We start from the raw sequence: 144,179 nt of genomic DNA, 5'->3' as shown, positions 1-144,179 counted from the left end.
TGTATTTTTGCAACATGTACAGTTCCACAGCTGAAGGACATGGCCAAGATTTTTCAAGGCTGAATGCCATGGCTAGTGGGCCCCAAAAAAAACTATTGGTGCAACATGTACAGTAGCCACGGATGAAGGCCACGGCTAGTGGGCCCCAAAGAATCCATTGTATAAAAAACCCTTGAAATTCAGTGAACAAACTTTAGTTAGGAGAGAGCTAAGTGGATCAGATTTTATGTAAAAAATACAAATCAACAAATCCTTTGAACTCAGTCTATTGTGCCATTGTATGTTGGTATTTTTTTAAGTATAATAAAATAAAACAACGTGCAAAAGAGGTCAACAAATATATCCTAACTTATTCCGCCAGTAATGTCACATTTGATGTAATTATTGATCTCATCAGTGATGTCATGTATGATGAAATTAATGCTGTCACCATTAATGTCATCAGTGATGTCATCAATGATGTCAACTGTGGTGTCATCATTGTGGTTATATGCTGTCCAACAGGGGACACATAGATAAGGAGGACTTGTTCAAAATGTGATTGCTGAATTTTGGGGGTTTTGTTGTGTTAAATCTCATCACCTTAACACTCTCTTAACCAATTGTTTTATCACTGAATATATATACAGTATAACAAAAACCTTGCATTTAAAAAATAAACACTTTAGTTGAAGTGCAGTTAACGTGACTAAATTAACGCAACAAAACCCTTGAAATTCCAGGCATTAGAAAACTCAGGACCAGCTTAACTCGCTGTGTTCCCATTGATCTCTCCTATAATGCTGTATACCCCATAATGCCATTTTGTATGTGCTCTTGGGCTTTGCAACTGAACTTGCCGAGTTAAGCCATTACAAAGTTTCCCATTGCGCTGATTTTCAAGGGTTGTGTTTCATTAAGTTTACTCACCTTAACTGCACTTCAATTAAAGTTTTATTCCTTGAAATGCAAGGGTTTGTTATGACATAGGTTTTGTTTGGTGCCACTGGCCACGGCTTTTAGCTGTGCCCCCTGTATATTTTTTGGAGGCACTGGCCATGTCGTTCAGCCACGGCCAGTGGGCACGGCCGTATATTTTTCAGTTTGACTGGCTGTGGGCTTCGGTCATGGCCAGTGGGCACATAGTTTGGCCGTGCCCACTGTACTTTTCTCAGCGTCCCTGACCATGGACTTCCCACACGCCCACTGTACATTTTACAAAATGACCGGGCTTTCAGTTGTTTAAAATGCTACAAAACCCCCGATATTTCACTGCAACCTCACTGTACATGTAGAAATATATATTTTATTTTTTTGATTAACTTTTTCTACATAAACATGTCTATAATTGCAGTATACTCTGTACCGCCATGGCTATCTGTAGTTTTCACATAACTGTGATTTACGGCCAAAAATGTGGAAAAGAAATAAGCTCCTATGTACCCCCACTGACATACCAAGTGCCCTTCTGCTAATGGCAACGTCCCCCCACTTCCACCAACTCCCATTTCCCTCCCCAGACCTCTCCCATAACCCCCAAACACTCGTACTTCCGTGTGGCACACTTTCATTTCCTGATCTCGTTTTCTCCGATAGCCGCGATTATCGGGCTGAATAACTGCAACTACGGTGAAACGTTTGTGCTGCAAACTTGCCTGCATATTTTCTGCCAAATTCATCACACGAGTGAATAGCAATTCATTTTTTTATGAATTTGCTTGGAAGTCACGTCTTACCTTAACTATAGGTGGTGGCCAAATTATAGTTGAGTATCAAGTTCCATAGAAAAACAGAAAATTGAATAGCCAATAAAATGTTACTTGCATGATGGATTTGGCTCACATTTTGCAAACACAATGTTTGTCAGGACCCCCACCTCCAGGCTGGACTTTTTGGGAAAGATCAGTTAAAAATGAAAACATTCTTACGAAAGCAGTAAAATGGCATTTTCAGTCTACCCCCATTTACTTCCCCAAAGAGGGAAAAGTCAAAATCTCTGCTCAGCGCACAGCAAAAACTGTTGGATGAAATTGGGCCTGGTACAAAGCAAATTGGGCACAACGCGTTTCCTCGATTTGTAGGAGGGGGTCTGGGGTCATTCCATCCATTAGTGACCCCTACTACCAAAATTATAGCTATATCTCCCATAGTGCTTTGCAGCACATAGGCTTTTCAGAAATGACAAAGCCACCATTTACTTTTTAATCGATGTGAGAGATAACTAGGCTTATTAGGGTTATAACAAGGGTTAGCCAAAAACAAAAAGTGGAAATTAAATGCCATTTGGAGGGGGTAAAAGGTTGAAATTGCACCAGGCTAGAGGTGGGGAGTGGGAAAGAGGACATCATGTGAAATTGTGAGTGGGGGCTGGTGGGGGGCCAAGTTCAGAGCTTTCATGTTTTTGCAAAGCCGGGGGTATAGCAGGAATTACTGGGGCTATAGTTGATAACGGATCGGGAATGATAGTGCATCATACGAATAAGCAGGCTTAACTTACGGATAACTTACGGATAACCAGGTATACCTCCCAATCTTGAATGATCAGGTTGTGGCCAACTCACTTGGCCCTACTTTAGCTATTTGCTCCAGTAGATATGTTTGAATTCTGAAAGCATTATGATCTGGAACTCTCACGGTCTCAATAACCACTGTTGCTTGTGTTGCTTATGTACTGAACCATTATAAAAGTTGTTCTGCTGCTGGACTGCATCAATCTTGAAGTAATGGGTGGCCGCTAATACACCTCACAGTTTCCCCCTACCCATGTACTTACTCTTGTGCAAATAACATTGATGGCTTGGTTTTGTGTGTGAACTACACATGATCTGGAACTTTCCAGATCTTGATGTCTGCTGGTGTGGCAGAAGTGCTATTGTACTTGTCGTGTTCTCCCCTTTTCCTATGCTCCTAGCATATCTAATATGTGCCAAGAAAGGTCAATGATCACACTACTGTTATTGCGTGACCATGTTGTTCTCCATTTATTGCCATAAAGTGCTCCATGATATTGTGAATAATCGAAAAATAAAATCTGTTTCTCATGTTTGCAACCTGATTGAGTGAAATATTACCATATATACCCCATGTTCCCAACCCTCCTCTCATTTTTAGTTTGGGAAATTTGCTGGCACAGCCACCTATGAGTCAAAACTATTGTATTAGAGTACAGATAGGTGGAAATGACATCACGAACAGGGTCCCAAAGCTCGAAGGTATTGTTTGGTTATTTACCGAAAGGTTGACTGCCCATGGCCATGCTAATCCCTACAGCCATTCCCACCCAGTTGCTGCTGCTCCCAGCCCAAAACATCACTGCCTGGGAACTCTTTGTGATTGCTTTATTCGAGCTGTACCATCAAACTTTGCACTGGAAGTGCATGCCAGTGTTTTTTTCAACAAGCCCTGACTATACATACATTGAATTCAGATACACCGTGGACATCACACACACACAAACACACACCACCACACCACATAAACACAAGTAATGTCGGTCCTGTAAAGGGTACAGGTAATGGCAGAGTTCTTGATCGAAAAGCCTGGCAAGTGTTGTGAGTATCCAGGAATACTGAACCAGCACCACCTCAGCCTGCCGGTATGTTCACACAGAAAAAAAGCTTCAATAAAATACTCATACAACCCGTCCTTACAATCGTTCTTTAAGGGTTTGAAACAAAGCTCGTGCATACTGTTAGTGTGTGCTTTTTATTTGTTTTATTTTTATTTTTTATAAAACTACGTACCAAAACATTTGTGATATCATTGTACACATTTCGGATTTTATATTTTAAACTCTTGAATTGTCCGAAAACATGAAACACACATGTGTACTATGGCCCACTGTGGCTACCATATAGATATTTCAAACTAAATATGGAATAGCAAGGAATGCATGCAGCAGACACGACTAATGTTAAAAACGCATTCCACCGCTGCCTAAATTAATCCCTGAGTTCATCACTTCCTCCAGATATCATTGCCTAAACGAGTCCAGGCTTGCACGCTGTAACCTTGGATCGGACACACAATCATCTTTTAGCAAATGCGAAATGATAGCAGCTTTCAACCCCTTCCTACGAACGGATTTAGCATTAAATGGACAATTACGATAAAACAAGGCCGATGTATTCCGTGCTTTTTCACATAGTTTATCAGTCTCGTAGATCACCGGTCCCATCTCCAAATGTTACATCCCTCCCAAAGCATGAAACATGCACTGTAACTTGCAGAAGACTAATCCTGTTAGATCCCGTTCATGGTTACAGTTGTTACAAAATATGTATTTTCCCTGTTGCCATGCTATCTGCACAAGTGCCAGATGAAGGCCTCCTTCTGTTTGTACAAGCTGTCTCTGCTGTTGAGAATCCATTACCATGTGTTTGTTCACATTTGGAAACGAAAACCTCGCTGATGGGTGCAAAGTTTGGGCTGAGTTTTTAAACAGATGTACTGACATGCACACACTATCAGATTTATATAATAGCCATGTTGGCTATGCAAGCTTTGTAAAGTTCATAAATGCCCGAACCTGCTGAGTGAAAGCTTCTCTATAATCTGCTCGCTCTCCTTTATCAATATCATCCAATGAATCCATGATAATGCACATTTGTTCAGGGTCTTGACGTAATCTTCCTGTATGTCCTGTGGCTACTCGGCCAATTTGCGTGCCAAAACGTAAACCAGTTTTGTGTCAATCTTGTTCAGTATGTTGCATCTATGTACAATGACCAGTGTCAAATTAGTGTTAAAAGGGAGCCAGTGGTGCACACATGTTGAGGAGTTTTTCCTCATAGGCCTTTAAAGTACAGTGAACAGCTTTTTGTGTGTCATTTCAGAATTGGATTCACACGGATTCACATGCACAGTAAATAACTGGTTTGCCGCCTACCTCTCAAAAAGACATCAAGAAGGTCAGTTTAGCAACTTCATGGCTGACCATCATCCGGTCACCTATGGAAACTCAGAAGGTTCAATCATCTCCCCAGTGATACTCAATCTCCACATGGAGCTGCTGAGGTCACGTGTTGCCTACCCAAACATCTCAATTCACCAAAATGCAGATGATACACAGTCATACAACAAAGCTTGCTCTTCTTAAGACATTTCATGCCTCAGAGAGTGCCTTAAATCCAAACAAGCAAGTAAGACAAACACATAATGTGAGGAATAGGCATCTGGCAAGGGTGTGGAAGCCTTGATTTATTGATTCTGATGAATTAATACAATTATGCAGGTAATTCCATCTCTGAAAGTGAAATCTGCTGATCGGATTCCACTTTCATAGGAACCAGGCCAAAAGTATACTTATCCCTGCTGCATCAGTATTGTGATCTGCAGTGCCTGCTCTACCACTGGCACAGAGCAGGTCCAGGGGTCACAGGCACCCATTTGACAGCTATAGTGTCAACCAACTCTCTGCTCTGCAGGGGCTGCATTTAAAACATTCACCCATTTTCCAAAACCCTATAATGTTGAGTTTACTGTCCTGGTGGCAGATATATTTTTTAAATAAGCCACACCCGAGTTAAGGTATGGTGGATGATTTTTTTCATAATTATTACAACCACAGTGATTTGATATCACGTTTGTCAGCCCTGTGAACCAAGTTCAGCTCTGAAAGTATTATGTGGAATATTCCTTGGCAGACTGGTCCTGCCACTGTTGGCCGGACTATAGCCTTGGAATTGGATCTGTTCCTTTGTCAGCACAGGTAACACCCCTCGCCAGAGAGACAGTCACTCACCGAAAGCTATCCTGGGAACAGGAATCAAAGGGCACACCTATTCGCAAAAAGAGTAGCCTCACACTGTACTTCATATTTAAAGGCCTTTGATTCTATTAATAAAAGGGGTGGGTTAGTTTAGACAAAGGAAGCTCTCATCTTGTTTCTCTCAGCCTCTATCTTACCTTCAAGTCCCTTCCTCTTCCTTTATCACAAAGAACTTTGGGCGTGATGACAGAAGGCAAAGTCCACGTGTTCCAAGACCAGGGATTGACCCCATAAAGAATGCTAGCCTTTGTTCAATCACTTGAGGTCTTTTGCCTTTAACAGAAGGGGTCTCCCACCACTTATTTGAATCATCTCCGGACTTCAATCCTTCAAGAAGATTTCCTTGGACCTTGTTGGGAGTGCAGTCCTTTCCAATGTCCTCCGGTTGTTAGGTGAAGGCTGGAGGGAGGCAAGCCCCATACACTAACCACCCCTTGGCGTGAACTGCATTTCTGTCAGCCACAGTGCTGCCCAGGACTTAACCTTGTTGGAGGAACCCTGGTTGGTGTATGCCAGCCACTCCCATGTTTGAGAGTTCGAGAAAAGTATTCACCTTTTCCCTGAGCCCTTGCAGTGGACTCACGGTTCCTGAGAGCCAAGACAGCAAACATTCCAGCGGTTTTTTGAACAGCTATGAGCTGTGTATCAAGCATGTTCGACCCAGATCGAACCAACATGATCCTCTGGAGCTACCTTTGTCAATTGCTAAATTTAAAAAAACTGTCCCTCATGTTCAAACCTGTTCCGTGCCGATCCACACCATTTGAAAGAACATTGTTACCTTTGCTCAGACAGCATATTTATGGATTTTCACTTTTCAAATCAGTGTTCAGATGTCCAGCTTCTTCATCACCAAACGATTCGCTGTTCAAACTGATCCTGGTGTCCTTTACGAACTGCGTCCTTAGAACCTCTGCATCGAACCGAGTAGCCTGCACATACCATCAACAGTCCATCTACCATCGAACTTAGACTACGGAACCAAACCTAATAACTTTCTGATCTACATCGCTTGAGTAATGTTTTGAACCACAGCTTTCTTCAGTTCAACCCCACTTGAAAATATCTGCTTGCTGTTGGATCTCTGCAACAGTCACATTTTGAACTTCATCAATCCACTGAGCAGCACCTAGAAGCCTGGCTCACTGTTGTCGTAGAGCCAAGACACTGCAAAGATATGTGTGCCCATGGTCCATTTTGAGCTCTAGAGACTGGCTAGATCACATCACTCCTTTTTGCAACTCAAGCAAATACTCTTTTGTTTGTATTACCGTTTCCCCCAATCTCATTAGCCAGAGTGCTGTATCTTGCTATCTTGCATATTCTGTGTTCTACAGGGATGGTTTTCCACAGTGTGTGCATACATATATATATATTCAGTTGCACTAATAAAAACCTTTGAATATCACTGAAAAAACTTTGTTAAAGGGATGTTATGGTTAAGTTGCACAAATAAAAACCTACGAAATTCAAAGAAAAAACTTTGTTAAACGGACGTTATGGTTCTAAGTAAAACCGAAAAATCCCTGAAATTCGCCCGTTATGGTAAGCTAAGCAACCATAACTCGTGCCACCACCGTACACTGCTAAGACTAACACCCAGGACATCAAAGATTACATCACAAATGTCATTGATGACATCAGGGACTGGAATGCTGGATACCGGGCCAGCAGCCCAAGTTATCAGCCCAAACAAAGCGAGGGTGGATAACGAGTTCTCTGGACCATTATACCCCCATTCCAGCCCCTGAAATGTGGGATGAAGGCCATTAGCACCCTAGGTTCCCAAAGCGGGAACCAGGGGTGCTAAGAAATTTGATTTTTCTTCCTACACCGGGATGCCTGTGGCGTCCCGGTGTAGGAAGGAAAATCCTTTTCCAGGATGGCCACCATGGAAAGGGAAGGTGAGGGTTCCATACAGGGCCCCTCTTCGTTTTCCATACAGCCTGCAGAAGGCAAAAAGAGAACCCTATGACCATATTACCACAAACATATTTTTCTTCCCTTTCAAATCTATCCTAATTTCGAATAACTTTACCACAAAGCCAGACCCAGGTGGACATGGCCACTTTAATCCTATGTTTTGTCTCTTCTGATCATGGCCAGTAGTCAGATTGTCCGGATCATGACCTTATTCCATAACCCGGAAAATCTGGCCACTGCCCATGGCCACAGGCTACCCCTCAGTCACTAAAGGTACACCGCTATTTTTTGTAGCAACATTATGACACTTGTCAAATAATAAAACACTGGCACATTTGCAAAACCATGCTTGTAGTTCCTTGCCAATGCTCCTTACGCCAGTTTGCTGGAAATCCACCCATGTTTTATTTTTTCAAAAGTGTAAAATGTATGCACATACAATCGTCATATAACCTAGCCCCCATTTGACAAAATCCATTCAGACTTTTCAAAAACATCTAAATCTATAATCTTTTTGCAAACGTTTGTATAGATTTGTCAAATGGCACCACATTTATAAGCCTTTACAATATTTTGGGACCCCCACTTTAATTTTGCTCCCTCTCGACAGAATCCCACCAAACTTTGCAAAAACATGTATATCTTGATCTATTATCAGTTTGCCAAATGAAGTGTAGATTCGTCAAATGGCACCTCATTTATAAGCCTTTACATTATTTTGGGACCCCCCGTCTAATTTTGCCCCCTCTTCACAAAATCCTACCAAACTTCGGAAAAACATTCATATCAAAATGGATTATCAGTTTCCCAAACTAAGTGAGGATTCGTCAAATGGCATCTCATTTTTAAGCCTTTACATTATTTTGGGACCCCCCCTCTAATTTTGCCCCCTCATGACAGAATCCCACCAAACTTTGCATACCCACTCAGAATCAGCCCAGGAATATACATGTACAATTTCTATTAAATGGTGCCAAAGTTATAAGCCAAGGGCTGCATTTCACCAACCCTGTAATGCTAAGGTGTTCGCAAACTTTCACATGACTGTTCACGAACATCCAAACTGTTTGCAGGCCTTCGCGGCAAAAACCACCCATTTTTTTTGCTTCTTGCAGCCATATCCCATCCCATCCTCATCACCCCTCACCTCCCCAGAGATTATTTGATGAATTTGACAAGTGGAATGCTGTGTTTTTTCATATGTTTTTACCGCAATGTCTGCGGACACCGGCTGCTGTCCGCAAATCCAAAATGGTGGTCGTTTCCAAAAATCTGACACACATCACCCTCCACACCATCCAATCAGCAAACACGTCGCGGACCGGACATAGATATCACTAATTTTTTGTGGCCTACTTTTTGGTCATTTTTCAAATTTTCACCAAATTTACAAAAGCACGCTTTGGGGACCAAGCCGCTGCTCCTGCCGCAAATTTGGTGAAAATCCATCCAGCGGTTTGGGCTGTAGGCGTGAGCAAAGTTTTTTCCCCATTCAGTCTATGGGAAAAAAATACATTTTGGGACCCCCCCTATAACTTTGCCCTCCCTTGACCAACCTCACCAAATTCAGAGTGGGCCATATAGTTCTTTTGCAAAGTTTGGTGCGGATTCGTCCAGGAAGAGCAAAGTTATAAGCCGCCCAAAAAGTGCTCTTCCTATGGAAACAGCAAATTAAGCATAACTACACGGCCACTAGTGTGGCCGTGTAATATTCGTATGGAACCTTGATTGGACATTCCTTTATTTTGGAGTATGTACTTCACTGTTTGGGTTGCTACTGTAACACATTCACACCCCTCTTGAGCGTGCAGCCTTCCCTGAGTCCATGTTACCACAATAGGCTAAGGAGGTATATCTCTTAACTGTGCCTGCTTTACCTTTACTATTGTGTTGACTCTTGGTTTAAAGAAGTGTGGAAGATGAGTAGGTGATTTTGCCTCTAATCACCATTGTACTCCTACAGGGCAGAAGTCAATCTGTCACATATAGCCAAACCTAAATTCCCCACGACAGAATGTGTCCTACTAGGCAATCAAGCAGAACAGAACAACATTCAAGGATGGATACAGCAAATTTACTTTTAACGCTCCACTCCTCATCTGACCCCAACAACCAAATCAGTTGGTTCACAATTGGCAGAGACCTCTCCTTCCAACAACATATTACCAAAACACAGGCTGCCTGGTATTGATAGTACTTCTCTGGAAGTGAAACCATTCCTAACAGCCAAGGATTTCAGAAGCTTGCCCATTCTCTAGTAATGCTTAACCTTGATAGAGAGAACACCTTCCTTACTGCCATCTCACCTGGGCCACACACCTTTAGGGGCTGTCCATCAAGCTGTTGCATACCTTTTTACAGGATTAAATAAATGTGAACTAATCACCACCATCTATGTAGCTGCACTGTTCGCATATCCACACCTGGATACTCTTCAAGATAGCATGTATGTCATACAAGGTAATAACTGCACGAATGGCCAACTATTTCACGACAATGCTCACAGACTCAGGTGGCACCAACACATTGAGGAATCAGGGCATTGCAAGTCTCGAGACAAAACTGGTGCACAAAGAAAAAAAGATGAAAGACAAAAAAGCCCTTCCTTGCTATACCTCAGCCTACTCGAACACTATCACAGTCATACTAAGAATGCTGCCAATGCTCTCACAATCTCCAGATCCTGCTCTTCTGCGAGTACCTAGAAAACAAAAAGAACTCATCTTGAAGATATGAGAATCCATCTCGTATCTTCTTCTCAGGGAAAACAAATACTAGTGATGGCCAGGACCTCACAGATTCAATCCCAGGACTTGCCACTTCTGAGGCTGTATCACACCTGTGTTGTAACCCTCACCAATACTGTACTGTACTATACCATGCTTCATTGCTCCCTAGCTAGTTTCATGTTATATCGGCACACATACAAGTTCAAAGACTTGTCAAATATTGCCATGTAGTTAAGTGTCTATCAATCAATGTCTAGGATCTACATACTTTGCAAGCGATTGACATCATTGGGTGTCTACACTCCTTATAGAGCCGACACCTCAAACACCGTTTTAATATAGAGTGCATAAAGTGTATGGTCCCGTAACTATTGAACTGGGGGTTTTGAATTTTCTCCGGATACAACATAGAGGCACCTTGTAACTACTTGAGCTATTTTCCTGAACCCAGGCCTCAGTGTTGGTATACATCCTAGCCTGACAGGACGATCTCTTGCTCTGTGCCCACATCAAGATCTACCAGTTCACTGAACAGTGGAGCTGCATAGTTAGTGAAGAGCCGGTCTATAATTTCATTTTTCATCTTGCACTGCAGTATAGGGTGTGTCATTCTTTCACATTTAAATGCATCTTCTTCATTTGCGCCAGTGTGTCCATGTTTGCGTTCCTACCCAGTCCAACCATCAACTCTAAGCCACTGTAAGAATCTGAAAATGACCAAAAGTATAGTATGCACTGGAAGGTGCAAATGTTTTTTCGTACTGAGGAATTTGAAGCAAGAGTCTTCAAAATTCAGGCGGTGATGCCTGTTTCATCAATGAGTTTTAAGTCAGGCTTTCAAGTGCGTGGTAAAATACATGTAAACACTGATGGTGACATGTTTGTGATTTTGACACAGACAGAATTATCCTGATTGTGCAACTTGTTTCTGATGTAGGGTTTTCCTAGCTAAGTGTTGTAACGAGGTCTTGGTCACAGATGATGTTGAGACTGTTGTAGGAACAGGAAACATCTTAACTTAAGTTCCACTCTCAGGTACAGTTTACAATGACAATATGGGGACATCACGTAACTAAAGGACAACATCCACCAGCACCCGCTCTCAGTCAACCCATCTTCCAACTGACATTCTCAGAACACACAGGATGGAACATACGCTCACTCAACACTCCATCTGAGTCACTCATAACATTCCATGCACAGAGAGCAGGTTGCAAGGGAAAGGCACGTTACAACATACCATCCCCCTTTAATGACACAAGACAAACACCACACGGAAGAAAGAGACAAGCATACACACACAAGCCCAACACATGTACATTCCTCAAACTTCCACTACTTACTCCCAACAACACTACTCAACACAGACCCTACCACTGCCCTCAAAATTAGCAAAAGTGGGACAATCTGCTCAATAAATGCCCCTCCCCTTTTCTACTCAGTAAAGGAGAGGCATCACACAATTTAAGAAAGGATACCACACCAAAACTCTCAGCCAACTTCAGACTTCCAACCCCAACCCACATCACTCAGGCAAATCCATGCCCTACACATAAGTCAGCTGTTTGCCTGCGGGCACAGAGAATACACTCCCAACATCAACCTCAACAAAAATAGCATAACATAGTTAAAACACCAACAATGGGGATGCTAACTCTATCTCAATCAACCACGCATTTGTGATGTCATCTTTGATGTCCTGGGTGTTAGTGATAGCAGTGCACGGTGGTGGCGCAAGTTATGGTTGCTTAGATTACCATAACTGGCAAATTTCAGGGGGTTTTCGGTTTTACTTGTAACCATAACGTCCCTTTAACAATGGTTTTTCATTGAATTTCATAGGTTTTTATTAGTGCAACTTAACCATAACGTCCCTTTAACAAAGTTTTTTCTTTGAATTTCATAGGTTTTTATTAGTACAACTTAAACATAAAGTCCCTTTAACAACGTTTTTTCGGTGAATTTCAAAGGTTTTTATTAGTCCAACTTAACCATAATGTCCCTTTAACAAAGTTTTTTCAGTGAATTTCATGGGTTTTTACCAGTGCGTGCTATTTTCCTAAAACTTACTAATATCATACTTACCCAATATAGCAATATTTGTGTCCAATTTACAAAGTGTCACCTTAAAACTCTGCCATTTCCCACCTTCTAGAATAATTTTTAACACTTCTATACACTTTTTGCAACTATTTCAACTAGTTTTGCATCCGTAGGCATCTACGAACATCTGACTTCATTGCCGACCTTCTGGACAGTGCCACATGACCATACGCTGGCGCGTGGCATGATGGCGTGTCCGAGAACCCGTCTGCACTTCACAATAAGATCCGTGCTTCGCGGACAGTTCGGAACTGCATTTTCTACTGATCTAGGAACTTTCCACTTCAAAGTTTCCCTTGCACAGCTCCAACACCTATTCCTACTCATTATCCATTAACAATCTAGTACACAGTACATACTTTTAGCAAAACTGCTATTTTTCTTAAAATGGCTTATGCCATCCCCCGTCCCCAAGAGCCACCACCACTGCTGTAATCAAGGAGCATGAGAAACACTGCCTCCTACCTTAGAAATAACACACGTGAAACATTTTCCCCTGTCCACCTAGCCCTCCATATTAGTGTTTGGTGCCTCTTCCCTCATTTCCTCTCCACCTTTTGTTCTTAGCTCTCCTGCCAAAAAGAAAATAAATCCAAAAATAACAAAAGAAGTGTTCCTTTAGGAACCACCTTTCACAGTTAAAAAATAGAACTAAAAAAACAAAACGTATAAACTCCATCCACTTTATATTTCTCAGTAAAGTACATAGACTCAATAAGATTTTCCAACGTTTCCATTTGAATTTTGTGTTATGCTAATAGGAATATTGTGGCGTTCATCCTCCATTCCAGGGACTGGAACGGAGAATACCAGTCTGACAGCTCAAGTTATCAGCCCAAGCGAAGCAAGGGTGGATAACAAGGTCTCTGGACCATTATCCTCCCATTCCCGCCTCTGTAATGGGGATGAAGATGATTATCACCCTAGGTTCCCAAAGCGGGAACCCGGAGTGCTAAAACAAAGGATTTTTCTTCCTACACCGTGGAAAGGGACGGCGGGGTTCCATACAGGGCCCCTCTTCGCTTTCCATGGAAGCCTGTACAAGGCAAAAAGAGAACCCTATGACCATATTACCATGAGCACATTTTTCTTCCCTTTCAAATCTATCCCAATTTCAAAAACCTTACCACAAAGCCAGCCCAAGTGGACATGGCCACTTTAACCCCATGTGTTGTCCCTCGTGGTCATGGCCTGTAATCAGATTGTCTGGATCATAACCTTATGCCATGACCCGGACAATCTAGCCACTGCCCATGGCCACAGGATACACCTAAGTCACCCAAGATATATCACTATTTTTTGTACCTACATTATGACACTTGTCAAAAAATAAAAAAATGGGCACATTTCATTTGCAAAACCATGCGTTCAGGTCCTTGCCAATGCTCCTTACACAAGTTTACTGGAAATCCACCCATGTTTTATTTTTTCAAATATGTCAAATGTATGCACATACAATCGTCATATAACCTAGCCCCCACTTGACAAAAGGAGCATCATGATAAGATATGTATAAAGTCCACTAGTCTGTCTGTTTGTGTATTCTGTGTATTGAAAAAGTGTTGATGAGCGACAAAGATAGGCTGTGTTAAGCAGAGACAAAAAAGTTATTATCTACCTTCGGTCATTGTCAGCACCGACCGCAAGGCAGATTGATATAAATGAGAAATAGAGGCTTTGAGCAGCAAGTGTTGGAGCTCACTCATATTTGTTATTTTTCTGAAATGTATTTCTATGTAACCAACGGTAAGTATAGACAGACAATTGAGACTTGTCATAATGGGAGATGTTACTCCACTGATGCACATGTGCAAAACACTGGCAAAACACATGCCCAAGATCAAACAGTACAGTGCAGAATGGGTAAAGGCACAGCAGATAGAAATGTTCATGCTGTGGCCACAAGGGGGATGCTGTCAAAAGCAATATTGCAACACATCCCCACATACTTATATGCAGCGTACCCGGGAAAGAAATTGGAGAAAAGGATTACCATTTTAGTGTTCTGGAAAATAAACCAGGAGGAGCAGGAAGACCCGCCCCCTGAGGAATGTATGCTTAGCCAGAGCAGGGAGGAAGGTGTTGAGCCTTCTGTTCCCCTTACACTACTGAAAGTAAATGGGGATAGTACGGAAGGTACAGGACTGCATCCGTTAAAGGAACTGAAAGCGTTGACAGGGTATAGTAACGTGATATATGAACCGCCTGCTTATGGCAGTGACTATAGTCAAGAAGACAATAGAAGAAAGGAAGAGATCTTTAAGGTTTAACAGAACAAGGAGGAGAAAAGTGAACGATTGAATGTAACCACAGACATAGAACACGAGATTAAGAGATGGAAAGGAGAAAAGGACAAAACTGATAATGTTATGCTCGTTCAGAATGAATCGATGGGTGGACAGATATTGCTTAAGCTTGATTGGAAAAGTTTCAAGGAAGTCAGGAGGGAAAATCAAGATGAGCAAGATAGGAAAGACAGAGAACGAGAGAAAAGGTTGAAGGACGATGAGAATAAGAGAAATAATAGACAAAGGTGAGAACAGATGTATCAGGAGGAACAGAAAATAAAGGAAGAAAGTGTAGAGTAGCAGAGAAAGTATGACAACAGGCAGAGGGAAATCAAAGAACAGGATAGTCAAAAAAGGTAGAGAGAAGAGAAGGAATCGCAGAAATGAAGAGATAAAATGATGCAGAGATGAAGGGAAGAAGAAGAACGAAGGGAAAAAGAAAGAAGCGAGGAGAGAAGACAAGATAACAAGAGTTAGATAGGACATGAGAAAGTGAAGGGAATTAGACAAAGAGAAGGAACAAAAAACAAGACAAAGGGAACGCAATATTGGGCGCATTCAGAAGAGTTAATGGAACCAAATCCAGTATTAAAATGGGGCAATATAGAAGCGTTTGCTCCATTAGAGGAGGCAATGCCAGGGCTGTCTAGGGCATCCCTAGAAGAAAATGTTGATATAAGGAGCATCAGAGATAGGATTGATAAAGTCTATCAAGACTTAAGGGAAAGTAGCCGATTGGAAAGTCGAGGGAATGGAGCTCCAACTTTGGCCCTCCACCCACGAAGAGAAGGAAAAGACATGTTTAGTCTTGAGCATAGAGTGATGTCTCTAGACAGGCTGACTTTAAACAACAAGGGTGAAGGGCAAGAGTCACACTAGCTGGGGACTTGATAGGTCAGATGAAGAGAGGGAATCCTTCTGCAGAGAGGAGGGGGGAAGCACAAAGGGATGCATGCTGAAAGACAAGGAAGTCAAATGGTCTGATCTAGAGCAACCTAAGGATAGGACACCAGATCCTATAGCATATCCAGAGCTCCCAAAAAGATGTTTGCATAGTGAGAAATGAGAATGGCCACCATATGTGAGCAAGCTGAGGTCATTGCCAGGTAGAAGGCGATGAAGAACTATTGTCCCCACTATGGATAGGCAGAAAATGGCAGCCAATTGTGGATTTGGGTTAACGCAGTTCCCTTTATTGGAGAAAGGAGAGGCTAGACCACAGTATATCCCATGGCTGCAGATGGATAAGGATCATTTACAATGTAAACTTCCTAGTTTAACGGCTGGGGTGAGAAAATGGATTTATGAACTGGGAAATTTTACAGGTGGAAACACAATAGCTATAGTGGAAAATTAAGGGTCTCCTAGCAGCCATTCCTGGGGAAAAGGCTGATGACATTTGGATGCGAGCAGGCTATTCAAGTGTCATGGCACAGAACACAACTCATGATGGAGCGGCATTTAATAATTGTATAGCTGACGTTTGGAGAGCTCTCAGGGTACAGTATCCTGCACGTCGAATATGGATGCAATTATGGCACGTAAGATGCAGGAGGATGAGGATCCGCTTACTTACATTCAAAGCATTAAGGAATGCTTGACTTTGGAAACAAGGGAGCCATCTGGGAAAACAGTGGCAGTATTTGACCACATTTTATGTCAGGGATTACCGGAGCAAGTACAGAGACAGCTTAAGAAATAAGTGGGAATGGAAGCAAGGCCTTGGGTGGAGATACAACTGACCATAGTGCATAACTGTTGGCCTTTGCAAGAGAAAAATAGAAAGAGGGAAGAGGCTAGAAAACTTGAGAAAGCCAAGTTAGTTCAGAAAAAATTGTCAAAGTACACCATAGAAGGGGTGGTATTGACAAGCGGAGAAGGGCTGGGAATTCAGCCAGGAGTAGGTACATCGCAGGCAAATAATCAAAGCCAGATGGACCAAGGAGGGAATGGGTTCTTGCCATGAGGCCGAGGAATTGGTTAGAGAGGAAGGGGTGGTTTTCAAAACAATCAAGATGGCTTTCAGAATATACAGAATGACAATTAGAATATGCAGCGTGGATTTAATCAAGGAGGAGAGGTTAGAAGAGCACCTCCTATATTTTGCACATGTGGAGTGACAGGGCACATTACATGGATGTGTGGGACCCAAGGTTATGTACAGAAGGGGCAATTCTAAAAAGCTGGGCGGTACAGATTATCCTCCAAAATATAGCCGACAGGCTAGTAATGGGTTTGCCCAAGATCAGATGATGTATCAAGCACAAGTGCTGCAAATGCAACAGGCACATAATCCACAGCAAGCATCATTGAATCCACTGCAAGGACAGTCACAACATGCACCCATGTGAATACAGCAGCTATGGCTGCAGACTCGCAACATGGGACAAAACAACAGATCAGGTTATCATGCCATGTTCTTTCTAGAGATGGGTGCCTGCTACCTTTTTTATACTTTTGTAAGGAACTTGGGGTTGGTCACCGCAGTGGGAGGTAGTCCTTTCACAGTTGCATGGAAGAGGATATATCCACAATAGGACAGCTCACAAGGCAACTTGATGTGTTCAATACTATCAGTAATACAAGACCCCCAAGAGGAACCAAGGGTTGATGTGACCATAGGAGGAAAATCTATTTCTTTTTTAATAGACACTGGTGCAACTTGTTCATGTATACGAGAGGGAAAATATCCAATGTTGGGAAATGACATGAATGGCAAGGCTTCTCTGGAGCTAAAAGTAGAGTTCCTTTTACTGATGAATTACCTGTCTCAAAAGGAGAGTGTGACATGTCTGTTCCATTATTGTTTTCACAGCAGACACCAGTTAATATTCTGGGGCGAGATTTCGATTTCTTTAACTGATAAGGGCATTGTGTGTTCTACTCCAGGGATACATTATTTAAATGTGGGTAAATTTATATTAGCATTTACAGGGCACATGGCCATGCGAGGTGTGCCAATGGTACCTGATGTTATTCTTTATGGGATATGCATTCTGTTAACGTGGCTACCAGGCTTAGAGGGAAAGATTATGAGAATACCTGATGCGTTCATGTTCAGGCCACAGATAGCCATGGACGAAGAGGGGGGACAGATTATTCCCTTAGGGTTAGTTGCAGGTATAGTACGAGGGGAATTAGCCATGCTTGAAGGAAACGACGATGACGAGGGCAGGCGATGGAGAACAGTGATTGCCATTGGGGAAGGGTATAGATTGAATGATGTCACAGATGAGGATATGTTTGAAGATCATCCAGCAGATGGTGAAGTGATATTTGAGATGAATATTACATATTGGATCAAAATAGAGAAAAGAAAGGTCCCACTGCGAATGATGATAGTGCGACAGCATCCAGCATATTTTGACGAGGCTTGGAAAATGTGCCAACCTCTTTATGGACTACAGGCCCCTATGATGTAGACCTATTGAAAGGGGTAGGGGAGGTTAAGATTAAACTGAAGCCAGGAGCAATTTTACCTCGAGCAAGACGGTAGCCCATATCTCGAGAGGCGGATGAGGGTATGTTTTTTAGACTATTTCAGCCTTATTGGAACAGGGTATCTTAGTGATGTCAGAGTGCCCATGCAACACCGCTGTATACCCTGTGAAAAAATCATAAGAGGGGTCATGGAGATTCATTCAGGACATGGGACCAATTAACGAGATTGTAGAGGCTGAGTGCCTTTAGTTCCGAATCCTGTGACTATACTATGTAGCATTCCCGTAGAGGCACGATATTTCACGGTGATTGACTTGAAAAGTGTGTTTTTCTCAACCTTGTTCCATAAGGACTCCCAAGACCTGACGTCATTTACGTTTCTTCAAACAAAGCTGAAGAGCACTTGTTTGCCCCAAGGGTACAGCGTATCTCCATTGATCTTTAATAGGGTCCTGCAAATGGATTTAGGCAATATCGAGTTGAGAAAAGTGTTGTACTGCAATACGTAGATGATATTTTGGTTTGTAGTATGACAGAAGATGAGTGCAGACAAAACTTGATTCAGTTGATGATTATCCTAGCAGAGAAGGGATACAAAATGGACAATGAGAAGTTACAGTAGTGTCAAGAAGAGGTGTTGTACATAGGCCAGTTGATCTCACATTAGGGAAAAAAAGGTCACACCTGAAAGAGCTGATGCGATCATGAAAACAGCAAAAGCACAGGATAAAGCAAATGCATCAATTTATGGGAATATGCAACTATGTTAGAGCATGGATATTTGATTATAGTGCATACACAAGAGCACTTCTGTAGGCTCTAAATAAGGCACAAGTAAATAAGGGTAAAATAGAATGGACTGAGGAAATGGAGGGAGGGTTTGAAGAATTGAAGAAAGGAATTTGTACAGCTCCAATTTTAGGAATTCCCAACTATTCTGGGGAGTTATTTTTGTTTTTGCACACAAATGGGACAGTTATGGCAGCAGTGCTTAAACAGAGGTCTACACTATGGTGCATACCTCTGGCATAATGGAGTGGGATTTTAGATCCAGTTATGAAAGGACACTTTCCTTGCAAACAATTGCTGGCAGCAGCCGCATTACCATTGAGAAGTTTACCAGCATTGTGAAAAGCCTGGCAAGTGTTGTGAGTATCCAGGAATACTGAACCAGCACCACCTCAGCCTGCCGGTATGTTCACACAGAAAAAAAGCTTCAATAAAATACTCATACAACCCGTCCTTACAATCGTTCTTTAAGGGTTTGAAACAAAGCTCGTGCATACTGTTAGTGTGTGCTTTTTATTTGTTTTATTTTTATTTTTTATAAAACTACGTACCAAAACATTTGTGATATCATTGTACACATTTCGGATTTTATATTTTAAACTCTTGAATTGTCCGAAAACATGAAACACACATGTGTACTATGGCCCACTGTGGCTACCATATAGATATTTCAAACTAAATATGGAATAGCAAGGAATGCATGCAGCAGACACGACTAATGTTAAAAACGCATTCCACCGCTGCCTAAATTAATCCCTGAGTTCATCACTTCCTCCAGATATCATTGCCTAAACGAGTCCAGGCTTGCACGCTGTAACCTTGGATCGGACACACAATCATCTTTTAGCAAATGCGAAATGATAGCAGCTTTCAACCCCTTCCTACGAACGGATTTAGCATTAAATGGACAATTACGATAAAACAAGGCCGATGTATTCCGTGCTTTTTCACATAGTTTATCAGTCTCGTAGATCACCGGTCCCATCTCCAAATGTTACATCCCTCCCAAAGCATGAAACATGCACTGTAACTTGCAGAAGACTAATCCTGTTAGATCCCGTTCATGGTTACAGTTGTTACAAAATATGTATTTTCCCTGTTGCCATGCTATCTGCACAAGTGCCAGATGAAGGCCTCCTTCTGTTTGTACAAGCTGTCTCTGCTGTTGAGAATCCATTACCATGTGTTTGTTCACATTTGGAAACGAAAACCTCGCTGATGGGTGCAAAGTTTGGGCTGAGTTTTTAAACAGATGTACTGACATGCACACACTATCAGATTTATATAATAGCCATGTTGGCTATGCAAGCTTTGTAAAGTTCATAAATGCCCGAACCTGCTGAGTGAAAGCTTCTCTATAATCTGCTCGCTCTCCTTTATCAATATCATCCAATGAATCCATGATAATGCACATTTGTTCAGGGTCTTGACGTAATCTTCCTGTATGTCCTGTGGCTACTCGGCCAATTTGCGTGCCAAAACGTAAACCAGTTTTGTGTCAATCTTGTTCAGTATGTTGCATCTATGTACAATGACCAGTGTCAAATTAGTGTTAAAAGGGAGCCAGTGGTGCACACATGTTGAGGAGTTTTTCCTCATAGGCCTTTAAAGTACAGTGAACAGCTTTTTGTGTGTCATTTCAGAATTGGATTCACACGGATTCACATGCACAGTAAATAACTGGTTTGCCGCCTACCTCTCAAAAAGACATCAAGAAGGTCAGTTTAGCAACTTCATGGCTGACCATCATCCGGTCACCTATGGAAACTCAGAAGGTTCAATCATCTCCCCAGTGATACTCAATCTCCACATGGAGCTGCTGAGGTCACGTGTTGCCTACCCAAACATCTCAATTCACCAAAATGCAGATGATACACAGTCATACAACAAAGCTTGCTCTTCTTAAGACATTTCATGCCTCAGAGAGTGCCTTAAATCCAAACAAGCAAGTAAGACAAACACATAATGTGAGGAATAGGCATCTGGCAAGGGTGTGGAAGCCTTGATTTATTGATTCTGATGAATTAATACAATTATGCAGGTAATTCCATCTCTGAAAGTGAAATCTGCTGATCGGATTCCACTTTCATAGGAACCAGGCCAAAAGTATACTTATCCCTGCTGCATCAGTATTGTGATCTGCAGTGCCTGCTCTACCACTGGCACAGAGCAGGTCCAGGGGTCACAGGCACCCATTTGACAGCTATAGTGTCAACCAACTCTCTGCTCTGCAGGGGCTGCATTTAAAACATTCACCCATTTTCCAAAACCCTATAATGTTGAGTTTACTGTCCTGGTGGCAGATATATTTTTTAAATAAGCCACACCCGAGTTAAGGTATGGTGGATGATTTTTTTCATAATTATTACAACCACAGTGATTTGATATCACGTTTGTCAGCCCTGTGAACCAAGTTCAGCTCTGAAAGTATTATGTGGAATATTCCTTGGCAGACTGGTCCTGCCACTGTTGGCCGGACTATAGCCTTGGAATTGGATCTGTTCCTTTGTCAGCACAGGTAACACCCCTCGCCAGAGAGACAGTCACTCACCGAAAGCTATCCTGGGAACAGGAATCAAAGGGCACACCTATTCGCAAAAAGAGTAGCCTCACACTGTACTTCATATTTAAAGGCCTTTGATTCTATTAATAAAAGGGGTGGGTTAGTTTAGACAAAGGAAGCTCTCATCTTGTTTCTCTCAGCCTCTATCTTACCTTCAAGTCCCTTCCTCTTCCTTTATCACAAAGAACTTTGGGCGTGATGACAGAAGGCAAAGTCCACGTGTTCCAAGACCAGGGATTGACCCCATAAAGAATGCTAGCCTTTGTTCAATCACTTGAGGTCTTTTGCCTTTAACAGAAGGGGTCTCCCACCACTTATTTGAATCATCTCCGGACTTCAATCCTTCAAGAAGATTTCCTTGGACCTTGTTGGGAGTGCAGTCCTTTCCAATGTCCTCCGGTTGTTAGGTGAAGGCTGGAGGGAGGCAAGCCCCATACACTAACCACCCCTTGGCGTGAACTGCATTTCTGTCAGCCACAGTGCTGCCCAGGACTTAACCTTGTTGGAGGAACCCTGGTTGGTGTATGCCAGCCACTCCCATGTTTGAGAGTTCGAGAAAAGTATTCACCTTTTCCCTGAGCCCTTGCAGTGGACTCACGGTTCCTGAGAGCCAAGACAGCAAACATTCCAGCGGTTTTTTGAACAGCTATGAGCTGTGTATCAAGCATGTTCGACCCAGATCGAACCAACATGATCCTCTGGAGCTACCTTTGTCAATTGCTAAATTTAAAAAAACTGTCCCTCATGTTCAAACCTGTTCCGTGCCGATCCACACCATTTGAAAGAACATTGTTACCTTTGCTCAGACAGCATATTTATGGATTTTCACTTTTCAAATCAGTGTTCAGATGTCCAGCTTCTTCATCACCAAACGATTCGCTGTTCAAACTGATCCTGGTGTCCTTTACGAACTGCGTCCTTAGAACCTCTGCATCGAACCGAGTAGCCTGCACATACCATCAACAGTCCATCTACCATCGAACTTAGACTACGGAACCAAACCTAATAACTTTCTGATCTACATCGCTTGAGTAATGTTTTGAACCACAGCTTTCTTCAGTTCAACCCCACTTGAAAATATCTGCTTGCTGTTGGATCTCTGCAACAGTCACATTTTGAACTTCATCAATCCACTGAGCAGCACCTAGAAGCCTGGCTCACTGTTGTCGTAGAGCCAAGACACTGCAAAGATATGTGTGCCCATGGTCCATTTTGAGCTCTAGAGACTGGCTAGATCACATCACTCCTTTTTGCAACTCAAGCAAATACTCTTTTGTTTGTATTACCGTTTCCCCCAATCTCATTAGCCAGAGTGCTGTATCTTGCTATCTTGCATATTCTGTGTTCTACAGGGATGGTTTTCCACAGTGTGTGCATACATATATATATATTCAGTTGCACTAATAAAAACCTTTGAATATCACTGAAAAAACTTTGTTAAAGGGATGTTATGGTTAAGTTGCACAAATAAAAACCTACGAAATTCAAAGAAAAAACTTTGTTAAACGGACGTTATGGTTCCAAGTAAAACCGAAAAATCCCTGAAATTCGCCCGTTATGGTAAGCTAAGCAACCATAACTCGTGCCACCACCGTACACTGCTAAGACTAACACCCAGGACATCAAAGATTACATCACAAATGTCATTGATGACATCAGGGACTGGAATGCTGGATACCGGGCCAGCAGCCCAAGTTATCAGCCCAAACAAAGCGAGGGTGGATAACGAGTTCTCTGGACCATTATACCCCCATTCCAGCCCCTGAAATGTGGGATGAAGGCCATTAGCACCCTAGGTTCCCAAAGCGGGAACCAGGGGTGCTAAGAAATTTGATTTTTCTTCCTACACCGGGATGCCTGTGGCGTCCCGGTGTAGGAAGGAAAATCCTTTTCCAGGATGGCCACCATGGAAAGGGAAGGTGAGGGTTCCATACAGGGCCCCTCTTCGTTTTCCATACAGCCTGCAGAAGGCAAAAAGAGAACCCTATGACCATATTACCACAAACATATTTTTCTTCCCTTTCAAATCTATCCTAATTTCGAATAACTTTACCACAAAGCCAGACCCAGGTGGACATGGCCACTTTAATCCTATGTTTTGTCTCTTCTGATCATGGCCAGTAGTCAGATTGTCCGGATCATGACCTTATTCCATAACCCGGAAAATCTGGCCACTGCCCATGGCCACAGGCTACCCCTCAGTCACTAAAGGTACACCGCTATTTTTTGTAGCAACATTATGACACTTGTCAAATAATAAAACACTGGCACATTTGCAAAACCATGCTTGTAGTTCCTTGCCAATGCTCCTTACGCCAGTTTGCTGGAAATCCACCCATGTTTTATTTTTTCAAAAGTGTAAAATGTATGCACATACAATCGTCATATAACCTAGCCCCCATTTGACAAAATCCATTCAGACTTTTCAAAAACATCTAAATCTATAATCTTTTTGCAAACGTTTGTATAGATTTGTCAAATGGCACCACATTTATAAGCCTTTACAATATTTTGGGACCCCCACTTTAATTTTGCTCCCTCTCGACAGAATCCCACCAAACTTTGCAAAAACATGTATATCTTGATCTATTATCAGTTTGCCAAATGAAGTGTAGATTCGTCAAATGGCACCTCATTTATAAGCCTTTACATTATTTTGGGACCCCCCGTCTAATTTTGCCCCCTCTTCACAAAATCCTACCAAACTTCGGAAAAACATTCATATCAAAATGGATTATCAGTTTCCCAAACTAAGTGAGGATTCGTCAAATGGCATCTCATTTTTAAGCCTTTACATTATTTTGGGACCCCCCCTCTAATTTTGCCCCCTCATGACAGAATCCCACCAAACTTTGCATACCCACTCAGAATCAGCCCAGGAATATACATGTACAATTTCTATTAAATGGTGCCAAAGTTATAAGCCAAGGGCTGCATTTCACCAACCCTGTAATGCTAAGGTGTTCGCAAACTTTCACATGACTGTTCACGAACATCCAAACTGTTTGCAGGCCTTCGCGGCAAAAACCACCCATTTTTTTTGCTTCTTGCAGCCATATCCCATCCCATCCTCATCACCCCTCACCTCCCCAGAGATTATTTGATGAATTTGACAAGTGGAATGCTGTGTTTTTTCATATGTTTTTACCGCAATGTCTGCGGACACCGGCTGCTGTCCGCAAATCCAAAATGGTGGTCGTTTCCAAAAATCTGACACACATCACCCTCCACACCATCCAATCAGCAAACACGTCGCGGACCGGACATAGATATCACTAATTTTTTGTGGCCTACTTTTTGGTCATTTTTCAAATTTTCACCAAATTTACAAAAGCACGCTTTGGGGACCAAGCCGCTGCTCCTGCCGCAAATTTGGTGAAAATCCATCCAGCGGTTTGGGCTGTAGGCGTGAGCAAAGTTTTTTCCCCATTCAGTCTATGGGAAAAAAATACATTTTGGGACCCCCCCTATAACTTTGCCCTCCCTTGACCAACCTCACCAAATTCAGAGTGGGCCATATAGTTCTTTTGCAAAGTTTGGTGCGGATTCGTCCAGGAAGAGCAAAGTTATAAGCCGCCCAAAAAGTGCTCTTCCTATGGAAACAGCAAATTAAGCATAACTACACGGCCACTAGTGTGGCCGTGTAATATTCGTATGGAACCTTGATTGGACATTCCTTTATTTTGGAGTATGTACTTCACTGTTTGGGTTGCTACTGTAACACATTCACACCCCTCTTGAGCGTGCAGCCTTCCCTGAGTCCATGTTACCACAATAGGCTAAGGAGGTATATCTCTTAACTGTGCCTGCTTTACCTTTACTATTGTGTTGACTCTTGGTTTAAAGAAGTGTGGAAGATGAGTAGGTGATTTTGCCTCTAATCACCATTGTACTCCTACAGGGCAGAAGTCAATCTGTCACATATAGCCAAACCTAAATTCCCCACGACAGAATGTGTCCTACTAGGCAATCAAGCAGAACAGAACAACATTCAAGGATGGATACTGCAAATTTACTTTTAAGGCTCCACTCCTCATCTGACCCCAACAACCAAATCAGTTGGTTCACAATTGGCAGAGACCTCTCCTTCCAACAACATATTACCAAAACACAGGCTGCCTGGTATTGATAGTACTTCTCTGGAAGTGAAACCATTCCTAACAGCCAAGGATTTCAGAAGCTTGCCCATTCTCTAGTAATGCTTAACCTTGATAGAGAGAACACCTTCCTTACTGCCATCTCACCTGGGCCACACACCTTTAGGGGCTGTCCATCAAGCTGTTGCATACCTTTTTACAGGATTAAATAAATGTGAACTAATCACCACCATCTATGTAGCTGCACTGTTCGCATATCCACACCTGGATACTCTTCAAGATAGCATGTATGTCATACAAGGTAATAACTGCACGAATGGCCAACTATTTCACGACAATGCTCACAGACTCAGGTGGCACCAACACATTGAGGAATCAGGGCATTGCAAGTCTCGAGACAAAACTGGTGCACAAAGAAAAAAAGATGAAAGACAAAAAAGCCCTTCCTTGCTATACCTCAGCCTACTCGAACACTATCACAGTCATACTAAGAATGCTGCCAATGCTCTCACAATCTCCAGATCCTGCTCTTCTGCGAGTACCTAGAAAACAAAAAGAACTCATCTTGAAGATATGAGAATCCATCTCGTATCTTCTTCTCAGGGAAAACAAATACTAGTGATGGCCAGGACCTCACAGATTCAATCCCAGGACTTGCCACTTCTGAGGCTGTATCACACCTGTGTTGTAACCCTCACCAATACTGTACTGTACTATACCATGCTTCATTGCTCCCTAGCTAGTTTCATGTTATATCGGCACACATACAAGTTCAAAGACTTGTCAAATATTGCCATGTAGTTAAGTGTCTATCAATCAATGTCTAGGATCTACATACTTTGCAAGCGATTGACATCATTGGGTGTCTACACTCCTTATAGAGCCGACACCTCAAACACCGTTTTAATATAGAGTGCATAAAGTGTATGGTCCCGTAACTATTGAACTGGGGGTTTTGAATTTTCTCCGGATACAACATAGAGGCACCTTGTAACTACTTGAGCTATTTTCCTGAACCCAGGCCTCAGTGTTGGTATACATCCTAGCCTGACAGGACGATCTCTTGCTCTGTGCCCACATCAAGATCTACCAGTTCACTGAACAGTGGAGCTGCATAGTTAGTGAAGAGCCGGTCTATAATTTCATTTTTCATCTTGCACTGCAGTATAGGGTGTGTCATTCTTTCACATTTAAATGCATCTTCTTCATTTGCGCCAGTGTGTCCATGTTTGCGTTCCTACCCAGTCCAACCATCAACTCTAAGCCACTGTAAGAATCTGAAAATGACCAAAAGTATAGTATGCACTGGAAGGTGCAAATGTTTTTTCGTACTGAGGAATTTGAAGCAAGAGTCTTCAAAATTCAGGCGGTGATGCCTGTTTCATCAATGAGTTTTAAGTCAGGCTTTCAAGTGCGTGGTAAAATACATGTAAACACTGATGGTGACATGTTTGTGATTTTGACACAGACAGAATTATCCTGATTGTGCAACTTGTTTCTGATGTAGGGTTTTCCTAGCTAAGTGTTGTAACGAGGTCTTGGTCACAGATGATGTTGAGACTGTTGTAGGAACAGGAAACATCTTAACTTAAGTTCCACTCTCAGGTACAGTTTACAATGACAATATGGGGACATCACGTAACTAAAGGACAACATCCACCAGCACCCGCTCTCAGTCAACCCATCTTCCAACTGACATTCTCAGAACACACAGGATGGAACATACGCTCACTCAACACTCCATCTGAGTCACTCATAACATTCCATGCACAGAGAGCAGGTTGCAAGGGAAAGGCACGTTACAACATACCATCCCCCTTTAATGACACAAGACAAACACCACACGGAAGAAAGAGACAAGCATACACACACAAGCCCAACACATGTACATTCCTCAAACTTCCACTACTTACTCCCAACAACACTACTCAACACAGACCCTACCACTGCCCTCAAAATTAGCAAAAGTGGGACAATCTGCTCAATAAATGCCCCTCCCCTTTTCTACTCAGTAAAGGAGAGGCATCACACAATTTAAGAAAGGATACCACACCAAAACTCTCAGCCAACTTCAGACTTCCAACCCCAACCCACATCACTCAGGCAAATCCATGCCCTACACATAAGTCAGCTGTTTGCCTGCGGGCACAGAGAATACACTCCCAACATCAACCTCAACAAAAATAGCATAACATAGTTAAAACACCAACAATGGGGATGCTAACTCTATCTCAATCAACCACGCATTTGTGATGTCATCTTTGATGTCCTGGGTGTTAGTGATAGCAGTGCACGGTGGTGGCGCAAGTTATGGTTGCTTAGATTACCATAACTGGCAAATTTCAGGGGGTTTTCGGTTTTACTTGTAACCATAACGTCCCTTTAACAATGGTTTTTCATTGAATTTCATAGGTTTTTATTAGTGCAACTTAACCATAACGTCCCTTTAACAAAGTTTTTTCTTTGAATTTCATAGGTTTTTATTAGTACAACTTAAACATAAAGTCCCTTTAACAACGTTTTTTCGGTGAATTTCAAAGGTTTTTATTAGTCCAACTTAACCATAATGTCCCTTTAACAAAGTTTTTTCAGTGAATTTCATGGGTTTTTACCAGTGCGTGCTATTTTCCTAAAACTTACTAATATCATACTTACCCAATATAGCAATATTTGTGTCCAATTTACAAAGTGTCACCTTAAAACTCTGCCATTTCCCACCTTCTAGAATAATTTTTAACACTTCTATACACTTTTTGCAACTATTTCAACTAGTTTTGCATCCGTAGGCATCTACGAACATCTGACTTCATTGCCGACCTTCTGGACAGTGCCACATGACCATACGCTGGCGCGTGGCATGATGGCGTGTCCGAGAACCCGTCTGCACTTCACAATAAGATCCGTGCTTCGCGGACAGTTCGGAACTGCATTTTCTACTGATCTAGGAACTTTCCACTTCAAAGTTTCCCTTGCACAGCTCCAACACCTATTCCTACTCATTATCCATTAACAATCTAGTACACAGTACATACTTTTAGCAAAACTGCTATTTTTCTTAAAATGGCTTATGCCATCCCCCGTCCCCAAGAGCCACCACCACTGCTGTAATCAAGGAGCATGAGAAACACTGCCTCCTACCTTAGAAATAACACACGTGAAACATTTTCCCCTGTCCACCTAGCCCTCCATATTAGTGTTTGGTGCCTCTTCCCTCATTTCCTCTCCACCTTTTGTTCTTAGCTCTCCTGCCAAAAAGAAAATAAATCCAAAAATAACAAAAGAAGTGTTCCTTTAGGAACCACCTTTCACAGTTAAAAAATAGAACTAAAAAAACAAAACGTATAAACTCCATCCACTTTATATTTCTCAGTAAAGTACATAGACTCAATAAGATTTTCCAACGTTTCCATTTGAATTTTGTGTTATGCTAATAGGAATATTGTGGCGTTCATCCTCCATTCCAGGGACTGGAACGGAGAATACCAGTCTGACAGCTCAAGTTATCAGCCCAAGCGAAGCAAGGGTGGATAACAAGGTCTCTGGACCATTATCCTCCCATTCCCGCCTCTGTAATGGGGATGAAGATGATTATCACCCTAGGTTCCCAAAGCGGGAACCCGGAGTGCTAAAACAAAGGATTTTTCTTCCTACACCGTGGAAAGGGACGGCGGGGTTCCATACAGGGCCCCTCTTCGCTTTCCATGGAAGCCTGTACAAGGCAAAAAGAGAACCCTATGACCATATTACCATGAGCACATTTTTCTTCCCTTTCAAATCTATCCCAATTTCAAAAACCTTACCACAAAGCCAGCCCAAGTGGACATGGCCACTTTAACCCCATGTGTTGTCCCTCGTGGTCATGGCCTGTAATCAGATTGTCTGGATCATAACCTTATGCCATGACCCGGACAATCTAGCCACTGCCCATGGCCACAGGATACACCTAAGTCACCCAAGATATATCACTATTTTTTGTACCTACATTATGACACTTGTCAAAAAATAAAAAAATGGGCACATTTCATTTGCAAAACCATGCGTTCAGGTCCTTGCCAATGCTCCTTACACAAGTTTACTGGAAATCCACCCATGTTTTATTTTTTCAAATATGTCAAATGTATGCACATACAATCGTCATATAACCTAGCCCCCACTTGACAAAAGGAGCATCATGATAAGATATGTATAAAGTCCACTAGTCTGTCTGTTTGTGTATTCTGTGTATTGAAAAAGTGTTGATGAGCGACAAAGATAGGCTGTGTTAAGCAGAGACAAAAAAGTTATTATCTACCTTCGGTCATTGTCAGCACCGACCGCAAGGCAGATTGATATAAATGAGAAATAGAGGCTTTGAGCAGCAAGTGTTGGAGCTCACTCATATTTGTTATTTTTCTGAAATGTATTTCTATGTAACCAACGGTAAGTATAGACAGACAATTGAGACTTGTCATAATGGGAGATGTTACTCCACTGATGCACATGTGCAAAACACTGGCAAAACACATGCCCAAGATCAAACAGTACAGTGCAGAATGGGTAAAGGCACAGCAGATAGAAATGTTCATGCTGTGGCCACAAGGGGGATGCTGTCAAAAGCAATATTGCAACACATCCCCACATACTTATATGCAGCGTACCCGGGAAAGAAATTGGAGAAAAGGATTACCATTTTAGTGTTCTGGAAAATAAACCAGGAGGAGCAGGAAGACCCGCCCCCTGAGGAATGTATGCTTAGCCAGAGCAGGGAGGAAGGTGTTGAGCCTTCTGTTCCCCTTACACTACTGAAAGTAAATGGGGATAGTACGGAAGGTACAGGACTGCATCCGTTAAAGGAACTGAAAGCGTTGACAGGGTATAGTAACGTGATATATGAACCGCCTGCTTATGGCAGTGACTATAGTCAAGAAGACAATAGAAGAAAGGAAGAGATCTTTAAGGTTTAACAGAACAAGGAGGAGAAAAGTGAACGATTGAATGTAACCACAGACATAGAACACGAGATTAAGAGATGGAAAGGAGAAAAGGACAAAACTGATAATGTTATGCTCGTTCAGAATGAATCGATGGGTGGACAGATATTGCTTAAGCTTGATTGGAAAAGTTTCAAGGAAGTCAGGAGGGAAAATCAAGATGAGCAAGATAGGAAAGACAGAGAACGAGAGAAAAGGTTGAAGGACGATGAGAATAAGAGAAATAATAGACAAAGGTGAGAACAGATGTATCAGGAGGAACAGAAAATAAAGGAAGAAAGTGTAGAGTAGCAGAGAAAGTATGACAACAGGCAGAGGGAAATCAAAGAACAGGATAGTCAAAAAAGGTAGAGAGAAGAGAAGGAATCGCAGAAATGAAGAGATAAAATGATGCAGAGATGAAGGGAAGAAGAAGAACGAAGGGAAAAAGAAAGAAGCGAGGAGAGAAGACAAGATAACAAGAGTTAGATAGGACATGAGAAAGTGAAGGGAATTAGACAAAGAGAAGGAACAAAAAACAAGACAAAGGGAACGCAATATTGGGCGCATTCAGAAGAGTTAATGGAACCAAATCCAGTATTAAAATGGGGCAATATAGAAGCGTTTGCTCCATTAGAGGAGGCAATGCCAGGGCTGTCTAGGGCATCCCTAGAAGAAAATGTTGATATAAGGAGCATCAGAGATAGGATTGATAAAGTCTATCAAGACTTAAGGGAAAGTAGCCGATTGGAAAGTCGAGGGAATGGAGCTCCAACTTTGGCCCTCCACCCACGAAGAGAAGGAAAAGACATGTTTAGTCTTGAGCATAGAGTGATGTCTCTAGACAGGCTGACTTTAAACAACAAGGGTGAAGGGCAAGAGTCACACTAGCTGGGGACTTGATAGGTCAGATGAAGAGAGGGAATCCTTCTGCAGAGAGGAGGGGGGAAGCACAAAGGGATGCATGCTGAAAGACAAGGAAGTCAAATGGTCTGATCTAGAGCAACCTAAGGATAGGACACCAGATCCTATAGCATATCCAGAGCTCCCAAAAAGATGTTTGCATAGTGAGAAATGAGAATGGCCACCATATGTGAGCAAGCTGAGGTCATTGCCAGGTAGAAGGCGATGAAGAACTATTGTCCCCACTATGGATAGGCAGAAAATGGCAGCCAATTGTGGATTTGGGTTAACGCAGTTCCCTTTATTGGAGAAAGGAGAGGCTAGACCACAGTATATCCCATGGCTGCAGATGGATAAGGATCATTTACAATGTAAACTTCCTAGTTTAACGGCTGGGGTGAGAAAATGGATTTATGAACTGGGAAATTTTACAGGTGGAAACACAATAGCTATAGTGGAAAATTAAGGGTCTCCTAGCAGCCATTCCTGGGGAAAAGGCTGATGACATTTGGATGCGAGCAGGCTATTCAAGTGTCATGGCACAGAACACAACTCATGATGGAGCGGCATTTAATAATTGTATAGCTGACGTTTGGAGAGCTCTCAGGGTACAGTATCCTGCACGTCGAATATGGATGCAATTATGGCACGTAAGATGCAGGAGGATGAGGATCCGCTTACTTACATTCAAAGCATTAAGGAATGCTTGACTTTGGAAACAAGGGAGCCATCTGGGAAAACAGTGGCAGTATTTGACCACATTTTATGTCAGGGATTACCGGAGCAAGTACAGAGACAGCTTAAGAAATAAGTGGGAATGGAAGCAAGGCCTTGGGTGGAGATACAACTGACCATAGTGCATAACTGTTGGCCTTTGCAAGAGAAAAATAGAAAGAGGGAAGAGGCTAGAAAACTTGAGAAAGCCAAGTTAGTTCAGAAAAAATTGTCAAAGTACACCATAGAAGGGGTGGTATTGACAAGCGGAGAAGGGCTGGGAATTCAGCCAGGAGTAGGTACATCGCAGGCAAATAATCAAAGCCAGATGGACCAAGGAGGGAATGGGTTCTTGCCATGAGGCCGAGGAATTGGTTAGAGAGGAAGGGGTGGTTTTCAAAACAATCAAGATGGCTTTCAGAATATACAGAATGACAATTAGAATATGCAGCGTGGATTTAATCAAGGAGGAGAGGTTAGAAGAGCACCTCCTATATTTTGCACATGTGGAGTGACAGGGCACATTACATGGATGTGTGGGACCCAAGGTTATGTACAGAAGGGGCAATTCTAAAAAGCTGGGCGGTACAGATTATCCTCCAAAATATAGCCGACAGGCTAGTAATGGGTTTGCCCAAGATCAGATGATGTATCAAGCACAAGTGCTGCAAATGCAACAGGCACATAATCCACAGCAAGCATCATTGAATCCACTGCAAGGACAGTCACAACATGCACCCATGTGAATACAGCAGCTATGGCTGCAGACTCGCAACATGGGACAAAACAACAGATCAGGTTATCATGCCATGTTCTTTCTAGAGATGGGTGCCTGCTACCTTTTTTATACTTTTGTAAGGAACTTGGGGTTGGTCACCGCAGTGGGAGGTAGTCCTTTCACAGTTGCATGGAAGAGGATATATCCACAATAGGACAGCTCACAAGGCAACTTGATGTGTTCAATACTATCAGTAATACAAGACCCCCAAGAGGAACCAAGGGTTGATGTGACCATAGGAGGAAAATCTATTTCTTTTTTAATAGACACTGGTGCAACTTGTTCATGTATACGAGAGGGAAAATATCCAATGTTGGGAAATGACATGAATGGCAAGGCTTCTCTGGAGCTAAAAGTAGAGTTCCTTTTACTGATGAATTACCTGTCTCAAAAGGAGAGTGTGACATGTCTGTTCCATTATTGTTTTCACAGCAGACACCAGTTAATATTCTGGGGCGAGATTTCGATTTCTTTAACTGATAAGGGCATTGTGTGTTCTACTCCAGGGATACATTATTTAAATGTGGGTAAATTTATATTAGCATTTACAGGGCACATGGCCATGCGAGGTGTGCCAATGGTACCTGATGTTATTCTTTATGGGATATGCATTCTGTTAACGTGGCTACCAGGCTTAGAGGGAAAGATTATGAGAATACCTGATGCGTTCATGTTCAGGCCACAGATAGCCATGGACGAAGAGGGGGGACAGATTATTCCCTTAGGGTTAGTTGCAGGTATAGTACGAGGGGAATTAGCCATGCTTGAAGGAAACGACGATGACGAGGGCAGGCGATGGAGAACAGTGATTGCCATTGGGGAAGGGTATAGATTGAATGATGTCACAGATGAGGATATGTTTGAAGATCATCCAGCAGATGGTGAAGTGATATTTGAGATGAATATTACATATTGGATCAAAATAGAGAAAAGAAAGGTCCCACTGCGAATGATGATAGTGCGACAGCATCCAGCATATTTTGACGAGGCTTGGAAAATGTGCCAACCTCTTTATGGACTACAGGCCCCTATGATGTAGACCTATTGAAAGGGGTAGGGGAGGTTAAGATTAAACTGAAGCCAGGAGCAATTTTACCTCGAGCAAGACGGTAGCCCATATCTCGAGAGGCGGATGAGGGTATGTTTTTTAGACTATTTCAGCCTTATTGGAACAGGGTATCTTAGTGATGTCAGAGTGCCCATGCAACACCGCTGTATACCCTGTGAAAAAATCATAAGAGGGGTCATGGAGATTCATTCAGGACATGGGACCAATTAACGAGATTGTAGAGGCTGAGTGCCTTTAGTTCCGAATCCTGTGACTATACTATGTAGCATTCCCGTAGAGGCACGATATTTCACGGTGATTGACTTGAAAAGTGTGTTTTTCTCAACCTTGTTCCATAAGGACTCCCAAGACCTGACGTCATTTACGTTTCTTCAAACAAAGCTGAAGAGCACTTGTTTGCCCCAAGGGTACAGCGTATCTCCATTGATCTTTAATAGGGTCCTGCAAATGGATTTAGGCAATATCGAGTTGAGAAAAGTGTTGTACTGCAATACGTAGATGATATTTTGGTTTGTAGTATGACAGAAGATGAGTGCAGACAAAACTTGATTCAGTTGATGATTATCCTAGCAGAGAAGGGATACAAAATGGACAATGAGAAGTTACAGTAGTGTCAAGAAGAGGTGTTGTACATAGGCCAGTTGATCTCACATTAGGGAAAAAAAGGTCACACCTGAAAGAGCTGATGCGATCATGAAAACAGCAAAAGCACAGGATAAAGCAAATGCATCAATTTATGGGAATATGCAACTATGTTAGAGCATGGATATTTGATTATAGTGCATACACAAGAGCACTTCTGTAGGCTCTAAATAAGGCACAAGTAAATAAGGGTAAAATAGAATGGACTGAGGAAATGGAGGGAGGGTTTGAAGAATTGAAGAAAGGAATTTGTACAGCTCCAATTTTAGGAATTCCCAACTATTCTGGGGAGTTATTTTTGTTTTTGCACACAAATGGGACAGTTATGGCAGCAGTGCTTAAACAGAGGTCTACACTATGGTGCATACCTCTGGCATAATGGAGTGGGATTTTAGATCCAGTTATGAAAGGACACTTTCCTTGCAAACAATTGCTGGCAGCAGCCGCATTTGCCATTGAGAAGTTTACCAGCATTGTGATAGGGTGTTCTATGATGTTGTTTGTTGAACTGTGGTGGCAAGACAGCACTGGAAAGCCAGTGATGCTTTGTTTGCTATTTTGGAAAACCCTAAGGGTACGTTGATATCTCAGAGAGAATCTGCATATGAAGTAGTTATATTGAATCCTGCGATTAAGATAGTTGCAGAATAGTGAACCCTGCCACATTTGTAGCCTAGCCTGTGGCAGAGGGTGAGCATGTGCATGACTGCACTAATTATGAGGAGTCTTGTGACGACATACCGTTTGCAAAGGAAAACGTGTTGTCATGAGGGGAGATTTTTTTTATTGAGGGGTCATCGAAAATGTATCAAAATAATGGGGAAAGGCAGACTGGTTCAGATGTAGTGAGACAAAGAGAAAAATGGGAATTTGAAATTGTGGCAAGCATAAGGCTGCCATCTCATTTTTCGGCACAAGAAGCAGAATTGGTGGTGCTTATTATCGCACTTGAGAAATAAGGAAGAAGTGATGGTATAGAGGGACACCGCCTATGTGACGTCAACTGTGCATGCACGGCTAGCATGTTGGAAAAGGAGGGACTACATCCGAGCAGACAGCTCTCCAGTACAGCACGCAGCATTATTTGACAGGCTTATTAAGGCACTAGAGCTCCAAGCAGCCATTGCAATAGTTAAATGCGCAGCACATACTAAGAGAACTGATTTTATTTCACGCAGGAATGAAGTCGCGGACAAAGAGGCCAAAAGGGTTACATATTCTTCAGATATCTTGAGTTTTGATACTCCCAGTGTAAGAAAGGGGGTGACTATGGCTATGTTAATGCAAGAAGGGGTTAATCATTCGCCGAAAGCACAGTTGATAAAAATTCAAGGCAGTGCACCACAGGAAGAGCAAGAATTATGGAAACAAAGGGGGTGCTCTTAATCCCCCTCCGAAGCATTGTGGCGGCAAGACAGCACTGGAAAGCCAGTGATGCCAGTAGCATTATTAAGGGTAGCACATGAACAGCAGCACTATCCTGCAAATATAACTAGGGAAAGCCTTGCAGCAATCTTTGCAGAGGATTGGTTTGTACCGAACCTTTTAAAACACATTGCATTTTATGTAGTAAATTGCATCAAATGTCAAAGGTTTACTGCTGGGCACACACTGCAAACGATCAGAGGAGTGATTCCTTGACTAAATGGTCCTTTTCAGCATTTACATATTGGCTATGTTGATATGAATATGTAGTAGGTATAGTATGGTGGTGGTGTGTCCCTTTTCCGTTTTCGAGATGGATTGAAGCAGGTACATGTACACACCCAGATGCCACTTGCACAGCAACATTTTTAGTACAAGAAGTCTTTCCAAGATGGGGAGTATGTGAGGTGCTGAGATCTGACAATGGCCCCAATTTTGTTAATGAATTATTTGAGCAGATTAGTCTATTACTGAACAGAAAACACATATTTTCTTCTGCTTATCAACCACAAGTGAATGACATATGTGAGAGACTGAATGGTCTTCTCAAAGAGAGAATTGCTAAACTTAAATTGTCACTGAAGAAGGGATGGCTCTGTTGTCTGCCCTTAGCATTGTATGCATTAAGGAATCAGCCTGGGTCAGACCACCACCACACACCCCATGAGCTAGTGACAGGGAGCCACATGAGAACACCTCTGAATCCTCCATCGAGGAATATAAGTGATGCCCAGAAGACAGCAGAAATGTTAGGAAATGAGTTACTTGCCTATTTGACATGTATGACTGCTAGTATCTCTGTCATTTCAGGTCAACTCAAGCGCAAGGGGTTTTGGTCTCAGGACACAGATGAAGACCATTCAGCAACCAGACCTAAAGAACTATTACCAGTATGTAAAGTATTTATTGTAGACCCAATCCTATTGCACAAATTCACAAGGAAGTGGCATGAGCCCCGTTTTAGTGGACCTTTCATTGCTGAAAATGTCACCCCCTGTGCAGTTAAAGTTCAAGAACGACACACCTGGATTCACTTGGGCAATGTCAAACCGTATGCTCTGAGACCGATGCACCCCCAACCGTTGATTCCGAAGCAAGACAAGAAGAAGTTGAGCATGTGCAAGCTCAATCAATGACGAGGAAGAAGGACGCTAAGATTGATGATTAAATAAATGCAAGTGTGTATTTGGACTGTGACTCACCTTGGACACTCGTTATAGATATTTTTGCAGGAGTGCAAAAGCAAATGTTCCTGAGCTGCAGGAATCTTTGGATTGGACTTTAGAAAGTGTTAAAGTACTGCAAAATATGCCAAATTTTGCCTTTCTGTTCGATGACTGGAAGAGGGAGCAGTTTCCGGATTCATTCCTTACTGTGTTTCTATATGGTCACCCAAATGGTCCTGTCTAATGCAGATGCCCATAGGCTCCTTCCCATTGTTTTCATTTTTATTCTACAAGTTCATCCTTATCTTGTTTAGCATAGTACTAATATTTCTGTGTTTTTGCAAGATCCTAAAAATTGCCCTGTATCTAGACAGTTACCTATGGAGATAATTGAGCAGATCCGGCAGCTACCTGATCAGCAAACAAATTTTCCTTGTTAAAAAGGTTTTTTCCTTAATTAAAAGTAGTTCACAGGCATAATATGGAATCCTGATAATGGCACAGTGATGGGAAATTAATGAACTGGACGACCTATGGGGAATCGATAGTGGTGGGGACTGTATTGGTGTATAATATATGCATTCACAGCATTCATCATTGTTTTCCTGATTCTTTTGGTACACACTGTTTAATTTATTGGTCCAATGAAGACAGCAGTCCTCTTGATCCTCCCCACTCAGTGACCCTTGCATAAATGTCTGTTGCACGGAGAACAAAGCCATTTGTGATTATCCCTACACCAGTGACATGTGTAAAGTCACCCATGTTCCTAAGGCTCCCCTTGTAGGAAGGATGTTTACTGATGTATTTTTTTGAGTTTCTTGCAGACACTCACTTCATGAAAGGGAGACAAAAGAGAAGCACAGGAGGTGATGATTATGAGTTAAATAATTATCTACACAGTACAGCACATTTGGGGAATAACATGTGGTATCAGCACATGAAAGAGTTGGGAAAAAGAACCTCTTAGGAGAGTTGCTATGTTTGCACTCTCCTACCCTATGCATTGGAGAATTCTAAGATATTCATAGCTATAGACATATAAGTTCAGACAGCTCATTGCCTGACTCATCTTGCACTTTGCCATACAATAGGTCAGTTCCAGGGTCAAACAGCATCCTTGGTATGGGTGACCAAATGGTCAGCTCCAGAAGAAGATGATTATGTTCAAGATTTAAAAACAGGAGCAAGACCACACACCAGAGATCATGTGATAAGATATGAACAGCCTGGAATGAAGGGAGCAGGAATCAGATGGGACAAAACAAAAAGCTCAATTGCCAAGGAAAAAATGATGAAGAAATAAAAAGATGCAAGGAGAGAGGTCAGATGCAAATCTGGGGAACAGTACTTTCTCCAGATGGATGGGAGGAAGGCATAGTTGTATGCAGAGTGTTGGCAGTAACAGGACATCACAAGCCAACTATAGATTGTGTTGAAAAGAGATGCAATCCTCTCTGGTTGAAGCTTGCAAAATTACAGACATTTGTTCAAGGTAAAGGAGGCTCATTGCAGATAGTGCCTCTGGCTAATGCAGAGCTATGCGTCAGAAAAAATGCCACAAGAAAAGTTGGAGAGAATCAGCAGTGCGGTCGAATCATCGATGTACCAGGAATGAAGGGTGGGACAGTATTGATAATGGACCACTACTGGGCATGTGGAACCAGAGTTTATATGAGGCTGCCCAAGGACTGGGGAGGGCTATGTTCTATAGTGATTGTCCATGTTCCAGCATTGGTGATTCCAAAGAGCGACCTGAACATTGGAGAATTTCCAAAGGCAGATGCCCAACTGAGATCACTTGGATTTCTAAATCGCACAAAGAGAACTATTTTTCAGCAAAATCAATAGAAGCTTTCAATGACATTCCATATGAACATAGGTTGTTCACCCAGACTTTAGCGATACTCACAACATTCTTCATGCCAGGGATCCAAACGATGGCGAATGCCAGATGGTTATAGATGGGAGCTCCTGCAGACAATCAACACTACCATAAAGGGATTCAATGGAATCAAAGTGCCATAAGACTGATGACTCTCCAGAATAGATATGTCCTAGACTTCATTGCAGCTATGGATGAAGGTGTTTGTGCCAAAATCGGAGAATCATGTTGCACATTCATACCTTCTCACGAGGAAGAGAATGGGACCTTGACAGAGGCCATAACACTGTTGACAAACTTGCACGTCAAGATGGAAGATGAAGTAGAAGATATTGCAGATGACAGCTGGTTTGCATCGATCTTCTCATGGGTACCACAATGGATGGCGAATATCGTCAAGTTCCTTGGAGCATTATTGGTGATGATTATGTTTGGTTTCTGCGTGATCAGGATAATAATCATGCAGTGCAAGAAGACAGCAAAAAAAGCAGTAGGAATGAAGATCCTGATCAACTTCGAGTCTGGGATTCGACCCAAAGAGTTGACTTATGAGGAAATCACAGACTATATAAAAGCAGGTATTCATGCACCTGAGAGAACAAAGTTTCTGTATCCAAGCGACCACAAGAAGTATGTGGGAAGATGGATCTACTGCAGCCCAAGTGTACAATGCAGCCATACAACCAGAAAAGGTAAGCTTAATAATCAAAAACTTTTTTTCTATATTGCATTTCTGAGTAATTTAAGAAACTGGCCATAAAGAAACTTGACTTTAATTCCCATGGATAGAAACTGTTACACTAATGGAGAAATTAAATAATGTTGTTGTATTAATTGATAATACATTTTAAGTAGAGGAATTGTACATTTAAGAGGCATATCTGTCCATAGGATGACCACATCAATAATGTTTTCCTACATTTGCAAAGTGCATCTTATTAAAGTTTATCTTCCCTGTAGTTCCAATCTGTTATAAATGTGACCACGCACAACACAAACACATAGCTTTGAATGGGTAGATAAAAGAAGGCACCCACGATTGTGCCTGTTGTTTGGGCATAAATAATTCTCTTGAACAAAAAAGACATATTGTTTCAATGTAAACGAGACAGCATGAGATGTCAGTCAAAATAAGAAGCAGGGTATCCTATGGCTGCACACCAATTGAATATCAGTGAGAGCAAAGCCATGTGGGATTTTTCAGTACAGTGACTTCACATAACATATGTCAGGATCTGACTCATTCATACACTTCAGCAACATATGTGAGCCAGGAACGACCATATGATCTTACAAACACACACCTAAAGATAATGAGATGCACCAGAAAGATTAGAGAGCTGGGAGTGTCTTTGCTGAAGTAAACAGGAGAACTTCTTTTTCCTTATGTAAGAGGCTTTAAAACTGGAAGGGCTGGGGAAGCAGCTGTAGAGTGGAACTTTAGTGGGACTGAGGGGAGATAAGGAACAATCAGTACAAGTGTTTGCTTAGCATGCAACCACCACAGCACTGTGCAGGCCACTTACAGACCCCAGTCGCAATAGGTATGGTCTGGCAAAACAATCATACTGGTCAAATATACACTTGCGCTGGCAAGCAGGGACTGGCATGCAATGAGATGACCTCAGCTGAAGGTAGCAGAATGGATGTGAAACAAATGTGAAGCATTGTCGAACCACGCCTTTCACTGGAATCATGGCAGAATGATGAGATATTGATGATACATAAGATTGCTAGGTAAAGGGCATGAACATAGAGATGGCTTTTGTAGGCTGTTATGCACACATGTGAGTTGTGCACTCTTGTTGATATCTAGACTCTTGCAAAGAGCACTAGAAACATTAAACCAGAGAGTACTTACACCAAGCACCTAGACCTGCAGAGCCATCATCTCTCTTCTCCCTTTCTTCTCTGTTCCTTCTCACTGTTGTCCCTCCTCTTCTCTCTCTCTGTCTCTTGCACTCTCTCTTGCTTTCTCTCTCTCTCTTTCTCGCTCTCTCTCTCCCTGTCGCTCTCTTTCTCCTGCCACCTCTCTCCTCTTCTGACCCTCTGGTCTCACACTCCACTCTATCTCTATAACTTTCCCTCATGACTGATTTCTCCCTCCTATCTCCAACCGGCCCCTCTCCAAATTCCTTTTCTCCCTCTCACAGTCTCTCTTCCTCTCTCATCTTCTCTCTTTACACTATCTCCTTTCACACTTCGTACCCACAAATTACTCTACCTCCTTATACCCTCTACACTCTCACCCCACACTAACTCCTCCTACCCTCTACACTCACTCTCACATTTAATCTCCCAGCTGCACTATTACTACTTAGCATCCCTCACTCCCTCGCACAATGCCTCATCTGCAAGCTTCTCTAGCTTCTACATGAACTATTTACTCTGCTCCACCATCCATCATTGGAAGTGGACCTGGTCTATTGGTCCACTTCCTCAAATCCTGATCCTATCTGAATGACTTTCATTGCACCTGGCTCTTAAGGGTCTTTTATACCTTTGACTTCCTGTTCCAGCAATCCCATCCCCTCCCAATTGGTTCTGTGTTGACCCTCACCCTGAGCTTCCCTTAGCCCTACCCCACTTGTATGCCACAATGTGAACAGTGTTAGTTTCTCCATTGGATATGGGTTTGGAGTTCCTCTCTTCCTGAGCTGCGGTAAGAAATCCTTCTCTCTTTTGACTGTCACCAGAGTGTCAGAGTCTGTCTGGAAGTCTTCTCCTTCGGTCCACTGGGCACTCATGGAATGGCATGGTAGGATGTTCCTTGCAGTTCTGAAATAAAGGCAAGAAAGATAACTCAGCAGGATTTAAGGTTGCAATGTAGATCCATAATCAACAGTCAAGGCACATATAGGTGCTTCAGAGAATGGGGCCCTCACAACTCCCTTGCCCTGCCTCTGGGCAAGTGTACATTCTGGCATGCACTGTGGTAGGCCATTCACCCTGGGATGGGAGAGGTTCCTGTACCCCCTGACATGGTTAACCCCCTGACCTTATCACGAGGCTGAGATACACAAGATTGATGTGTGGGACACTTTCAAATGTATCACAACCACTAAAATTGGTCAGAGCAGCTTAACAAACTATCGTTTTTCAGCCTTCTGCACCATTACAGAAGGGTAAAAAAATGCAAATCCTTCTTTGGTCCATCGCCAAAAGTGTCATTCCAGCTTGAACTAGAGCTCCTTTCAGCATAATCCCTCAAGAAATACCCTCCTGTAATGAGACAGTTTGAAAACAGGATGGATGGCAGGGTTTCTGTAGCAATGTCAGTGGGGATGATTAATTGTAAACCTAGCCATCACACAGGCAGACAATGAAATGTTGACCTGCGGTTACCTGCATTGAGTGAGGCAGAGTGCATTCTGGATCATGTACCCCTGTGGCACACCTGTACAGAGTGATACGGAATGCATTCTGTGACAAGTCTAGTATGTGCACATTCATGGGCTTTCACAGAGTCCATTATGGGATATGCAGTCGTGTGTCGGGTATCCCTTGTATTGACAGTGAATTATGTGTCATGCACTTCTGCCAAAGGACCACATTTGATTGATGAGACACTGGTAATAGAGGTGTATTTGTGACATGTATTTCTGTGGTGGCAAATGTGTGCATATTTAGCCTGCAAACAGAAAGAAGACATACGGAAGATGGTGGTTGGAATATCTGGGGATATGATTGGGCTACATGTACATTGGAAGCCGAGTCTCCCTTTGGAGGCTCCATTCGCAAAGTGAACTCCTGTGCCTGTGAGTGTGATGGTTTAACGTGACAGCTGAAGTTGTGAATGGGCCTATGAAATGGTATCTGGACATGTACTTGCATATGGACATTTCGCACACTATTCACATGATTCACCTTTCACATATAGGATTTAACCAGCAGTACATCTGAATGTTTTGCGCACACTCTGGCTAAGCACAATTATAGCTGATCGCTGTGTCATTATGTTGTATATCTTACATGTGGAAATGTTTGCTTCTGTCTGCACGAACAAGTATCAAAATGTGTCTGTTAAACATCAATTCTCCAGAGTCTCCTACACCGCAGTGCAAATGGTCTGTGCATCACTCAGAAGGAATGACAAGATAGTGTTGGACGAAGGCCAATGCTCTATACGTGCTGTCAGAGAGCCATGTTAGAATCAATGTTTGAACTCATCCGGGAAGTCTCAGCGAAGCACACCAAATTGCAAGCTATAAATCAAATTGCTATTCCCGTTTAATCTTAAAACCTCAGAAGTACTGCTTGATCTCACAAAGACCCATCTCGATTATTAGTAAAAATGAGAAAATACTTCATGCCCACCAGTTCATCCTTAAAATGAAAGAGTGCATGTTACATTGAGATAATAATATTTTATTAGCACTTAAGAAACATCATGTTGGCTATCCTAGACATGTGATACCTGAAGACATCATACTTTCAAAAATTGTTGGAAGATACCATTTTATAGAGGTGAGATTGTGTAAAATGTTAGAATGGTGTATTATCTACCCGGATACTTCCGTGGGCAGAAGCCTTTCATGTGAGTGGCTTGCACTGTCCAATTTTGGGATTGTGAAATCAATCCATTTTTCGTGGATCTATCCATGCAACAACAGTTATGAAGCCCATATATGTTCTGCTTAATCTCACACACTCCACCCTGTCCCTCTGCAGTCTTTTCAGAAGATACCTCTGGAATGCACACTCTTTGCTTCGCCTTCCCCCATTTCTCTTCCTCCAGATCCCAGCTCATATTACTTGGTGGGCAACCCTGGAAACTCTATCTCTCCCTCCTCACCTTTTCCCGCCCCACCCAACACAAGCCCTCCCACTCAACCATCCACTTGCCCCCATCTACAACCCATTTTGCGTTCCGCTTTGGACTAGACCTTTGCCTTTCAGTGTCCACAAATTTCACAGAGGACATATAGCAATGGGGTACATGTGAAACATCCTCTGTGCAGTCTCTGGTGTGCACTGATTTGCACCGTTCACCATGACGTGCTCATTCTTATGTAGATAATTAAGATACGATGACTTAGTGTGCTTTATGGAATAGGAAATTGGTCTATTATCACTGTGTCTTCGTTATTGGTAGCCATTGGGGGGTTAGTAATAACTTGATATAAGAACTGGTGACTTATTTACAACAGTTTAAATCTAATTATTCTATTACTCCTTAACTACCCTAGTTTGCTTTTGCAAAACAGAATGATCACAAACTCTGACCACACATGCCTCAAATAACACGCAAGGGTGAACGTGCATGAACTCCCTTCCCAATTCTTCAAGAAAGTTTGCAGACCATACGTCTGAACGTATTGGTGGAAATATGGGTGATTTAGAGTTCATCTGAATAAGGAAGCCATATTTTAATCAGTGGCTGGTTTAGATTGCGGGTTTTATAGCACCGAATGTCACACTTTTTATAAAAGATACAGCCTCATTGGGCATATTGGAATTAAAGGAAAAAATGAATGATGGCATTATATGATGTCTCCGTCTGATATGGTAACATTTCCAACATCAAGTTTACAGAGCTGTTGTAAACATATTTGTATTTTTGTGACCTAGACGGTCCTGAATACATTATATTAGCCTCAGGAAGCATGAAGGGGTCCAGAAGGAAGAAGATGAGGCATGAGCCATTCCTGAATTAAGTGGTGAAACCACCTCCACATTATGCTAACCTGATGCATCTCCCTACTTGCTTAAACAAACCAGGTAGGAGAGTGATCAGTGTCGTACTCCCCGGAGCGTACCAGCCCACACATTCAAGTAAGAAACCAACAAACAAAGCTGTTCCCCTCAATTTGTTTAAAGAACTGAACACATCTTTAAAGGGACAAACATGTTGTTTTTTTTATGTGATGGAGGGGGCCTATCCAACTAACAATCTATTTCATTGCTTGACAATCTGCTAAAATGTATAGCAAACTCGTCCTTAAAGGCATGGAGCTCTGATATGAAGACAATAGGTTGCTTTGTCATCGTCTTCAAGCAGGGATTAGGAGAGGTTCAAGCCGAGTGAAGCCCAGTGCACCAGGTCTCCTGGTTGTTTGTATTGCTTCTGGAATGGGTACAATCAGAAAAAGCAAGTGCTTTACATTGTTTTTGTAGCGCTAAAGACTGCTTTCAATGAAGTGCCAATTATTTAGTGTGGGACAGCTTGGAAACAATGGAGGTGGCACATGCAATGTTGTCGGCAATCCAAGGACTCATTACAAAAACGACACTGTGTCCTGATAAGATAAGGCCCAGCAGTGGGGTTTGTGGGAAGGGTTTAGAGAAAACGAGCCAATTTCTCATTAAAAAAAGGGAGTCTAAATGAGTCATGCTGGGATGCCCTGCTTTAATCTTTGATTACATCAATGATCGTGTGGAGAACTTGCCGAGACTTGAGCCAATTTGCTTGCCATCCCGCCAGAGCATTGATAATTCTCAGAACTGCTTCATTGAAAAAGTTAAAATGCATCAACAGTTCTGATTTCTACAAAGTTGTCTAACGGCATGCATGGAAAGAAAAAAAGCACCATTATCTTTGCTAGTTGCATAGAATCTGTAGTAAGCTACTCAAGATGGTAGGGAGAAATGATCACTTTCCTCCATGTTGGAGGCGCACAGGGCCCAAGTCTCCCAGAAGCATTATAGGGCTGAAATTTGAGGATTTTACAATATTAAAGTTTTGCAGTCAAATAAAATGTCATATGCAAGTAACTATTTGACCTCTCCACAATCACCCCATGTATTCTCAGTTGTCTGGAGTTGGACATCTTATTCATTGCTTTAGCAATTAAACCCAATCCACTTTCATATTGGCTCAGAATGAGATTCTCCCCAGGACTTGGTGTCTAAAGAAAAGGATTGCATGACGTGCTAGCGGTCCATGGACTCAAGTCAGCAATTTCTGAAATATGTGAAAACTCATTTTGCAATTTAGGAATGGAAAAATCACTACTTTTTATGGCCATGTTAAAGACAAATTGAAGAAAACTTAGGTAAATTGGCTCCTGGGAAATTGGCTTTCGACTTGCAGCCAGACAGTTGCATTTAATCAAACTATGCAAAAGTGCTATACCTTAAACTGGGCATTGGCATATGGAAGAAATGAACTAGCCCCATTGGCTTTCATTGTGATAATGTGCAAAAGGAGGACGTGCCACACACATTGAGCTTCTTTCCCAGCTGCACAGTAGGACAAAGAATGCCCTACTTAAACTGCTGTTAAGAGCTTGTTGTTTACTTACCATGTAATATTTAGGATTTTAAGCTACTTGATTAGTGTCTAGTCATTCAGGTCGAAAGCCATACAATTTGCAATTTAAGAGACCGTTTGAATGACAAAACATAGCATCAGCTATGAAAGAAATGGTTGGATTTCCCCTTGTACGTGTCCCTGCTGTTTTGATTGTCTTTTTCTGTTATTATAATACTTACGATTTTAGCTGTGTAATTCGATGTGTTATAAATGTAAGATTTATGTGTAGGAGTAGTTGTATGTAATACCAGCAGATAAACGCTGTGTTGCCCGGTGGAAAAAGTAACAAACACATTCATATGGTTTTCCAACGATTAACAAACAGGCATTAGAATTGGCTAAATAGTTGTGTATACTTCATCAATGCATAGTCATACATGTACATAATTAGGAATGCTTGATATTGTCACTGTAAAACCTCAGTATGCACACTGTTGTGTGTTCCAGCAGGGGCAAAAAACAAAAAGATCACCTCAGCTTGCCCTGCCCTTTACATTTGGTGTATTTTGTTATGTTGATCTAGTGTCTCATGCTGTCATTTTGAAGCATGGCTACCTGCATCGTGCTGTTGCCTGGTTTGCCGTTGTTGTGGGGTCACCTGTTGTATTTGTCTTTTCTGTCTGGCTACATCAGCCTTTTTTCTGTTTTGATTGTGTTCATTGCTTAATTTGTAAGATAATAAGGGCCAGGGTCCACATATTTTTTAGTATGCCTGTGACACATCGGGGTAGGCAGCTCACCACCCACTCTGGACACACCACCCACGGCTGCTTCACACAGTGTCAACATATGTTGGGTATAGCTGCAAACCCCACCGGTTCATTGAGGGTGATGGATGCACTGAACCAAACATCTTCTCCTGAGCATATTTCCTACTGAATCTTATGCAAACCAGAGTCAGGGATGAGCTAGATTGAAGAGCATGTGTGCACCAAAGTACAACTTTGAATTATATACATGCAGAAACAGGCACTTTGGTGCACAAATGCAACTTTGGCAACTCTCCTCCATACTTGATCAGTACATTGAAGATTTAAACTATGAATAATTTACCATAAATAATTTTCTTTAATGCAAATTATTCATAAAAACTGGCACCTAGTCAAACAAAGTGGCTCTTTGGGCAAAAAAAACAATGCTTGCATTCAAGAAGTACTTCAATTTGAGACAGAAATTGGTCCACAAATATAGAAACACCAGGGAAGAACCTACAGTGCTCAATATGTGGGGGCTCCTAGCCATTACGGGACATTATAAATGCAGCAAATGTGTCGCGTGTCAACTTACAGACAATAAACATGTTTTTGAGCAAGGACGCATTAAATGGGGGTTAAAAAACATATTAACTGTCAGACAAAAAATGCAATCTAAATCATTATCCGCCTCCGAAACTAATCTACGTGGGAAAAACAACACGTCCGGCGAAACAACGAATATATGAACAGAGGTGCGACTAAGTCACAGGTATGCACTTCTGAAAATAGATTAATTCATGATAGAATTGTGCTATTTTATATAGTCAAGTTGAAATAGTAGAGTGCAGAGTTAAAAACTCAGACCCATTTGTTAGTTTTGATTCTAGACACCTGTGGATATACAATTAAAGTTTGGAGTGGTTCATCAATTTCCATTCCCATCCTGAAGAAGGCCAGAGCAGAAATGAGCTTTAACAGTCAGCTAACGATAACCGACTGAAACACGTGTCAATAGCCAATCAAAAAAGATATATGTATTTAATAGATCAGATTTTTGTGTTTAGTAATGGGATATATATGATGTTAGTAGCCCTGGAAGTATGACTGAAGGTGTGTGAGTGAAGTAAATGTGAATTGTACAGTAGGGAACACATGTGTATGAATTGGGGAATACACCTGTATTCAGAAAGATAATGTCGGTGTCTATTGAACTATATGTAATACATGTAAATTTCTTTATGAGAAAATGGTTTTAAGAAAATAAATTGAAAGACATATTCATTGTGACAACAAATGGGTAAAGAGATATAATTTATTGAGTGTTGATTTCTGTTTAGCACTAGTAGTCTTGATCACAGTTCTTTTTTTGTGCTATGCTATAATAACTTGGGAAATCAAGACTTTACCATGTACCTTATATAGTATTTTTCAAAGGATGAAGTGGACTTCTGCAGAAAAATATTTTAATGATTCCAGATTGCAACTGGTTATCAATTGAAGAGTCTGATTAATTTAATGACAGGCATGACAGGCATGACAGGCATGCCAATGTATATGTTATGTGGGATGTGTCAAGTATTGCATTCAAGAAAAACACAAATCCTACCACATATGGTTCAGGACAAAATATTCATCATTATTTAATTCACTTTATTCAACAGTCATGCTTTACACAGTGCAAAATACATACTGTTGAAACAATAAAAACACACCAAATACATTAAAATAGCTGAAGTCAATAAAATCCATTTAAAAATGCATTTGACAATCTAAAATATGTTATATATCTCTCATTGATAAAAGCAAATTCATCCAATTCTAAAATACTTATCAAAAGTAAGTTATTCTTATACAACTAATAATGTTCTCCTCAGCCAAGATCTATGTAAATATCTACTCACAACTTCCATTATCCTGTTATTGTCTGTTGATTTAGGGCCATTGCATTTGATACTTTGTCAACATTCCTCTCACAAATGATGGGCTTTATACAGAGTGATCTCAGGCAAGATTATTCTGTTGAGAGGAACACAAGGTGTTCTGGTATTTCTTTGGCATAGATACAAGCCGGATAATGCTCGGGATATCTCTTTTTACCACTTATGTACTAATGCTGCTAGTGGTATAATGCTGCTATTGGTATATTACCAAATCAGAACTTTACAAATAGGGATGTTGGGAATGCTGGTGTAATCAGAACTTAATACCCATCATATCTGATCTCTCTCTTACAGGCCCATTAAATGTGTGCAACAGTGGTTTGTTCACATGGCATTTATTTCAAATTTAAGTAATTAACATGTTCTGCCTAAACAATTGCTTTGAACCCACCATCTGATGTGTTTGACCACAGATATGAGAGCCCTAGTTCATCACACTATTGTATGTGTTGTCCACCATATAGTTATAGTACATCATTCACACCCACAGAAGGGTGCGCAGCCAACCAGGTGGCTGGAAAATAGGGCAAGAAAAACTGTGCACTGCCAGCTTTAACCAGCCAGCCGAGAATCTCCACTAGGTGATGCCATATTGTTTGTGGAAAGGCAACAGGGACAGCCCTGTATGCCCTCCTGAGCGGTGGTGATTTCTACAATAATAGCTTCTCTGTACACTGCAAGATGGAATGAAGCCCAGAAGCAGATTCATTAATATATTGGTTTAATCTGTATTTCTTCATTTATACATTTTAGATTCAACTCCATGTGTAACATATTATTGAATGTACTTTTCGGCAAAAGTAACATTCTGTTCAATAATCTATTTTTGACAATGAATAATTTTATAGGCTCCCAATAGCCACACATCTCTGGGCCATATAGATCTGCTGCTTCTGGCTGAAGTTTATAGATATTGAGGATGGGAGAAATAGCACCATTCTCATGTCTAGTAGCAACATTAGGAATTGCATTGCAAGCTCTTTTCAGTCCGAGGCACGATTTGTCTAGTTGCTCTGACCTTTTGCAATTGCCAATTAGCCTTCTTCCAAGGTACTCGAATGTTATCACTTGTTGCTCTAAAGAAGAACCATCGATGACCAAGTGCAATTGTGGGGGTTTTCTAAATGGCAAGTGAAAAATCATCCTTTTTGTTTTACTGAGATTAATAGTGAATCCACATTTTTTGCATAACGCATTTTGGGACATCAGTCTGCTGTGTTACAATCATATCTATGAAACTATTGTTACAAATATAAGGTGTCTGTCGTTCACAGTGCAGCTTGTCACCATGACAATCGGTCCATGGGTCTTTTCCTCAAATCAAAGTGTTGGAGCGCTGGCATGCAGGCTCCTCGGAGGCTTGCAGCAACATCTACAGCATTTGACGTCAGTGATAGGCAGTGTTTACCAGAGGGCACAGTTTTCTAGGCGATGTCTAGTATTTGGTGCTTCTTTGGATGTCTAACGTCTATCTATGCATGCTCTGCTCTGCTGTGCAGCTACACAGAGCTTCTACGGAGTTGTCAAGGACATTGCCCCAAGGGCCCACTCATGGTGCAGTCTGCACTCTAAAGGCAGTGCCTTCTGATGAGCAGGGACCTTGTCTTGCTTGGAGATCATTTGGAGATCACTTGAAATAAGTGGGCAAGACCCCCTCCCCCGTCACTGTCAAACACATATAGTTCTTCTGGATTCTAGGTTATGGTAACCTTGCGGATTGTTCTGATATAAATAGCAGACAATCTCAAAAGTCGACCTGGGTAAGCAGCCCCTTGGAGGCTTGCAGGCTCCTCGGAGGCTTGCAGCAACATCTACAGCATTTGACGTGAGTGATGGGTAGTGTTTACCAGAGTGCACAGTTTTCTAGGCGATGTCTAGTGTTCAGATCTTCTACGGAGTTGACAAGGACCTTCTGCTGAGCAGGGACCTTGTCTTGCTTGGAGATCATTTGGAGGTCACTTGAAATAAGTGGGTAAGACCCCCCACACTGTCAAACACATATAGTTCTTCTGGATTCTAGGTTATAGTAACCTTGCTGCTTGTTCTGATATGAATAGCAGACAATCTCAAAAGTCGACCCGGATAAGATGCCCCTCTTGGGGGGAGTGTGTCAAGAATCGAAGGAGGCATATAACGCCTAAGACTAAGGGAAAAATCAGAGCTTTCTTTGCAACACCGGATGCCAGAGATGATTTGGCTTGTGAAAATATGGGCGTGTCAGTAGATGAGGAACATATCTTCCTTACAGGCGACTCCAACGTGAATAACAACTCCTTGCTGGACCTTTGCCTGAGCCTGCAGAGAGGAGGCAACAACAAGGATGTTCAGGATAGTGGATGCCCCGACTTTTCTCTGTACACAAATTGTATTGATATGGCCCGAGTGCTGCTCATATTCTGCTCAGTAACCTAAGTCGCATTTGTGTTTGTTCCCACCTCCCCTTCAGAATTGTCGAGTCTGCCGACTATTTCACCGTCACTGCATAGGGGTGGCTTCTCTGATTGCCAAAGTACTTCAAAGCAACTTAAAGAAATGCTTAAGGTGTGTCTGGGTAGGCAGAATATAACCAAAGACTACTATATGTTGTTGGCAGGCATTCTGAGTCTGCTTCAAAGCAGTGACAAAAAAAACAAAGTTCTTCCAATGCCCATCACAAACTAAACCCTGAAGTTTAATTGTAGACCACAGAGCCCCCAAGAGAAACAAAATATGTGACAAACAAGGTCAACAGTGGTCTTATCCCAGGACTTATCTGAATGCTTGCAATGGCCTCTGGTAAACAGCAATGGAAAAAAGATATTGGTACCCATAATACTAGTAGTCTCGGTTTAATTGCAACCTGGCAACTTGGAAAGTAGGAAAGAAAAAAGGTGCAGCATGGGAAACACTCAACAACCAAATTAAGCAGTAAAAGCATCAAGAAGAAGTTGAATCGCTTGACCTTCTTCTTTCTGCCATGGAAGGTAATGTAGTGCCCTCCCCCACATCGTCACCACTTTTATGTAACAGACGGAAGGGGAAAGGTACGAAAAAACTTGCCTGTAAGTCTGGAACTAACTTAGATGGCTGGTTCAGTCAAAGTTAAAAGAGCCATTACTTGTAATTTCAGCTCAAGTGGTAGCAATGGAAAAAAGTCTTCACTCTAACGTGCTATACCTTATGACTGGAACAGCGGAGAAGAATGAACCTGTATCCTCATCATTGTTATTGGTAGTGGATGAGGTGCTTGAACCCTCCGCCACTTTGACCGCAAGACCGCTCGTATGTAGCAACCAACAGATCTTAACTGAAACCATCCAGACACCCAAGGCAAGTAACCCAGTAAGAGTTTTATAATATGGCTTCTACGCCTGGCGGGGGCAGAAATGGCCAGTACCAGCCAATCAGCCTGAGCCATGGGCCTCAGCTTGGGCAGTGGGGCATTACCGGCCATGTCCGCCCCCCAATCACCCGCTGGGGTGTAAAGGCCATTGTGGAATGTTTAATCATCCTCAGGTAAATTGGGAGGGGGCGGTTAATTGGTTTTGAGTGGTGGCGGGAGATGGGGAGGCAACAGAGAGAAGCTCCTTGTTACCTACCCACATAAACATGTTTTTTAAAATGGTGCCACCCGAAGAAGGGCCACAAGTGGCTCGAAAAGCAGGCAGAGAATGTATATTCTCACCTTCTGTTCAATCCATCTGATTGGCCAATGGCCCTTCCATGGGAGCAAAGACAAGATGTCTTGGACTCTATGGAGGAAGGCGATATCAGATCACGTTTGTTGGCCATATGTTTTCTGTTTTGACCTATGAGGACATTGAATATGTAGAAATATTTGAAACTTCCGCTAACAGATCATCACAAATTCAGTGTCAATCATCTCAGGTCGTTTAGTGTATTATGTCATTTATTTTGGTATTTCTGAAAATGGGATTTTATCTATCTTTAGGCTCGGTAATAACTTGGTACAGTGGACCTGAGTTAAATGTGACCTGCACAGTGATGGGAAGACACACGTTGGTGGACAAAGATATTCCTGTGAGGCACCAACTGCAAACCACCTCATACTGGGCTTGGCTTCCATGTGTACTTGCCCAGAAGAAATGTTTCTTCTATCCCTTACAATCAATACTTTAAAAACTCAACAAGGAAGTCAGCATCTGCATCAATCTTCGACTTCTCCCCCTTTTGACAATGTTGATATTTCTTTCCTGCAAGAAAGATGGTTGATAATAGATTGTTATAGTATTATCCTGAGTGGTGCCGCCAAAGGTCCTAAAGGTCGCCCTGAAGGGGGTTTATCTATTGAAATAAATAATGACATTTCCTATATGGAAATTATAACGAAGGAAAACTCGCCCTATGCGATAGCTGCAATTATCCACTTAACCAGGGAGGAGCAGATATTGGCAATACATGTAAATAATCTGACAGGAGGTACTTATCAAGGAGATACTTGCCTTGATAACTGAGCTAACAGAGCTAACGTCAGTATGCACTATGGGTAATCCCAATACGCTGACAATCATTGGTGGTGACTTTAATGCACATTGTGGCCACTCATATGACAATGAATGTTACAAAAATATCTAAGAAGTAATCCCAGATGCATAATTATGTACAAGTAGGGAAGATATAGCTATGGGCTGACACTACTGAACGATGTGGCAGGATTGGGGTTGGTTATGGCAAATAAGCACTCCTGTGGGGACACTGCAGGCAACTCGACATGGCATATGGGATCTAAGGAGGCCATAATTGATAAAATGGTCATAGATGATCCCAACCGAAGAAGGGTGGACACAATGAGTATCCAACCTAGTGTCCATAGTGATCATGTTATTCTAAGACTCGTTGTTGCAATCGGTGCAGCCAATGCTAAGGCATCTGTGCAAGGAAGGCTGACTACGAACAATCAGGGCACAATACCCGTGGCTTGAAACAGAATGTGTCCTTGGCTTGTGTAAGAGATGGTCCATTGTACCCCAGAATTCAAATAGAGGTTGATGACTGGATTATAGTTGTGATGAATAGGTGGGGTAAACAAAATCCCAGAAGGGAATTGCGCATTTGAGTAATAGTTATGATGCCACAATAGCTAATAGAAAATGTGAGTTAAGAAGGGCAATTAGCGTCATAATCACGAGCAAGGCAATTCCGTCTGAGGCAGATCATGACCAGATTAAACAATTTAGGACAAGCTACAAGAAATGGTTCAAGGACTCCCATATGTCCAAAAGAAGTAAACATGACATGCTGGAAATTCTTGCCTTCTAAGATTCACACTCATTTTGGTCATTGATAAACAGGAGTGTGGGGTGTCCCAACTCACTGCTGATCAATATAATCTCAAAAGATAGATGGGAAGACCATGGGCCTCATTACGAGTCTGGCGGTAACCGCAGCTTTAAAACCGCCTGGTTACCGCCGGACTCATATTACCATTCAGCCTCTGTGATTCCCGGAATTACTGGGGCATTACAATCCCGGTTTCCCGGGAATCACGGAGGCGGAATGGTGTTAATCCCCATTCCCATTGAGTCCTAAGGGACTCATTGGGAATGGGGATCATGGAAACACCGGCAGCATCTCGTAATGCTGCCGGTGTTTCCTCGTCCGCCTGCAGGCGGGCGGTGTTAAACCCGCCAGGTCAGACCTGGCGGGAACAACACCTCCCGCCTGCAGGAGTTGTGATCGCCCGGCATGGAAACAACGGTGGCGGCGGGTTTACCGCCACCGCTGTTTCCATACCGGGCGATTTGTAATGAGGCCCATACTTTGCCAGTGGGGAGTCAAAGTTTCTGGCACCCTGTGACTTGTCTGACATTACTCACTATTCGTGTATGTCAATGCTTTATTTCGGCATTAAAACTATAAAAGCCAGAAAAACAATACCACATAAAAACAGACTATAATAAAAATGGTAAGAACATTAAAAAGAAAAATTGCATTTAACACTCAGTGAAAACCCTTCATTACAATGATATTATTCATTATAAAATTCAAGGAGAGCACTGCTTGCAGCCTTAGAAGGTAGAAACAATGTGTGCCAATCGGCAGCAGCGAGCTTCTTGCTATATACATTTGATTCACGACTGGACTAACTGTTGGCCCCTATATCATACTTCTTATGCTTGTTCACTTTATTGTTCTTAATAGCCAAACTCTATGAATGTATCTTGATGTAGCAAATACAAAACCTTGGCTCTGGGACTGAGTTAAATACACCAATGCCTCTCTTAAGTGGCGAATCCCAGCCGAATTGAATGCAGGTTTCAAATATCTTTGCCTAAAGGACATCATTTTTTACAGGTTAACAGAAAGTGTGTTACATCCTCGGTGGCACTCTCACACATCGGACAGATAGCCGACTCGTATGCCTTCCATGAGTGTGTGAGGCTTGCGACTAGTAATACTCCCATTCTAAACTGAAAGTATAGGGATTTTTTGTACGCCGGGGAGATAATATCAATATAATGATTAGCACCTGCCAACAATCTACGTTCAACATACTCGAAGCCTCCATTTAATTTTAACGCATTTCCTGTTAATTCATCTCTTAATTTGCAGCCAAAAGCAGTATTAAGCTTTTTTTTCCCTATTGTTTTGCAACTCCTTGGATCATCCCTTAGGTTTCTAATGTTCAAATCAGTTAAGCAGTTATTTTACATGATTGTTCCATGTAAAGTCACTATTCAGTTGAAGACATTCAAGCCATGACAGTAGCACTCAAGAATGCTGGAGCCCTGGGCCCTGATGGTTTAACTGATATTTTAATGAAAGAGAGTCCTGCTTTGTGGACTGGCATGTTATGCCAACATTTCGTAAGAATTGTAATGACGAATATGATACCATGCTCACAATCACCAGTTTTTAAGTCGGGCTCCAGGGATACTCCTGCTAATTATATGCGTCTTGCCATGATGGATGTCTCTAGCAAAGGTCTTTGCCACAATATTACTCTGACCGAATGGGTAAATGAGTCTGGTATCTTAAATGTTACTCAAACTGGCTTTCATACTTTTATAGCCATTGTGGGACCACTCACAATATGCTAATCTTGAGGGCTGTTATGTATTGGTAAACAACAGGTTGGGGTTTGTTATTGTATGCAGAATTTTATCGACTATAGTCTTTGCAAATAGGGCCAAATTGTGGTTGAAACTTGAGAATTGGGACATTAACAAAGGCTTATTAAATATGTTGTTGCAGCTTCATATGGATACAGTTGCAAGAGTCAGACTAGATGGAATGGGACATTTTACCAATTGGGTAAAAACTAATAGGGGCCTAAAACAGGGATGTGTGCTTCCCCCTGTTTTTTAACCTTTATTTGACTGATTTGTACGAGGATATTGACAAGATGCCTAACTTCCCACCGAAATGGGACAGTTCTTTTATCTCACTGCTTATTTACACAGATGAAATAGTTGCCATGGATCATACTCAGGTCGTTCTCCAAAGAACAATGAAATCTCTTATGAATTATTCCAGTGTGGACGACCAGAGTAAGAAATATGGGAAAGAGTGAAGCAGTATCCACCATTGGCTGCGTTACATATGGATATTTCTTTTATAGAACTCAACTCGACATATATGTATTTAGGGCCTTTGATTTCTAGCAAAAGATTGGACCAGGAGTTTATGATGGGTATTGAGTTAAAATCCCTCAGGAAATTAGGATCTAATATTAATTACATTAGTTTGCATAATGGTTACAGTCTTGCAATATTGATTACAGTTTATAAGCAAAGCATTGTATACTAAATTTTAAATGGTTTTAAGACACACCCAGGTCTTTGCAATTAGTGGCTTAATCAGCTAGAGGGTATTATATTGCAGTGTATATTGGGGGTGTCTAAGTGTGTACATGTATCTGTGCTGAGGGTTGAACTGGGACTGGCTTAACCTCAAAAGATTGACTTTGTGGTTAAAAAGTGTTAAAAGAAAATGGAGATGAAGCATGCACTCTGATTCCCAGTCAGATTTATCTGCTAAAGCAACATTTAGTCTTCTCCTCCAAACGTTTTATTGACTCTATCAATCATCAGGGAGGCTGTGTTTCTTTTCCTTTTACCGTGTGTCTGGTTCATTCTCATTAAAGTCGCTAAGGATTCTGGTACATGTAGTCGCACACTTTGTTCAATGCAGGTGACTAGGAACCAACTCTCCTCCTTAAAGCACAAATCATTCCCTTGATAGGGGGAGGGGGAAAACCATGTTTATGACTCTCCATTGTAAGGCATGAGGACCCTGGTGCGGCTGCCTCTTGAGGCTGGGACTCTTGAAAAACTGTAAGAAGAAATGGAGATGAGGCATGCACTCTGATTCCCAATCAGATTTTCCTGTTAAAGCAACAGTTAGTCTTCTCCTCCAAACGTTTTCTTGACTCTTTCAATCATCAGGGAAACGATATCTGTCTTACTGGCATTAAGGCAGAGATCATTTGCAGTACGCCATGATTGAATTGCGGACAGACAATCCGGGATGAGAGAGGAGGATGAAGAAGGCCGAGGGGAGCCTGAAAGAGAGCTGTTTGTCATCTGAATAACACTGAAAGTTGGAGGTGAAGGCAGTTATAATGTGAGCCAGAGGGGCCATGTAGACACTGAAAAACCAGGGTGAAAGATTAGATCCCTCGGGGACACCACGAGTAGAGAGAGTGGTACAGAGATAAAGGAGTTCTACCTGGGAAGGATGGTCAGAAAAAAAGGATGCAAGCCGCGCCAGGGCTTGGTCAGTTATACCCAGGGTCTCATAGAGATGGGAGATCAGGATGTTGTGGTTTACCATATCAAAAGAGGAGAGGTCAAATAGAAAGTCGTCACAGGTGTTCAGAAGAGCAGTTTCCGTGCTTATGGATGATCTAAAACCAGACTGATGGTCATGGAGACAACCAAAAGATTAAGTGTGGAGGGTAATCTGAGAGATAGTCAACTTCTCCATGAGTTTACCAAGGAAACGAGTGATGGAGATCGGGTGATAGTTATCCAATGATGACAGAGTGAGAGTTGAATGAGGTTGAACGAGGGCCCTAACACAGTTCTTAGGGAGTTTAGAGACTCTTGTTTGTCTTTGCTAGTGGACATTGAAGGGTCTATAGAATGGCCATTAGAACTTTATAAACATATTGCTCAACTCCGCACTAAAGTACTTAATTGGGACTTTTTTACCAACTACATCATAGTGAAAAGCTACTGTTCAATCCAAGAAAATGTTAAACTTATATATATTCTTGGCACCCCTAACCATGAATACTGAAATTCCCTGATCCCAGAATCAGGCGACTGCTGACAAGATTCAATCAGCTCACATGCTTGGCGACCATCGGGCCCATATGAATAACCCTTGGGAAGGGAGAACTTGTTGCTTATGTCCATCCAAATTTGAGCTGGAAATGCCTAGTCATATTCTCACTGAAACATTGAAGACAACTTATTTCTGGGGGAGTTGCATGCTGGGTAATCTCCCAGCTTTAATAATTTCAATTATGATGCTTTGGTACATTGCTTGACTGCTGCTAACAGCTTCCTTGAAAGAGGACTCCACACCTGTACATATTGGGATAATGTGTTATGTAAAGTTCATATTTGCAGGTTTTATTTTATAATTCCTAGTCAGATCCGTGGGGGGTAATTTGATTATTGAGAGAACATTTTTTACAATACTCACAGAAAGGTGTAATAATAGTGATGTATTGGAGAATGATTGTGCAGTTAGTTTATAACATATGTATGTTATTACTTAATTACTCATGAACACATTTTATCTAAATGAACTGTAAAATGGATGACAATTTCATTATTGTAATGTTTTAACTTACAGTGTTAAAAGCTTTGCTGGAGCACACCACACAAAACTAAACATAATAAATAATGTTGGTGACCTTACACACCCTTCCCTTACATCCCTTTGTATCTTTATAGGGCATGTTGTGTTGCCTGCTAGATTCCACCACACTTTTGGGTCATTATTGATATAGAAACACTGGATTGCACTTAGGAGGCCTATTGGAATATGTGCATCATGTAATACCGTCCAAGGTTTCACATTTGGTATCTCATCAAATCCTGCCTTTATATCCACGAAACCAGCATAACAATGAGTTATCCTTAGCCCACATATTGTTGTATTAAAAGAAGAAAAAACAAGATGGCTTGATCTAATTCACTGTGCCCATGTTGGATAGCTGTCTGCAAGTGGTGTGTAATGCCCTGATCAGATACCCAGTCCAAAAAGTGAAAGGATACAACTTTGGCAAAATCCTTCCCCAATGCATCCAAAAGTGACATTGAACTGTATTTTACCGGATCTTCTCAGCTGACATTCTGAATAAGGGTACAGTTGAGATTTGTATTACAGCATTAAATAAGCATAAAAGGATTGGTGAGCAGATGTCCAATTCACCCGTAAACAAATCACATTGTTTTTGTTCTGGTCCCGGTGCTTTTGTTTTTCTCTGACAACAGATTGCCTTTCTCAGCTCTGTAACTGTAATCTGAAACATATCACTGAAAAAGAGAGTTCTGGTTTCAGAATACAATTCTGTGAAGTGGATTTTCCAGACATCTCCACTGATATTCCCATGAATGATATTTCTTAAAACATCATTCGCCAGTATGACAAGCCTCTTTTGTTATTGTGTTTTGGAGTTCATTCCATTTCTAAAGTGCATACACTTTCTTTCTATTTTCTATTACGTATTTATATTCTCTTGTCTTTTTTCATATGTCCGCATTAGGGAGATTGGTTATGTTTTTACCCCATGGAGAAATTCCAGTTTTTGGTCTCTGCAGTCTTTAGCAAACCATGTTGTGTTTTGGATAGCTTGAGCACTGACAATTTTCTTCGGTTTAGTTGCAAAGAAACTCATTTATTTCTTAATTTCTTCCAATATTCAAATAATTTCTTTGTTATTTAGATTGTCTGTGCTCAATAATTTCTCCAAAAAGCACAATTTCCCAGGCAAACTATGTAGGGATACTACTTTTGCTTCTGCATGCATCAATTTTATTGAGAATCTTGATTGCCCAGTATTGCAATATTAAAATTGCTGTTTCTCCCACCTTGAATGCTATTCGTTGACTAACAACCTTCACCTGATAATTTTACGCTCAGTTGCTGACGGTCACTCTCAGCCCCATCAACATTCCTGAAGGTTTGAAACAGGTCCCAATCCTCGGTTTTTACTAATACATAATCTATATGAGATGGCTTATTGCCAGAGACAAATGCCGGCCTAGCAGGTCGATCTTCCAGTGCTCAACCTTGTCATGGCCTTTATTCTATATTGAGAAATATATGTGATGTTTGAAGCCCATTTCTGTATACTCTTTTCAGTGGTGTTAATTTTTATTTTGTAATGTCACATGCATGGTCTTCATTATCCATTGATCCTAGAACACTATCAACGGGTTCATATTGGAGATTAATCAGCATCAGCAGAATATGAATGCGTTCAACATAATTGCTTCTGCCTTGCACAATACATATCTGTACAACCTTAATTATGCTCATTTCTAAATCAAACCTATTATTAATATTAAGACGCAAGATAAAGGAATAGTCCCTTGACACAAATTTAATTCCTTAACATTGGTGGACCCAGTATTCTGCATCCCTTTTCTATATATTCAATATATTGTATATATCCATCAACGCCAGCATAGCCTTGCAAATGTGCCTCAGATAGCACCCACGTTTCTTATAAACATGTGATAGTTTCTAAAAAAAAATCACAACATGTGGCTTTTATGTTATTCTTTTCTAGGCCATCTATATTCCATGAGAGTACATTTGTATTTCCTATCTCATCCAGGCACTCTACTGTTCATGGTATAGGTGGTTTACCATTATCATCTAGTCAATGTTCTAACCCTTCTTCCCTGGATGGGTATATAGCTTTCAATGTGTGAAAATGGATCTCCACGTTATCCACTATTGAGAGACTAGTTCCACAACCCATTGTCGTATTTCCCAATCCCAATACCTTGTTAGTATTTCCCAAACCTGAGGTGGAGAAGTTCTAAAATATATAGCAAGTAAATCTTGTGCTAGATTACTGTTTTGTTTAATTCTATTGTGTTACAATCCTCTTCAGGATATATCGGTGATGTAAACCTAGTACACCTTAATAAATCATCTTGGGTCACTGATAGACAGTCCTGCAAACCTCTTCTCCAGTGGATACATTTATTTGTGAGAGCTATGCTCTTTCTAGACATCCATGGAGTCCACGTTGGTACTTTGTCTGGGAACACTGCATTGTTTTTGTCAAACTCATTGTGGATAGATGGATGTGATGTATGATCCAGCTGTTTTGCTTGTCTCTGGATTAAAACTAACATCTCTTCAGTGTTTAAAGGTGCCGTCTCTAAGGCTCTTGGCCGCCTTACAATGGGGTAATATGTTTTAAGGCCTGGTTCAGGCAGTGATACGCTACCCTGAGGGCCCATTTATTTTCTCTAGACTTTTCCTGATCTACCTGTCATGTCTTCACAGGAGGATTTAATAGTCGATGCTTCTAAACAGCATTAATAACAGCTTGTAAAGGAATACTATCAGGAGCCACTATATTATTGTTCTTATTTACATGTGATGTTGTTTGTTTCATGCTGGTTCCAGTTTGCATGGGCATAGTCTTAGAGGGCAGGTCTTTTATTTCCCCTGATCACCGTTCACTGAACATATCCCATTGGATATATGCTGGTTAGGGGTCATAAACATTGATCTGCTTCCTTCTCCTTTGGGCAGATTCATGTCTCTCCTTAGCAAGTTCCTTAGCAAGTTCAAGTCTCTGTGTAGCAATAGGGCCCTCGGTGCTCTCATCCACTCGCCGCCACCTGTCAAAAGATTCTCATCTTCCTGAGACCTGCCGCAATCTCCATCATTGTACCTGCAATGTTAACCAAGGTAAGTGAGCATCTGGATTGCTATCCCTTGCCACTGTCTGAAACACTGTGCGTGCCTTTGAGATGCAATCTACTGATAGAGCTTTGTCACCGTTCATGCTCTCATGCCACGCGCCTCCCCTCTTCCTGCAAGAACACACGCCTGTGTTTTGACTCCAGCGGGAATAGAGATGTCCTACAGACTCTCTTCTTTTGTATAACTTCTCATTTAAGAACTTAACTTGAATTAAGTGCAGAACTTCATATTTTGATTTTTGACATTGTATTTCTATCGTGCTTGTACACAAGTGTTGCAGAGCGCGACAAGGCAAGGGAGCATAACAGGGAAGAACAAAAACAACGATTTAACTAGGCCCAGTGACATTGAGAACGCGCAAGTGCATGGGAGAGGGGGAGGGGAAAAGTGCATGGAAGTGGGAGAGATGGAAAGTGCAGAGCAAAGGAGAAACAAATAACTAGTAATAAATTAATGAATAATAAAGGCAACAAACAGTGGTAGTGCCGCCAGCAAATGGCTAGTTCTGGGTTTACGGCAGCAGACAGGGTAGGTCTAATAAGTTCAGGAAGAAAAAAGGGGGGGCTGTATGGGTACAGATAAGACCCTAGTGCAAGGTGTGGCACGGAGTCAGTGCGGGAGGGTGGGAGGGTGAGCAGGTAACTGGGCCCGGAGGACAGAGGGTGGCCAGGTGCACAGTGCCAAGAGAGAACAGATCAGCAGCAGAGAGGGGAGCGAAGTCAGAAGCAAAGAGGAAGGTATTGCGGTGCTTCCTTACCAGAGATGGTTCTCCTCAAGTTTTAGAGTGGCATGGAGGCTGTTCCAGAGGGAGGCCCCAGCCGAAGACAGAGATCTACCCCAGCTTGTTTCTTTGAAAAACCACTGGCCCTGAGGGAGTTAGAGGTAGAGGAGTGAAGAGCTCGAGAGGGGAGATATTTGCAAACGGATAGCTGAAGGTGCTTTAGACCCAGACCCCAGAAAGCCTTGTGGACAATGCAGAGGTTTTTGAATTTAATCCTTGCATCCATTGGGAGCCAATGGATAGATTTCAGAGCTGGGGAGATAAGATCCCAGGACTTGAGGCCAAGGACAAGTCTCACAGTCATGTTCTGGATTAGTTGCAGAGGGCGGAGAGTAGAGGAAGGTAGATTTAGAAAGAGGCTGTTACAATAGTCCAACCTAGAGAGAACCAGAGCTTGGGAGTCCATGAGCTTCTGGGAGAAGGAGAGGAAAGGAAGAGTACCTCTGAGGATGTGCAGTAGGAAGTTTGACTTTTTAGAGGCCTCAGAGATTAACTAAAGTATTAATTCCTGTTAGGAGGCCATCAGTGTGTCTAGATCTAGACTAGGATACAATCATAGTCTTTAGGATTGGATGCAATATTAACATGTGATAGATATAAAGCCCGTTTTGATGTTGAGTATCTAGTAGGATACTGAAGCTAGAGGAAATGAGTTTGTTTCATCCATTTCGACCATCTAAACTCCCTGAAGAGGACCTGTCTGTATGGGTCAAAACATGTGTTGGTGGCAACTTAGTAAAGAAGAATATGTACGACAAAGGTGTTGAGCATTGACTCAGTGTCTAATGATGTGTCAAAAACATTAGGGTGTAGCGCAAATGGTCCATACTGGATTTAATGCCTTACTTCTTTATGACCAAGAGCTAGTGTCATTTACTTGACCACTGCTTGCTAATCACCCTTGCACACACAATATTGTTTACAGGTAAAGCATACTAAACTTAAATAAAGGTATTAAGCTTGATGCAATATTAGCCCAGCCCGGTTAAAATTCTGTTTGTCACATGGCCAACCCTTTAATAGCTGGATGACAATGAATTAGGCTGCACTAAAATGCAAAGATGCATATAAAAGCTATTTTTTAAGCTCTGCACATATAATCTTTTTGTTGTCGTGAGCTCAAAGTGCTCTTTGCATGACGGTAAACAGCCTGGTTTTCTACAAAGGGCACAGCTAATACCATGGATCCTTGAGTCGACACCATCAATAATGTATTCCCATGTGGGTTGAATATTATTTTAGCTTTCACCAGCAAAAACAAGCATTGGCAAAAGCCAGAATTAGAACTGCTATCTACCCATGCAGCTTAAATAGTAAAGTATTCCCTCTAACAGCCTGACATGTAATAATGGGCACTGGATACATTTAAAATATGCTTCTCTTCATTTGCAGTAGCATCACAACAATTGGTTTGACATATATTCTCAAACTGATAATACTCTGGATAAATCTTTTTTTTATTATTTATGTATTTATGAATTAACATTTATAAAGCGCGCATCAGCCCACAGGCATTGTGGTGCTGAATAGTGTTAGGAATACTGTTGGAAATACTGTTGGAAAAAAAACATGTGTTACAGTCAACAGTATTTCATATGCTTTGAATGAAATACATTTCACAATAAAAGCAAAGTCAGGTGCAATGTTGTGCTACATGTGAGACTACATGGATGTTGGTTTATGAAATTGCAGGTGATTACATTGGCTGGTATGGTTTTTACACTAGATCTTTCAGTATTACAAACTAGTATATCTTCATATACTTGAGTATTTCCAGGTGATGTAGAAACAGGTGGGAGTTATTTGGCTTTCTCACATTTTGCTTTGCACATTTCACTAGATGTATCTTACTTTATTTTGCTTTATTGTTTAAAGAACAGATCTAGGACAAGAGCAGCAGAGCAATGCATGGGGTGTGGGAAGCCAGCGTTTGGGCAGCCACCTTTTAACAGTAGGTTTGTGTTGGAGTGGACAATATCCAGTGTGCCTACCCTCGAAGTTAAGTATAAAAATATATTATACATTTATAAAGTTTCTCTGAGTGGGTGGTTTGTTCTAGCTGCAGAACCCAACAATGACTGTTACTCATTAGTTAGTCAAAGTGTAAGATAAAAATGTGTGGGTGTGTTGGCTTACTTGCACCTGACACTTTCTGTAAATCACACATTTCTATAGGTGAAAGTTATAATGAGTAATTTATTGGTTTTTGAACCAAGAACAATATCAATTGTTTAGATGTGTTATTTCATTTATTTAGATAGTGCCAACATACTCCATTATTGTTCCGACCTTACTCAGGCTTTCTCAAGGCACAGTTACAGTTAGAGTATGTGTGATACAGTATTATGTGTGTTTTAATGAATTGCTACAATTCCGCACACATTTTACACACATATATTCAGTAATTCAATACTTCAGTTTTGCTATATCAAAATATGCATAGACTTTACATACATAGACATATATTCTAGTCTTAGCAGCTGATAATCAATGGCTGCGCTTTTAAGGCTCTGTTTCTGTGGAATTAGGTTGGTGCTTGTTTTCCAAGAATTATGCATTTAGGATTTTCTAGAAGTGCTTCTTAATGCTGCTTACCTATTGCTCCCAGTTTTACAATTGTTTGCTGTGAATCTTCTGTTATACTCTGATTAGTTTAGTTTATTATTTGTATAGCGCCGCCTGGCCCTATTCTCATGGATTTTGAGGTTGTCCTCTTGGTAAAGCTTTCAATAGTTTTCAATTGTTTCTCATTGGAATGGGTCACATATTGACTCCATGGCTCCTAAATGAAGCGGAATTCTTGATTGTGGTTCCATCCTAAAATAATTCAGCTTTGGAATATTTGGGTAGAAAAAGAGGATGCTGGCACAGTAGTCTACTTTAGAGAAGACACAAGTGGTGAAGAGATGCTTGGCGGTGACAACAGGAAGGGGGTGCCTGATTTTTCTAATATTTAGGAGGTTGAGGTGAGCTGCTGTTCCGGTTTTCGAGATGAAAGTAGAGAGGTGTGAAAGAGATGACACAGAGGTTTCTAGCTGAAGAAGGGGAGAGTGTTATTGAGCTTATGCCTATAGCGCCAGGACTGAACCCATATAGCCCTTAGGTGGGGTTTTGGGAATTCCTGTGTCTTTTTGGGTGCCTGTTTCCTGGACAGATGGACCTGTTCCGGATGTCTGGGGGCAGGCATCGTGACAGCACTCCCCCCCAAGGCCCCTCCTAAGGCTGTTCTCCTCACTGGTCCCAGTTTGTCTGGGAAATTCTGGTGGAACCTTTTCACCAATCGAGGTGCATAAATATTGTCACTTGGTTCCCATGACCTTTCTTGTGGACCATAACCTTTCCAGTCAACCAGATAAAAAAGTCTTGATTTGACTATTTTTGAGTCCAAAATATTCTTTACTTCAAATTCTGGTTCCCCGTCTATTAGGATGGGGTTAGGTGGTTTAGTTAGTCTTGTCCCTGGTTGTACTGGCTTTAGAAGTGAAACATGAAAGACTGGGTGAATTCGCATATTTGACAGTAACTCCAATTTGACGGCCACAGGATTAATAATGGCTTTAATAGTGTAAGGTCCCAAATACTTGGGGTTAAAGGTTTGAGTCCCCTTTAAAGGTATGTGTCTTGAAGCCAGACAAACTTGGTCTCCTATCTGATATTTCGGAGTTTCACTTATATGTTGATCTGCGGTTTTCTTGTATCTCTCTTTAGCCTGTTTCAAATTTTCAGTTGCCCTTTTAAAAGCATGTGTAATAGTGGCGTGTAGATGGTTCATGGCGGGCATCTCTAATTGTTGGGGCGAATCGAGTTCAGAGGTTCGAGGATGTCACCCATATATAGTATAAAATGGGCTTTGTCCTGTTCCTGAGTGCAATGAGTTGTATGCATATTCGGATATCCACAAAATTTCTTTCCAATTGCCTTCGGTTTGGTGTAACATGCACCGTAGGTATTGCTCTAGTGTCTGATTGGTCCTCTCAGTTTGACCATCGGTTTGAGGATGGTGGCTGGTTGATAATCTAACGTCGAATTGGGCCAATTGACAGCATTTCCTCCAAAACTGAGAAATTAACTGACTTCCCTGGTCGGAAACCAATACGGAGGGGAATCCATGTATTCGGACGATATGTTCTAGAAATTCCTTGGCCAAAGTCGAGGCTGAAGGTAGACCCTTTAATGGAATGAAATGAGCCATTTTTGAAAAAAGATCCACTATAACTAGGATGGTGTTATACCCATTACATGGGGGAAGGTCAGTAATAAAGTCAAGGGATAAGGTATGCCAAGGCGTAGGCGGAATGTCCAAAGGTTGTACTAGGCCTGCTGGTTTCCTTTTCTGGGTCTTATTCTGGGTGCTAATACTGCAAGACACAACAAATGACTTAATGTCTTTCCGCAAAGTAGGCTAACAGAATTGTCTTTTGATATTGGCCTTGGTTTTAGCGATCCCAGGATGCCCTTCTATCAAAGACTCATGGTAATTGGAGATAACATGTTCTTGTAACTCTTTATTTGGTAGGTAAAGACATCCTTGATAGTATGGTAGGTGATCGGTGACTGAATAATATTTGCCTTTGTTCAACCAGCTTTGTAAGACTGCAGGGTCGAAAAGCTGTTGAATCTTTTTATGGATGTTGTCCAGAGTCTGTAGAGTGGTTATACCAAGAATTCTTCTCTCCGAAATGATGGGCACTGGTCCTGGATTTGAATATGCTTCTCCCATTCCAATACGAGATAAGGCATCTGCTTTGCCATTTCAACAACCTGGTCCGTAAGTAATCACAAAATGATATTCCGCAAAGAATAAGGCCCATCTAAGTTGGCGTGACAATTGAGCCTTGGCTGTCTTTAAATATTGTAAGTTCCTCTGATCAATGATTGCGGTGATGGTGTGTCGAGCTCCGAGAAGATAATGCCGCTAGGCTGTGAACGCCGACTTGATGGCCAGTAGTTCCTTGTCGGTAACTGCATAGTTTAACTCTGGTGCTGAAAATTTCCGTGACCAGAACGCCAACGGGTGAAGTTGACCAGTTTCAGGATCCTTTTGGGAAAGGACAGCTCCCATGGCTAAGCTGGATGCATCAGTTTCAACCACGTACGGAAGTTCTGGAAGTGGATACTTTAAAACAGGAGCTGAAGTAAATTTCGGTTTTAGGTCTTGGAAAGCTTTTTCAGCTTCTTCTGTTCCCTGGAAGCGTTTATTTTTCTGCAAAAGAGCCGTGATGGGGTGTACCAGATGTGAAAAATCAGGAATGAATCTGTGGTAAAAGTTCGCAAATCCAAGAATACTCTGTACCCCTTTAATCAAGGTAGGTGAAGGCCACTTGAGGATTGCATTCACCTTTCGTGAATCCATTCAAACTCCATTTGGGTCAGGATAAATCCAAGGAATTCAACTTCCGAAGTATGAAAAACGCACTTTTCCAATTTCACATATAATTTATGCTGGCGTCGTTTTTCTAGTACAGCACAAACGTGCTTCACATGGTCTGATTCAGATGAAGAGTATACTAAGACGTTGTCTATATATACAACAACACAGATGTCTATGAGTTTGCGAAGGACATCATTCATAAAATACTGGAAGGCTGCCGGTGCGTTGCAAAGCCCGAAAGGCATCACCTGGTATTCGAACAATCCGTATTTGGTACGGAAGGCAGTCTTCCATTCGTCGCCCTTTTTCACTCGTACCAGATGATATGCCCCTCGGAGGTCCAACTTAGTGTAGATACGAGCATCCTTTACTTGGTCCAGTAGATCTGGGATCAGGGGCAACGGGTATCGTTTTTTTACCATTATTTGGTTTAATGCGTGATAGTCAATACAAGTCCTAAGGTCACCTTCCTTTTTAGGGAGGAAGAATAAAGACAATGCTGCCAGAGACTTGGACGGGCGAATGAAGCCATTAGCGAGGTATTGATCCAAATATTGCCGTAAATGAAGATTTTCGGGTTCAGTGAGGGCATAGATTCTGCTGCATGGAATTTGAGCGCCGGGTAGGAGGTTGATCTGGCAATCATATGATCTGTGGTGTGGTAACATGTTTGCTTGGTCTTTCTGGAAAACATCCTGAAATTCCTGGTATTCCTGGGGTAACTGAGTTATCCGATTCGTGACGGTAGACAGTCTTTTGATCGAAGTTCTTTCAGGGTAACAAGTGTGTGCACAATCCGAGAAGGTCACTCTCTTTTCTCGCCAGTCAATACAAGGATTATGAGTTTCCAATCATGGCATTCCCAGAAATATTTGGAACTGTGGGGCCTTGATTAAGTCAAACACAATGCTCTCTCGATGCCCATCTTGACCCAACAGTGTCATCTCCACAGTTGAATGGGTTACTGGACTGGAAGCTAATTCGGTCCCATTGACGGTGGTGATTACATCAGTTGTGGGTTTTATGCAAAGAGGCAGGTTCATCCTTGTAGCCAATTCTTGATCCATGTAGTTTCCTATGGCTCCGCTATCTATGTATGCGTTCACTGCGTGCATACGAGATGGTTGTCTTTGATCTATAAGGACCATTGGTATAATTAGGTGCGAGGTCTGAGTGTCCTTCTTCATGCTCGGCAAGTGGACCTCTACGCTTGTCAGGCGTGGTTGTTTCCCGGCTCTGATTCCATATTGACTTTGTTGGCGACTCCTACCACCTTCTTAGGTGGTTTCACTGGGCAATCCCGTAAAAAATGCCCTGAGGTTCCACAATACAAACACAATTGTAACTGCCGCCTCTTGTCCCTTTCTTTTTGAGTCAAAGGTCCTTTAGCCCCCCCAATTTGCATGGGTTCAGACACATCAGTTCCTTTGGGGGTGACATTGTCCTTAGGTTTTACCAATACTCGATTCTCAAATCTAGCCCGATCAGCCTTCCAATTCTGAACTGGACAACCAGGTCTATGTATTCAGCACAATCTTGAGGTGGGTTCACTACTTGCGCCAAAACGTCTTTTAGTTCACCTCGTAGCCCACGATGAAATAGCGTAATCTGCTTGACCTCTGGCCATCGGGTTTCTACACCAACCTATTGAAGGTTGCAATGTAGGTCAGCAGATCCTGGTTTCCCTGACACAAGGACAAAAGTTCGTTATCCAAAGCCTGGCCTTGGGAATGTTGGGCAAATAGTCTTTCCATGCTTAGGTGAAAACCCTGAAAATCCCGAAGAAGAGGGTCATCCTGGTTGACTAGTGGAATTGACAAATCGGCTGCACTGCCGCTGAGATACGATAGTACAAAGGCTACCTTTGCTTGATCATTCGGAAAGGCTTCAAGTCTACATAAAAAATGCAGGCGGCACTGGTTCATAAACACGGCAAACCTTCTGGGGTCCCCCGCAAAGCATTCTGGCAGTGCTAAAGGAACTGTCCCTGGTAAAATTACTTGCACTGGATTAATTGATTGAGCTTGGGAAGAAGCTCCCCCGAGTCCAGGTAAAGGTGTATGCCCAGCTTGAGCTTGAAGTAATTGCCTGGCGAGATCATCCGTACATTCTTTTGCCACAATCAGTTCTCTCCTGAGAGCATTAGTCTCTTGATGGGTGGAATGCACTTCAGCCCTTAGTTCTCCCAGTAGTTGGGCTAATTGGTCAGTCTCTGAGGTCTCCATAATGCCCGGGTGGAGATTTGTAGTATGGCTTTGCGTTCTGTCACGCTCACCTGGATTCCACAGGGGCGTCGAACGAAGCTGGACTGCTGCTGTCTCCACCAGTGTGCCTGTTATCTAGACTCTGTTAAAATCATGTCAGTCTTTTAATCTCAAAGCCTTTCTGAAATCCCACCCAGAAAAGCTGTTTATGAACCTCCATGACCTGCTTGCCCCTGCAAATGTTGCCCAATAACCTCCATGCTCGCCATGCTTCTCCTCGAACATTTCGGACAAACTGTCCACGCTTTTACCTCTCCTTATCATTTCAATGCTTCACCACCCTCCATGTGTACCTTTTCTCCCCTATCAAATGTATCTCCTACCTTGCTAATGAGCTGGCCCACTACCCACTACTCAGAAAAACCATCATGTAATCGTATTGGCACTTTTTCATCCCAAACATTCAATGAGCTTGCACATGTTACCGGATCTCACTCTTTTCTGCTTTTCATCCTCTCCCTATCAGATATCATTTTCATGCCTGCCACAAGTTGTAGTCATACCCATCTTAAACAAAACTACTAAGGATGCTTACTATACACATTTTTTTAGATTACATCTCCATTCGGCTGCGCCATTCCAATATCCTCAAACATGTTGTCTTTAAACACATGGAAAGCGAACCACGTGCAGTCTATTTCACTCTGCAACTGCCTTGAATATGAGTTCTGCAGCAGACACTACTTGGAGACAATTCTCACTCAGGTTTCTAACCTTCTGACTACAGCTCACCCAGCACAACTCTCATCTACCCTCAATCTACTGTCCCTGTCACTCCATCCATGAGGATCATCTTTCCCTCCTCCAAACTGTTTCCTGCCCTAGGCTGCAAGAACACCACACTGAAATTGGTGACCGCATATGTTTCTGATCTATGCTTCACAACTCTTGGTACTCCCTCACCATCTTCACTCCATTCCTAGTCAGCATTGACAAGGATCAGTCATGGGCCCACCCTTGCTTACTCTGCACCACAGCGTTCTTGGCCAATTACCTCATTGTTCTCCAATCCGCCAATGCCAACCCCACTCTCCCATGCACTTTCTCCTTTCCTACAGACTGCCTCCTGCCATGAGCCATGACTCACAAACCTGGGTTCCACTTTGCTAGAAGACACAAACGGCATATTGTAATGACTGCCACAGCAGCAAAGAACAGCATTCTAGATACAGTCGTATCTCAAACCTTGTTCTCATTAGGATAAAGAATTGCTTTAGCATACATATAGGTCACCCTCTTTACTCTTTCCCTCTCAAAACACCTCAACTTTTCCGTATTGATCCTCTACAATCCACAGGTTTCTGCTTCTGCTTCAAATCTGTCCATGCCTTAGCCACCACTACATGAATGGATCACGTTCTTGCTACTTCCAGGCTCAGGCTCTCTATAGTTCTAAACAACCTCTATGTCCCACGTTCCTCCTGCACTGACTACCACTTACGCTCCTTTAACTTCCTGGACCCTGAAACTGGAAAACTGGTCTGACCAACACAAAGGCAGTCCAGTCAGTGGTGTTATTTAAGACCAGGCTAATGCTCCACATGCTAACCTATAAAGGTGTGCCTTCGACCCAAGCTCCTGCTCCCCTCTCAAATTGTCCTGCTCCACCCAAACATGATGGAAATATGTAACGATGGAACTAGTGACAACATGCTGAATGTACATTATTTTTATATATGTCTCTAATGTTGAGATTTATCAATTTTCTATGTCTGCACACCTTATCGCTGTAACACCTGGCCTGTCACTACCCACATATTTTCTGTAACCCTGGAAAGGCGCACGGCAATGGGACTGTCTCTGATGACTGTTTGTTCTGTGTACAGTGTTTCTGGTCAAAACGTAACCCCATAAATTAAATACATAAAAATACACATATATTAGTATGCCCCATTAGGCTGATTTTAAGGACCACAATGCTATGCAGTCCGGACCACAGTTCAGGAGGGTTCACATTAAAGGCTTTGCAGACTTCCAGAAGGGAGAGTGGTCACGTTGATTTTAGGGATGCATACATTCTTCCAAATCTTTCCCATCCCTGTACAATCAGTTGTCCCTCTGTCAGTGTAAATACTTAGAAATCAGTTCTATGGCAATTTTAGAAAGCACGTTCACCTATTCTGATATTTCATTGAAACAAATGGTTTCTCATAGTACTATGTTTGGTGTGAAAGGAAGTTTTGCATTTTCTTCTCATTTGCTGGACAAATAAAATAAACCATGATGCGGGTATTGAGCCCCCAAACTGTTAAATCTTTGTAGTGTGCAAAATGCCAAACACATTTTCAAATGACTATCACTAAAAGAACCATATGCAAATCTTTCTTAAACATATACATTGTGGGTATCTTGATGACCTTGCTCGATATTCCACTTTTCAGTGCCAAAAAAGTCAGCTCAAGAGAAGATATTTGGAAGTTCATTGCCAAAGAAGTTACCATGACTAATTGTCATCTAATACACTTATGGAAAGAGATTAAGTTATGGCCAAGTCGGAGTTACTAATGGCAGCTCAATGTTACTCCTGGCCACTCCTTAGTGACCAGGTCCCAATCTGTTCTATCACTTGGCCTAAAGAATATGCAAGGAGCTTCCCTATCACCTTAACACGGTTCCCTTTCTTGTTGCGGTGTAGCCCCTTTGATGTGCTGATGCTACAGCGCATCCATGGGACTCTTTCTCTGTGTATAATGCATCAGATGTGGTCTCTAGTTGCTATTCACGTTTCTTTTGTCTATTTGCATTTTCCAATTGTGAAGAGGCATGGGATCTGCGAGGGCGAGGTATGTTCCTGACAGAAATGTGTCTGCAATGAAAATAACACAGACAATAGGCTTTAATAGTTTGTTGATTTTGCATCCAATATATCTGAATACTGCTTATTTCAGTAATTTCTTCTCGGCAGTAGTGATTATGTAATATTTGACAATGTACCAGCTTCTTTTCTTCTTTTGACAGCTTTAGCTATGATTTCATCACTTCTCAAAGAAGTAGACACATAAACCATAGAAGCAGACACATACTCCAACGGATTATATATTTCATGCTTTAGCTCAAGGAAATACATTGATAAAATGTGTGCAGAACAAGAAATGACCTTTTGCAACAGTGCCAGATGAGTGCATTTAATGACATATGGTGGATCTCTATGTGGGAGCCATTCCGTTTTGATCTAAAAACGAATGAACTAATTTGAGAAAGTTCCTGTAATATTTGAAATTGCCAGAAATCAAGGACTACAGACAAGCAATAGAGTTATTTGTTTAAATATGTATCATCCTATTAAACATGAATAGTCTGAATCAGATACGATTTATTATTTAGTACACACAGTAGATTAAGATGTGCCTTATAGAAACATGTATCTTTGTAACATGTTCACAGTGATTTAACACCTTTGAACAGCGATTTTAGTTGTTAAATATAATTATTTAACTGTTCAAGGATATACATTGTCAACTTAAATTGCTGTGTTTCAACTCCTCTTACTCTTAATAAAAGGATTGAAATGTGCAAGTTAGAAAATAAATAAATAAATAAATATACATACATACATACATACATACATAAATGAATTATACAAGGTGAAATAGGGAGACCGATGATCGTATGATCCTTGCAGATGATATAAACGCAATTTCATGGTGGATTGCCTACAGTGTAATTATTTTGAAGACTTTAATCTCGGTTGGGGAACCCTGGTATATGTACCAAGCTAGTAGCTGCATCCTCTGAATTATGGAACAGGTTTCTGCTCTCAGCATCACTTACCATTTCTGGGCAGCAACTGTGAGAGTTCTCTGTGATAACCCATTCAGAAATTTCTAATAGCAATGTTGATTAGACTGTATTTAATCGGAACATTTGGCAAATCATTACGATTTCTAAGATAATTACTTTCGGAGAAAAAAAACTGATCATGATATGATTTCAGTACAGTCTGTATTTGTGGAAACCTGGCAGGTTAGAGGTCTATGAATAAATAGAGACTTGATAAATTAGCAGGGACAAATATGGCAAGGAAACTACCCTGGAATAGTTATACAATTCTAGATTCTTTGACATGCATTTATCAGAATCCTGTAATTGATCACGACTTAATTCTCAATCCTCACCTGTAAACCCTTCTGGGTTTTGACAAGAATGTTCTTCTAAATGGCAAACAGAAAAAGAGAGAGCTGATCAGACAGCAAGTGGAGACAAATGAAAGCAAAATTGAATCCATTATCAAAGCATGTACACATTTTCAAGAGTATATCACTGACCCTGCACTTCATGCACTTCAATAAGTAACCGAAAACGTTGCTCTTCAAAAAACAAGACACTGACAGAAAGGAACAAGCTGTTGACACTGACACTCTCCTCTGTACCCAACTATACGACCATTGTATCTACTATATGATCTGTCCTCTACATGTACACTATTGCACTGGATTCTAGCTAAATCTATCCTATATAAATCACCCTCATCTATGCAAACATACATACATATAAACATACACACATGCATGAATTCATACATACAATGATCTGTGCTCAATGGCAATGCTTCAAACTGAAAAAAGAAAAGACACAGATTATGCCATATTAGTACCCGGCGCACAGCAAATTCAATGAAAGCTTCTCTCCTATTGGAACTTTTCCAAGCCTTACCTTGTGATAAGCCCGATCACGTTGCGCCGTACACCTGGTGCCGGTCTCCAGTCTGCCATGGAAAAAGAAAAGTGACTACATGTAGTCCCTTCTCCCTGTTCCAAAGTGGGCATTTTCTTTTGTATACTTTTTATTTCATGTGTTCTAATGGCCGCCATGGAATGGGAGAAGGGACTACGTGTAGTCCCTTCTCCCGTTTCATGGTGGCCATTTTCTTTGTTTACCATGGCCCCCACGGAATGGGAAAATTAACTATGTTTCCTAGCCCGCGGCAGCCATTCCTTTTTCGGCTTTGAAATGCGACTCATCTCGCAACTGAAAAAACCCACAATTAGTGCCCCAGTCTAACGGGCCAGGGTAGTAATGGCAATAATCCCGAGCTGGGGGGCATTACTGCGTCAGGTAACTATGGGCCCCGGGGCATTACCTGAACCTGATGCGGTAATGGCCCCCCTGGCTCAGGGTTTATTGCCTTAATAAAGTGTGGTGAGATAAACACTCTTGTATTTTTTAGAGGAAATCTGTAACAGATGGCTGCAGCTCTATTCCGACTTTTACAATAAATGAAACCGCATGGTGTGAGTACTGTCATTTAAATATGAAGCACATAAAGGGGGTAGTACTCACCTGGAACTAGGAGGCAACAAGAGAGGCATTTTAGCCCTATTAATAGCTACACTGAGCAATGTGTTTGTAGCAATTGACTTACAAAAAGCAAAGACATCTCTAGGGGCAATGCAATCCCAGATGATTTGTAGGAAGTGGAAAGGCACCAGGGATCTTAGAAAATAGTGAACTCTATCAAATCACCACTGTAGTGCTTTCAAAGTGCCAAGTCTCCTCTGAGTGTTGGTCTATTGTGGCACTGCCCTGGTCATCCATACTGTAGTCTCTGGAAGGACAGGGGTTAAGCACAGGGAATTTGAAAATAATGCTATTCTGGAAGAGAGATAAGGGTATACATGCGATCAATAGAACACACTATGGGGTTACAACAGAAATGCAACGGTTTCTTGCACATGTCCCTAAAACGGGAACAGATTGTTTTTTTTTAGATTTAGCCTATAGAAGGTAAATTGTCTCCTTCCAATCAGAAATCCAACCATTATAACCATGGGCAAATCCTGGTTATTTCTACATGATCACATCTGAGACCTGTAAGGAATTTGCATATTTTTATTAATTTGGGATTTCTGCTTTCACTTCATAAATCCACATTGAACTGTAAAGGGAGTATACAGAATTTATGGTCTAAATGTGTATGATCATATTGTGCCAAATCATTCCCTTTTGAGGTCTGAACCTGAAACCATCACCTCTCAAGGAACAGCCCTTTCTGTTTGATATCTGGACTACCTTCAACCTTAACGTATAGAAGGTAAATGGCCTGAAGGTATTCCCAAATCGTATAATTTCGTTTTGACACTTGAAATTAAAGAAATATTTTCAAAAACAAAGGGTCTTGTTGAAAATCTACCGGCAGAATATATTGGGTTATAAAAGGAGAATAATGACTATTACAGAATTAATTTTACACATCAGAAGGTGTTAGTATATAAGAAGAATAGACAAAAATTGTCGAACTTAATTCATAGACACCTAAACATATATGGAAAAGGACAGCTATGTTTTGTGATTGGGATTTATACAACACTCCACTATCCTTTGCATCATCTCTTCACACTATGGGGTCTGCAAGACAGGCGAGTGGGTTTTATCAGGGGCAGATGGACTATGAGAAGTAGATTAACTGCTTTGCTGGAATGTGCAGATCTGAAGAAGCCTGGCTCGGCATGCGGGTATGTTTAGGTGATTTTATTCAAGGGCTCTTAAGGTAGCTGTATCCAGAAGAGACCCTTGTGTCCCACCGCGTGAACATAGGTTGGTTGGGACTGTGTTACACAAGTTGATGGGAGGGATGAAAAATGTTGTTACTGTTGGTGGGTTTTTTTTTTTTGGAAGGAGGTGTTCAATTGCTATGTGTGAGTACCTCAGTCAATGCCCAAAGAAAATTGTGGAAAGTAGGAACCAAAACCGTTTGCGGCACAGGGTGTCAAGCCACAAAAGGGGCTAGGGGTATTGTAGCCAATATAACAGTCAACACATCCTAGTGAGTGGACACTTTTGACATAATTAAAGTGGGGGACCATTTAGGAGCCAAATTACATTTTAGGGAACACTTAGGAGAATAATGTCACTGAGGGAACACTGTGGGGCAAATTATAGTTGCTGAGGAACATAGCAGAATAATTACAGCAGGGAATTACCTTGACACAGAATACATTGGGGAACACCAACGAGTACATTATGGTGTGGGGACACCTAAGGAAAACATTGCCGTCATGGAACACCCAACAGTACAATTACAACAGGAAACAGCTTGGGTTTATGAGGAATGAAAGCATAAAAGATGTATTTTCACAGGAAGCATAAACATATACCAAGCTATTTCTGGATTCATTGATTAAAAAAAAAAATATATATATATATATATATTTTTTTTTTTTTTAATCAATGAATCCAGAAATAGCTTAGTATATGTTTATGCTTTTTTTATATATATATATATATATATATATATATATATATATATATATATATATATATATATATATATATATATATATATATAATAGCACCCTGCCCAAGATGTTTAAATTAAATGTGAATTACATCTTGTTCAAAATAATGTTGTGCTCCAATTGAAAAATCTATTTCACATGTGAGGGCAAATTCATGTCAGCTATTTTTCAAGAACATGCTTATGAAAGCAACAGAGTCACTAACAGGCATAATTTAGCTATGCAAATTATGGGTATCATAGAAACGAATAGCCTGTTTTTTGGAATGTTACATTATTTTATGATATGTTATCAAATATTTATACTGCTACCATCACCACCATAGTGGTTTTAGGGTGCTTGACCTTGTCCGAAAGGTGGCATTTGGTGACCCCACCAGGGTATCACCAGCCCTTAGTCTGTGTAACAGAAGGGAAGGGCTGGGAAGGAATTGATAAGGAAAGAGAAAGTAGGTAATAGAATTAACAGAATTAGAGAGGACAAACTAGTGGATGAGTGGAAGTAGATAAGGTTGTCGAAATAGACATCCATGCTTCTCAAATGAGATGGGTTATTGGTAAGCATGAGTGAAGGGCTCAGCTCATTTTAGAACTGTTTAGAGCAGAGCCTTATTGTGTTGGAAATATCTAGGCTACACTAAGAGTGGTACTAGATGTTACTAGATGTAGTTTGTTGATGACTGTGTGATGCACTTGAGTGGTGCTGAACTGGGCCCTAACATAAAAACAAAGAAGTGGACTTATTCGGGATAAGCAGTTATCACATTTAAAGATATCACAATCATATTCCTAAACTCAAGTTACAGTTATTTTGCTGGTGATGTGATCCAAAATATGGACGGCCGTGCTTCTGGCATGCATTTAAATTCCTTCGCATTTTGTGAAAAAACATGTTGTGATATGAAAGGTCTCTGGATTGAGAGTCATGATAATATTTAGTAAACAATGAAGTGGAAATGCTCCACCAACATGATTTGCAGTACTTACTTATCGGCCACGTTCTGCAAATCATCTTTAAAATGTACCATAACATTCAGCACAAAACCGATCAGTGTAAAGGACACAAGGCTGCCATTACTGGTGACTGGTTTGTAGGGAACCAATACTTTCCATGATGGTGTACTGTCCAGTCAACAGCAGGCTGCCCAACATCACAGAGAGTTCATGTTCCTCACCCACTTGGCAGCCTCACCTGGCAGGAGTAGTTTATTTGTGAAGTCAACATGGACGCCGAGCTGCTCAACTTAAATCATGAGGATACAGTTACGGGATTCAAAAACGTGAGCCCTCCCAACACCCTAAAATTGCAATGTTATTTTGTACTGGCCATGGTGTTGTTTCTTTGGGGACTCACACTCGGTAGTCCCTTTTTCTGGTTTCTTTCATGTTAGTGGAGTGAGGTGTTATATTTCTGTCGCCACTCAATTGCTGTGTCTGCCTTTGTGCCCCATCATATTGTTTTGCGGGGTTGTCCTGTTGCTTTACACGGTGAGATCACTGTGTCCAAGGCACAATGTTTGCCTCATATGGTAGACTGTTAATGTGTCCTGAATGGTCTAGTAAAGCAATGAGGCAACGCATGTCTAGGTGGAGGTATCAGAGCAGTAATGTAGCACAGCAGCAAAGTTTAGTGGGGCAGTAGCATTTGCTGACTCCTCCCCGGAATCCTTTACATGCTCTTGTCTCACGTCCATCTCAGCAGAATACAACTTCCCCTCAGATCCTACACAACACACAGAGACCTGCCACCCCATTTCATCCTACTCCCTTTTCACACCCAACACTGCCACCTCAATTGACGTTTGCATGTTCAATGGCTCCTTTGCATCCTGGGACACAATCTCCTGTCCCTCTGTGGCTGAGGCATCAAAATAAATGATATTGGCAATGCCCTCAGCCTCAGCAACGGTGCCATCGGATATGTCAAGAAGCCCAGTCACGCGCCCCTCTGTGGAGTTTGATATCATGAAGAGTGCCTGGGGTCTATGGCACCTTCTGGAGATCTTACAAAGAGACAAAAAGTGGTTGTTCCTAAAAAAAGTTTTAGGAACTCCCATCCCCTGCATACTATTATCTGTAGAGCAGATCAGTAATTTGATGAGGTAATCAAGAATTCATATAAACAGTTTGATACTATTTTTTAACAATCAATAATTCAAATTGTAGGATAGTGTAGAGAATTACCCACCTCACGTTCATCTCCTTTGACAATTTGTACATTGTTGATGAACTATGTCAGCTGACCTAGTTCATCAATAATGTACAAATTGTCAAAGGTGTGTGTTTATTTCAAATGAAATACATCTATTGTTATCTTCAAAATGATAGAAGCAAAATGACACTTTCTACACATGGAAGTACAAAAACAGATGTACCTTTTCTATTTTTTTCTAGAGATTTGTGGAATTGTGATATTGCCCCTGAAGAAGAGTGTAAACTGAAAATGCGTTGGGCCTTACATTGTACAATAAATTACTATGATTGTTTTGATTTAAAAATTGTGAGATGGGTAATTCTTTACACTATCCTACAAATTGAATTATTGATTGTTAAAAAATAGTATCAAACTGTTTATATGAATTCTTGATTACCTCATCAAATTACTGATCTGTTCTACAGATAATAGATAGTGTGCAGGGGATGGGAGTTCCTAAAACTTTTATTTTAAGAACACCCACTTTTTGTCGCTTTGTATATCCAACCTAGATGCCAAGGTTGAGTTTTTCTCCCCCGCACCTCAAATACCCTTCAAACATCCCCTGAAACTTTGAAGGTTCCACTCATGTACTTCCCCAATCTCTATCTAATATAGGTGGGCCCTGGTGTTTTATTTTCCTTCTTACCTTCTGGAGATCTTGTCACTGGTACTTGGAAGCTGCTCCTGCTCTGATGTAGGCCCCTATTCTGCTGCTCTTGATACTGCAAAAGATGATAAAAACCATCATCTCTCTAAGAACGTGTCTTCAAGTGTCTGTACAGAACTGTGACATGTGGACATGGAGACATTATCAAAATTAACACATACAGAATGTTGTGAATACAAATGTAGGTCTCACAAAGATTACTTCTGAGACAGTTGTACTGAGAAAAGCCACATCTTCATAGTAACATTGTGTGTCCTTTCCCTTTTCGATACCTTCCAGGGGCTTGGATTTGGATACAAGCCATCAAGTGAAGAACCTGAACATTAAGTGCTGGGTTCACATTCTCCAGGTGTATGTAATGGTGTTGCTCAATTGTGGGCACGGGAATGGACCTCAACAATGTGTCCTGCCTCAATGGCAACCTGTGTTTTCTTCTGACTTTGGATCTTAATGCCATACCAGAACTTCTTAATGTTCTCAGAGTTATGCACTGGAACTTACTTCATCTTAATGTCAGCTGTAATGTGCTCCCAGATCATTATATGTGTTTTTGAACCAAGCTGCATTTCAGTGCAGAAGAGGTGCATGTAGTTACTCGGGAGCTGTTCACCCATGATGACTCCTTCAGTAGCAGAGACGTTAACAGCCCTAAGCCACATCACCATGGCTGGGTGAGATGATGTGGCTGCCATTCTGCAATGGTGGCTGGTAGGGGTGATAGTGGGAACTGAGCATATCTGGACAGTGGAGCTGTGATAGACAGATGGAGGTGATGAGGCAGATGAGGTGGCCAAGGGCAGTTTATTGAGGGGTATCAGGAGATGACAGGTTATGATGGTCACTCCAGGGCAGTGCCAGTGTTGTCCCACTCAAGACAGACAACCAAGCAGCAGGAGGTGTGTTGCAGAGAGTGTACGAAGGGTATAATTATAATTATAATTACAGTGAAAGGAAAGGCAGGATGCGTTTGCACACATGTGGCAAGAGTGGGCATGTTACAAGACAGCAGGGCTTGAAAATGAACTTCAACTGTAAGATGAGTGAGGCATACACATTGCATGATGCATTGTTTCTCATAGTCTCACATGTGCACTTTACCCACACTCGTCTGAAATAAACATTTGTCAAATATCTGGGTTATGTTTATGTGGAACACTCTGAGCCTGCATACATGTGAATCTTTCTGTGAACACGTCGGCATCTCTAATCAGGAAGGGAATCATCAAGAGTTAGAAGGGATAGACGCAGAAAGAAAAGGGGCCACCTATGAAGGAAAAGTTCAAAGATGAGGAGTGTGTGATCCCGAAAGAGTTTGAGGGGGAATGTCATGTTGACCTCTTTACTGAGGATAGCAGCCAGAACGTGAAGAGCTGTAATCTAATCAATAGCTTTGGAGTGCAACATCATACGCACAAGGATGCATATGAGTGCATGACAGATCTGACTCATAGAACCAAGGAGAAGTTGGAGAGTTGGTTGGTGTGGGAGGGATTGACACCTAGGTGCCCACATTCGGGTGAGTTACATGACTGAAGGATCACTTTGCAGAAGATCTTTTTCAGGTTTTGTGCACATGTACAGTGCCCGGCTGAATGTGTGGCTTTTGTATTTGATGGGCGTTGTTGTCTGTGCATGGCAGGGAATGGACACTACTTTCATGTGTGTAAGGTGAAATGTGCAATGTTGACCTCTTCAGAACTCTCATATCTGGTACTTCAACAATAGCCCAGAGTTGGTTGTTTATGTTTCATGCATGGGTACAGCCCATCTCACCCATTGAAGAAAGCTCATGAGTATTCACATTACAGCACTATCCGTTATGAGCCATGTAAGATGACTGTCTTTTCTTGACCTGTGAATGTTCAGATTTAATACCAGTAAAACCACTACTCTGAGTGCTACTCTTCTCAGTCGTTACATTATAGCTACACAACACAAAATATCAGATGGGGAATAACACAAATAAAAAAAGCTAACACCCTCATACTGAGCAACCAAGTCATCCTTTCAGGGAAAAAAAGTAAAACAAATAGTCATGGACACACGACTAAACTTCCACACCAAATCACTTTCTTGTAATGTCAGAGGATGCCAATGTGTCCAGACAAAAGATGTCTCCCACCAGGACTGTGACAGATTGTCATTCCGGAGAGGGTGTAGAAGCCCAGTTTTTTTTAAAAATGATTAAAATTAATAAAATCACACTGGTAATTCCATCTTGCAACGAGTAATCTGATAATCAACTCCTCCTTTAATAAGCTCCACACCAAAATAATAATATTCATCTCTGCCCTGCTCAATCAGTATCCTGAACTGCAGCACCTGCTCTCCAGTGGCACAAAGCAGATGCAGGGGTCATATATGCTCATCAGACAGCTGCAGTGACAGCCAGGTCATTGCAGCTCCGAAGCTACATAATGTAAATTCACCCTTATTCCCATACCACATAATTATGAGAGCTACTATCATGGTGTAGTCCAATTAACATCAAATTGATATCACACATGTGTAAGACCTGTGGGCCCAGTTCACCAATGGAAAGGTTAGGTGTATTTAACACAGCCAGGGCTTTCTCTGCTGTTCCCAGCAAGACTGTAGTCCTGGGGGTTGCCTCTCTTCGACCCATTGTGCAGTAGAGTAACACCTTGCCCCAGTGAGACAGCCCCTGAGCAGGAAGCTGTCTTGGGAACAGGAATCAAAGGACATACCCTTCTCAAAAGGAATTGCCTCATACCAGGGTGTTGCATACCAAAAGAGCATTCATGCTTTGGACAATGGAGAGGGGCAGGGCTAGTTCATATAGAGAGATCCACACAGTTGGGGAAAGATTCCACCATCTTTTTCCTCTCTGTCTCTTTCTGTCCCCTTCACTTCGTACAGCACAAATCACTTTGATTGGGGTATCAGAACACGAAGATTATATGGGTCAAAGCCAGGGATTAAACCCTTACAGCAGTCTTGCTGCTGCCCAAACATTTTTAGGACGTTGCCTTTAAAATAAGGGGTATCTCCCTCCTTAACTCACTTTGGAACAAACAGGGAAGAATTCATTGGACCTCTGTTGGGAGAGATAACTTCAAAAGTCCTCTGCCAGAGGTGTAGAATGAATGTACTAGGCAGAGGCAAGCTCTGCTCACTAACCCTCACCATGACACATTGGGGGTCGACATCCTGCTGGACCAAGACCTGCTTCTCTGCCAATCACACTGCAACCCAGTACATCACTGCACGTCCCCTTCAGGTGTAGGCTAGCCCTGACATGTTGGCAGCCAGACAATAAGGACAAACATTATCTTTGAGTGCCTTGATTGGACTCACAGAAACTGAAATCTGAGAACCCTATTTTACACTGCCTAAAACTGATCAAACTGCCTTCAAACAGTTTTTGCTGTTTCTGAACCACATGACTCGCTGGCGCTGCCTTTGGCACGCAACGAAGCTTCAAACCAACATGCTTGCAACTTTGAACTAGCTTGACACTGCACTGATCCTTACAAAGCCTGTCACCTGTTCATGTCAAATCAACTACTTGTTGCTGGGCCTCAACTCAAATGGCTGGATTGTCACTCGATGACTCAAACCAGCAGTTACTGAACAATTCAACCGAGCTCAACATCAAACCACTGCTTTGTTGAACCACACACCAGTATAACAGGATCACACCTTTGAACCATCACCAAACAATTTTGACACCAGAGTGTCACTCAGCCACCCTACCCAGTGGTTACCACATGTCTGTAACCAGCTTAAAGAACCGATCAAGGAATACTTCAACATGCACTGCTCTAAACATCCTTCAAACTGTTCTGACCCACTTCATTTGTACCAACTCAATGCAAGCTTGCTGCTTCTGCCAGCTTTACTTGCTGCAACTGAACTTGGTTCAATCCATTCACACAAAAGCTCAAAGTCTGATTTGACTCTGTAAAACCGCCTAAGAACACACAAAATGTACTATTGAGACATAATTGACCCCTCCACTCCGGTCCATCGTTGGACCCTTGAATCAGACAGACAGATAAGGTAACTTGAGGTCACTCGACATGATGTCATGAAGAAATCTAGTGATACATAGTCATCATGAAATGCTGAGTCAAAGCTGTTGTCTCTCCCGTATGAATGTTTCAGCCTCCAGATGTCTGTTAAATGGAGCTGATTCATATAACTGTCCAGTGCACACTTTCCTCTTGCTGTGAATTGAGTTTGAATACCGTTGGATCGATCTCACTATGGGATCCAAAATAATAAAATGATCACTACAGCCTGGATTGTGCCATGCGAGCTCATGAAAAAAGAATTGGAGAGCTGTCAGAATTGGGGACATGAAGGCAGCACAATAGCATGTTGTGTCCTGCAATCTGAACTTAACTGACATTATTCTACCATCTTCGTCTTTTGTGCTTGAAATGACATGGGGGGTCGTTTTTAAGAACACCATAGACAAATCTCTTGCCCTTCTGCTGAATGTAGAGTACAATATCTGGCCACCCAGTTGTGTCTTCTGTGACTATTGGAAACTAATAAAGAAAGACATTTTGGATAAACTTCACATTATTCAATATCCTTTTTGGATCAGTGTTTACAGTATTTCTCATGCATAGTATGTTCAATGTTAGATCCACCATGGATATGCACCATCTATCTGACATGTTAACACATGAAAACATCTGTCCGCTCTCTCATTGTGGAAAATAACTTGGTGTATAAGATCAACACATGCTGACAGATCAAAAGGACAAGTTTATGAGCTCACATGTCATTGGGAATGTTTACAAAATTGGGCAAAGCCAAACCTAGGTTTGGTAGTGTAGGGTATTTTGTGGAGATTTGGGGCCTGACGGTATTTTATTACCGCCGAAAAATAATTTAGCAATAATCTCTCTTTGTATTCAGATTTGGCCATGTGCAACAATAATACAATGGACATGCATTATTTCAGCACCCAGACCTGCTTATTTGGTATACGTGGTTGGTGGTATTTTGGTGAGCATAATTCCCTTGTTTTATTTGTGGCCCCAATGTCCAGAATCCCTTATCTTCGCTTAGATTTTTCGTGTGATCACTAGAGAGACCTCAGACCTGCATTCTAGAGATACCACATTTTCCAGTGATAGTGTTGGTGCGCCACCATGGGCAAACTCACTGACTTATTTACGACAGAGAGCTATATGTGGTAGTCTTGTGGTAATTTCCACTACCTTATATACGGTAGGGAGCTATGTTCAGAGAGTCTCTCTTCCCGTTGGCTCATGTACCTCCAACAAGTTATACTACAGTCACTCACAATTATTCATACTGATTCTGACATACACACATCTGTCTTAAAATGACCATTGCACTGTTTAAAAATCTCCCCACATCATTGGCATTGTAATGGTAAATAGAAAATAAACCACCCGTCTGTTTTCAAATATTTTCTGTATTATAAAAGTTGCACTTAGACATGATCTCATTCTTTACAGAAATAAATAAAATGGTACAGTAAAAGCATTTTCTATGTCACACTGCAAAGAGCGTGGCGGAGAACAAAACTCAAATTGCAACATTGGTATTTGATTAAGACACGCACAGGAATCCTACACTGACTGCATAATTTCGTGCACACACCCGGCTCCCACGCTTAGGTAATTACCTTATCTGAGTGTTCTTCAGTTGTTCTCTTTGTGAATGTGGCTCTCTTGGATTAACTCCAGCAAAAAGGAACGCTTGCCTTCTCAAGCCGGGGTCATTGCCTGGAATTCTCAGCTTTTTCAGATAGGAATGCCTCAGCCAGTGGAAAGGTTTTTCTTTCAGCTCTCCCCAGTCTCGACTGCAGCAGGACACCGGAATTTGCATTCAGTCAGGACCCCACAGCCAGGTCTTCTCCCCAGTAGTGCAGAAAGATGTCTCCCTGTCTTTTTCCCTGATACTGCCCACTAAAACTTTCCTCTCAGCCCTCTTTATGACGTGTCCCAATGAAATCCATCATCTCTCATCCTCCTACTCTTCAACAATAGCTTCGCTTATACATTTGCAATTGTTGCAAATCTGACTTCCTCCTTCCTGCAGTTACTGTGCACAACAACACGGAGAATCAGGCAGAGAAGAGAATAGAAAAATCTGCACACTCATTTAAATGGTTTTCAGAGTATGCCTAATTCTGCAGTAGAGAACACATTTTATTAGTGGGTTATATTAAAATAAGGTTTTATTAGTCAGGTTAATGGTTAATAGGTTAGCTGTTAATTTTCAAATGTGTCTCTAGCAATATAGGCATTTCAGGTGAAAAATAGTGTGCATTTTTAAATGAACACGTGTGCTTTTAACTGTAAAAATAGATTTGCATCTTATATGTTAAAATCGTTTTTTACTGAATAGTCTGTCTTTCCTTGTTAATCTGCTAACCCATATAGCAATGCACCGCACCCTTGTGGTGGTGGTGCTGCAAAAAAAATTGTGCTACTTGTGCAGTATTGCTGTACTGTGTACTGTAACACGCCAAATATCCTTACAGTAGTCAGGTTGGCACCTCGATGGATTGTCAAGTGGCCTCCCTTGCTCACCCATATCTCAGTGAATTTAATCCATGAGAATCTCTGCATGATTTTCAGATCAGGGACATGAAAGCATATCTCAAAGCAAGTTTCTTTTCTCTAACATGGACATTTCTGGAAAAAGGAACTATTAACCTGTGGCACTAATAGTCTGTGTCAAACTCTCTTCCTGGCTACCATGGATCCTAACCAAGGGAAATTTGCTAATTTCCATTCTAGGACTATATTCACAGAGTACTGTAGGTGGGCAGCAAGAAATTGCTGTCTGTATGTGAGGTTTAGGGCAGTTCTCTCACCAACACATCAGGTAAAAACATTAGGTAAAAAAGGAATCCTCACAGCCGCAGGGCCTCATTAAAAGTATGATGGTGCAGGACAAAATTGGCAGTAACAGAATTACTATGAGCATGGCCCCAGAATGGGGGATTTATCTCGAGCATCATGCTGCATGTAAATCGTCCCACTTTCCATTGAAAATCAGCAGAATCACTGTGGTGGTAGTTCTGCCAGCAGTAATTCTGTCAAAAATGCCCCACTGGACTTTATAAAAATGTGCATTCATTCTGTCACAATCTGTAATCTGTCAGTAATTCCACCGAACCAAATGGCGGTAACTGTAATTCAGTTAGGCAGAATTTCAGCAGATTTACTACCAGAATACCCCCCAACTTGTAATGAGGCTCAAAGTCTCGTCCTTTCTGAGCCTAAGCTAGACCTTTCGTACTCCTTACATTGAACAACATGCATGTATGTACATCTCAATATTTGGTTTTGAAGTGGGAGAATGGAAGAACAGGCTCCCGCCAATCCCCTCTCGCACTTGGCCTAGAGGATCACGGCCTAAACACCCGCCACGAGAGGAGTTTGCCTATCTACCAGACGACCAAATACCCTGGTACAGGAACATACGGATGTGCCCACCCACCTGCCCAGCAGCCCGACCTGCCCATGCCGACACCTGCGGCATAGATCAACTCGACTAAACCAACACATCGTTAGAGATGCCATGACGACCTAGCCAACGGTCAGCACACCTGTGCAAAACATACACACCGGACACTCCCACACCAATCCACACGAAGAACATACTCAGTGCTATGACGTAGGCGACGGACACACCCACGGACGTGCATCTTTATTATTTTCCACATAGGCTCTCAAAATGCAGAAACGCAAGACGCATAATGAACTTATCTAAAAAGGCTTGCTCACGCTTCTTCTAAAACCATGTACCATAATGAAGAATATAACGAAGACACGATACTGGGGATAGAGCAATATGATACCGTAACCTAAAGCGCTCTGCATCAAACGGTTCCACCTATGCACCAGGCCCAAGTAGGCCGCAAGCAAAAGCTTCCATGAACATTAAATGAGCAAGAGCTTGGTTGCTGACCCTGCAGAATGAGCCCGGCGAAAGCACACAGCCAAGGGTACAATGTTGCAATCTCGCACACTGCAAGCCGACGTCAAGGTCGCACCTGCAAGATAAACCAGGCACACAGTGGAAAAAACAATATTAATTGTGCAGAATTCTGCTTCAAACACGGTCCCACCTCACGTGACAGAGCCAAACCTGACAGGATGCCAAGGCCAGGGGGAAGGAGACGCCTGAGTCCCACGTTCCAAGACACAGGCAGATACAATTAAAAGACTCAATGGACATCTGCGACAGTGGGAGTAGTCGGCCTTCCAGCATATGAATAAATCCTCACATTGTCTGCACCTACCCATAGTGAAACATTGTTGCAAATGACAGGTACACCGCGAGCTGGGAACAGCGATGATCCCAGACTGGGAGGCTCGCGAGCGGACCAATCAGAACATGGGGCTTTTATCACTGCCGCCATTAGCATTGACCAATCCTCAGGGGTCTTCATGTAACAATTTTCATGTATCAAACTGAAGGGACAACCCAAGTATATCACCTGACTAACCCTCAACCACTAACACCGTTCTCTATATGTATGCTATACTAACCCTACCACTCGAGTAACCAATCCAGAGTGGAGATAGGTTTTTTGCTAAACTTTCTAAGGTGACGCAAGTAGCGCGTCATACTAAGGTAAAAAGGGCCTGCGAGCCCCACGATTGTGTGTGTGTCAGGACGGACGCGTACGATCCTTGACCCATCCCTGCCGTTTGTCTAATAAACAGCAGAATCACCTTGCTTCTTGCGTGTGTCTCATACTCTATCTCTTTTGGGATATACGGGAGGAGTTGGGGCCTCCCTGCCCGGAGGTCTGCGGACGGCCCGGCCGACCCCGGCAGAATTTCCCCCCGACAAGTTGGAGGCACTGCTGAGATCTGTTTAAGATCTGCTTTTTATTTTTATTTTTCCAGGTACTCCCGTTGCGAGGAGGTCTGGCGGCGCGGCCCCCTCTGCCAGTGCCCCCTTCTGAGGACTACAGGAGCATCGCGGAACTGCGAGAAGACCGGACAGCGCAATCCGGATATTGGCCTTCGGGAGCCGGTTGAGAAGTATCCCGCCCGCGGTTGGCGAGTGTCCAGACGTGGTCCAGACGAGGGGAGGTGGCGAGCCGCTTGGAGGGGTGCACGCAGTCGCGCGGCCCCGCATCAAGAGAACTTGGTGAGCATGCCACGCACAACAAGCAATGTGAAATTGTGAGGGAGGGGGGAGGAATTAAATACGGGAGGTGGGAGGTGCTGCACAGGTGCGCGGCGAAGGTTTGACAATTTAGTGTTGGCAATGAAATGAATGGTAGCCGAACGAGTGCGAGAGCAGTCGGCTATGTTACGCGAGAGAGGGGGGCGGAGCACGAAAACATCACGTGCGGCCGCTCATAGACACTGATTGGCCTAGGTCGTGACTACGTGTAAGGGTGTGTGTGTGGTTTCCTACGATTTGGCATTTATTGATCAATGAGTAGATGAGGATCCCTATTGTTCGAGCAAGACACTCGATAGGTAGATGATGTTTCCCTGTTGGCGGTAGCTAGCTAGTTGCCCAATACGGAAGATAATTGGCTGGTTAAGCCCTCCTGTCGAGGGGCGTATCACACGCGAGGCGACGCAGCGTGCGCAGTCCGATTATATTATTGATTACCTTGTTCCAGGCGAGACAGGAAGACAGTGGTGGGGTTAACGGGGGTAGATTGCAAGTGTTTTAAGAACTTATCAGTAGTTTTGAAGAGATCGGTGACGTCACCAGTAGGGCTTTCATAGGATATCCCGAGCACAAGGCATCTTTCTTTCGGAGAGTGGTGGGGAAGAGAATTGTGGTAAGGGAGTGGAAACGGAGATAAACGGTAATGAGTTGATTGGGAGAAGGGGAAACGGGGGACGTGGCTGCGCACGGTGAACGCCGGCCACGGCAAGTGTAGAAGAGGGAGGAGGAGCAAATGAAAATAGGACGGCTATATAAGAACGTCACAAGGGGTACGCAGCTGCAGGGGGCTACGTGCGGCTCGGCCGCAGGGGGCCGTAAGGGTGTTCTGTAAAGGAAGAAAAGAAAGAAAAGAATATACAAATGTAAATACTATATTTTAATAATTTTCCTCAGCGGACTATCGCAAGTCCCCAAACTTACGGGGCCAGGTAAAGGTATAAGGCTGTGTATTGTAAGTGCTAGTAAAGTAATAGCTACCAGATAGAGGAAGGATAACAAGTGGAGCGCTACTATGTCATACGGGGCAGGATCGGGAGTGTGGGGGAACACCCTCACTACCCCACTACAACACATATGTAAAACACTGTCACCCCATAGGGAGAAACTGATCAAATATAGCATAGAATGGACACAGGGGGCGGACAACAAAATGATAACACCATGGCTGCCTAATGGTAGCTTCGATCCATATACCCAACATTCGCTATTAAACCATCTGCATAACACATACAAGGGGAAGAAGTTGACACACCACGTGGAGGTGTTTAACTTATGAAGGATGTTCCAGGGGTCCCGACCAGGACCAAATGGAATGTTCACTGTGGGGGAAACACCGGAAGAAAAAGAGATCAAGGAGGAAGGAGAGAATGGGGAAAAGGAGAGTGAAGGCCCAAAGAACACGGGGAACGGACAAGAGGGAGGAGAAAAGAATAATAACTCAAAAGAAAATGATATAAAAAAGGAACAGGGTGACAATATACCCCTAGCGAAGGTAGTGAAAACAGAGGGAGGGGGGTTGTACCCTTTAAGAGAACTAGGAGAAATAGAAAGAGAACAGTTAAGGGTGGCTGAGGGGTATTCGAACCCGGCATACAGCCCGCCACCATATGCAGCTCATAGGAAGATGCCAGCAGGGGAGGGGAGGACTGGAGAAGAACAAAGTGGAGAAATAGGACATGATGAGTGGGTAGCTGCGCAGATACTATTAAAGTTACGAGGTTCATTAACAGGAGAAGAGAAGGAGGTAGTACGGAAAATGGACGAGGATAATACCAGGGAGAGTGAAATGAAAGGGGAAGAGCTGTTACGACAAAGGGAAGAGATTTTGGAGGAGCGACTAGCAGACTTAAGGAATGAGCAGAACAAACTGATCAAACAGCTCGAGAGGGAGGAAAGAGAGAGAGCAAGGGCAAGGAAGGAAGGTAAGAACGAGTTGGAAAAAATAAGGGAACGAACTGAGGAGCAAAGGAGAGAGGCCGAAAGGGTAAAAGCAGCAGCAGAAAGGGTATCAAGAGCAGTACTACGAGAGAGGAAAAAGGAAGAAGAAGAGAAAGAAAAAGAAATGGAAATGTGGAAGAAGAGATTACTATCAGAAACGACTAGGAAATACGAAGAAGGGAGTGTGATAGAGAGTATATTAGAACGGGAGAGGGTGAGATGGGAAAGGAAGAAAGAGGATGAAAGGATATTGGAGAAGATGAGTAGTGAAGTAATGGAGGAATTAAAAAGGAAAAGGGAGGAAATTGATAGAGAGATGGAGGAGAGAGATGAAGGGGAAAGAGAAGATAGGAGAGGGGAGAGTGAAGTAAGAAGGTATGTATATAGAGACACCGAAGTAGCAACAACGTCAGCGCAAAGGGGAGCGGTTGGTAAAGAAGAAAAGGGAGAACCGGACCTAATAGACTTAAAAACAGTAACGATCAAGGGGAAAAAGACAGAGTGGGGGCCGCCATTTACAATTGATTTTTGTAGTGAGGAAGAAGAAGGAATGGAAAAGGAAGGAAGAAATAGTGAAAGAGAAAGCCTAGATAAACCATACACCACCCGGACCAATATGGACTCACCATGGATCTGTAGGAGAAAGGATGAACTGGAGAGAAGTGAGGAAGAAGAGCAAGGAATAGCGGAAAGACAGGCACATGAACCCACACCGTCACCATCCCACCCTACATGCTCAAACACCTCACGCCCATTACGTACAACCAAACTCGCGCCCTTTACAAACGAATTTACACCCTATGCAGATAGGCTTAGAGACCTCCTTAGACGCAGGCAGGAAGGACGAATACACACGCCCAAACTAAATACAGGAAATGATGAAAGAAGGGGAAAAGGTGGAGAAGAAAGAGTTACGAGCAGGGGAAACACGGACGAAATTGACGATGTAGGAGAGACGGAAGAAGAGGAGGGGTGTGGGGACTCGATTGTATGGAACCCAAGGGGTAACACGAGACACAATGTAATGCCACTTCTGGAGAGGGGAGGGGTTAGACCACAATACGTCCCTTGGAAGCATACAGACAAAGAAAATATAAAGTGCAGGCTCCCATCATTAAGTGGAGGTGCGGGTAAATGGATATATGAAATGGAAAAACACACCGCAGGACAGAAACTGGCAGTGGGAGATGTAAAGGGCCTTCTAATATCCATTTTAGGGGATGCAGCGGATGACATTTGGAAGAGAGCGGGATTCACTGGGGTAACAATAACAAACACATTGCATGATGGGGCACCATTCGCAAACTGCAGACATGCACTATGGCAGGCACTGAGGGTACAGTACCCAGACACATCAGACATAGGAGCAATTACCTCACGCAAGATGCGTGAGAACGAAGATCCTGTTGATTATATCCAGGAAATCCAAGAGAAGTGGCGCATGGAAACTAGAGAACAATGGGACAAAACACCAGCAATATTCTATCATATACTAGTACAAGGGCTCCCAGAAGGAGTTCAAAAACAACTGAAGAAAGTAGTGGGAATGGAAGCAAAAGCACGGCCAGAAATACAACTGACAATAGTGCATCATTGTAGGACATGGCAAGGAAAAATGAAACAAAAGGAAGAAGACAGGAAAACGGAAGAGGCTAAACTAGTACAGAAAAAACTTACTAAATACACAATGGAAGGGGCACTAATAACTACACCTACAACAATGACCCAAAGCCCCACACAAGTAGTGGCTGCACAAGATCCCTCCCAAGTACCATCCTCACAGACTATACCACAACAGGTGCCGCCACTCCAACCATACACGACCAACATGGGAGGAGGATACTCAATGCCAGGAGCTGGGTATTATAATTACAACAGGGGAAGAGGAGGAATAATGAGAGTGAGAAGATATGGATACAACACACAGCAGCAGGTGGGAGGACTTAGAAATTCCTACCCCACCGGGCAACCAGCATACCAGGACAACACAGGAAGCTTTCCATGGCAGAGTAGGGAACCACCGGTGTGTTGGAGTTGTGGATTAGTAGGGCACATGTCACGCACGTGAAGAGTAAGACCAGGAACACCATCATGGAGCGAACAGGGACAACTAAGGCCAACACAGGAACAGCAGGGCATACAGCAACAGCAGACGTTGCAACAGGGAAATGAACAGCAACAACTAGTAACACAACAACAGCCACAGACATATTCACTGCCACAACAACAGGTAGCGATAACACAACAACCCCAAGCACAACAAACACAACTGGGTAGGGTGACGGTCCTGGGACATAAACCTTACACAGGAAATGGTCAATCGTTGTACCCTCAATAGGACAGCCCACAGACGGCCTTGGTGTGTCCCATCCTGTCAGTAACACCTAATAGTGCGGAGGAACCACGCATAGAGGTAACGATAGGTGACAAAAAATTATCATTCCTTATTGACACCGGGGCGACCCGGTCTTGCATAAGGGAAGGTAAATTTAAGATGTCAGGCGAAGCCATGAACACCCAAGGATTCACTGGGGCTAGAGGGTTGGTTCCCTTTACTGATAACATTCCCTTATCAATAGGGGATTATGACATGTCAGTCCCACTTTTATATTCTAGTGCCTCACCAGTAAATATACTGGGGAGAGACATCATGAACAGGTTGAATATGACGATCTCCTTTACGGAGGACGGCATAATTTGCTCTACTCCAGGAATTAACATGCTCACAGCACGACAGATTATGCAAGCATACTGCGGACAGACAGCGATTAGGGCTGAGCCAGTAGACGGTGAACTATTCCAGTACGGGACAGACATGGCATTTGCATGGATGCCAGGGATAGAAGGAAAGATCTGGAGGAGGCCAGCAGCCTATTTGTTCAGACCAGAAACACCAGCAAATGAACCAGAAGGAAAGGTGATTTCAGTGGACATAGAAAGCATTATAGCAACTGCTGATTACATTGCGGTGCATGCCCAGGACAGAGAAGGAAGAGCATGGAGGTCAGTGATAGCACTAGCAGAGGGATGTAGACTCACCCAGGTGTCAGATGAGGAGCTGTTCTCAGAAGAAAAGGAGGAAGGTGAAATGGTGTTTATGATGAGTGTGGAAATATGCGTACAAACAAGTGGCACAGAAAATGGCAATGGCACTTGAGGCACCCACATCCACCCCAGTTCCCTTCTTTAAGGAGGATATGTCAAAAGTACCCACATCATTATGGACTACCAGCCCCTACGACGTGGGGTGCATAAAAAGTATAGGGGGAGTAAGGATAAAATTGAAAAAAGGTGCAGTACTCCCCAGAGTGAAACAGTACCCACTATCAAAAGAGGCAGATGAGGGCATATATGAAACAATAACGGCCCTTATAAATAATGGCATATTGGTCCCCTCAGAATCACCATGTAACACGGCTGTATACCCAGTGCGCAAGGCTAAAGGGGGGTTTTGGCGTTTCATACAGGACCTCAGGCCCTTGAACAACATAGTAGAAGCAGAATACCCCATAGCCGCAAACCCGGCCACAATATTGTGTGGCATTCCAGCAGAAGCATCACGATTTACAGTGATCAACCTTAAAAATGCTTTTTTCTCAATACCATTGCACCCAGACTCACAAGATCTGACAAGCTTTACTTACAGAAACACAAAGTGGAAACACACCAGATTGCCACAAGGGTACTGCGAATCACCCTCAATATTCAACAGAGTAATACAGATGGATTTGGGTAACATTGCAGTAGATAGCACAGTGTTGCAGTATGTCGACGACATAATAATTTGCAGCACAAACGAAAAAACATGCAGAGAGGACTCATTAAAGATGCTGACAATATTGGCTGAAAAAGGGTACAAGGTAGACATGGAAAAGTTACAGTACTGTCAGGAACAGGTACTTTACATTGGTCAGCTGATATCCCAACATGGAAGAAAGATTGCACCACAAAGGGCACAGGCCATTTCAAAAACACCAGTGCCACAAACAGTGAGGGAACTGCAACAATTCCTAGGTTTGTGTAACTACTGTAGAGCATGGGTATTTGATTACAGCTCATACATAGGACCCCTGCTTGAGGCGTTAAAGGAAGCTAACAAAGGGGAGAAAAAGTTGGGGTGGACAATGGAAATGGAAGAGGCTTTTGATGAACTAAAAGATGCGATATCAACTGCTCCGGTACTGGCAAGCCCAGACTATGAGCGACAAATCTTTATATTTTCACATTGCGACTGAGCAGTAATGAAAGCAGTGTTGGCTCAAAAAACAAGCATGGGCTACAAACCAGTTGCATTTTACAGCGGCCACTTAGATCCTGTGATGTTAGGTCATTTCCCTTGCGAACAAGGTCTCGCCGCAGCTGCTTTTGCGGTAGAGAAAGCGTCAGCAATCACCATGGGGTGCCCAACCACGCTATTTGTGGAACATGCACTATTTGCTATATTGAATAAACCTAAGTCCACCCTAACCACGCAGAGGGTATCAGGCTATGAGATCATCTTATCTAGAGCTGAACTATCAATTGTTAGATGTAGCACGGTCAACCCTGCAAGGTTTTTAGCAGAAGTAATTGAGGAAGGAGACTATGCACACGATTGTACACAAATCACTGAAATGTACTCATGTACTAGAAAGGTTGAAGAGAACGCACTAGAGGGTGGTGAGCTACTGTTCATTGATGGGTCATCAACAATTGACCAAAGGGATGGAATAAGGAGGACTGGGGCAGCGGTGGTAAAAATGATGGAGGTACCGGTGTGTGTGGCAATGAAATGTGTACAACTACCACAGCATTACTCTGCCCAAGCAGCGGAGTTGGTCGCACTGATCTTGGCGTTGAAGGAAAGCTTTGACAAACGAGTGACCATATATTCTGACAGCGCATATGTTACATCCACTGTCCACTCAGGGCTGTCGAAATGGAGAAGAAGAGGGTTTAGGAGAGCTGATGGCACTCCAGTGCAACATGCTCTCTTATTGGCTGAACTAATTGAAGTCATAAATGACCCCAAAGAATTAGCTTTGGTCAAATGTACCGCACACACTAATGGTGAAGACCACATTTCAAGAGGGAATGCAGCAGCAGACGCACATGCGAAGTATGCTGCATATTTTGGTGAGATATGGAACCCCCCAGAGTCAGAGAGAGGGAGAGGGAGGGGAATGGCTAAGGAGATGTTGATAAGCGAAGGGTACACCCATCTCCCAGCCACACAGATAATGGAGCTACAAGCGGCTGCACCAATGGCAGAAAAAGAAACATGGGTAAAAAGAGGATGCACAATGTCACCAACTGACGCACTATGGCGCCAGGGTAACAATGGAAAGATTGTAATGCCACTGGCTCTATTGAACACCGCCCTGAGCCAACTACACCACCCAGCCCACACAGGCAAGGAAGTAATTGCAGCACGAATTAGAGAAGATTGGTTCTGCCCCGAGTTAAATTCCCATGTGTCCAATTTTATCAGCAATTGTCTCACATGCCAACAGTTCACGGCCGGTCACACGTTGAATGTGATAAAAGGTACTATACCCCGGCCAGAGGGACCCTTCCGACATCTCCATATTGACTATGTTAATATGATCAACGTATGTTAAGGAAATAGGTATATGATTGTAGTAGTATGCCCATTCTCAAGATGGATTGAAGCAGGGCCCTGTTCACACCCAGATGCATTCAGAGCAGCTAAATTCCTAGTGAGGGAGGTATTCCCCAGGTGGGGAGTGTGCGAGGTACTGCGGTCAGATAATGGCCCACATTTCGCAAACGAAATGTTCCAGCACATCACATTGTTACTGAACATCAAGCATAAATTTGCATGTGCATACCACCCACAGGCCAACGGTATATGTGAACGCCTGAATGGCCTACTAAAGGAGGCAATTGCAAAATTACAGCAAACAACAAAGAAGAGTTGGTTGTATTGCCTTCCACTAGCCCTATTTGAACTAAGGAATAGACCAGGTTCCGACCACCACCTCACTCCTCACGAGGTGATTACCGGACATCAAATGCGCCTTCCCCTAACGCCAACATCAAGAGCATTTACCGATCACGAGAATACTGCAAGTGTTCTTGGTGATGTGTTTCTATGATTACTAGTGTAGTGTTTGTGTCTCAACAGCTCGAGCGCACGCGGGGCGGGTCTAACAGCGATCAACGAGAAGACGCGGACAAAGAACTGGAAAACGAAAGACTGTGCAAAGTTGCTAAAGGTGACCACGTACTACTTCGCAATTTCAACAGGAAGTGGAACAGCCCACGCTTCACTGGCCCTCATCTGGTAGAGGAGGTATCAACGAGAGCAGTAAAGCTACAAGCTACAGGACAAACGTGCCTGGAATCACCTACACGACGTAAAGATCTACAAACTCCAGACCCGCCCCAGTGCCACCGACAGGGCCACTGAAAGAACAACAACAGCGTCACCAAGGGAGGAAGAGACTTCTACCACAGCTAACGGCCTAAGTGTCTCCATACCCTGTCACCCCCCAGATTCCCCAGAGACAACTACCAGAAAAGAAAGGGGTGATCCCCATACCGCCCACCCCATGGTCACACGATCAAAGAGTAAAGAGACTTCCGCCAGTTGAGCACCAAACCCTCTGCCCATTGACCCCCTACCAACTGCAGAAATAACCGAACTAAAGGACATTGTCGTGCACATATACACATGCAAACACTTGAATGTTCTCTTTCTTTTCTCTCGCACATGCAGGTACAGCGTATTATTGTACTGCTAAGAAAGTAGATAACTAGCAAATTCACTTCCCAGGAGTAGATGGTACCCTCAGACGATAACTACCCAGAAGAATTGTCACACCAATTTGTATATGAAATAAAAAGGCCAACGTACCTGAAAAGAAGGAGGGTACGTGTCTACTACACAGCATTCCTCTTGGCCATAGAACATTCAATGCCCCACCTCCAACCATACTTGCCTGCCCTAAGACATAGATCGCTTAGATTGGCGTGGGAACAGCTCTTCGCCTGGGCACTGAATGACTATCTGGTAGGGAGAGCTTAAAAACAACAACTAACACTAATAACAAGCATATTGAGAACTTTCAGGCGGGCAACTTTAACGTCGCAAGAATAAGCTGCCGGACTGCAGCAAGGTAAGAGCAAAATGCCAGTGAAATTAGCATATGCAATAAAGTTGATAGGGATTTTAATGATCACCGGGTTCTTGGCTGCCTCTGTATGGCAGTACAGCTATGCTATCAATATTATTGCTGTACCTAAACCTAATGCACCTCCACCCCCAGCTGCAACAGGTGTTACGTCAGGTGGTACTAGAAAAATCCCACACAAGGGAAATAGAGTTAAACGCAGCACATACTCAGGTAATAAAGGTATTGACAACTACATACAAGATTCAGCACACATCTCAAACAACATATGGTACCAACACATGACCCACATAGGTAAGCAGACAACAGAAGACAGCTGGTACGTTTGCTCATTGATCCCATACGCCATGAGCGCTTCTCGAACATTCGTTGCCACAGAAATAGATGAAAAGATAGCACGATGTATAATATACCTGGCACTGTTCCAGACGAAAGGAAGATTTCAAGGGACAGTGGTGCAACTGGTGTGGAAAACACGAGATAAATATCCATATGAAAACAACTTCCTCAAGACTTATTTGAGTTACCACAAGAGCAGTTTACATGCTGAAGCATTCAGATACATAACAAGTGGTCCTGAAAAAGGAGAAACAAAGAAAGTAACACTACAGTACCTACCATGTGATTGGTACGCCACTGAAGTTCCTGGTAAACAAGGATGTTGGGAAAGACCACTGGTGACAATAACAGGGAAGGTGTACATGGACAACAAATGGGACATAGGAGTGGTTGGCAGCAACATGGTAACAAGAGAAAATATTTCAACTATTGATAGACACAACCATAGGTGCTGGATGACGTGGGTCAAGTACGTACCCATGCTCACGTGGATAGAGAAGGATGAAGACCCAATAACAATACTGCCGCTAACTGCGCCTAAGGTATGCTACCAACATAAAGGAGAGGTGGATACAACACCAACTGTGCAAGCGTGATGGAGTTACCTGAGGGGGGAGCAGGAACAGCAGTAATAATGGACCATCACTGGGCCTGTGGAGAAAAAGCATACCACACACTGCCCCCTCTGTGGAATGGTATATGCACAATGGTGCACATTAATGTACCACCACTAGTGGTACCCCAGAAACATGTCAATGTGGCGAACTTCCCCAAAATGGATGAAGGGAACAAGAGGAAGAAGAGATCTGTACAACCTCAGAAGGGGCCAGAGAACAAAAACAACGGCAATAATACTGTCCTGAATAGAAAGGAAAGACAAGGAGAACCTCTGACGGGAAATTACCTATGGGGAAGGTCGGAAACAGCACTTACTTCAATTCAGCCAGAACACAGGCTATTCAGCAGAGCAGCAATGTTCTTCTCCTCAATAATACATCCAGGACTGCAGGCTTACGCAAACGCAAAGTGGCTCCAGATAACTCGATGGGAACTAATGATGACTATTAATTCTACAGTAAATGGATTCAACGCAATAAAAGAGGAACTGCGAGCTGTGAGGATGGTAGCACTTCAGAACAGATATGTACTGGACCTCCTCACAGCAATGGAAGGAGGAGTTTGCGCAAAGATAGGACAATCATGCTGCACATTCATCCCTGCCAACGATGCTGACAACGATACACTGACAGAAGCAGTTTCACAATTGGCCCAGATGCACTCCAAAATGATGGATGAAAGTAAAGGCGTGAAAAAGGATGAGAGCTGGTTTTCAATATTATGGTCATGGATGCCATCTTGGCTGTCAGACGGACTGAAGATTATAGTTGGATGTACTATTTTGGCTGGAGCTACACTGATCATAATAAGATTTTGGAAGGCCCGGAAAGCACGCACCACAGACGAGATGATCGAAATGGTTGGTATGCACCCCTTGATGCCAACAGATGACGGCCAGCACACAGGCACTATCATAAAAGAGAGAGAGAAGTTGCGCAACCAGATAATCACCAACCACCTGGACCCACCATCTGTGAAGCTCGAAAACCCAAGAAACCCAGGGAGCTACATAGGGAAATGGGTATACTGCACTCCCGGAGGAACCTGTGCATATATGTATTGGTCATTTGAAGACCATGTTAACCACTATGGACATTTGGGAGGAATAACTAAAATATGGAGAGTGAGAGGAGATAAAGAAAAGGATATGTTTGTGGCCGACAAGTCGACCAGAGGGGGGACTGAAGTGGGAGAATGGAAGAACAGGCTCCCGCCAATCCCCTCTCGCGCTTGGCCTAGAGGATCACGGCCTAAACACCCGCCACGAGAGGAGTTTGCCTATCTACCAGACGACCAAATACCCTGGTACAGGAACATACGGATGTGCCCACCCACCTGCCCAGCAGCCCGACCTGCCCATGCCGACACCTGCGGCATAGATCAATTCAACTAAACCAACACATCGTTAGAGATGCCATGACGACCTAGCCAACGGTCAGCACACCTGTGCAAAACATACACACCGGACACTCCCACACCAATCCACACGAAGAACATACTCAGTGCTATGACGTAGGCGACGGACACACCCACGGACGTGCATCTTTATAATTTTCCACATAGGCTCTCAAAATGCAGAAACGCAAGACGCATAATGAACTTATCTAAAAAGGCTTGCTCACGCTTCTTCTAAAACCATGTACCATAATGAAGAATATAACGAAGACACGATATTGGGGATAGAGCAATATGATACCGTAACCTAAAGCGCCCTGCATCAAACGGTTCCACCTATGCACCAGGCCCAAGTAGGCCACAAGCAAAAGCTTCCATGAACATTAAATGAGCAAGAGCTCGGTTGCTGACCCTGCAGAATGAGCCCGGCGAAAGCACACAGCCAAGGGTACAATGTTGCAATCTCGCACACCGCAAGCCGACGTCAAGGTCGCACCTGCAAGATAAACCAGGCACACAGTGGAAAAAACAATATTAATTGTGCAGAATTCTGCCTCAAACACGGTCCCACCTCACGTGACAAAGCCAAACCTGACAGGATGCCAAGGCCAGGGGGAAGGAGACGCCTGAGTCCCACGTTTCAAGACACAGGCAGATACAATTAAAAGACTCAATTGACATCTGCGACAGTGGGAGTAGTCGGCCTTCCAGCATATGAATAAATCCTCACATTGTCTGCACCTACCCATAGTGAAACATTGTTGCAAATGACAGGTACACCGCGAGCTGGGAACAGCGATGGTCCCAGACTGGGAGGCTCGCGAGCGGACCAATCAGAACATGGGGCTTTTATCACTGACGCCATTAGCATTGACCAATCCTCAGGGGTCTTCCTGTAACAATTTTCATGTATCAAACTGAAGGGACAACCCAAGTATATCACCTGACTAACCCTCAACCACTAACACCGTTCTCTATATGTATGCTATACTAACCCTACCACTCGAGTAACCAATCTAAACTTTCTAAGGTGACGCAAGTAGCGCGTCATACTAAGGTAAAAAGGGCCTGCGAGCCCCACGATTGTTTGTGTGTCAGGACGGACGCGTACGATCCTTGACCCATCCCTGCCGTTTGTCTAATAAACAGCAGAATCACCTTGCTTCTTGCATGTGTCTCATACTCTATCTCTTTTGGGATATACGGGAGGAGTTGGGGCCTCCCTGCCCGGAGGTCTGCGGGCGGCCCGGCCGACCCCGGCAGAATTTCCCCCCGACAGTTTTATAAAATATAGACTGAAACGTTCACATCGTTTAACGTACCATAAAGATATAAATGTTAAAATGTTTCCTCTGCTTTGTGTATCCCCTCTAATAATCACTTGTGAACATATCTTAATGAAAAGGCTAAATTGCTTGACTTTCCATTATATGCAACAAGTATTTGTGCATTATTATTTTTGTATTTTATTGTTTAAAGTCTGGACCTAGCTTGAGAGCAGCGAATCGCTGTAAAGGGTCTAGGTAGTCATCATTTGGGCTGGCATTGGTGAACTGTAACACAGTACTGACTGTGAATTGCTGTTTGTGCTTCCCTATGTGCAGCCATTATGATTAGTCGATGGCTAAATGCTGTTTAAAAATGCTCCTTTTGGAGATTTGCGTCATTGGAGAACTGTAGGGGCATTTAGAGCCGATTCCGGTATTCAGTTTCAGAGGTCGGGTGCGTGACGTTAGATGGATGGTTTGCGGGACAAGTTGTGATTCCAGCCAGTTGGTCGAGTTGCTGCACCAGGAGCGTGTGCCACCAGATATGCGGTGCTTTGCCACCAGATACGCTGGTTTGTTACCTGTTACTGTTTTGTGGATGATACGCTCAGTCATTTAAAATCTTTGTGTGTCACATACGCTATTATATTATGGCATCCTGCACGAAAACCACTTCCTCTTTCTCTTCACTCTATGCGAAAAACATCTCCAAATCGACATGTTTCCCTACCAAAGTGTCTCGGGAGATTCCTAGGCTGTGCCGCTACCAAAATGCAATTGTTTGAATGGGTGTCGCATCCTTGTTTTTATTACAAATGTGAAACTCGCAATCGATTGGCTTTGTCTCTGTTAGGTAATATGATCGTAGAGCCAGGGCAGCCAGGAGCGACTGGTGACGTTTTTTATTTGAGTGGCATGCAGTAGTGAGTGAGCCCAACCCAGCCAAGGGTTAATGCAACAATACCTATGCATGCATTGGATGTGCGTTTCACAAATGTAGGGTAATGTGTCCATGTGTCATGATGCTGTGTGCTTATCAACATGGTCTAACGTGGCCGGTCCGATAGCACAGCGAGTAGAGCCCTTGCTGTGACTTCTGAGCAGAGCCTGCTGACGGGGGTAACAATAAGCAGCGCTCAGATAACTAAGGGTTCGTTGCGCTATATAAATACTACATTATTATTGTTATTATTATATAGCGTACATATACATGGGTGTAAGTAGTGCACCTTTACATGCATGCGTTATTTGATAATGGGAATGCACATTTCGTTTCAAGAGCTGCTCTCAAACCCTAAGTATAGCATTTAAAACACCTTGGTGTGTGCGTTCCTATGAGCTGTTTGTAGGTGGACATAGATAAACACTGCGGGTTTCCAATTGTGAGCTTCATCTATGTATTGAATCGGACATGTTGTTGTGTTTCCCTGAGATACAGTTGCATTAAAGAATCTGCCTTCTACATCCAACAAGCCTATGATTATAAAGGCAGCCATGCATTTGCCAATCAGTGCAGGGAGATAACTAATCAATGTGAAGTGCTTAGTTCATTTCATCCACTATTAAGAATAATACCCTCGTATGGAAGTTCTGACGCTTACATTAAGATGTATGTTATGCACGCTGTTCAGTAGAACCTTCCCGAGCTGTGCTGTTTTCCTATAACCAACGTGACAGCCGAGTCCTGTGGTCCAGCCAGTCCAGTGCCAGGTGATCTGTCTCAGGCAATGTTTACAAGGAATCTGATCTTGAATGTAGACTAATCGGGAATGCCATTGACACTTATGTTGTTGATTCTGTATCTGGACCCATTCCAAATAGCTTATTTTCAAAAACAGTGTAGGCTCCAAGGGAATTATCCTCCAAGTTGTGTGTTGGGATATGTTCCAAAATTACTTCTCAACTGAAATGAGTCACAGTGGCATAGTTTCGCCAGTAGACATTGTTACAAGAATGTAGTCGGCTGGAACGAACTGTGCAGTGTATTTTTAGATGGCGCCTTTCCACTGGTGTTTGATGAAGTTCATCAAAGTCATGTTGCCAGGATACTAACTCAACCCGCAACATAGTCTAGAAATATGACATCTGTTGAAAGAGAAGTGTGAATGCAATACAGACATCCTCTTACCCGTTTCCCTCAATGTTACACCTTCTACCATGGATCTTCTCTCTCAGGGCTGGCAGTCGGTGAGCCAGTGTATATTGGTGCCCACTACAAGCTTGGCCAGTGGCCCCACGAGACCAAAGTGGATGTACTAGCAACCAAGTGCATTCCTTCTATTAGACCTAAGGCTTTGTTAAAGCATGTTTCATTTTCTCTGCGTGGCAACGTTTTTCTAACATTAATGCCACTATTATGAATGGATTACAAATAAGGATGTAATTTCTCCAAAATGCCAGGGTAGCGGAAGTGATATCACTCGAGCCCTAACCTCTGATGATTTCGCCAGAAGTGATGTCATTTGACCCCACCCAAAGTGACATCACAGGAAGCAATGGAACACGACCTTTCACCCCTTGACAGGAAGTGGCATCACGTAGCATTGATTCTAAGTACACTAAAAAAAATGATTACAATATCACTGTAAAGTGATGTACATTTTATACAAGAATGGATCACCATATGTATCATTAATATCAACTCATATAGGCCCACATTACCAAATTACTGTGAATGCAAGCAGACGTCCAAGGCCAAACGATAATGATAATGATGTAATAATGATATGTTATTTATATAGCACCTTTATCCAAAGTACCTTTATACAGCAGACTGCAGTTATATGAGGAGGCTCTAAGAATGCTTCGGGTTTGGGTCGAATTACACTAGCTGGGTTATGGTGATCTACCAGATTCAAGTCACACACCTACGAGTGAATGGGGGAACATCGGCTAGCCTAAATATCACCAAGGGTACAAGACAGGGATGCCCGCTCTCCTCCCTAATTTTTGCATTGCGCATGGAGCCGTTTGCCAGTTGCATCAGATCATATGATGCAATCAAGGGCGTGAGGGTGGGGGCCACTGACTTTAAGGTGTCCATATACGCGGACGATATCCTGCTCACACTGAGCGATGCAGCCGCCTCTATTGCAGCGGTGCTGGGGGAGCTGGATGAGTTCGGTCGGGCTTCCGGGCTCAAGGTGAACTACAGCAAATCACACTGCCTGGGCGTGTCCCTTAGTCCCAGGGACAGGGAAACCATGGGTGCTCTTGCGCCCATACAGTGGTATAGTGGTACAATTGTTGAGTCATGCCCTCAAGTACAGGACTCTATCCTGTACTTGAGGGACTGCATTCCAAGCAGGCCCTCAGAGTTGTATCAAGCCAACTTTCCTCTGCTGTTTGGGGAGTTGACCGAAGATCTAGGGAGATGGGGACAACAGGAGATCTCTTGGTTTGGCCGCATAGCAGTGGTCAAGATGAACTTGATACCACGCTTGCTTTACGTGAGCTCTGCTCTAGCGGTCAGGGTCCCGGATTCAGACCTCCGCACTCTGAAAGGGGAGATTTTAGGCTTCATTTGGACGAACAAAAGGGCCTGGATATCCAAGCAGGTATTACTGAATCTGGCAAGTGTTGGAGGTTTGGGGGTCCCGGACGTGTTCCGTTACAATTTAGCCACCCAGATCTCATATGCTTTTACGTGGAATAAACAGGCCTCGCCCCCAAAATGGAAACTCATCGAACAGGCCCAGTCACTGGTTGACCTGGCAGGGATGCCTTATGTGGCGGGGAGACTTCTGGGACAGGAGGGAGGATTCTCCTTGCTTACAACAACCAAGTGTACTCTATACTACTTTGGGATGGTGCTTCGTAGATGGGGAATAGGGATAGGGTGGGGAACTTTTCCACCAGCGTGGAATAACCCAGGTTTCCGCCCAGGATGCGGGAGGGGGGAGATTCGAAAATGCAAAGAGGGTTGGCTGGAATGTATATGACAACTATATGAAGGCAAAAGACCACTGTCATTCAAAGAATGTAAACTCACCTTCAGTATACAGGAATCAGAACGCTTCGGATACACCCAATTGAGGCACTGGGATTCTCACTCACACACAAGGAAAGGGGCGACGAGAAACCTTTCTGCCCTAGAGCTGACATTACAGTATGGCACTATGGGCGGGAAGGTTTATATGCTGTATATGCTTCTGGACGCGGGTGACCCTGTGTTGCGCTTGCCATATATGTCTAAATGGGAAGAGGATCTGGGGGGTCCCATAGAAGATGAGGAGTGGTTGTGGGTATAGTGGTTAAACCCCCAATGCTGCAACAATTTTCTCTGCTGTGAGCCACCGTTCTGTGATGTACTCTATTCCTGACTGGGCCTAGGGGAGAATCGGAAAACCTTGTGTAATCTGGGGTTGCCTCCAAAACTGTTATATTGTACTATACTTAAAGCTAAGATTGTCTCTGTATTCACGATATGTTGATCTAAATAAAAGTTATCTGAAGAAAACAAAATTAAACAAAAGAAAAACATTTTTGGGAGACCACAGTGGAAGCAAAGGAGACCTGAGAGGTTGCCTGGCGACCCCTAAATGATGTCCCTGCTTATACAGTGACTTTGAAATAGCCTCCTGGTGTGTTGGTGGGTTAATTTGGAATGAAGTCCTGCAATGACCTGGGAGGGCTTGCATTGGTCTCCATTGGAGGGATACCATGCTAAAGCACTTGGCTGTGCCTGTATTCACAGGGAGGTATATGGTTATGAGGTATGACAGATGTGCATAGCCCAGGACATGTTTTTATTGTATTTAATTTTTTTATAATCACTACTGAATATACCAACATCTTGCCCCTTCCTCTTGCCACATGAAGAGAACAGTATCAAACACATGCTAATGGGCTTGCCCTGAAACTGTTAACTCTCTGGTAATGTGTCTGTGTCTCCCATGGTGAGACTGTGTGTTTGTTGAAGCTGCAAGAGATGAAGATTTTGCCTAGCTTTCATGCCCTGTTCTAGGGTGCATCGGAGTCATCTATAACAACCCAGCCTTTCGAATGCCTAATCTATGTTTTATCTGCATATGATATGCCATTTATAACGCGCCTATACACAAGTGTTTCAAGGTGCGACGAGGCAGGGAGGGGGAACAGAGGGAAGACAGACAACAATCTTACTAGGCCAGGTGTCTTTCAGATCACGTAAGTGCAAGGGAAGGGGGGAAAGTGAAAACGTGCTGGGGGGAGGGGTAGAGGAGGGTGCAGTACATGGGATAATAAAATAATGAGATAAATAAAAACGGCCAGCTGTTGGCAAGTGCAGGGTGAGTGCAGACATAAGTGCTAGTGGGGGGGACTGTAGTGATACAGAAAAACCGTCCCCAGGTGCAGGGGTTGGCAGGGAGGCAGTGCAGGCATGCAACAGGCAGGACTTGGGCCAGAGAATAGAAGGGTGGCCAGGTAACCAGTGCAGTCTCAGTATCAGCCAGGAATTCAGCAAGGGAGAGGGGAGAGAAAGCAGAAGCAAAGAGGAAGGTTTTAAGGTGCTTCCGGAACCGAAGATGGTTCTCCTAAAGTTTCAGGGAGGCAGGGTATTCCAGAGGGAGGACCCAGCCGAGGAGAGAGATCTACCACCAACTCGTTGCTTGGAGAAGCGACTGACCCTGAGGGAGTTGGAGGCGGATGAGCGAAGAGCACGAGAAGGAAGATATTTAGGAAGAGAGAGTTGAAGGTATTTAGGCCCGAGGGCCCAGAAGGCGTTGTGGACGATGCAGAGGGTTTTGAACTTAATCCTCACAGCCACTGGGAGCCAGTGCAGAGATATCTGTCCTGGAGAGATACGATCCAAGTGTACACATGCTTATCTCTGTTATTTCTACAAATACTTCTGTATCCACTTTACTCCACTACAGCTTTTTCTCTCCTCTGTATTTCTTTTTTTGTATACTGTAAGAGGATTCAATTTAACACTACAGCTAAGTCAATGCCTAGTCTGGGATACTGAATGGAAACCCTTATTGATATATCTTTATGTCCAGTTCATGCGTTCTGGATGACTACCCCTATATAACACCCCTCTCTTGGAATCCCCCTGACCCCACTGAGCCAAGAAGTAGTTCTGTTTTGCAAGTTTAAAAGGTTTATTTGATAATTTAAACAATAGATATATATATCACACTTTATAATAAATTAATAATTGAATATCACACTTAATCTGAGCAGTAATCAATAATGGATAGTCCGGCACTAGCACACTTCTTTATAATCAATGATGAGTGGTTATAGGATGGATAAGATAGCAACAATACTTTTATGGTTTCAAATGGATGCAGGGTGGAATGAAATTGCAGTACAGAAATACTTAATATGATTTCAACAAAACAATGTAATCACTTTTCTCTGGCAATCCACTCCCCCCTTTATGCAATGCAAGGAAATGGAAGGAAAGCACACAGTTCTCAGAAATGCAATCAAATGTAATTCAGTTCACCCCAGCAAGCTTAGACTACAGAAGTTTGAAACACAGGCCCAAAATGCTTTTATATGTGCTGGCAATGAAGTGAAAAATATGCTAAAATGCTTTTATATGTGCTGGCAATGAAGTGAAAAATATGCTAAAATGCTTTTAATTCCCTCTAGAGGTTCAGGGTGAGTGGTATCTAGTTAATATTAGTCCAGGCTCACTCTAGCAATGGTTCTTAAGAGGCAAACAAATTTTTAGCAAGAAAAGCAAGGAAGCTGCTGTTTTCACACGTGGCTGGATTTTTAACCAAATCGCAAATCGCGGTAAAATTCGCGAGTGCGAGAATCGTGATTACGGAGAAAGTATAAGGAGTAGGAAGTCGGTTCTAGGCTTGTTGGAAAGGTAAGATTCTAAGCTTTCAGAGGAAAGTTAATCCAAGTTCCTAGCCCAAACGGTTCCAGAGGTACGGACGATTAAATAAAGGTAGTTTTTTGGATTGAAATTTTAAAAGTTCAAAGCGACAGGTTACAGCTTGCAGATAGAAAATGACAGGTGACAGCTTTTAGGCAGTTCTGGTTAGATTAAAATAGATTGAATTATATTATTTTAACTAAGAGATTGGTTCTGCACAGTTCTGCTAGGTACTCACAATATATTTTTGAATTAGGCCTCGCCACGGATCTGGTCAGGTTTTGGACTGGACTCGGGTCTGGTCTGGGTCTCTTCACAGTGATCTGGGTCAGCTCTCTGGTTCTGCTAACAGCGGTCTAGCCTCTCTGGATTCTGGATACTGCTCTGCTTTCTAGGTACTGCTACAGGTTCTGGAGATTGATGGATTTGAAGTCTGGATCTCTGGATGTGAAGTCGTCGATCAGCATGCTCCGCAGCAAATGGAATTGAATGTCTCTATCTGTACTGACTGTCTGCTTTTATGTGTTTTGAATAGTGGGTGTGTGTGCAGCATCACTAGCCAGCCCCTCTTTCAACTTGTGATTGGCCCAATTCTCCCCTCTCCCATGATTGGGGAAGGAACTGTGAGTCAGAGTGATGCTGTAGGTTTTATGGGTCAGAGGATCCTCCCCCGGTCAGTTTGCCCACAAATCTATATTTGATTCAAAATGCACATTTCTCAAATACATAGTGGTTTGTCATTGCATGTACATATTACCTATCACATGAGGTAGTCTCTGTCCCAAATCTGCTCTTCCTAGGAGCTTGGGTTCAAAAATGGCAACATATTTCACTTTTTAGTCGAGTTACCAATATTGGATTTTTCCCCGCATTTACACAGATGTGCCCATGGTGTGTGGGCATTAGGTGGTGGAGTGTCAGATTTTTAACATACATACATTTAGAGTAATATCCTCTTTTCCGCTAAAACCCCCCTGAACATACCACCGGGTCCGACCACGTCTTCAAATGTGCACAGAAAAATCACAAGAATAATGATATCACTTATAAAATTTTCACAAGTCCGCTCTATGAATGATCCATCTTTTTAGATTTATGTTCTGGCCCCAAAGGGGTGTGGTTTCCCCCAGTACAAGGTTGAATTTCTGGTTTTTCCAGTTCTGCCAAGCCAGCTTGCTCTCACAGGCAGTGCTCCTCCCCTTTCCTTCCAGGAGGAAGCCACTTTTACGACCCCCATAATAAAACATTTGCCTGAGTCAGGACAGGGCTTTGTTCAATTTCCTGCAGAGCCCAGGTAATTCAATCAGAGAAGTGTCATATCCCTTTTGGTGGGAACAGCAAAAGGCAGCTAGGCCTGGGAACACAGCTGTTGTGCAAGTCTCAACTCCTGTCGGGGTAGCTGGTGGGCAGAATTCAGTTTCATTAAGCCAGGTTTCAGATAAAATGTCACTTTTTGTTCCCCAGTTTAAGTCAAGACAATTTTTACATATGCAGCTAGAATGCTGATTCTAAGTTCAAAACTATGACATTTTAACAGTGACAAACTATGTGGCAGTCACAAGTCTGTCCCTCAGTTTATTTACACATTTCGATTTTTGGTAATTTTAAATCCAGTTTCAGTTTAAGCCGCTGCAGACCTGCAGAGCTCAGCCAGTCGTGTTATAAACCTTCAAGTCACTTCAGAATATAACTTTACATTATATCCACCTCTTAGTAAGTCTTTCTTTGGCCTGCTTTGGGTTCATTTATTCAGTTTTACACAAATGTCTGGTGTTGTTTTAAAACGCCGGCTTTCTGATAGTGGTGAGTACTGGTAATGCAACCATTTTTGGGATTTAAGAAATTAATTCCCCACAGTTCTAGGTTGCTTTTGGCAATCAGCATTGCCATTCCCGATGGTTTCAGGCTACTGTGTGGGTAGTCCAATGGTGGTTTTAGGCAGTGCCCTTCTGTGCCCATAACATCGGCAAAAATGGGTGGCAGCCTATTCTTCATGCATTTCCCTGGGCATTTTCTGGGAAGCTCTGGCCATCATGATGTTTTCAATGCCAGTACTGCACAGTTTTTGTGGTAGGGCTCGGATGCATGGGTAAAAACATCCCACAAGCCCCCCTCTTGCGATGGTCATTCTGTTTCACTGATGGAACTCGCAAGATCTGGGATGTTTCCCTCATCTTCTTACGGTAGATGGCACAGTTCTGCATCTTTTCCTCCATCCGGTACTGATCGATCGGTTCTCCTCGCCTGTCCGGATGGGAAGATTGGGCGGTACCCTGGGCCCCTTGCGTCTCTGCTCCCGGTCTCTGGATCGTCCTCCCTGGCCAGTCTCAAGGTTTTCTTTCTCCTAGGACGACAAAGGAAGAGCGGCAATACCTATTCATAGACATTTTTCCCCCACCATTGATATAGTGGGGTGGCATATAAATTTATTGTCAAAACATATGAACATGCACATTTCTTTTTGCATTCAAAAACGAAAACACCCACATTGAGAAACTCAGAATTTGATAGGCGATATATGGGATATTTTAAGTTAGAACTGAATTAATCTGAGACAGTACCCTCTAGGATTCCAGAGGATTCCTCCAGTTGTTGCAGAGTGTGCCTGGGATGGCAACACTTCAACTGGTTAATGTGGACCCACTTGTCTTCCCCCTCTGCCAAACCGCCTTTGGGGCTGCGGATCTTCTAGGCCACAGGGGAGATCTTGTCTATAATCTCAAAGGGTCCCTTCCATGTAGGCAAAAATGTCCTCTGTTTGGCCTGGTTCCTTTGGAAATTGTATAAATAGACCCGGTCCCCCACCTGATATTTCTTCCTGGAAGTTTTCAGGTCATAGTGGGTCTTCATACTCTCAGCTGATCTTTCTAGATTCCGCTGAGCATAGGCAAAAGCATGTTGAAGGTGTTTCCTTAAATTCTCCACATACTCATGAGTTGTGGAGGCATTTATCAACGTTTGCTCTTGGGTTCTGTAGAGCAAATGCTGAGGAAGCACCATCTTGCGTCCAGTCATCAACTCAAATGGTGACATTTTGGTTGCAGATGAAGGGGTAGATCTGATGGCCATTAGGACCAGAGGTAATCGGATATCCCAACTTGGCCCCGAATCTGCCACAAACTTCTTTAATATGCTCACAATGGTTCGGTTATATCTCTCTACTGCCCCAGAAGAAGCTGGCCGGTAAGCAATATGCAACTTCCTTTTGACCCCCAGTATCTCCCACATCTTTGTCATTACTTCACTGGTGAAGTGGCTACCTCTGTCTGACTCAATCCTTTGAGGTAGACCAAAACGGGAAAAGATGTGGTTAATCATCAGGGCAGCTGCTGTTTCTGCCTTGCAGTTTGGGGCTGGGAGACATTCCACCCACTTGGTAAACAAGCATGTCACAGTCAACATGTACTTATTCCCCCTAGCAGAACTAATCACGGGGCCTACAAAGTCGATTTGCAAATCTGACCATGGCAGTGTCATCCCCCTCTTTTGGAGGGGTGCACGGTGCGTGAGGGATGATGGCTGAAATTGTGCACACACAAGACACCCCTTCAAGTATTGGTCAAGGTCCTGCCCCATGTGTGGCCAGTATGCAACCTCTCTTAAGATTTCCAGTGTTGTGTGAAACCCCCTATGACCGGCGGTGGCCGCATCATGGGCGTGACTTAACATCAGGCTTCGGAATGAGGTAGGAACCACCCACTGATCGTGGCCAGCTTTGGATTTCCTTACCAGCAAACCGTCTTGGATTCAGAACATTTTTGGACATTTCATCAACACTCTTAGGTCCTCTTTCCCAATGTAATCGGTATCCGTCAGGGGAAAGTTCTCAGGGTCCTCAAGGTGTTGGTAAAACTTACCAATAATTGGATCCCCCTTCTGAGCTGTAATCAAATCAGCATCAGGGGTCTCCTTACTCCATTGTGCAGTGGAAAGATCATTGTGAGCATTTGTCTGGGACCTAGTGATAACAGTGACCTGGATTTCCCCCAACAGGGACTCAATCTCAATTAGATCCCCTTGGATGGCCCCGGTTTTGGCCAGCTGATCAGCTAAGTCATTTCCAGTTTTGTCTGGTCCCTCTACTTTGGAATGACCCTTGATCTTTTTCCAATAGATGGTCATCCCATTCGAGGTGACCAGATCGTCAATGTTTTGGATCAACTTCCCATGTTTCAAGGGTTTGTTGTTAGCACATAACATGCCTCTGGTTTTCCAATTAACCAGGTGCTCCACGAACCCGTTCCGTACATAATCAGAATCTGTGATTATGACCAGTTCGTGGAGTTGATGTTGGACAGCAGTGAGGATGGCTTGATGCACAGCCATCAATTCTGCCACCTGACTACTTCGGGGACCAATTTTGTATCCAGCGGAGGGTTCTGGAAACTCCTTCACCCATGCATTCCCTACGCCAGCCACCAGTTCTTTCTCCCCGTCGTTGTCAACATGGTAATAGCATCCATCCACATGGACAGTGGGCATTCCCTCACACTTGTCTTCTTCAAAGACTTTGTGTGGGGAATTAAGGTATACCTCCGTGTTGTCCTTGATTTTTAGACTTTCGTCCTCGAGACAGTTTTCTCTGGCACAATCATGCAAGTCAGCCAGACCTTGCGCGAGGGGACTCTTCTTGTTTTGGCCATATCTGACCTCCACAGGAAAGCCTTGCATTGACAGAATCCAGAAAGTAATTCGGGAATTACTCACATTTCCGGCCCGGATTCTGTCACTTTGGAGATATTGCAGAGGCTGGTGTGGAGTCTCCACTATGATGTGTTCCCCATGGATAAACGGGCGGTAATTCTTCAATGCCCACACCGGTGCCAGGAGTGCCTTCTCACAATTGTTGAATTTTTCCTCCACAGAGGATAAAGTTTTGCTTGCATAGGAGATTACTTTATTGACCTGGTCATGCTTTTGGTATAATACTGCCGTCAAGCACGTATTAGAGAACCCCGTCTCCAGGAAGAACTCCTTGTTTCTGACAGGGTAAGCTAGGCAAGGCGCTTGTGAGAGGCTTCTCTTGAGTTGTTTTACCGCCTCGGCTTGTTCTGGACCCCATTCCCACTTGACCCCCCCTTCAGGAGATGAATCAGGGGTCTGGTGATCTCTGCGTAGCCCTCAATGAACTTTCTGCTGTAATTAGTCAGTCCAAGGAGGCTCCTTAGTTCCCGCAGAGTTGTGGGGTCTTTCAGTTTCTGAAGTGCTTCCACTTTCTTTTCCTGGGGACAGAGACCCTGAGGAGTAATCTCATGCCCCAAGAAATTAACACGGGTTCTACACCACTGTGCTTTCTGAAAGGAAAGTTTTGCTCCGGCAGCCCTCAACTGCGTCAGAACATAACGGATCTCCGCTATGTGTTCCTCCACAGATGAACTTTTGATGAGGACATCATCTACATAAGCCAGGTTACCCCTCGCACCCAGGTCGGGCATGGCCTTATGTAGGAAAATATTGAACTCATTACCGGAGTTAAGGTATCCGAAGGGAGTCCGGGTCCATGTGTACTGCTGGCCCCCAAAGGTAAAAGCCAGTTTGTATTGGTCCTCCCTGCTGACAGGCACAGTCCAGTATCCATTGGTCAGGTCTATTGCAGTGAATACCTGTGACCCCTGGATCTGGGCCAGCCCTTGGTCAATGTAGGGCAGAGGCCATCGGGAAGTATGGACCCGTTTGTTGAGCTCCCTGAGGTCGGCGCAGAGTCTCCACTGGCCGTTTGGCTTCAATATTCCCAGCACCGGATTATTGAAGGTGCTGTGGACGGGACGGATTATTCCCCTGGACTCAAGGTTCTTAATTATTTCAGTAAGGGACTCCATTGATGCGAGAGGCAAGCGATATTGCTTCACAAACACAGGAGTCATGCCAGGGTCCGTGGGGATTGTTGTTGTGTGGATGTCAGTGCGACCACCGTCATATGAGTCTACCGCAAAGAGATCTTGGAAATCCAAGAAAACTTGTTTCAACTTTTGCTTTTGTTCCAGAGTCACACAGGCATCAGCTAGGTTGACTTTCTCTTCCACCATCTGCCTGAAGCCTGGAAAGACTTCTGGTTTGGCTATCTCAGCGGCCTCCTCCAGCTGGGTGGAGAAGTCCCTGGTCAGAGTGCTGATTTGGACTGGAGGCCTCAGGTGGGAAAGGCATCCCTCATGGACCTGGAAAATCACCTCATCCCACCTGAAGTCACAAGTCACATCTTCCTTACCATAGGGGCAGGAAGTGTACACCAGGAAGTTCCCCCCATGCCGGGTAAAAATCCTGTCTGGTGTTGTATTGTCATCACTGTCACTGTCAAAGCAGTCCTTGGGGATTGGCCCTAACAGTTCATTACCTAAATCGATGGAAAAATGTCGGTCATCAACCGCCATTCCAATAATGGTGACTGCGGCTAGAGTAATACTCTTTAAGTCGCTGTTCTTCACCTCTATTAGAATGCTGTCATGTTCTATGTTGACTAATGGAGTTGGGTTTACCCCCAACCCTTGCTGTTGGAGAGAAGCGTTTAGATGTATGTAAGCATCAGGGTTTTGCAAATATTGTCCTCTTTTAACTTTCACTTCCAGGGAGAATTGGCGGGTCCTTTCTGGGATGGTGACTTCCTCTTTAATCTGAATTTCAACTGCATAAGGTAGCAATTGAGCTGACCTAAATGCTTTTTCTGGATCATCAAAGCCCATGGGATTATCCGCTAATCGGGACCAAGCTTTGAAGTTTATTAGGTCCAAACTAATGGCAAAGCGATTGAGAATGTCACTGCCTAAGTAAAAGGCGGAAGTGACGTCTCGCACGACCCAACAATTGTGGACTATGCTCTTGTTGCCAATGGAGATTTTGAGCATACACCTGCTTGGCAGGAGATGTTTGGAATTGGGTGCTTCCAGGTCCATTTCCCATTTGTCTATCAGTTTGAATGTGGGAATGGCTGGATCTTTTGGGAGTTGGCGGAACATGGCTTCGCTGATGAAGCTCTTACCGTTGTTCACACACACTCGAGCGAGAACAGAGTCCTTCCCATCATTTAACTGAACAGGGATGAACAACTGCTCTCCAATTTGCTGAATATCAGCCAGGCTCTGAGCTGATTTCCCATCTTTCTGGACTATAGGAGTGGGAGTTTCTGATTGTGGATTAGTAAAGAATTTTAAAGTGTTTCCTTCCAGCGTGGAGTACCACTTTAAACTGGAAGGAAGGTTGATTTTCATAAATAGAGAGGACCCCCCATCACCAGTCTGTTGTCCTACTGCTATTACTGTCACGTCGGGAGTTTGGTTGTTCTGGAAGTGAAATTCTACTTGGTCAGATTTTTGTTCAACCATGTGGCATGTGCCGTTTAAACTAACATGGTTGACACTCTGTTTTAATTTTATGGGTCGGCTAGTCTGGGTCCAGAGGACCTTGTTTACGCAATCTATTAGGGGTGACAACCTTCTCAGGAGGTCATTCCCTAGTAAACAAGGGGTGCCCTCTGGAGTCACTACTATGACCGGGTGTTTCACCTTGTGTCGCCCAATTTTAATGTCCAAGTCTGCAGTCCCCTCAACAGGAATTTCCTTCCCGTCAAAGTTCTGGAGTTGTCCAGGAAGTGAGGTGAGAGGAATTTGGTAATTCCCTCCCCTTCCTGCATTCAGTTCATCAAAGGCCCTTCTGGACAGAAGGGTAGCTTGAGATCCCGTGTCCACCAGCGCTGAAATCGTACCCTGCCCCTGTACTTGTACCGGGGCATAATATCTTCCCTCCTTCTCCTCAAGGGGGCACAGATAATGCACATTTCTGGACAACTGGTGGGCTAACTTTCTGGTTTTGGACATTGCAAGAGAAGAAATTTGAGCAGAATTCTGTGGAGAGCCTTGGGAATCTGAAAGAAAAAGTTGGCAACTGGAGATCAGAGCCATTGTGGGTTCCCCTGGTTCCGGTTCTGGGCCGCCCCCCCCTTTTTGGAGGCAGTCATCAGGATGGGTTTGAACCAGGGGATTTCGGTATTGTGGGTTCTGGGATGAGATGATGGGCGGCGGTAGCTCAGTCTCCATATCTCCCCAGTCTGAATTGACATCCCTTGGGACCCATTTTTCTTTGGGAGGAGTTCCCCCATCTCTGAAGGAGAAGATCCTTTTCCCAGGATCTTCTGAGGATCCCTCTCCCTCAAATTGGAAGACCTGTACTTCCTCCACAAAGTGGGTCTGTTTGGGTCCTTTGTTTCTCCTACCCCCCCTCTGCTCCTTGGGAGGCAGGCTTTCAGGGGCAGGAGATTTTGTTTCCGGTTCCTGGTTTTCCAAGGGCTGTTTACAAGTTGGGAAGGAAGCTTCCTCCAAGGCTTTACACCCCCTTCCCCTTGTGCCTCCTCCCTGGGAACCGGTGTGTTATCGGGGTGCTGCCCCCATCATTGCTCTGGAGCACCAGGCCCAGAGTTTGGTGCATTCTGTGACGGCATGCCCATCTGAAGGTTCTGCTGAGCCCTTAGCACGCGACCCAGCTCCTGTGCCATGTTCTGAACCTGGCGCTCTAACTGGGAAACCCGCTCAGGCTGATACGGGGCCCTGTTTTCTCCCCTGGGCTGATCCCGGGAAGGGTAGCTATCCCTTCTCTGGTAATATCCCGGATTGGGAAGATTTGGGTACCCCTCCACCCTTGGCCTCCCCTCTCCCGGATTAGGTTGTCTGGGCTCAGGGAATTGGGGAAAGAAGGATGGATGATTTTGGGGTTGGAAGTTGGGTGGATACCTGGGGAAAAAGTATTGCCCAGGATTTGGAGAATTTCTGCCCTCCTGGGGGAAGTTAGGAGGGAAGTTCCCTGGGTCAGGTGCTTGGCTGGGTCCCCCCCCTTGGGCTGGAGGAGTCCACACATAACCCAGGATTGGTGTGTTTCCCTTGTAACGGGGACTTACATAGTCAGGAGAGCGAGGGACCCCATTTGTGGGACTACCTCTTTCACTCCCTGTCTGTGACTGGCCCGAGGACCTTCTGGGCCTAGCATTATTAGGTGCAGGTAGGTTTTTAGGCCCCCCCATCTCCAAATCCAAAACGGGGGTGACCTTTACCTCTGCCACCTTGGCAGCAGCAGGGGTGCTGTTGGTTTTGGGGTTTTTCGGCGCGTTATTTTTATTTTCGATAGGCTTCTGTACCTCATAGATCCGGGTAGCCTGTTCAATGACCCAGTCTAAAGATCTTTTCTCATGAAAATCTCTCACGAGCTGGGTCATTATATATTTGGGCAAGGCATGGAAAAATGTATTGACAAATTCTCTGCTGTCTGTGCGCACCCTTCTGGCGGTCTGCGCAAAGGCACGTTTCAGTTCTTGCACGAATTCTTGTGGGGCCTGATCCTCCCCACATTGCAAATTGTAGGCTGCCTTGCGAGCCTCTTGAGGATTTCTGTGAACAGAAAAATGTTTCAAGATGGCCGCCTTATAGGTGGACCATCTTAAATGATTTTGTTCCTCCAGCCCCGCAAAGAAACTGGAGTATTCTGGGGAGAATGTCCATTTGACGTACTGGATGCAGCTACTGCTGTCCTTCAAATGGAAAGTCTCCATCATTTGCTCGTAAAGCTCCAAGTGTTCCCAAACAGAATACTTGGCGTTCTTGTGATAAGGCGTGATGACACTCCTTATTGCCTTTATTTGCTTCACTGGGTCCTTAAGCAAGGCCCTTTTTGCCTTATTGGCCTTTTTGGTTCGGGTAACCCTGGTCCATTCATCCTCCGACTCAGAAGCGCTGCTCCCAGAGGTTCCTGTCTGATCTTCCAGGTTTTCCCGGATTCTGCGAGCCTGGGAATGGCTGGCAGAATGTGGGGACCTGGTCTCCTGTGTCCTGCGCCGTTCAGAGGAGTCTTCAGATTCCTCTTTGCTGCCAGGATTTGATGGGTACCCCCCCCACTGACCTAACTGGGCAGAGGTTTTCAGGATGCCCTTAATGGGCCTACTCTCTTGGGGTTCCCCACTAAATTGCACTGTGCTTGGGTGCCCATACCCGGGTGACCGCCCATCCATTCCTGGGAGGTACTGGCCTATGAGCCCCATGCTTCTGGCTGGATAGTAATCTGCCATCCCTGTGGCCCGGTGCTAATGTGCGCCAGGGGACATGGGGGTGGCAGAGTCCATGGACTGAGAGAGATAAAGGCCTCTGGTACTAGGGCTCCTGGGGTTATGCTCAGGAGTTTCCCTTTCCCAGCGCACCTGGTCTCTATCCGCCCCTGCTACCTGTTGCAATGCAAGAGCCTGCGCCTTCAGTTCCTCAGTTAAGGCCTTACTAGACTCTATCAGTCTCTCCTGCATCGCTACCTTTTGTTGGAGCCTATCATTGTGCTGGCAGAGAGCCTCATTCTCTCTCTGCGTTTCCTGATTGGTCCTGGAGCACTGGGCCAGTCTTTGCTGCAGGAGGGTTACCTCCTGAGCTGTGTCCCTATTGGCCTGCTCCTGTCTTGCCTGAGCATCCTCCACCCTCCTGGTGTGCTCTAGCAAGTCCTGGTGTTCTTTTTGAAGGTCACCCAGTCCCTGGTGGGCCAGGTGATTTTCTTCCATTTTTCTTCTTAAGTGGCAGACTTCCTGGCCTAAGGTGTCCCTTTCCTGACCAAGAGCTTGAATTTGTGACGCCAGGTCGTCCCTTTGCCTTTGGAAGGCACCAGCTTTCTGGCGGTCCTGATCAAACTCTGCCTGGGTATCCAGGTCTTTCAGGATCAGTTTATTGCTCTCCTCTTTCTCTCTGTCTAGTTGGATTTGCAGGGTGGCTACCTGCTCTGTGCATGCCCTGTTGAAATTGATCTGTTGCTCCAGCTTTTTCTGGCTGTGCAGTAGGGAGTCCAAACTGTCTTGGCGTTCCTTCTGCAAAGCCAGAATTCTGGTATCCTGGTCTGTCTTTTCCTGTTGCAGTATATCCATGTCCTCTTTTATTTTAATGATATACTGCCTACTATCATTTTCTGACTTCTGGCTCCCCTGCAGCCTCTGCTCAGAAGAGACCAGGTCAGATTGGACCTTCTGTAGTGCCAGCAGTTGCCTAGTCACCAGATCTTGGCCTTCAGCACATTTGTCCCGCATGGCTCCCATATGTAAATATAAATATGCCGCTACCCTGGCAATCTTGTGGTGCTCATCCTTGGCCTTCGGGGCCATGTATAGTTCGCTCAGGGCCACATGTAGGGGACCCTGATCTCCCCATGTATCTGACCCTGTTTCAGTGACCTGTTGCGCGATTGCCTGCAACCAGACCGTTTGGTCCTGGTGAGTCCACTCCCCTCTCACAAATAACTTATGTAAGAAGTGCTCTCTGACTATTTTCATGTCTACTAAGGTCATCATTCTAGAGATTGGTCTCTGTCCTGACTTACAGAAGTTTATATTTTATTTTTGCAAAACAGACCTTTTCCTTAGAGCGTTCCTTTGAGGAGTGCTTTACAGCGTAACACAGCGTGGTGATCTGACCGGATATGTGTATCTGGTCAGCTGGCATGCTGTATTAATCTGCAAAAGTGATAGATCTAACCCAAACGTCCGGCCCGAGCCCCCAATTTGTAAGAGGATTCAATTCAACACTACAGCTAAGTCAAGGCCTAGTCTGGGATACTGAATGGAAACCCTTATTGATATATCTTTACGTCCAGTTCATGCATTCTGGATGACTACCCCTATATAACACCCCTCTCTTGGAATCCCCCTGACCCCACTGAGCCAAGAAGTAGTTCTGTTTTGCAAGTTTAAAAGGTTAATTTGATAATTTAAACAATAGATATATATATCACACTTTATAATAAATTAATAATTGAATATCACACTTAATCTGAGCAGTAATCAATAATGGATAGTCCGGCACTAGCACACTTCTTTATAATCAATGATGAGTGGTTATAGGATGGATAAGATAGCAACAATACTTTTATGGTTTCAAATGGATGCAGGGTGGAATGAAATTGCAGTACAGAAATACTCAATATGATTTCAACAAAACAATGTAATCACTTTTCTCTGGCAATCCACTCCCCCCTTTATGCAATGCAAGGAAATGGAAGGAAAGCACACAGTTCTCAGAAATGCAATCAAATGTAATTCAGTTCACCCCAGCAAGCTTAGACTACAGAAGTTTGAAACACAGGCCCAAAATGCTTTTATATGTGCTGGCAATGAAGTGAAAAATATGCTAAAATGCTTTTATATGTGCTGGCAATGAAGTGAAAAATATGCTAAAATGCTTTTAATTCCCTCTAGAGGTTCAGGGTGAGTGGTATCTAGTTAATATTAGTCCAGGCTCACTCTAGCAATGATTCAGGGATGGTTCTTAAGAGGCAAACACATTTTTAGCAAGGAAAGCAAGGAAGCTGCTGTTTTCACACGTGGCTGGATTTTTAACCAAATCGCAAATCGTGGTAAAATTTGCGAGTGCGAGAATCGTGATTACGGAGAAAGTATAAGGAGTAGGAAGTCGGTTCTAGGCTTGTTGGAAAGGTAAGATTCTAAGCTTTCAGAGGAAAGTTAATCCAAGTTCCTAGCCCAAACAGTTCCAGAGGTACGGATGATTAAATAAAGGTAGTTTTTTGGATTTGAAATTTTAAAAGTTCAAAGCGACAGGTTACAGCTTGCAGATAGAAAATGACAGGTGACAGCTTTTAGGCAGTTCTGGTTAGATTAAAATAAATTGAATTATATTATTTTAACTAAGAGATTGGTTCTGCACAGTTCTGCTAGGTACTCAAAATATATTTTTGAATTAGGCCTCGCCACGGATCTGGTCAGGTTTTGGACTGGACTCCGGTCTGGTCTGGGTCTCTTCACAGTGATCTGGGTCAGCTCTCTGGTTCTGCTAACAGCGGTCTAGCCTCTCTGGATTCTGGATACTGCTCTGCTTTCTAGGTACTGCTACAGGTTCTGGAGATTGATGGATTTGAAGTCTGGATCTCTGGATGTGAAGTCGTCGATCAGCATGCTCCGCAGCAAATGGAATTGAATGTCTCTATCTGTCCTGACTGTCTGCTTTTATGTGTTTTGAAAAGTGGGTGTGTGTGCAGCATCACTAGCCAGCCCCTCTTTCAACTTGTCATTGGCCCAATTCTCCCCTCTCCCATGATTGGGGAAGGAACTGTGAGTCAGAGTGATGCTGTAGGTTTTATGGGTCAGAGGATCCTCCCCTGGTCAGTTTGCCCACAAATCTATATTTGATTCAAAATGCACATTTCTCAAATACATAGTGGTTTGTCATTGCATGTACATATTACCTATCACATGAGGTAGTCTCTGTCCCAAATCTGCTCTTCCTAGGAGCTTGGGTTCAAAAATGGCAACATATTTCACTTTTTAGTCGGGTTACCAATATTGGATTTTTCCCCGCATTTACACAGATGTGCCCATGGTGTGTGGGCATTAGGTGGTGGAGTGTCAGATTTTTAACATACATACATTTAGAGTAATATCCTCTTTTCCGCTAAAACCCCCCTGAACATACCACCGGGTCCTACCACGTCTTCAAATGTGCACAGAAAAATCACAAGAATAATGATAAAATTTTCACAAGTCCGCTCTATGAATGATCCATCTTTTTAGATTTATGTTCTGGCCCCAAAGGGGTGTGGTTTCCCCCAGTACAAGGTTGAATTTCTGGTTTTTCCAGTTCTGCCAAGCCAGCTTGCTCTCACAGGCAGTGCTCCTCCCCTTTCCTTCCAGGAGGAAGCCACTTTTACGACCCCCATAATAAAACATTTGCCTGAGTCAGGACAGGGCTTTGTTCAATTTCCTGCAGAGCCCAGGTAATTCAATCGGAGAAGTGTCATATCCCTTTTGGTGGGAACAGCAAAAGGCAGCTAGGCCTGGGAACACAGCTGTTGTGCAAGTCTCAACTCCTGTCGGGGGTAGCTGGTGGGCAGAATTCAGTTTCATTAAGCCAGGTTTCAGATAAAATGTCACTTTTTGTTCCCCAGTTTAAGTCAAGACAATTTTTACATATGCAGCTAGAATGCTGATTCTAAGTTCAAAACTATGACATTTTAACAGTGACAAACTATGTGGCAGTCACAAGTCTGTCCCTCAGTTTATTTACACATTTCGATTTTTGGTAATTTTAAATCCAGTGTCAGTTTAAGCCGCTGCAGACCTGCAGAGCTCAGCCAGTCTTGTTATAAACCTTCAAGTCACTTCAGAATATAACTTTACATTATGTCCACCTCTTAGTAAGTCTTTCTTTGGCCTGCTTTGGGTTCATTTATTCAGTTTTACACAAATGTCTGGTGTTGTTTTAAAACGCCGGCTTTCTGATAGTGGTGAGTACTGGTAATGCAACCATTTTTGGGATTTAAGAAATGAATTCCCCACAGTTCTAGGTTGCTTTTGGCAATCAGCATTGCCATTCCCGATGGTTTCAGGCTACTGTGTGGGTAGTCCAATGGTGGTTTTAGGCAGTGCCCTTCTGTGCCCATAACATCGGCAAAAATGGGTGGCAGCCTATTCTTCATGCATTTCCCTGGGCATTTTCTGGGAAGCTCTGGCCATCATGATGCTTTCAATGCCAGTACTGCACAGATTTTGTGGTAGGGCTTGGATTCATGGGTAAAAACATCCCACAATACCTACAAATATTTTGTTGACATATATTATGGTCCTTTGTTTTTCTGCCAAATATATTCTTTTCAACTTACTGTAACAATTACAAATGTTGGAATCCCTTAGCTGGACAGTCATTTCATGAATAACTAGAACAAATGTGTGCACATAAGAAACAATGAGGTCAATTCCTTTTGACTTAGACCTATACAATTCTTTAGAGCAACTATAATTATGGAATTAACGCTAAAATAGTTTCTCGTGTTTATAATCATTATAAAAAATCGCTATGCAATGTTTACAATCAGTGTACAATATTCTTTCTTGAGGATGAGTGCAATATTCATCAATCCACCCCGACTCCAGCTCTGCACTGATGCAATTCGAAAGTTGCACGGTATTAGCACTAGGTCACACTTTGCGCAATTTCTAAAAACACTGCGACATATTAGAAAACCATTGCCCATGACAAAAGCAGTTTGGCATGTTATTAGCACCAGGGTAAACATTACTCTATTGCAAAAAGAAAAACACATTTTTACTGCATGTTTGCACCCGTGCAAAGTTTGCCCTAGTGCTAATATGGAATGATATTAGCACCAGGGTCATTTTTGCCCTGGGGTTTACAACATGCCAAATTTGCACTTTTCATGGTGCAGTGTATTCTAATATGTCCCAGTTTTTTTTTAAATAGAACAAGCTTTGTACTTTCACCTGTGCAAAGTTTCTGTAATCTGGTCCTAGGTATTTGTATTATCTCCTCTTAGTATTATCAACAAGCTGTTATGGGGAAAATATGGATGGCAATCAAAATCCATAATGCATGAAAGCATGAAGTAATGTATAATTGAATTAATGGATGGACAATGGGATGCCGGCGTGAATGAATGAGGTTGTTTCGTGCAACTATGTCAACAGAAACTTCTCAAGCCACTTCTAAGCATAATGTTTGGGTGTGAAAATGGACGAGAAGATTTTTTTTTTCTTTTTCTTGTAGGTGAGATAATTATATTCATTGCAGGTTTTTACATGGAGTAAACATCAAAGCTGTGATCCTTGCTGTGCTCCGTAATTGAGATCTTCATACTTCAGTGTAAAAGTATTACTCACTGATGGAGCTGAAGTGAGTTTGTGGGTGTTAGGAATATGCTCACCAATGTTTCACTGGTCATTATTCATGTTTTACTCCATCACTAATTCAGAATTGCTTGCCTTGCCTTGTGTATAGTTATAGTTAAGTTGTTCATAATTAGCATATAGTTCTTGTTTTCTAGCTCACTGTGTTCTGTATTCATGGTCACTCATGGAACCTGGAGTGTTGGTGGTAGTCTAGAGTATGAGGCCATTCCAGGTTCCATAGGAGTCGGTTGAAGGGTGCTGAGCTGGGAGGTTGCTGCTCAGAATGCACCTAAATAAATATGAGCTGTAAGGTACAACGTTGTGTCATTTTCATCATTGAACATACCTTATAACAACTGGTGACGAGTTTGCTGAGAGCAGTGACCTACAGCTGTCCAATGGGTGAGATTACACCACCTGGTGGTGGCCTTCACCAAGAAGGTGGAGGGAGGCCCAATAGGAGCGGAGAGCATCGAAAGGCTGCATACAATGTTTGCGGAGAGCAGAGACGGTGATGACTGTATGAGGATTGTCCAGAACAGCTGCCTGTTGCTCATTGTCTGGCCCAGAATCCGCTGAATACGCCTGATAGAATCAGCTACAAGGTGAGACACAAGCGTAGTGGGCTGTGGTGGTTGCAGAACCGAAGCAAGGCGGTGTGAAGAAAGAGCTGGCTGAGTGTGCAGCAAAAATGCTAGGTTGGGAGATCCTAGCGAGAACTGCGCTCTGAGGGACAGGCAGTAACGTTGTTAAGCATTAGAGAAAAGCACCATGGAACGTGCATGTGCAATTAGATAAGTTGCCAAGCCAGTTTTTACAAAACCTGAAAAGAGCATTCTCATGTTTTTATGTGGCAGGGTAAGCTGCACCACCCTTAACATTTGGGTTCCAATCCATAGATCCCAGCAACAGAAGCCCCTATATCATCCTAGGTATCTTGGTAATCTCCCAAGGTGATATTTCGCTATGATGTGTCAGGGCTAAATAACACCCAGAATCAGATGTATAATGGGCCATATCAGGCATTGGGGGCCCATAGTAGATTTGGCCCTGCCACAATCATATATGGTAATCGGGCAAGACCAAGTTATGTAGATAGGTTGATTAAAATTGAAATCAACAAAGGGAACAATGTCAGTCAAGTGAGACACAGAATGTGACCTATGCACCTCACCATTATGTTCAGTCCTCTCCACAGGTTGACCATAGTCAGAGGACGGTCACCCCACAATTCCCACCCCATGTGTCCCGGGAATTCAGGGGAAACATAGACAGGAATCAGTCTCCTGAAATGTTCTAAAACAAGCTTGACCAGTGTGAATTCAACCAATATCGGCATAGAGCACAGAGGGATGAGTTTAGGGATATAGACAGATCCCAGTGATTGGAGGTACAGGTCAAGATGTTGCCTGAGCAGAGTGGAAAACTGTGCAGGACAGAAGCAGCAGCTGAGAGTGCAGAATGTCACAAAAGTGACATTGCACATGGTGGCAACAAATGACTACTTATACAAGCTCCCCACAATAAAAGTGCAACTAACAATGATTTACCATTAAATGAACAAATGGAATGGCTTAGTGATTTGAAACCAAGAAAACAGATGAATAGTGATGACATAGGAACTGAAAGCACACACAAAAAAGGGGTATGATGAGTTGATCCAAACCATTGACACATGTGAAAATGAGAGAGAACAAAACAAAAATACACAGGAAGAACCCAAAGAACAAAGAATCAAAAGACAATTTAAAAGGACATGCAATGTCAAGTAAATGAGATGATAGGTGATGCTATGAAAGCAAATGAAGAGATTACTGACTGACATTTCAAATTGTGATTATATCTCCACAGAAATGAAATTATCGCAAAGGTCAGATGCAGGGTCAGACTGGGCCATAACATTTTCGAGGGCACTAATGAAAAAGTGGCCCACCATTGCTATTCATTCCTTTTGTGACACTGTTTGAATAGTAAGCACAGAGGAGTTTTTGGATAAAATGTGATGGACATTTTGCATTTGAAAGAATATGTACTATGCAACAGTGGTCAAACTAGTAGCGCCATAGTGAAGTAACTCATTAAACTGGCCCACATGGGTAAGAAATGTACACACTTTGACCCAAAAAACTGGCCCACACCAGCATTTTGCATTGTGGTTCGGCCATGGGCCTATTGCCCTGTGGGCCAGTTTGAGCCAGGTCAGATGCAAATGAATTCCCTGAGGAATATTTCGAGCAACAGATGTTCCATGAGCAGAAATGAGAGGTATGGTATGTGTCACAAACCAGAAACTGATGTCCTGCCACATGATGCTAATGAAAATACAGAACAGTTGGGTTACAAAGTGGAGATAAGTGAAAGAGATCCAGGCAATAGGGAAAAAGCAGAAGAGCAATGGGGGAGAACACTGGTGATCCCGAGACAAAATGGGGGCAATCAGTGGCAAAGCTCCAAATTAATTCTCAGGAGAGAAACATAAACAAAGAATTTTAAAAAGAGATGGCAAAAGGGGACTCTAAAATGTCATTTTGTATGCCCCTTTGCCTAGCAGCCATGAAGAAAATAAGCCCTAAGATCAGTGACAATTCACATTTCCTTTGCATACTTGAAGAATGCGAGGACAGGCATTATGCCCATATTACTATTGAAGAGAGCTGTAACACATTTTCAATGATTGACACAGTCGCGTAGGCAACCGTGATGTCAAGGAAATTATTGGACAACATAAGCAAAGACAAATCCCCACAAGACATGTTGAAGTTGAAACAAATTAAAGTCCCCATGCATAATTTCAATGGAGAAGAAATACCAGTGGAAGGTGCCACTGAAGTTGACATCAAGGTAGGGAAGCATAGAATGAGACAGGATGTGGTATTCACACCCATTGAAGAGACACCATTCCTGTTAGGGACAAATTGCCTTAACCTCATATTAATTGGTAATTGGGGTGTTGTGGTCTTCGGCCAAAGGAATGCCACACCGTTGCTAGAACAGAGAGTGCAGTGAAAGTGTATCTTCAGAATAGTTGTGTACCTAGTGTCACTGTCATTCTCATGTGCCAGAGTGAAATTCAAGGAAAACAAGAAAAGCAATATTTAGAGATTTACCTGGACCCCAAGAAACACTGGCCAACAAAGATAGAGGAAAACGGATTGCATTTTTATCTAAGTGAGGAAAATGGTAAACAAAATATTGCTGCACAGTCCCATCAGGAAAAATGTTTCAACAATTGCAGAAATACCCATGTAAGAGGTTCAGGCCTGGATTCCTGTGCATGTGAATGTGCGTCCAGAAATGATTGAAACAATTTTGGCCCTAGAGCAGGAAAAGAGTTTCATTAATGACAATGTTTTTAAACAAATGCTTGAAAGAGAAGAGATACCAAGTTTTGAAGTATAAAATCAACACATTCCTGGTCTAGGTGGCCCTGATTTGAGGCAAAGAATTGTGGGAAGATGCATGTTGAGAATCACAATGGGGTCCAAAAGCATTCATCACAATGTATGGATTGCAAATGGAACCAAAACTAAATTATATCTAGGAAATTACATCATGCACAAAATGTGTAAGGTTTGAGATTTTTTGAAAAAAATGTTTGGTCTAGGATGCAGGAGCAGCACCTGAATTTGAGAACAGAAGACAAGGTTATCATTGTGCTCAAAAGATGTCATATGCAATTGAAATTCAAGTAAAGAAGGATATTATTCCTGAATTCACAGGGCAATTTGCAATAGCATAAAAGTACAGAAAGGGACAACACATTAAAGTGCCTGATGCATTTGTGTGTCTCAATGAATCTATGAGACAGCAGGGGCTATAATGTGAATATGCTCCATTAGTAGAAGTTTGGGATGGCCCCATTTGAATACTGGTGAACAACAAGAGGTGCCAAGACATTCATTTGTGAGAACAGCATTAGGGATGACAGTGCAGGAATCCGCCTACACTGCTGATCTTAACAACCCACTTATCCAGACAACAGAGAAAGCTGTCACTTCTCAGGATGAATTGCTTGAGTACTTAGATACTAAACCAGCATTTTCAGGATTTAGTCTGTACAGCCTTATGAATTAAAGTATGTGATTTGTTGTCATCAGGATAATTGCATTGTATTTAAGGTGGGTGAAATTGAAAAAGAAAAAGGAGCAAACTGAAATACAGAATATTGAAATGGAAGCTGATGTGCCAAGCTATTTGAGGGTGGCAATTCTCCAAAGAGACTCTACCACACAACTATAGGAAACCACAGAAGAGGGTGGAACATCAACTCTAGTTATGCCTCCCACAAACAGCCTTGTGCACCAAATCTGTATGTATCTCCACCTGTACTGAAAAAAATGAGCCACCCTTTATGCACGTACATGGTAGACAGCTTGATTGTTTTTTTGTGAATGGGTGTAAAACAGCACGGAAACACAGCACCGTACAGATTTGCGTGGATTGCACTGATTCACATATACAATCAAAACAGCACACCGAGAATTGTGGGCAAACACGTGGCCTCTTCCTGCTATTTACGACAATATCACAAGGAGTAGATTGTCTCAAACTCTAATACCATCGTGTGCTCAAGAGACCTACATTCACAAAATAAACGAATCCTTGAAATTATTTTGTATACATCTTTTGGGTCATTCATGAAACAATGTAAATAGCCATGGAAAGCGCGCCAGTATTAGGAGACGAGTGTGTATGATGACTGCGCATTTTAATTTCAAATTGTAGCATGAAGCTGCCCAGAAAAACAAACCATGCGTTATCTCTCTAGCCGGCTATGACCTAAAACGCACCCTCTTTCGTGTTATAAGGCACTCGAAGGCCCCGAGATCATAAAAAAAAGATCACAGGAACTTCACAGATCATTGGAATTTCATGGCGTTTTATTATAGACACAGAGGCGTATTTAAATGATAGACTGGCATTTAGAACACAATCACTGTGTTTTTATAGATCGGGTGGGCCTAATCTGTTCCAAGAACATTTGACAGCCTCGAAGATGCTCTGCCATGGCACGCAGACTTGGCAATGTACAAACAATCGCGTTGCATGCACTGCAGGCGCCTTCGTCTTGTGCATTCTGCTAGCAAGGACAAGTGAAGCGTGCATGCAGTTTCTGGATGGGGTGGGCAGGCCGTACTACACTTTGCTCATATCAGGGCTCCCATCATCCAAATGACCGTTCGATTTAGTTTGAGTCAAAGTGATACCGCTGAATCTTTTGGGGATTCGAAGTGAGTCATGATTTGAATACACTGCCACTTGAATTTAAACATATTTAAATCGGCCCATTAGGTCAAACTCAAATACAATTAGATTTAAAGCAGCATAAATAAAGAATGGAAGTGGAATAGAAAAAACAGCTTTTTAAAAGCATGATCTGGGTCATATTAAAAAACGTTATCTTAACTGCTGGTGACGATCAGATCGCAATTAAAATATTTTACCTCAAATTGCATTTCATCCCTAGGGAGTGTCACTCATTAGAGCCGATTTAGACCACCGACGTTTGAACAGGATTACATTAATTTGGGAATGTCTCCCATGCTTGGTTTCTGGTTCGAGCATAATGGAAAAGCAGTTATTTGGAAGTAGTCCTACAATGGATTTGTATACCTATATAGGACTTCCAGCTCACATTGATCGAAGTAAAAAAGGAATAGCGTTCTACCGAGCAAGGGATATTATGTATGTACATTGGTTAGGGCGCATGACAAATAAAGGTGCCCATTGTCATATATATCTCCAAGTTCAGGCCATCTTGGCTCGTACCCAATAGAGAGTGCCACTGTTTGCATCATTAGTTACATGGTGACCTAGCAGAAGTTTGCTAGCTGCATGTTCATGACTGTGCCATTCTGTTTATTTTATTTATTCATAAAGCACATTCACCAAAGTGCGGCACAAAGTGAAAACATGGTACAAAAACATGAAGCACACATATATGACATGAAACAAGTTACACTAGGATGAAGAACACAATGGAAACGTGTTTAAGTAAGAGTGTGCAATTGTAAGGTAGGAGTCGAGCAAATAGAGAGAGGAAGAGAATTCCAGTGTTTGTGAACAATGAGAGAGAATGAACGAGAGGGGAAGACTAGGCATAGAGAAATTGGGATTGCGAGTGCAGATGATGGGGAGGGAGTATAGGGGAGCAAGAGAAGAAAGATAAAGAGGAGTTAGACCCTGAAAACACTAACAATGACATGAAAAATAAGGTAAGACTCACAAGAGAGCCAAGATAGAGAATGAAGTGAAGAAGAGATAGAGGAAAGGTGAAGTAGACAGACAAGAGTATGAATTGCAAACAGTCCTATAAATAAGGCAGGACAAGAGTCAAGTCGAGAGCATAAATATGAGAGGTAAGGAGTATAGTCACATTGAAAGAAAGAATGTTTTTGTGGATATTAAACAAATTAAAACAATAGGAGTGAGAAACATTTGAGATTTGGAAGGAAAAATAAAGAGATTAGTTGAATAGGAAGCCAAGATTAGCTGCAGAGGGAGAAAAAGAAAGAAGGTCAAGGGAAAATAAGAATAAATAGGGAAGGGGGAATAGTTAGGGAAGGTGAACTTCAGTTTTGATTAAATAAAGAATAGAGAGTGTGGCACGAAAGGCAGGAATGAGACAAATACCTGTGAGTCATAGATGTAGAAGTGAAATGAGAAATAAAATGATGCAATAATGGAGGAAAGTGGGGAGGTGGTAGACAAAAATGGAGAGTCCCTAAAACAAAACCTTGAGGAACACAAAAGCGAAGAATGGGTGAGGGAGAGCAGCTGTCAGACCAAGAGACGGAAAACGTATGAATAGACAGACATGAGAAAATACACAGTAAGATGGAGTCAGATAAACTTAAACAAGAGAGTGTATTAACAAGAGTAGGGTGATCAACAGTTTTAAAAACAGCATAGATATCAAGGATGAGAACAGAGGATAGTTTAGCATGACACGAAGTTACAAGTAAGTTGGTGATGTAAATCTTAGCAATTTGGTTGAATGCAAGGACCAGTAACTCAATTGGTGCAAAGAAAGAAGAGTACGTTAATCAAGATAGGCAGGGGCTTATGAATAAACAATACACCCCAGAACTTTGGAGAGAAATAAGAGAAGACCAATAGGTTGTACACTGGACAGCAGTGAAGGGTCAAACATGGTATTTTAGTGTTAAGAGGAGAAGATAGGAGGTCAGAGGGATATTGATTGGGATGAGCGAGGGCAAGAAAATGAGCAGCATTAACATCAGATATGATAGTGAAGGGGTTAGGAATTGGGAGGGAAAGAAGAAGTTGAAGGATGTGATGGGAACGTGATGGAGAATCAGAGGGGCCAATGGTTTCAACAACACATACTCCAGAATGAATGTATGGCAAAGGAGGTACACACTCATTTTTAACATTGGCAATGCCATAACTTAAAAAGGCATTTCTCGCTGTGCATTGCCTGACGGAAGATTTCTGCTAGCACATAAAGGGCTACAGAAGAAAATTCATGACCCAACCTAGGATGATAAAGTACACTATATGGGCACACAAGGATTTATTTGTGAGTTTGCAACTAGAATACGATATTTAATATTGGGGAAATTAGACCCTTAGAAACTCAACTAAAGGTATTTTTGTTTTTGTAGTGCTCGAAACCAGCACATTGTTCTTGGGTAGCACCTCATACACATTTTCAGACACACCTTTTGACACACTAATTGTGGTGTTCTGCAGCCCTCCACGCCTTGATTGGTATTATGTTAGAGGAGAAAGGTGGATGTACTATGTTGGATTTCGTTTTCTCACAAATAAATATAGGCTTCAGTTGAGTTACAGTTCGATGTACTTCTACTAAAGGTAACAGAATTACATCTGGAATAGCATTGTAGTAAGGTTCTGGGAATCACCTCCAGCGAGAAAACTTTACTTTGAAAACTCATTGAAAAGCAAAGTGTGAATGGTCAACTTGCTAATGAGAAGGACATTATTAGGTCCTTATTCATTGCAATCTTTTCTAAGCTATGCATGCAGATGGAAACAATGCCCGTCATCTGTAATGTAGATTGATTTCTTTGTGACTGCTCCTCAGCTCCCTAGGCTCTTTTCTGAGGAGCAAATCTTGCTGAGCTCTCCACCATCAACACCATCAAGGGTTACAACATATGTGTCTCCATCTTTGTAGCTATGTTTTCAAATAGAGCACTGATGAGGGGTAGGTAGAGGACGCCAGACAACACATGCCAAGATGGCCAGTTCATCTTACTTATGTGAGAATGCCAACATTGTTTCATGATCCCCTGCAAGGTGAGCAAGTGATGGCACTGATGACCTCACATCAACTGATATTTTAAGCCCCCCCCATGGAATCCCGGCTCATGAAGATTTCCCATGAACTGGTCAGATTGGGTTGTGTTCCTTGAAGCTATGTAGATGGTCTCATGATTACTGCAGAAGTGAAGGGTCATGCCATGATGCCTTGCTGAGCTGGCATGTACTTTTGTCCACTGAACTTTGCAGCATTTTTTGGCAGCATGAATCAGAGGGTGCCCAGCAGAGATGCCCTAGGGATGGCAGGATTCCCAAACAGGGTTGAGAGCTAGCACTGATCTGTCACACCGTAACTGATGAAGATGTTGCACCTGTCACCAAATATAATTGTGAGAGATTTTGTGTAGGCGGTTCAGAAGCCTATTTCTCAGTTTTAGAATTTACAAGATGGACTCTGTTATGTGCCCCTTTGAACAATTGAGGTAGGAGTATGTATACAGTATCTGTGGTGGTGCATGGGGTATGAATGTCCAATTATTGTCTCATTCGAGCAGCATATTTAATTAAAACATTTTTCTATATTAATTTTTTTGCTGCTTTTATGGGGAATACATTGCTGTATTTGTTACTTTAAAGTCAGTTTGCATTATCAAACATGATCAATGAATATGAGTCCTAGAAGCAATGGTTTAATAATTTTGGATTTGCTATGCGTAATAATGAACGTGTTTGAACTGTAGTGCTTAACATTGCATTACTTCTGTGCCAGTTCTATCAAAATGCATGGATCCCATTGAGTCACTCTCATTTCAAAGAACATACATATGTACCAAGCGCTTGATCTTATGCGGGCTCCTTTTGCCTCTTCCATTCCAAATCAGAAGCACAGTGAACAGTTATCAACCTACCCCTACTGGGCTGAGATCAGAGAACATTTTGCAAATGTTGGAGGCACATCAACCATTCATGCAAATGAACGATGACAGTTTGAAGGAAATTTAGATGTAGGTTGGAACATACAAATGGGTTCAATAGTTGCCACTTAAAAGACTTGCCTCACTTCCAGCTGCACTGGTACCCAGGACCTCACTGGAGGTAAATGACTCCTCTAGTTATTAGCAAGCCTCCCCGAGTGGGAAGCTATGAGACAAAGCCTCATTCTGCCCCTCAAACCCTGGATTGCGACTCACAGGATCCCTGTTTTCACTGCATTGAACCAAGTGATCCAGTTGAACCAATCAAATTGCACTTGAGCCTTGTTCCCCACATTCAAAGCAGAATCATCCCCGGGTGCTGCCCTTGGCACTCACTTGATCATTGAACCACAATGCTTACATGAACAAACAGGCTTGATGCTGCATCACTCTAGCAAATCCCCAACACCCTTCTGACTTGATTTCCAGTGCACATTGAAGATGACTTCTTTCTGGTGCATTGAGCAAAGCATTGAACTTTGCATCACAATGAACCTATTGGAGTTGATGTAATTTTGTTACACACAGTGTGTAAGGTGAGAGTGTTAGACATAGGGACAGGATGAGGGAGAAAGGTGAGGTGAGTGAGGAGGATGTGTGAGATGATTTGAAGAAGGAGGCAAAGAGAGATAGAGAGAGAGAAGGAATAAGAAGCGAGAAGGAGAAGTGACTGTGTAGGAAGAGAGTTGAGCTACAGCAGAAATAAAGGACCTTGGGAGATGGCAGGGGAACACTGAGGCAAAAGAGAGATAGGAGGAGAAATATGAGTGTGAAGACAGAGAGATTGATAGTTCACGAGTAGTAACACCGTCCTAACATCATTAAAAACCCAAATGGGAAACAAGCAGAGTAGGAAACTCTTATGAGGTTCCTCATCAAAAGACCTGATTAGAATGACACAATAGCATTTACCTGTCTCTTGTCTTCCAGCACATCCTTCAGAAACTAGGACGCCTTGGATAGGGTGTAGGTAGCCCAATGGAATGATGAGGGTGAGACTGGGGGTCCTATTGGTCTGGCCTACCTACCATCCTTCACCTTTCAATGCTAATGTGTTCTATTACCTAAAAAAACATAACCTTGTATGTCTTGGCAACTATGTAACACAATCAGTATAATATACATTGCACTAACTTGTCTTTTTGTTGGGAAATATTAGAGTACACATGTTGGGTCATTTGTATAACATGGCTACATACACTGGTTGCATAAACGATTTGCTTAGAAGAATCTTATTTGTGAGATTAACATCATAGGTATGAAATGCAATTCACAGTGTGCCTTAATGCACAATGCACCTTATTTAATAAACATGTGTTACATTTATAATAAATACACTTTACACTAAGGCACACCCTGTTGCAATGGTTCCCAGTACCTGAGGACTAGGAGACTTTCAATCAAATGACACACCATCTAACCCTGGATCTTTCCTGTTGGTTAAACCCAACAAATCATCTGGGGGCAATAATGCTGTCCCCTCTCACTTCGCTCGTTAGTACAATATAGCTAGTGAAGTGCAGTGTGGTGCCACATTGGACCAGAAATGTATTCAGCAGACCTGGAACTTTGCAGAATCAGCCAGGTCGTCACACTTGTGAAAGCTGATGGCCATTGTGAGAGCAGCCAATTTTCCCTGCCCTGTCTTGTACAACTCTGCCCCGCTGAACAGAATAGACAATATTGGGTCCATGTATTATGTCAAAAAGCCGGGAGGGATGTGTGCCTTTTCACGGGAGGATGTCACAGCACATTGTTCTTTTTCTTTGGCTGGCCAGAGCTTCACCTGCTGTCCATGAATATCTCCTGCATTCTCAAGGTGAAAATTGCACGGTGGATCCATTGAACAGAGTTTTACCTTCCTCTCCAGAGTTTTCCATCCATCTGGGAATCATTCAGGAAACATGCAGGCAGTTCAGGGAAACAGAGATAGATCGTTTTGCCTCGGTGTTCTCCTTCCAACACACTCCTCCAGGCTCTGACACTCTTAGACCTGGTGAAAAGATGCTGTCTGATTTGTATGTCATTCCCTCCTGCTGTATGCTTTCCCCCATTTCCCTGTTCTATCAAGTGTAATCCGGAAACATCAGAAGGAGGTGAGATCATTCATCCTGGGGTTCCCTTTCTGGAAGAGTAATTCCTGTTTTCTCCTCCTCATCCAGATGTCCCTCAAGACCCACCTCCCAGTTCCTGTGTTTTTTTCTTCTGTCTGTGGTGGCTAAATCTTGCCACCGGATCACTAGCCAAGATCCAGCTAACTGCTTGTTTGTTATTTTTCTGTATCATTTGCCTTACCCTTCTAGGGCTCTGTGTGACCCTCCAAACATCAAAGCACACACCAGACACTGGTCCTCCTGTGATCCTTTACAGAATATTGATTATCTACATGATGGTTTTGCCCTGAAATTCCCCATCAGAATTCTAAGAGACCAGCTTGCTTCCATCCGGTTCTTGTGGAACAGGGCCAAAGTGTTGCAGTGCATTGGGTTGCTTGTGGGTGAAGAAGGGATGAGACCAGTAGTTTACGCTGGAATTCCCTTTTTGGGGTAGAATGAAGCCTGATTTGCATATGGTCTTTCCAATTTCTCGATTGGTTTGTCAGGTGAAGAACAATGGTGGCAAGGGTTTCCTGGTATGATTCCAGAGGTTAAGATTAATTCTAACCCCTACACCAATCACCTTTTTTGTTTTGTTGGAGTCACTCCGAGTGGGGCGGGTATGCCCAGATGTGGATCCCATGGCTGTTGGCCTTAGAGACCCAAATATTCCTCACTGATAATGTGCAATGGGTTTGAAAATTGTCTGAAGTTGCTTGTGTTCTCATGCAGAATGGAGGTGACAAAGCAGTTCGGGCATGGCTTGTCTCTTCTAGGGTTGGACTAATCCTGATTTGATTATGGTCTTTACCCTTTCTGTAATGGTTTGGCAGGTGAAGAGCAATGATCCGGAGGGTTCAGATTTATGTTAAACCTTCTAGCCATCACCTCTTTTCTTTTGCTGTACAGACAATCACCACTTGTCTCTTGACCATGATTAGATGTCCCTTCCCATCCTAGCACCATCCCCTGGCACTCAGAGACAACCTGTGTCATCCTGTCCAAACCTGGGGAATGGTTACCCTTGACCACTTTGCTGCCAAGGTTGTTTTTAACACTGTTAGGGAGTGAGGAGAAATGGGAGTCCATACTGTGTACCATACTGTGTACTGAACCATTTCTCTGTTTTCTTCTAGAAGGTTTGGTCTCCTTCCCCTCTCCTGACTGAAGACCCAACATTCGGTTGGATTTTCTCCTTATCCAAGACATTGTTTTGCCCTACTTGGGGCCCTCTATTTACTTACAAATAATTGCCCCATTCAGGCTCTACAAATCTTCTTTTAATTCTGTTGTGTTGCTCTGACAGAGGTAAGAATCCCTGACACCAACTTTGAGTAGATGGAATAAGTAATGTCTATTTCCTATCAGATGGACAATGTCCCTCTTCCTTCCCAGGTGCAAGTGAGGTCCTCTAGAGGAATGGAGGATTCTTGGGTAGACTGTAATGAGGCTCCCGTTGCTGAAATCTGTATGGCAGACACTAGCGCTTTGCTAAGCACATTCATTGTACATTATATTCTAAATGTTCATGGGCTCCAGGGAATGTGACTTTGAATAGTAAATGACAGGAATAATTAATCCCACTGGTTTTTCTTCTGTGGCTATGACTCACAGCTTAAGCACTTTTAAAACTGGTATGGATTAATTACTTTCGTTATAAAAAATAGCGAGGACTTGGGACATTTTCTATGGGGACTTTAATTTTAAAATTGGCAATGGTTCCAGACTGAACTTTTTTGATCATCTAGAAGGTGGTCAGCTTGGCATTCCACAAACCTTATATTCTTGATCCTTGCACTTGCTCTAATGGTCTACTTTTGGTTATGGAAGGGAGCTTACTAAAAGCCATTTCCACCAGGACACACCTGCAAAGCTTATGTTTTGGGATACCAGCAGAGTACGACTATTGATTACTTGTGTGTGCCTACAGTTAGTCATTTATAGAAGATGATTTTATCTTAGTCGCTAAATGTACTGATCATAACACCATTGCTTTAAGGATTACATCATTAGTTCAAGGGATTAGATTTGTCCATCTAGCCCAAGCGGAAGTAACTCTGGAACAAAGAAGAATAAAATGGATGGCTATTGACAAGTTGTCAATCCACGAAAAGGATTGTTAATTGCAACTGACACTGTTTAGAACTGTAATTGACTCAAGCAGTAATGGTAAAGATACTTAGTTTTAGATACTTATGGTTTATTAATGAGAGGGATATCTTCAATTAATGTTCTATGAAGATCACTACTCTTCTGTGGGATCTAATAATTAAGGCTGGTTTATTAGAGAATGCAGATTGGCTAAGCATATACTGACAGCTCTATTGAAAATAAAATATTAGAATGGAAGGGGATGTCCATGCTTATGCCTCTAATAAGCAGGCTCTTGCAAGACGTAGATAGTAAGACCTGGGAAGATGTGGTTGAGAATTCTTCTGTACATAATCCCTGGCGATACTGGGACCTGGTAGCTAATTGAACCCAGTATGCATGAGTCCTGAATGCTCTTGAAACCAATACTGAGCATTACGTCTGGGAAAACAATTTTTCATCGCAGTATATGCCTTCAGACACGGCAATAGATGAGAAGAACTTAATGTTACAAGTACAGAATTAGTGAGCAGGAAGCACAGGCCGCATGCCTCAACCACACTGTGCAGGAAATCTTACATGATCATACATGCTTCAGGGAAACAGGTGTGTAAAGGGATGAGTTTCCCCTCCCCCTCAAACTGAATGTAGTGGAGGTAGACCCTCTCTACCTCATATCGATTGATGATCAACTATTGGGGTGATTAGTGACTCTAAATGGTCTGGAAATTAGAATTGTAGTGGCTTACAGAGAAGCGGTCTGGAGGACTATCTATTTTATAAAGTCCGAATGTCATGTACAGTAGAGAAGGTGTCAGATAATACATGTTATGAAATATTATCAAAGAAACTAGACTTAAATCGGACCAGGTATCAACATATGACCAGAAGTAGTGTGATCCATCATTTTGTGATAGGTCAGGCATTTTGTAATGTGGACAGCCATTTTGGGTTTAAAGACAGGGTCAGGCACACTAAGATTGATGCTGGGCATACAAATAAACGAATTTCTGTTAAACCACGTTGAAATAATACAAGAATTACCTCATTTCAGTGAGAGTTCAGTAGTGAAGGACATGGTGTCTGGGCTTCATATCTCTAATCTTGACAGTGACGAGCCGTGGGAGCGAGGTAGCAGTCAAGGAAATATGTATATATATATATATTCAGTGAAAAAACTTTGTTAAAGGGACGTTATGGTTAAGTTGCGCTACTAAAAACCTATGAAATTCAGTGAAAAAACGTAGTTAAAGGGACGTTATGGTTCAAAGTAAAACCGAAAAACCCCAGAAATTCGGCAGTTATAGTAAGATAAGCAACCATAACTCGCGCCACCGTGCACTGCTAACACTAACACCCAGGACATCAAATATGACATCACAAATGTCATTGATGACATCACTGATGACATCACATGTGTATGTACTTTTCATGAAAACTCTGTACAAGGGATTCTTATAATGCTGACCAAAAACTGTCAAGGATCAATGGGATAAATATCATGAGCTAATTAGTGCATTAAGCAATGCATTGATATAAAAAGCATTCTATTATGAAGTTCTATCCAGTATAGTAAGCTACTCATGCAGAAACATAGGCAGTGTGTGCAGCGTACATGATGAAGGTGCAATATTGATAATCTTGCCATGTTGAATAGTGAAAAGATAACTGCTTTCTTATTAGAGTTTTGCGTACTGTGAAGGTACCGTAATTAGCACCAAGGTCCCTTTGTGGGTCCAACCCTTTACGGCTGGTAAAACCAGCCGTTAAGGTGGGAACCCGCAAAGGGACCTTGTAATCAGGCGCTAAGGGATTACCGGTACCGGTACCCTTACTGGTACCGGTAATCCCTTAGCGCCAGGGTCGTAATGAGGCCCCTTGACTGTTACTGAGCAAAACCATGTGGACTAGATATGTCAGTAAAGGAATAAAAAGGGGGAGCCAGACATGTGATGTCATCAGTGATGTCATCAATGACATTTGTGATGTCATCTTTGATGTCCTGGGTGTTAGTGTTAGCAGTGCACGGTGGCGCGAGTTATGGTTGCTTATCTTACCATAACTGCCGAATTTCAGGGGTTTTTCGGTTTTACTTTGAACCATAACGTCCCTTTAAGTAAGTTTTTTCAATGAATTGCATAGGTTTTTAGTAGCACAACTTAACCATAACGTCCCTTTAACAAAGTTTTTTCACTGAATTTCATAGGTTTTTAGTAGCACAACTTAACCATAATATCCCTGACTTCATATACATGTAACATAGAACATACTAACCCCCTCGTAGTGATTTTTATGTCCGCGGACTACCGTCATGTCCGCGGACATATCGAAAATCTGAGCGTGGTGAATGTAAATTTAAATAGTGTGCCCCATTTCCCCTTTGAAGTTGGCTCTGAAAAGAGCCATTTTTTTTGTTTTTTTTACAGATGCTTGATAGACACCTGTTATTTTGTATTTTTTTTCTTGTTTTTTTTTTCTTACTTTACTCCTAAAATCTTCACATAACCTTCTCCAAAGCAACCCTTACATTCCAAAATAGAAAGGCATTTCCCGTAAAAGATAAAGAGATGCCATCTTGCCATCTTCTTTAAAATTAACAGCATTACTGGCATCAATATTCTCATTATTACAGAAGAACATACCAGCTCTAAGTATGAAGGCAAACATGCCTCGGTTGATGACACACCTAGCAATGTTTTGCTGAGGACAAAAAACTGAACTATTGTCCCATATTGCCCTAGGTAGTAATCCAGAAAAAATTACTTTGGCATTTGGAAGGTTCTGCATTACGGCTTGAACCAAGCGTTCCAAATCAGCCAACAAAGTAGGGGCACTGACGTTGCCCAAATGGAAAGCACCATATTGCAAAACTACCACATGCGGTTCATCGTGGCCATATCCTCACAGACTTGTACAATTCCCTATACATTGCAATCAGGCACAGTGCTCCACACCACCTCCACTCCTTTCACATCAAAGTTCTTTGCAACATGCCTGCATTGAGCGTACTGTTGTAAACCATGCACAAACATATATCCAAGCACCAAGACCATGACTTTCTCTACTTCTGCCATCTTCACCACACACAGTCTCTTTCAACACAAATCCACAACCTCGACATCTGATTGGCTGAGCCGTACAGTCTTCTTTCCATGTTAGATTTCCTGGAAAAACCCAGATGTAGCACGCCCTGTCCACGATTAGCCGCGGTGTCCGCGGACGGTGTCCACTTTACTCTCTGTGCCATTCCCTCATTGCATACAGCTAAGCAATTGCACAATACGAATAACGTCCTCAGAACACCCCCATTTTGTGAATTTTCGAACATTTCAGGACAATTATCATTTCATTATTCAACATATTAACATTACAAATATTATACTTTCATCTTGTACTCTGCACACAATGCTATGTTTCTCCATTAGTAGCTCAGTATACTAGATAGAATCCCATAATACAATGCTATTTATATCAATGTATCGTTCAAAGCACTAATAACGGTATGATATTTATTGCAAAATCCTTGACACTTTTTTTGCAACATTATAATAAAAATCCCTAGTACACAAATTCCATGAAAAGTACATACACATGTGATGTCATCAGTGATTTCATCAATGACATTTTCAATGTCATCTTTGATGTCCTGGGTGTTAGTCTTAGCAGTGCACGGTGGTGGCGCGAGTTATTTTTCATAGCTTACCATAACTTGCGATTTTCAGGGGTCTTTCGGCTGTACTTAGAACCATAATGTCCCTTAAACAAACTTTTTTTTTTAATATCACGCAAACAATATACAAACATGGTGTGCAAAAACCAACTTCTCACAGATGGCTTTATACAGAATGTTGCAAAGTAAGAATTTATGCTCGTTCACAGTGGAGGTCAGCTGCTTCCATTTTTTTCTCGGGCCCCGGAGAGGCTCACGAAGCGGACTATAAGGTTGTATTGTGTTTTGACCTTGACAGACAGAGATTGTGATGAAATACTTCTCTTGAAGGAGTGTTGCTAAAACGTAAGAGAAGATAAGGATGACATTTCTGAAACGAAACCACTTTTATATATTATATCACTATGCGAAAGATCGTTCGCACACGCAGAGTCGTATTTTGGGACTGCACTACTCGTAGACAGTGGAAATTGCAATTGTACTGTAAGTAACCCTTTAGATTATTTTATACAAAATATTATTACAATAGCGTAGCATCAAAGACCGCTCAAGTTGAACTTGTTCGTTCAAAGTGGCATAATGTTTTCTACCGCGCACTATCACTGCTGAATTGATCCCCTGTCGTTTAGAGGGCTCTGAAAAAGGCAGACGACACAGGGTGGGTTAATAGAAATAATTTAACCGGTCTATAGGCGGTCAAGCGTTCTACTCGCTGTGCCACTTCACTGTAGCCTGTCAAGTGGCACAGCGAGAACAACGCTCGCTTTGACATCTATGCACAGCTTGCTAACGCAAAATCGAATCCCGGCAAGGCCAAACTGGCGCCTTTCATCCTTCCGTGGTCGATAAATGAGCACCACACACCGTGGGTAATAATAAGCACTGCTTAGATACCTCACGGTTCTTAGCGCTATATGAATGGGAAAATATTATTATTTTATTATTAACATACTCCATTGCACTATCTTCGATAGCAAATAGTTTCACGCCCTAATAAATAAAATGATGATTTTTAATGAAGATCGGCTGGTGAGACTAATTTATGTTTTTTAAAACAGGTATGTCGCCCCATTTTGCCTATGTCACGATTTACAGACTCCAGCGGATGGGTCTTCAACTGCCAGGTGCAGGTCCAAATATGCAACTTCATGACCCTCACGATTTTATGGGACAATCGCCAAGGACCAATATGCCCTTACGCAGTACTAGCGGCTATAAACAACATACCAACCAATAGGGTGGTCTAATGGCTCGTTGTTGGAGCAACCTTCCGATTATCAGAGCGACCATTTACTGCTTTTATCATAAACCAACAGCCTATCTACTGCAAAGGAAGAACGCGTGGCTCAAAATAAACTTTTGCTGATCGACAGCAGAGACAATAGTAAATCGCTGAATATTCACTAAACATTTCATGTGAAATAAATGTACTTCACCAAATGTACAATCCTGCTGTTTACTTTTAAACCACAGTTTCATATTCCGAATTCTGGCGCACTGAGTTGTAAGCTGATCTAACAGACTCTGTACCGCAAAGGAACATCGCGTGCCTCAACATGAACTTTTGCGGATCGACAACAAAGACAAATGCAAATTGCTGAATATTCTCTAAACATTTGATGTCAAATAAATGTACTTTACAAAATGTACAATCTTGCTGTTTGCTATTAAATCACTGTTTCATATTCCGAATTGTGGCCGCTGTGTTCTGACATAATATGTGTTGTCTTCTGGGGTGTGTAAAGTCACTTAGGACTGGAGAGGACTGGGCGCGTTTGATGACGCACCTTGTAACGTCACGTAGAGAGGCAGGGAATATGAATGCTTTGATAATATCAGGCTTAGGGGCGGGAGATATGATTTAGTGTCGCAAAAGCAAGTCAGCCAGGTCAATAGCGCCAGTCATAGGATTATCACATAATGTCGGCGCACACCAGCCGGATTTATCGTTTCTTTAGTCGACAAAAAGTCGGTTGATGCCCATAGGAAACTGTACTATTAGCGGACAAAAGGAGTGGTCTTAAAACACTTTCACCCTGACAAAGAACAATACAAACAACGTTCTCAGAACACCCCCATTTTGTGTAATTGCAACCATTTTGGGACACCGCGAGTGTTCTTAGAACACATTTAACTAGACAGATTACAATACGGACAGCATCCTGAGGACACCCCCAGTTTGTGTATTTACGAACAATTAAGTACACCGCAAATGTTGATAGCTCATTTTTACCTTCCTTGCGAACAAAAATGACACAT

Source organism: Ambystoma mexicanum, chromosome 7p, assembly GCF_040938575.1.
Source record: "Ambystoma mexicanum isolate Mex_15411 chromosome 7p, UKY_AmexF1_1, whole genome shotgun sequence".
In the NCBI taxonomy this organism is placed as follows: domain Eukaryota; kingdom Metazoa; phylum Chordata; class Amphibia; order Caudata; family Ambystomatidae; genus Ambystoma; species Ambystoma mexicanum.
The sequence above is the reverse complement of the archived record's forward strand: the minus strand, read 5'-3'. Positions refer to the sequence as shown.